The sequence below is a fragment of the Bufo gargarizans genome, chromosome 2, assembly GCF_014858855.1.
Source record: "Bufo gargarizans isolate SCDJY-AF-19 chromosome 2, ASM1485885v1, whole genome shotgun sequence".
In the NCBI taxonomy this organism is placed as follows: domain Eukaryota; kingdom Metazoa; phylum Chordata; class Amphibia; order Anura; family Bufonidae; genus Bufo; species Bufo gargarizans.
Window position 1 is genome coordinate 59838060 of NC_058081.1, and position 112819 is coordinate 59950878.

At 45.6% G+C, this 112819-nt stretch overlaps 1 protein-coding gene across 2 annotated transcripts; it reads left to right on the forward strand.

Annotated features, from left to right (window-relative positions):
- Positions 1-6340: 6340 nt before the first annotated feature.
- On the forward strand, positions 6341-83699 carry PEBP4 (phosphatidylethanolamine binding protein 4). Of its 2 annotated transcripts, XM_044282964.1 has the most exons (8): positions 6341-6434; positions 9656-9777; positions 11488-11620; positions 55415-55513; positions 66652-66714; positions 80106-80154; positions 81406-81522; positions 83194-83699. In XM_044282964.1, exons 2-8 carry the CDS (start codon positions 9662-9664, stop codon positions 83292-83294), a joined length of 678 nt encoding a protein of 225 aa, XP_044138899.1. In that variant the 5' UTR covers positions 6341-6434; positions 9656-9661; the 3' UTR covers positions 83295-83699. The 2 variants fall into 2 exon arrangements, with proteins under 2 accessions (XP_044138899.1, XP_044138900.1); XM_044282965.1 differs by lacking the exon at positions 66652-66714.
- The last annotated feature ends 29120 nt before the right edge of the window (positions 83700-112819 follow it).

The window sequence follows — 112819 nt, forward strand, 5'->3', positions numbered from 1 at the left end:
GATTTCCTTAATCAGTATAGACAGGTGAAGTAACCTACCTGTATGGGCCAGTACATAAGATGGCGTCATATACTTTTATGAGCCTGTATACCGCTAAGTCTACTTTCACACTGGTGTTATGGCTTTCCGTTTCTGTGATCTGTTCAGGGCTCTAACACGCGGTCCAAAACGGATCAGTTTCGCCTTAATGCATTCTGAATGGAAAAGGATCCGCTCAGAATGCATCAGTTTGCCTCCGTTCAGTCACCAGTCCGCTCTGGAGGCGGACACCAAAACACTGCTTGCAGTCTGGCGAAACTGAGCCATACTGATCCGTCCTGGCACACAATGTAAGTCAATGGGGACGTTTTCCCTGACACAATCTGCCACAATAGAAAACGGATCCGTCCCCCCCATTGACTTTCCATGGTGTTCAACACGGATCCGTCTTGGCTATGTTAAAGATAATACAAATGGATCCGTTCTGACCGGATGCAGATGGTTATATCTGAACAGATCCGTCCATGACTGATTCGCAAAAAAAGTGAGTGTGAAAGTAGCCTAAGGCCTCATGCACACGACCGTGCTGTTTTTTGCGGTCCGCAAACCGCGGATCTGCAAAAAATGGAAGGCGCCCGTGTTGCCTTCCGCAATTTGCGGAGCGGAAGCCGGCAATATAAATGCCTATCCTTGTCCGCAAATCGCGGACAAGAATAGGACATGTTATATTTTTTTCCGGGGCCGCGGAACGGAGCCACGGATGCGGACAGCACACAGAGTGCTGTCCGCATCTTTTGCGACCCCATTGAAATGAATGCGGACCCAAACAACGGCCGTGTGCATGAGGCCTAAGCCTGTCTCTCCTGGAATTGGCCAAGGCCAGCTGAATATAGCTGAAGGGGCACAGCGCTCAGCTCGGGGCTTACGCCCTTCCGTTTCTGTGATTGGTGGGGGTCTCCGCTCGGACTCTTTCCAATCAAAACTTTTGGCCTGTCGCCATGACGTGTCAAGTTTTCTGCAAGATAGGGCGGCAGAAAAATCCACATTTGTCTCACGTGAATTTGTTGCACCTTTTGCATCTGTGGTGAAAATCTGCAGCGATTCACATGGTGGACATTTTAAGCGGTCTGTACAATGTTGCCGTGGAATTGCAGCGATTACACCTAAGGCCTCCTGCACACAAAGGTACTCGTTCCGTGCATTGGGGACCGCAATTTGCAGTCACGGGCAACCTCCGTGCGGCCGCCTGGACGGATCCAGACCCATTCAACTTGAATCGGTCGGCATCCATCCGTTCCAAAAAAAAAGATACAGCAAGTTCTATATTTTTGCGGGACGGAAGTACGGAATGGAACCCAACAGAAGCTCTCCGCAGTGCTTCTGTAGTGTTCCGTGCTTCCGTTCCGCATCTCCGGACCCATTCAAGTCAATGGGTCCGCATCCGTCATGCGGAATGCACACGAAACGGTGCCCGTGTATTGCGGATCCACATATGCAGGCTGCAATATGGCAACAGGACACCTACGTTCACGTGCAGGAGGCCTAAGAGCATTCCCGCACAAGATAAGTGCTTTCCTTATGGAAGATTTCTACTACTAATGGCAACCGTGGCAATAGGATGCCTCCCAGCTTTCCGCATTTTCACATGAGCGTATTCGGCCAGGAAAACGTGCTCCGTGTGACGGCTGAACAGTGCTCCTGTAAAGTGAACTCGCAACGTCACAGTGATTTATGACGCTGTGAATTCCCGTCTCACCGCGGGTCCACTGAACTTTACTTACCTAATACGGTGACTACAGTTCAGTAGATCGGCGGTGAGAAGGGAATTCACAGCAGCATAAATCGCTGTGACGCTGCGAGTTCACTTCACAGGAGCAATGTTCAGCGTACCGCGTTTCCTGGACTGAATATGCTCTGGCCAAACTGGTCAATGGCACGTAAATCTGCATCGTAGGGGTGCATGCACATGGGTGCAGGTTTACAAACAGAAAATCTGCACAGATTTCGGTGTGTATTCCTGCGCGTTTCCACACCAAATCCACACCAACAACCGGATGTGTTACTTGTGGCTTTTTGGAATTGATGCAGTTTTGTCGCAGGTCTCACCCTTGTAACCAGAAAGACCAGGATGAACAGATCCTGTAATGCATCTGTAGGGGACTCCTAGAACCGCACATTAAAGGGGATGCCCCTTTCTGGTCCTATGGTCCCTGCCAGCTGGCTGTAGCAGTCACGTGTACCTACAGCACGTCATCACTTCAAGTAAACAAAGACCAGCGGGGATCACCGCGAGGTGCTGCCGGAACGGCAGACAACCCCTTTAAGAAAAGCCACGTTGTTCACCTCTTGAACGAGACATATCTGTCATATAAAGGTCAGTTACGTAAGAGCACCGGCGTGGTAACACGATGTTCTTACGCATCTTTGTGTGTTTACACAAGTTTAACGAGATGTGACCGTTTTTGTATGAGAATGTAGGGAATGTGCCAGATGCAGTAAAAACATGTAAGGCTCTGTTCACACTACTGTCCGTGGCTCATGCCGCGCAGCACGTACTGTCAGGATGACAGAACCCATTATAAGTCAGACGCGGTAAAGCTGCAGCCTTTTTTCTGTGATCGCCATATTATTAACCTATCCCCTATTCTGCGGTAACTGGTGGGCCTTAGACGGCTGGGACCCCCGCTGATCACAAGAACGGGGGTTATATGCGCCACAAATAATGGAGCAGCAGCGCACATGCTTTACCTGACGCTCCATTCTTTCTAGTACATGGGACTGCAGTTTTCTTGATCGGTGGGGTTCCCAACAGTCGGACCCCCCCACTATTAGATGCTTATCCCCTATTCTGTGGATAGGTTAATAACACGGCACAACTACTTGAAATGGGCTGTCCCACTGAGACAACTTATCTCCTATCCACAGGATACGCGTTTGATCAGTGGGGGTCCGACCTCTGGGACCCCCACCGTTCACGAGAGCTGGGGCCTGTGGTGCCCCATTTTAATGGATCGGCGGTCACGCAGGCACGCTGTCGCTCCATTCAGCATTACGGGGCTGCCAGGATAGCCGAAATTTTGCACTTGGCTGTCCGATAGAGCTGAATGGAGTGGTGGACACAAAAATGTCAAGTCTCATGTAGATATGGCCTAAATCAAGAAACGTCGGTATAGCTGATATCTGGTCCTAGGCCTGACCAGCTATGTCCTCGGTGTGATGGGAGTTGAGCGGGATTTTGTGGTCGAATCATGATTTTTGCCACAAAAAATATGCACAAAATTACCAAACCTGCAACGTAATGCGTGTCATTTTTGATCATGGGATTCTGATGCTTGATGGTGGGTGTGGGATGGCGGTAACAGGAACAGGAGAGAGACCTGCAGACCCCTTACTGTGCTGATCTTTATCCTAATGACGGACCACCAATGGTGCATCCTGAAGGTCCAGTAATGAAGATCAATAATCTGGCACCTCTCGGGTCACAATGATGCTGACTCATGGCTACACAGGTAAGGGGGGGGGGGGGGATTTCTGCGGTAAATCCGATTTACAATCTGTGCCGAGGGTCAATCTCCGCTGTGGATCTGTATGCAGCGAGTGGATGACTTTCCATCACTTCGCTGCTACTGTAAAATGCTGCGATTTTCTGGGTGTGATTATTCCGCCGCACTACCGGTGACCGTACTCAGGGAGTCTATCAGCTAAGTGGGTGCTCGTGTCATCTTAAAATGTCTCTACACAGAGGAATGGTGCAGATGTCAACCGTTACAGCAGTGTAATCTGCAGCCTGACGGCAAAAAATCTGCAGGATTTCTTTCTACACGTACCTGAAGTTTTTATCATCTCCCCCCCCTCCCCCTCTCCTTCGAAGCCGGACCTGTAACTGCTGGAAATGATTACCTGGAAAACAAGGAAAAAAATGTGAACTTAACTGAATTCACCACATGGGGGCAGCAGATATCATAGAAGAACTGCAAGAGCTTCAGGGACCGGGTGGCTGAGGATCAATATCCGCTATGCGGTTCATCATCAGGAGCCATGTCACTATTAGGCCCCTTTCACACGAGCGAGTTTTGCGTGCGGGCGCAATGCATGACGTGAACGCATAGCACCCGCACTGAATCCGGACCCAGTCATTTCAATGGGTCTGTGTACATGAGCGTTGGTTTTCACGCATCAGTTCTGCGTTGCGTGAAAATCACAGCATGTTTTATATTGTGTGTTTTTCACGCAGCCCTGGTCTCATAGAAGTGAATGGGGCTTCAGTGAAAAACGCATGGCATTCGGAAGCAGGTGCGATGCGTTTTTCACTGATGGTTGCTAAGAGATGTTGTTTGTAAACCTTCAGTTTTTTATCACGCACGTGAAAAACACATCAAAATGCATTGCACCCGCGCAGAAAAAACTGAACAGCTGAAGGAATAAAGGCCATCAAAAAATAGGAGGTGTCCTATTTTGCCTGTTTTAATAGACTAAGGCCCCCTGCACAAACACAGTCTGTGGGGCAGCCGCAGCGGATCGTGGACCCATTCACTTGAATAGGTCCGCGATCCGGCCGTCCCGCAAAAAGATAGGACATGTTCTATCTTTTTGTGGAACGGAAGTACAGGACGAAACCCCACGGAAGCACTCCTTGCTTCCGTTCCGCAAAATTCTGCATCTCCGGATTTGCGGACCCATTTAAGTGAATGGGTCCGCATCCGTGATGCGGAATGCCCACGGAACGGCACCCGTGTAATGCCGATCCGTAAATGCGGCCCGCAATACGGCAAAGGGAAGCACACGTTTGTGTGCAGGGGGCCTAAATATATCTATTTGTTGACAGCAAACAGGGATCTTGCAGAATGGAAAACACAAAATACATATCAGTCTTTAGTGAAAAACGGACGCACCACAGATGTGTGTCAGTGCTTGGTCAGCATCACGGATCAAAGTAGTTCATGTCTCCGTGATTTTATCTTCACTGACCCACGGTCAGTAAAAAAATACTGAAATGTGAACAGACACATTTAAATCAATGGGTGCGTGTGCTGTACGTGGAAAATGCGTACAGCACACGTCAGTGAAAAACGGAAATGTGGATGAGGCCTTAGGCAAAGTATGAAATGCTAAGACACCTTTAGTCTACGTCTACACGGCGACGTATTGAGCAGTGTATTTTAATGGTGTTGCAAAAAATCTGACAAGGATGGATTTTCTGCGACTGTCGCTCCGCAGCGTGAGGCCTGTCACGTTGCGATACCATTGAAATACATTCTATGAAATGCCACGTGACACACATTGCCACGTAGACATACCCTTTAGTAGTGAACTTGTGTTTTAAGTTCTGCGTCCAAAGTTCGGAATCGGGTTATCAAAGAATCCCGTTATGGATTCCGCTACCACGGACCATAACGGAATTTGGAATCCATAACGGGATTCTTCGATAACCCGATCCCGAACTTTGGACACAGAACTTAAAACACAAGGTCGCTCAGCACTACCCTTTAGTGTCGTACGACACGTGTTGCCCGGGGTTGTGATCCAGATTATTATTTTTTTCTGGACAGCTTATCCTAAAATCAGGGACAGCAGACATGTTTTATGGTCAAATTGGAAACACAATGAATGAAGAGGATAAGTAATCCAGTAATACAGCTCAACGTACTGATGACACCTCATTACCACCATTTAGGGCTCATGCACACAAGTGTGTGCGCCCACTGCCCGTATGGTGGGCCGCAAAAAGCGGCATATGGGATGATATTATAGCGCTGTATGGGGGTTATCTTATGTCGCTGTATAATGGTGATTTTATGGCGCTGTTGCTGTATGATGGTGATTTGATGTCGCTGTAAGATGTATGATGGTGATTTTATGGCACGGTCGCTGTATGATGGTGATTTTATGGCGCTGTATGATGGTGATTTTATGGCGCTGTATGATGTATGGTGGTGATTTTATGGCGCTGTCACTGTATGATAGTGATTTTATGGCGCTGTCGCTGTATGGTGGTGATTTTATGGCGCTGTCGCTGTATGGTGGTGATTTTATGGCGCTGTCGCTGTATGATGGTGATTTTATGGCGCTGTTGCTGAGAGACAACCTCTGGAAGGGAGTATTTTATACTTTGCCAGTTTGGCTTTAGGCATTATATAGAATGCCTGGGAAATGTCACTGCCTGTAACACATATATTCTACACACACACACACACCAAATAAAAAGCCGCCTATATGTACAGTATAACCTAGGTCCAACACTACTGCACCCCTCCTCCACCACCTCACCCAGTTCTCTACCGACCGTGATTGACAGCAGCCTCGGCCAATGAGAGAGAAGATACTTACAGCCAATCGGCTCTTAGCCACGTGGAGGGGCGGGGCTACTGTGAAAATAACAGTCAGCTGCGCTGAGAGGTGGGCAGGAGACGGCCGCGGACCCGGAGACGGCAGGGAGAGCGCAGAGACGGCCGCAGGTCAGAAGCGCGTCTTGTTTACAGCAGGGGAGACATAAGAGGGTCTCAAGCTGTGTGATGTGCACAGTGCACCCCCTAGAATGCCCTCTGATGCTGCATGCAGCACATTTTTTCTGTAGAAGGGGGTCTGGTGGCCTCAGACTGGCACATGTCAGTGGGCACAGAATGCCCTCGGTATGGGCTGGTATTATTACATACTCTCCCTTTCTGTATGAGTTTTGCAATAATAATTGTTTGGCTCTCAAAAAGAGTCTTAAAATATCAGACACAGTTGCACTGACCAAGGGATGGGTGCACTTAATGGTAGTGATGCCCACCACAGAGTATAATGTGGTGACCCTCCCGACCCCCTCACAAAAGGTGCAGCCCCTTAGTGCCACTCCACACAATATGATGATGTCCCCTTAGGGCCCACCATGCAGCAGGATGATCCATTACACACACCCACACAAAAAGTGATGCCCTCTAAGTACCCCCTCACAGTATGATGTCTCCTTAGGTAGCCCCCCACACAGTAATGCCCACTTCAGTGGCCTCCCAGAGCTCTTAAGTGGCTCCTGCACAATATGGCATTCCGTTATGCAGTCCGTCATAGAATTGTGTTATGGTGGTAACGGAATCCATAGCGCAATTCTGCTTTTACCAACAAACGAAGCGTGAATGAATTTCATAACCTGATATTCGCTCATCTCTAATGGCAACCATGGTCCGGATAAGGATTCCCACTGAGTACCCCTATTCTAGAGTAAGGATGGATCCCAGACACCAAGTGATTCTCATTATATTCTACAACTAGCAGAAGGACCCGGCTTCGCACGGGTATATTTAATCCGAAGTCGATTTGCATAAAACTTCGTTCCAATACTGTACGGAGCAGGAGCACTACACTATTAGAATGTATTGGCTCCAATGAGCAGAAGTTATTGCTTCGCAAAGTCTCGCTAGACTTCACGTAATAACTTCATAAATTAATTTATAGTTATTACGTGAAATCTCGCCTAGCCTTCGCGAAGCAATAACTTCTGCTCATCGGAGCCAATACATTCTAATATTGGAACAAAGTTTTATGTGAATCGACTTTGGATGTTTCATCGGAAGTCGATTCGCTCATGCCTAGTCACGACTAGTATCAGTGGCCTGGGTGGGGCTAAGCTTTGTTCAGTTAAATGGAGCTTAGCAGCGCCCAGGCCAGTGATACTATTCGTGACATCACTGGGCCTGCGGTTAAACAGCGAGAAGGCTGCGGCGCCGCTGCCTTCTTAAACAGCTGATCAGTGGGGGTCCCAGATGTCAGACCCCCCCCCCACCGATCAGATGCTGATGATCTATGCAGAGGATAGATAATCAGTTCAAAAGAAACTGCAGAACCCCTTTAACACCGACCTGCAAACCGGACCGTCCCCTTAACTGTGACCTCTACAGCAGCCTGCACCTAGGGTGGCCAGAGGTCCGGGTTTAGGCCGATCAGTCCGGATTTCAGACTCCCTGTCCTCCGTCCAGCGCAGGGCCTGGACAGACACAGGGATGTCCTTTTGAACAGCTCACTCTCAGACAGCAGCACTGTGCTGTCTGAGCGTGAGCTGCAGGGAGGGAGTCACACTCCCTCCCCTGCCAAGTTGATTTTTACCTTTTATTTTTTTCAATCCCTGACGGCTGTGGAGTGTGAGGGGGGCGTGGCCTCACCAGGTTGGGGGCGTGAATTAGTGGGCCTAGGGGTGGGGTTTTTAAGTCCGTCTTTTGAAGGTGGCCTGAATGGCCACCCTACCTGCCCCCTAAACTGTGACCTCCACAGCACTCTTCTCCCTTAACAGTGTCATCCACAGCGCCCTGCCCCTTTAAAGCTGACCTACAGCAGTGAAGAAAAATGGCTGATTGCCAGGGCCTCTGGATATTCAACTATTAAATACTGCTACAGGGCATGGGAGCAATATTTCCTTGCCCCTCTCTTCCCTTTGATAGGCTACAGGCTTACTGCCTGTAGCCTATCAGAGGCCAGCGCAGGCGGCGCAATGACATCATCATCATTCACTGCCTGATCCGGGCTGCATACAGCTCAGGAAAAAGGCCGGAATAGGCCTGTGTCCTGCACCACATCATGGATGTAAGAAGTATATCAGTTTGGTATTTTGCTTTGACAGCATGCCGTTGGGCGATTATGGGGACATTTGTTTTTCTTGATGCACTCTAAGGGGTCCTATTTTATTTATTTTTTTCTTGTACTCATCCACAATTTGTTACTAATATTGTGTAATTGTGTAAAAATGTAGAAATGTTGGTGAAACATATTTTATGTTCTGTGAATCAGTGATGAGCAGGGTGTTCTAGTGGTGATAGATAATCAGTTCTCCCCTGTCCTTATACTGTAATCGGTGATAAGCAGGGTGTTCTAGAGGTGATAGATAATCAGTTCTCACCTCTCCTGTGTTCTCCCCTGTCCTTATACTGTAATCAGTGATAAGCAGGGTGTTCTAGTGGTGATAGATAATCAGTTCTCACCTCTCCTGTGTTTAGTATAGTTACTGTTATTCAATAAAATATCTGTATAGTGTCACCCGCTGTTTGTTTTTATCCTTATTTCTTTTTCCACCTTTCTGAGGTGGTCACACATGCTCAGTTCCGCCTGAGCATGGGTAAGCTCCATTCAAGTGAACAGAGCTTAGCCATGACTTTTCCCCATAATGTACAGTCAGTGCGGCTCAACACGACTCTTCATGTTTCAGAATGTCTATCAAGCTAGAGAAGGCTGGGGGACTTAGAGTAACAGTGATTCCTACATGCTGACGCTCTCTATTCATATGAAGGCTCATGATCCTTCTTACTTAGGACCCGATCACTGCCCCCTGGGAAATAAATCACATAGTAATTAACATATAACGGGAAAGAAACATGGTTATTGAGGTTGGAAAGATTTCTAGTCCAGATGTTATTGGTGTAAAAGGCGCTCCCTGTACCAAGCTGTTTCAAATATTGGCGAGTAGGCGTTAGACCTCCTGTAGTCACCGCAGGACTGGAGGGGCACCCTGCCCTCTGTTACCCCATAATTGGAGTCTTACAGTCTAGGTTAGGCATAAAGGCAATAGAGATTTATTTTCCAGGCCCTGTGTGTTTTATATGGGAGCGGAATGATTATTAAAGAGGTGGAGCACTTGGCACTAGGAGAAGTCTATTTTTTCAAAATCACTAGTACCTGGCTGTATGTAATGTGACTGTGCTTTCTCCAGGTGATCATGTGGAAGGCGCTGCTTCTTCATATGTTCCACTTGTCGTTAGTGAGCCTTTTCTCTCTGATCCATGCCACATGTGATCTTCAACCTATTACTGGTGATGATGCTACATTTTGTGGGTAAGTTAAAGCAGGATTTATAATGGAATACAATATCAAAAGCATTGCTTCAAGTTAGGCCCCGTTCACGCGACCGTATACATTTTGCAGTCCGCAAAACACGGTTACCAGCCATGTGCATTCCACATTTTTGTCATGGAACCATGAACCAGACGTACAACAAGAGATAAATGGAAATAAGAAGGCTTTATTGAAAATCAAGCTGTAAGGCAAAAGTCCAAACGGATGGCTAAACCGAAGCAGGGTCTTGCGAAGCCAGAGGTCAGGAACCAGAAGGGTAGTCAGACGAAGCCAGGATCAGGAACCAGCAGGGTAGTCAGATGAAGCCTGGATCAGGAACCAGCAGGGTAGTCAGACGAATCCAGGATCAGGAACCAGAAGCAGCAGCAGTCTTAGAAGCATGTGAACACAGGAGGACCAAGCAAGGAACTGAAGCCACAGACCTCCTATATATATGAGCTAGGCATCCAGCTCCTCCCAGTGGGAAGGAGAAGCCGCAGGGTGGGAGGCTACAAGAAACCCAGAAACCAAGATGGCCGCCAGCACATGTCAAACGAAGGAGAACAGCAAGAAGGTAAGACCATGACAATTTTCCCATTCTGCATGTCTCGCTTCATGTTAAAGACGCCTATTCTTGTCCACAAAACGGACAAGAATAAAACATGCTGGGGGGAAAAACATGTTTATGCATGCCGGCCATCTTCATTCCTCAGTTCGTTTTCATATACCCCCCCTTTCCCCCAATATGCAAATTAAAACTTGCTCCCAGTTTCACACTTTTTTATTAATTTTTTATTCCCCCCCCCCCCCCCCCCCCAATGTGTCCTTTCCGGTCCCAGTAGTACTTGCTGGATGTGAAGTATGTGTGTCCGGGATGCTGCTGTCTTCACTAGCTCTCTTGAATCAGCCCAGCTTCATTCCTGAACTGATTTTTTCTTCTACAGCCCATAAGGAATCTCTCTTGTGCTGACAGACGCTGATGCTGAGAAGTGTTTGATTTCCCTCTTTAGAGTCTGCTTTGGGTCCTTTCTGCTATATTTACTCTGAAACACAGCTTATATGATTCGTCCATCATCCCTGCAGACTGCCTTATGTTGGCTTTCCTTACTATCTACACTCTGATATGTACAGCTGGTGTGACCTGTCCTCTCTAAAACTTAGATGCTTTCCTTCCTCTCAGCTCTGTGATCTGCTGTATACATCCAGATTAGAGATGAGCCCCCACAGGTGAAGAAGCGCCCACCTGATTCAATCACAAAAATTGGCAGGGCCGTGCTACGGTAAATGTCTGGCCCTGTCAATCAGGCTGATTGACAGGGTCAGACACTTGGCACGGTCCTGACAATTTTTTTGTCTGCACCACAGCTCCAATTAGCAGAGCAAAGATATAGGCTCTTCTTCGGAGCAGCATCTGCTCGAACGTGGAGCCTTTGCCCTTCCTTTGCTAATGGGAGCAAGGGCGCATGCTGTACTAGAATTGCTGTTAGTAGTTGTTGCCTATTTTGTTATGCTTCGTCTTTTGTGTCTCACTGTTTTCTCTGCTTCCTGGAAATATTCTTTGTTTGGAGGATGAAAATCCATCCTTTTTTATGTAGCGGAGGTTATGTTTCTATTTTTACAATATATCAATCTAGGCAATAAAAAAAAATATCCTTTTCCGTAAATAGTATTCACTTTTTTTAATTCATTTTTATTTTATTTTTTTCATAGTGATGATCTCCACGTTGTATATTCAGACATAGGTGATGTGTCCTGCACACATATTCCACTCTGTCAGAACTTCACCCGAGACCTGATTAAGAAGTGGGGCTCCCCGGTGGTTACCTACTCAAACGCCCAGAAGGTGAGTTGAACGAGTTACAAGAAGACGTGTCGAACCCCCACCAATAAGATATTGATGACTAGGGATGAGCGAACCCGAACTGTATAGTTCGGGTTCGTACCGAATTTTGGGGTGTCCGTGACACGGACCCGAACCCGAACATTTTCGTAAAAGTTCGGGTTCGGTGTTCGTCGCTTTCTTGGCGCTTTTTGAAAGGCTGCAAAGCAGCCAATCAACAAGCGTCATACTACTTGCCCCAAGAGGCCAGGGTGTTCTAGTGGTGATAGATAATCAGTTCTCACCTCTCCTGTGTTTAGTATAGTTACTGTTATTCAATAAAATATCTGTATAGTGCCACCCGCTGTTTTGTTTTTATCCTGAATTTCTTTTTCCACCTTTCTGAGGTGGTCACACATGCTCAGTTCCGCCTGAGCATGGGTAAGCTCCATTCAAGTGAACAGAGCTTAGCCATGACTTTTCCCCATAATGTACAGTCAGTGCGGCTCAACACGACTCTTCATGTTTCAGAATGTCTCTCAAGCTAGAGAAGGCTGGGGGACTTAGAGTAACAGTGATTCCTACATGCTGACGCTCTCTATTCATATGAAGGCTCATGATCCTTCTTACTTAGGACCCGATCACTGCCCCCTGGGAAATGAATCACATAGTAATTAACATATAACGGGAAAGAAGGTGAGTTGAACGAGTTACAAGAAGACGTGTCGAACCCCCCACCAATCAGATATTGATGACTAGGGATGAGCGAACCCGAACTGTATAGTTCAGGTTCGTACCGAATTTTGGGGTGTCCGTGACACGAACCCGAACATTTTCGTAAAAGTCCGGGTTCGGTGTTCGTCGCTTTCTTGGCGCTTTTTGAAAGGCTGCAAAGCAGCCAATCAACAAGCGTCATACTACTTGCCCCAAGAGGCCAGGGTGTTCTAGTGGTGATAGATAATTGCGCCAAGAGGCCGTCACAGCCATGCCTACTATTGGCATGGCTGTGATTGGCCAGTGCAGCATGTGACCCAGCCTCTATTTAACCACCTCCGGACCGCCTAACGCAGATCTGCGGTCCGGAGGCGGCCGCTGTGCGCTCAGCGACGCATATACGCGTCATCTCGCGAGACGCGAGATTTCCTGTGAACGCGCGCACACAGGCGCGCGCGTTCACAGGATCGGAAGGTAAGCGAGTGGATCTCCAGCCTGCCAGCGGCGATCGTTCGCTGGCAGGCTGGAGATGCGATTTTTTTTAACCCCTAACAGGTATATTAGACGCTGTTTTGATAACAGCGTCTAATATACCTGGTTCTCTGGTGGTCCCTTTTGTTTGGATCGACCACCAGAGGACACAGGTAGCTGTGTAAAACACCACTACACTACACTACACCCCCCCCCCCCTGATCACTTCATATAGACTCCCTGATCACCCCCCCCCCCCCCCCCGTCATTGATTACCCCCCTGTCATTGATCACCCCCCTGTAAGGCTCCATTCAGATGTCCGTATGATTTTTACGGATACATGGATCGGATCCGCAAAACACATACGGATGTCTGAATGGAGCCTTACAGGGGGGTGATCAATGACAAGGGGGTGATCACGCATATAGACTTCCTGATCACTTCCCTGTCATTGATCACCCCCCTGTCATTGATCACCCCCCTGTAAGGCTCCATTCAGACGTCCGTATGATTTTTACGGATACATGGATCGGATCCGCAAAACGCATACGGACGTCTGAATGGAGCCTTACAGGGGGGTGATCAATGACAGGGGGGTGATCACCCATATAGACTCCCTGATCACCCCCCTGTAAGGCTCCATTCAGACGTCCGTATGCGTTTTGCGGATCCGATCCATGTATCCGTGGATCCGTAAAAATTATACAGACGTCTGAATGGAGCCTTACAGGGGGGTGATCAATGACAGGGGGGTGATCACCCCATATAGACTCCCTGATCACCCCCCTGTCATTGATCACCCCTGTAAGGCTCCATTCAGACTTTTTTTTTGGCCCAAGTTAGCGGAAATTGTTTTTTGTTTATGTTTTTGTTTTTTCTTACTAAGTCTCATATTCCACTAACTTGTGTCAAAAAATAAAATCTCACATGAACTCGCCATACCGCTCACGGAATCCAAATGCGTAAAATTTTTTAGACATTTATATTCCAGACTTCTTCTCACGCTTTAGGGCCCCTAAAATGCCAGGGCAGTATAAATACCCCACATGTGACCCCATTTCGGAAAGAAGACACCCCAAGGTATTCAGTGAGGGGCATATTGAGTCCATGAAAGATTGAAATTTTTGTCCCAAGTTAGCGGAAAGGGAGACTTTGTGAGAAAATACAAAAAAAATCAATTTCCACTAACTTGTGCCAAAAAATAAATAAAAATTCTATGAACTCGCCATGCCCCTCATTGAATACCTTGGGGTGTCTTCTTTCCAAAATGGGGTCACATGTGGGGTATTTATACTGCCCTGGCATTTTAGGGGCCCGAAAGCGTGAGAAGAAGTCTGGGATCCAAATGTCTAAAAATGCCCTCCTAAAAGGAATTTGGGCCGCTTTGCGTATCTAGGCTGCAAAAAAGTGTCACACATGTGGTATCGCCGTACTCAGGAGAAGTTGGGGAATGTGTTTTGGGGTGTCATTTTACATATACCCATGCTGGGTGAGATAAATATCTTGGTCAAATGCCAACTTTGTATAAAAAAAAATGGGAAAAGTTGTCTTTTGCCAAGATATTTCTCTCACCCAGCATGGGTATATGTAAAATGACACCCCAAAACACATTCCCCAACTTCTCCTGAGTACGGCGATACCAGATGTGTGACAATTTTTTGCAGCCTAGGTGGGCAAAGGGGCACACATTCCAAAGATCACCTTTTGGATTTCACCGGTCATTTTTTACAGATTTTGATTTCAAACTACTTCTCACGCATTTGGGCCCCTAAAATGCCAGGGCAGTATAACTACCCCACAAGTGACCCCATTTTTGAAAGAAGACACCCCAAGGTATTTCGTGATGGGCATAGTGAGTTCATGGAAGTTTTTATTTTTTGTCACAAGTTAGTGAAATATGAGACTTTGTAAGAAAAAAAAAAAAAACATTTTCCGCTAACTTGTGACAAAAAATAAAAAGTTCTATGAACTCACTATGCCCATCAGTGAATACCTTAGGGTGTCTACTTTCCGAAATGGGGTCATTTGTGGGGTGTTTGTACTGTCTGGGCATTGTAGAACCTCAGGAAACATGACAGGTGCTCAGAAAGTCAGAGCTGCTTCAAAAAGCGGAAATTCACATTTTTGTACCATAGTTTGTAAACACTATAACTTTTACCCAAACCATTTTCTTTTTATCAAAGACATGTAGAACAATAAATTGAGCAAAAAATTTATATATGGATGTCGTTTTTTTGCAAAATTTTACAACTGAAAGTGAAAAATGTAATTTTTTTGGCAAAAAAAATCGGTAAATTTCGATTAATAACAAAAAAAGTAAAAATGTCAGCAGCAATGAAATACCACCAAATGAAAGCTCTATTAGTGAGAAGAAAAGGAGTGTAGTGCAGAAGTGTAAAAAGTGGCCTGGTCATTAAGGGGGTTTCAAGCTAGCGGGGTTGAAGTGGTTAAGCTGGAGTCGCGTATCGCCGCCCGTCACTCTGCTCTGATCAGTGTAGGGAGAGGTTGCAGCTGCGACGTTAGGGCGAGATTAGGTAGTGATTAACTCCTCCAAAAGACTTCATTCAGTGATCGATCTGCAGCTGTGGATCATTGAACTGCTGCTATTCAATTGCTCACTGTTTTTAGGCTGCCCAGAGCGTTTTTTTTCATTCACTTTTTTCTGGGGTGATCGGCGGCCATTTTGTGTCTTGTGGTGCGCCAGCACAAGCTGCCACCAAGTACATTTAACCCTCAATAGTGTGGTTATTTTTTGGCTATATCCTACATCAGGGTCAAGCTGTCACACCAAGTGCATTTAACCATCAATAGTGTGGTTATTTTTTGGCCATATCCCAGTCTAATTCTGTGTGTAAACGTATACCTGTCACCCAGCGCCTAAATAATAGGCCTCAAATTTATAGTCAGCTAAATCTGTGGTTATTGCTGTGGCTGTGCAAGTTATTTAGTGTCCGTCAAAGCACAGTTTTTGTTCTGGGTTGAAATACAATTCCCAATTTAGCAATTCTCTAAATTAGTGGTTTCTGCTGTATCAGGCCTACTTTAAATCTATCCCTAAAAGGGTATATTATATTCAAGGTGCAGATAGGGTCATTCTCAATAACTTCACACGCTACTGTGCATATCCTAGTCTAATTCTGTCCATAAACGTATACCTGTCACCCAGCGCCTAAATAATAGGCCTCAAATTTATAGTCAGCTAAATCTGTGGTTACTGCTGTGCCTGTATTAGTGTAATACAGTACCTAAATAGATAGCCAGATAGTGTTGGGTGTCTGTAAAAAAAGACAATTGTAATATAGAATAGGTGGGCACTCTTATAACTGGACCACAATGTAGGCAAAACGACACTGGTTTATTAGTAGTAATATATATATAAAATATAAGCATAGGCAATGGTCACCATATAAATGTCTGGTAAATCCTAAATAAATTTTAAAAATATATATTAAAATAGAATAAAAATAAAAAGTATCTAGTACATTAAATGAGATATATTGTAATACCAGTAAAAACTGTATATACTGGATGTAGAGGCTAAGTTATATAGCAAGACTGACCAGGTTGTATATAAACCAGCAAACTGACTGCACTCAATTGGTTACAGCAGTGGCTGGTTCCCAGTATATCTCCGCAAATAAAGTGCAATTGTATAAATAAATACATATATATAGTGCAACAGTGAAACAGTGAACCAATATTCACAAAAAAATGATAAGAAAAGTGAAATACATATATCAAAGATGTATCAAAAAATATGTATAAAAAAATAACAGTGCTCAAACCGTGATGATAATAAAAATAGTGTAAGGTCATATGGTATCACCGGAGACCTGGTAATATTAGTAAACAGTCTTTCTCCCTTAATATTCTGCTTCTAGAACTTAGTCTTTCTATAGCATTAGGAGATGGATCCTGCAAATAGTCTTAATAATCCAGTAATAAATCCAGAGAAAAAAAGTTGTAGCTTTCAATCCAACAGATGTCTGGTTAAGTAAGCTTTAGCAGCAGCAATACGATTGGTGTATAGCAATATCATGCGCATATAATGTTATTTGGAGTTACTCACATGCAGTCCCGTTGCTCATACCGTGGCGTCCCACGTGGTGTGAACTCAGACTGAACTTTATCTTTCAACAGCAAATTCGGTGTAAGTCCTCTATAAGTAGGTCTTGTAGTTTTGCAGGTCCGGCTGTGACAGAGCGCTTAAACCATCGCGCTGCAGGCTCGCACCTGGTCTCCTTAATTAAGGTGACTGTTCCGCCTGTCTTGTAAGACAGCAGATGATTCGGTCTCACCCACAGGTTGCTGCTATATCCAAAAGGGGCTGCAATTAATTTATTCTTAGAAAGCGCTTTCTTAGTCCGATATGGGTGATCGGACTATGGGAATTTAGCCAATTGATAGTCAGGTCCAAGTTCTTTTACGCCAGACGCGTTTCGAAGGTTATCCACCTTCTTCTTGCACTGACGCACAACCACTTATGTTTCCTGATGATGAGGACATGGGAATACCACCTCAGCACGTCTCTGATGACGAAACACAGGTGCCAACTGCTGCGTCTTTCTGTAGTGTGCAGACTGAACAGGAGGTCAGGGAGGAAGACTGGGTGGAAGACGATGCAGGGGACGATGAGATCCTAGACCCCACATGGAATGAAGGTCGTGCCACTGACTTTCACAGTTCGGAGGAAGAGGCAGTGGTGAGACCGAGCCAACAGCATAGCAAAAGAGGGAGCAGTGGGCAAAAGCAGAACACCCGCCGCCAAGAGACTCCGCCTGCTACTGACCGCCGCCATTTGGGACCGAGCACCCCAAAGGCAGCTTCAAGGAGTTCCCTGGCATGGCACTTCTTCAAACAATGTGCTGATGACAAGACCCGAGTGGTTTGCACGCTGTGCCATCAGAGCCTGAAGCGAGGCATTAACATTCTGAACCTTAGCACAACCTGCATGACCAGGCACCTGCATGCAAAGTATGAACTGCAGTGGAGTAAACGCCTTAAAAACAAGGAAGTCACTCAGGCTCCCCCTGCTACCTCTTCTGCTGCTGCCGCCTCGGCCTCTTCTGCTGCTGCCGCCTCGGCCTCTTCCTCTGCCTCTGGAGGAACGTTGGCACCTGCCGCCCAGCAAACAGGGGATGTACCACCACCTCCGTCACCAAGCATCTCAACCATGTCACACGGCAGCGTTCAGCTCTCCATCTCACAAACATTTGAGAGAAAGCGTAAATTCCCACCTAGCCACCCTCGATCCCTGGCCCTGAACGCCAGCATTTCTAAACTACTGGCCTATGAAATCCTGTCATTTAGGCTGGTGGACACAGACAGCTTCAAACAGCTCATGTCGCTTGCTGTCCCACAGTATGTTGTTCCCAGCCGGCACTACTTCTCCAAGAGAGCCGTGCCTTCCCTGCACAACCAAGTATCCGATAAAATCAAGTGTTCACTGCGCAACGCCATCTGTGGCAAGGTCCACCTAACCACAGATACGTGGACCAGTAAGCACGGCCAGGGACGCTATATCTCCCTAACTGCACACTGGGTAAATGTAGTGGCGGCTGGGCCCCAGGCGGAGAGCTGTTTCGCGCACGTCCTTCTGCCGCCAAGGATCGCAGGGCAACATTCTTTGCCTCCTGTTGCCTCCTCCTCCTACTCGGCTTCCTCCTCCTCCTCCTCTTCTTCCACCTGCTCATCCAGTCAGCCACACACCTTCACCACCAACTTCAGCACAGCCCGGGGTAAACGTCAGCAGGCCATTCTGAAACTCATATGTTTGGGGGACAGGCCCCACACCGCACAGGAGTTGTGGCGGGGTATAGAACAACAGACCGATGAGTGGTTGCTGCCGGTGAGCCTCAAGCCCGGCCTGGTGGTGTGCGATAATGGGCGAAATCTCGTTGCAGCTCTGGGACTAGCCGGTTTGACGCACATCCCTTGCTTGGCGCATGTGCTGAATTTGGTGGTGCAGAAGTTCATTCACAACTACCCTGACATGTCAGAGCTGCTGCATAAAGTGCGGGCCGTCTGTTCGCGCTTCCGGCGTTCACATCCTGCCGCTGCTCGCCTGTCTGCGCTACAGCGTAACTTCGGCCTTCCCACTCACCGCCTCATATGTGACGTGCCCACCAGGTGGAACTCCACCTTGCACATGCTGGACAGACTGTGCGAGCAGCAGCAGGCCATAGTGGAGTTTCAGCTGCAGCACGCACGGGTCAGTCGCACTGCGGAACAGCACCACTTCACCACCAATGACTGGGCCTCCATGCGAGACCTGTGTGCCCTGTTGCGCTGTTTCGAGTACTCCACCAACATGGCCAGTGGCGATGATGCCGTTATCAGCGTTACAATACCACTTCTATGTCTCCTTGAGAAAACACTTAGGGCGATGATGGAAGAGGAGGTGGCCCAGGAGGAGGAGGAAGAGGGGTCATTTTTAGCACTTTCAGGCCAGTCTCTTCGAAGTGACTCAGAGGGAGGTTTTTTGCAACAGCAGAGGCCAGGTACAAATGTGGCCAGCCAGGACCCACTACTGGAGGACGAGGAGGTGGAGGAGGATGAGGATGAAGCATGGTCACAGCAGGGTGGCACCCAACGCAGCTCGGGCCCATCACTGGTGCGTGGCTGGGGGGAAACGCAGGACGATGACAATACGCCTCCCACAGAGGACAGCTTGTCCTTACCTCTGGGCAGCCTGGCACACATGAGCGACTACATGCTGCAGTGCCTGCGCAACGACAGCAGAGTTGCCCACATTTTAACATGTGCGGACTACTGGGTTGCCACCCTGCTGGATCCACGGTACAAAGACAATGTGCCCACCTTACTTCCTGCACTGGAGCGTGATAGGAAGATGCGCGAGTACAAGCGCACATTGGTAGACGCGCTACTGAGAGCATTCCCAAATGTCACAGGGGAACAAGTAGAAGCCCAAGGCCAAGGCAGAGGAGGAGCAAGAGGTCGCCAAGGCAGCTGTGTCACGGGCAGCTCCTCTGAGGGCAGGGTTAGCATGGCAGAGATGTGGAAAAGTTTTGTCAACACGCCACAGCTAACTGCACCACCACCTGATACGCAACGTGTTAGCAGGAGGCAACATTTCACTAACATGGTGGAACAGTACGTGTGCACACCCCTCCACGTACTGACTGATGGTTCGGCCCCATTCAACTTCTGGGTCTCTAAATTGTCCACGTGGCCAGAGCTAGCCTTTTATGCCTTGGAGGTGCTGGCCTGCCTGGCGGCCAGCGTTTTGTCTGAACGTGTATTCAGTACGGCAGGGGGCGTTATTACAGACAAATGCAGCCGCCTGTCTACAGCCAATGTGGACAAGCTGACGTTCATGAAAATGAACCAGGCATGGATCCCACAGGACCTGTCCATCCCTTGTGCAGATTAGACATTAACTACCTCCCCTTAACCATATATTATTGTACTCCAGGGCACTTCCTCATTCAATCCTATTTTTATTTTCATTTTACCATTATATTGCGGGGCAACCCAAAGTTGAATGAACCTCTCCTCTGTCTGGGTGCCGGGGCCTAAATATCTGACAATGGACTGTTACAGTGGTGGGTGACGTGAAGCCTGATTCTCTGCTGACATGAAGCCAGATTCTCTGTTACGGGACCTCTCTCCTCTGTCTGGGTGCCTGGGCCTAAATATCTGACAATGGACTGTTCCAGTGTTGGGTGACGTGAAGCATGATTCTCTGCTATGATATGAAGACTGATTCTCTGCTGACATGAAGCCAGATTCTCTGTTACGGGACCTCTCTCCTCTGCCTGGGTGCCTGGGCCTAAATATCTGACAATGGACTGTTCCAGTGTTGGGTGACGTGAAGCATGATTCTCTGCTATGATATGAAGACTGATTCTCTGCTGACATGAAGCCAGATTCTCTGTTACTGGACCTCTCTCCTCTGCCTGGGTGCCGGGGCCTAAATATATGACAATGGACTGTTACAGTGGTGGGTGACGTGAAGCATGATTCTCTGCTATGACATGCAGACTGATTCTCTGCTGACATGAAGCCAGATTCTCTGTTACTGGACCTCTCTCCTCTGCCTGGGTGACGGGCCTATACTGTTACAGTGGTGGGTGACGTGAAGCATGATTCTCTGCTATGACATGCAGACTGATTCTCTGCTGACATGAAGCCAGATTCTCTGTTACTGGACCTCTCTCCTCTGCCTGGGTGACGGGGCCTAAATATATGACAATGGACTGTGACAGTGGTGGGTGACGTGAAGCCAGATTCTCTGCTATGGGACCTCTCTCCAATTGATATTGGTTAATTTTTTATTTATTTTTATTTTTATTCATTTCCCTATACACATTTGTTTGCAGGGGATTTACCTACATGTTGCTGCCTTTTGCAGCCCTCTAGCCCTTTCCTGGGCTGTTTTACAGCCTTTTTAGTGCCGAAGAGTTCGGGTCCCCATTGACTTCAATAGGGTTCAGGTTCGGGACGAAGTTCGGGTCGGGTTCGGATCCCGAACATTTCCGGGAAGTTCGGCCGAACTTCTCGAACCCGAACATCCAGGTGTTCGCTCAACTCTATTGATGACCTACCTGAGAAAACCACTTTAAACTGACACCATCATAGAACCCTGATGGACTCTATGGTGAAGTGCCATTAGGTCTTCCGTCATGAATGGGAGCCACAATGTAAATGTGAAAAATGCCTATTCTGCCAAGTATTACTCCAATGCAGGAACAGGCTGTAAGCTGATTGGTGGATTACATTTAAAGGAATTGTCCAAGATTTTACAAGTGATTGCCTATCTTTAGCTATCTGACTGGCAGCGGCCCATTCCCCTGTCCCTCTGCTCAGGGCCGGCTCCAGGTTCATGTGGGCCCTTGGGCGATAAATCTCAGTTGGCCCCTTTGTGGCATTTGTCAAATGTCACCATGGCATCTGAGTGTTATAAAAAAAAAAAGGGAAGTGCGGGCTTCCTGCTCAGACGCGCCTTCCCCCAGCGGAGATCAGGGAAAGCACCCTGTTCTAAAAATGAGCAGCAGCCTGTACTAGGCTTCCAGGCTCATTGTTAGTATACCCCAGTTCAGGCCACTAGTTGGCAGCACTAAACTGTGATAGTGGTTTATATACAGAATGCAGCAATTTCCATTAGGCCTTTTGCACACGAACGGATGCAGAGGACTCATTCACTTGAATGGGTCCGCAATCACTGAGATGCGGAACGGATCGGAAACCCACAGAAGCCCTACGAAGTGCTTCCGAGGTGTTTCTGTCTGTGCCTCCGCACCGCAAAAAAATAGAACTTGTTCTATTTTATTTTTTATTTTTTTTGCACTGCAGACAGATCACGGACCCATTCAAGTTGAATGGGTCTCTCTGTCCCGGCCGCCGCACGGACGTTGGCTGTGCATTGGGAGCCGCAAATTGCGGTCCCAGATGCACAGGACGGATGCACAATGTTCGTGTGCAAGAGGCCTTATTCTGTATGAGTTGCAATCTGATGAAAAGTTAAATATCAAAAAAACCTAAAGTAAAATCACCCCACTTTCCCCAAATAAAAATAAACAAAAAATAACATTATGGGCATCGTCGCATGCGAAAACACCCATACTATTAAAATATAAAAAAAAGTTAGCCCATATGGTGAAGGATGTAACAGAATTTTTTTTAAAAAGGCTGATTTGCTGTTTTTTCATCTCTTAAGAAAATTGAATAAAAAGTGATAGTCATACACACAAATTGTATTGTCAAAAAAGACAGATTTCCCTCAAATGAGCCCCCCCACACATCTCTGTAGACATAACTAGAAAAGTTATGGGGGTCACCAGAGAGCAGGGGTTCTTTTAGGGTTGCCACCTTTCCCAACAGAAAATAAGTTTCACAAATTAAAAAGGTTGCTTTGTCCATTTAAGTTTTATTTAACCTTTATTTTTTTAAATGACTATACTGGGATTTGAACTTCTACATTAAAGTCAGGAACTTACCCCAAATTTTTTTTGTGCTATACATTTTTTTTTTTACAATTACTAAAAAATATATATAAAATTATACTTCTGCTTTATAGGAATACCTAATACATGAGAAACTACTATGAGGTTTTTCTGTCACAGCTTAGCTTTGAGCTCAATAGCTCAGTGGTTTAGGTTCTCGCCTTTAATGTAGAAGGTTGTGAGTTCAAATCCCAGCAGGAGCATTTTAGAAAGAGGGGGTAATTAGACTTAAATACACAGGGTGTCCCCAAGCGTACTGACAATGCTTGGGGATACTCGCTTCATGGTCATAGCACTGATTCCATATATGGAGTTGGAGCAGGGAAGAGTCGGGACTCTTCGGGATTCCTAATGTTCAGTGATCTGCCATTAGACTTGAGTGGTGTGTGAGTGTCTCCGCCCTCCCTCAGGGTGCTGACGCCGGCCCTCCCTCTGCTGATCTGCTGTTCTGCAGTAGCTCCGCAACAACACATTCTGTAGCGGACGGAGGTGGTTAGTGTAGGGTTGCCCCCATTGATTCATTTTTTTCCATCACATTATACACTGCTTGTTTCCATGGTTATGACCACCATGCAATCCATAAGCAGTGGTCGTGCTTGCACACTATAGAAAAAAGCGGTGGTCGTGCTTGCACTTCATGGGAAAAAATGTCGGACTCTGATCACTCCTGCGATCCCAGCCACCAGAGAGGCCAGAGCTTTTTCCTATAGTGTACAAGCACGGGCACCACTGGTGGATTGCAGGGTGGTAACTATGGAAACGAAAAGTATAATCAGAAAAATGAGTCTAGCCAGCAAAGAAGACAATATGGACAATCGCAATACATTAATAAAACATTAAAAGCCTTGGTAAAGAAAGTGGTGATCAAAGATGGGGGGAAAAACTTGGACATTCTTCTCTCCTATTTCATGCTTGCCATCCGTGAGGTCCCTTAGTCATCCACCGGGTATTCTCTATTGTCGTTGCTAGATGGGTAACGCCCTAGGGGCCTTCTAGATATAGCAAAAGAACCCTGGGAAGGAGAAGCTACCCCCTATAGAAATGTCATTGAACACATTGCACAGATGCAAGATTGGATATCGTGAAAGAACATATGGCTCAGGAGGCACAGCAAAGGGTCTATAATCGCAGTGCCCGAGTATGTACTTTTGCCCCAGGGGACCAGGTTCTGGTACTTATCCGTACTGTGGAAAGTAAATTTCTGGCGAAGTGGCAAGGACCCTTTAAGGTCATAGAAAAAATAAATGAGGTAAACTACAAAATTCGTTAGCCGGATAAGAGGAAACCTGAGCAAGTGTACCATATAAATCTGATCAAACCCTGGAAAGATCGACTACCACTTGCTGCAGACACCTGTATCTGACTCCTATTCAAAGACACAAAAGGTAGAAGTCCAAGGGTTCCTCTTCAAGAATAGGGACTTTTTTTCTCTGAAGTCCCAGGTCACACCTCTCTCATTAAGCATGGCATCATTACTGAACCTGGTGAAAAGGTTAAAGTGTAACTGTCATTCTTTTCTTTATTTTTGTGATGTATAGGGGCAGTGATACTGACCATTTTTGTAATACAAATTAATTACTGAAATCGTACATTTCTATTAGAAAAATAGCTCTAAAGTGGCCCATTTTGAGCCTAAGCAACGCTTCTCTGTGGAGACCTGATAACACTGACTGTGTTATGTAAATAGAAGACAGAGAAACATTGCTAAGGCTCAGAATGGGACACTTTAGAGCTATTTTTCTAATACAAATGTATGATTTCAGTAATTAATCTGTATTACAAAAATGGTCACTATCACTGCCCCTACCCATTACAAAAATAAAAACAAGAAGCACAGTTACACTTTAACCACCTCAGCTCCCCTAGCTGAAACACCCTTAATGACCAGGCAACTTTTTACACTTCTGCACTACACTACTTTCACGGTTTATTGCTCGGTCATGCAACTTACCATCCAAATGAATTTTACCTCCTTTTCGTCTCACTAATAGAGCTTTCATTTGGTGGTATTTCATTGCTGCTGACATTTTTACTTTTTTTTGTTATTAATCGAAATTTAACAATTTTTTTTTTTTAAAAACGACATCCATATATAAATTTTTCGCTAAATTTATTGTTCTACATGTCTTTGATAAAAAAAAATGTTTGGGTAAAAAAAAATTGTTTGGGTAAAAGTTATAGCATTTACAAACTATGGTACAAAAATGTGAATTTCCGCTTTTTGAAGCAGCTCTGACTTTCTGAGCACCTGTCATGTTTCCTGAGGTTCTACAATGCCCAGACAGTAGAAAAACCCCACAAATGACCCCATTTCGGAAAGTAGACACCCTAAGGTATTCGCTGATGGGCATAGTGAGTTCATAGAACTTTTTATTTTTTGTCACAAGTTAGCGGAAAATGATGATTTTTATTTTATTTTTTTTCCTTACAAAGTCTCATATTCCACTAACTTGTGGCAAAAGATAAAAACTTCCATGAACTCACTATGCACTATGAAATACCTTGGGGTGTCTTCTTTCCAAAATGGGGTCACTTGTGGGGTAGTTATACTGCCCTGGCATTTTAGGGGCCCAAATGCGTGCAAAGTAGTTTGCAATCAAAATGTGTAAAAAAAGGCCTGTGAAATCCAAAAGGTGCTCTTTGGAATGTGTGCCCCTTTGCCCACCTTGGCTGCAAAAAAGTGTCACACATCTGGTATCGCTGTACTCAGAAGAAGTAGGGCAATGTATTTTTACATATACCCATGCTGGGTGAGAGAAATATCTTGGCAAAAGACAACTTTTCCCATTTTTTTTTTATACAAAGTTGGCATTTGACCAAGATATTTCTCACCCAGCATGGGTATATGTAAAAAGACACCCCAAAACACATTCCCCAACTTCTCCTGAGTAATGCGATACCACATGTGTGACACTTTTTTGCAGCCTAGATGCGCAAAGGTGCCCAAATTCCTTTTAGGAGGGCATTTTAAGACATTTGGATCCCAGACTTCTTCTCACGCTTTAGGGCCCCTAAAAAGCCAGGGCAGTATAAATACCCCACATGTGACCCCATTTTGGAAAGAAGACACCCCAAGGTATTCAATGAGGGGCATGGCGAGTTCATAGAGATTTTTTTTTGTTTTGTTTTTTCTCACAAAGTCTCCCTTTCCGCTAACTTGGGACAAAAATTTCAATCTTTCATGGACTCAATATGCCCCTCACGGAATACCTTGGGGTGTCTTCTTTCCAAAATGGTGTTATTTGTGGGGTGTTTGTACTGCCCTGGCATTTGAGGGTCTCCGCAATCATTACATGTATGGCCAGCATTAGGAGTTTCTGCTATTCTCCTTATATTGAGCATACAGGTAATGAGATTTTTTTTTCCGTTCAGCCTCTGGGCTGAAAGGAAAAAAATGAACGGCACAGATTTCTTCATTCGCATCGATCAATGTGGATGAAAAAATCTCTGCCAAAAAAAAGAGGGGAAAGGCGTCTGCCAGGACATAGGAGCTCCGCCCAACATCCATACCCACTTAGCTCATATGCCCTGGCAAACCCGATTTCTCCATTCACAGCAATCGATGTGGATGAATAAATCATTGCCGGGATTTTTTTTATTTATTTTTTTATACAAAGTGTTTGCCAAAGCATATGAACAACGCCGCCTCCTCAGCTCATATGCCTCGGCAAACGTATCTTTTACTGCAGAGGAGAAATCTCGTCTTGCAGCGCCGCATACACCGACTTGTGTGTAATCTGACAGCAGCGCAATGCTTCTGTCAGAATGCACATCAGTGCTGCAGCTAGTCGATCGGTTGGTCCACCTGGAAGGTAAAAAAAAAAAAAAAAGAAAAAACCAGGCCGCAACGCAATAAATTTTATTAACTTTATAATAACCTTTGAACAGAACATATAAACTTTATTTAACTTTTTGAACTGAACGTTAACTTTTTTGCTTACTGGTGTTTTGTTTTTTTTTTTTGTTTTTTTTTACCTTTATAATCCAAACCTCTCCTTCCCCATGGGACAATGTGCAAAGCGCATATCGCCCAAAGATGTGGCGAAGTACATTATGCACTTTGTCCCAGGTGAAAGGAGACGTTTGCAGCAGCTGTGAGTGAATGGGCCCTAATAGCCCTGTGTGCCTGTCCTGGTGAGATGATCCCTATGCTAAGTGTACCTGTGTGTGGTACTTCTGGAAACACTCCCCTAAGCATAGGGCAGGGTGGTCAGGGCAGTCAGGACAGAAATAGCGGGTGTCACGCCTTATTCCACTTCTGCTACAGACACGACATCTTTTTCGGGGTGACGGTTGGTTTGAGGTACCAGCAACTACATTGGGAAATGTCGCTCGTGTAGATGGCTAACTACACTGGTGGATGGGGCCACGGAAGCTCCTGGATACAGGAGGTTCTCGATGATCTCTTCCTGAAATTTGTGGAAGGATCCTGTTCTCCCAGCCTTACTGTAGAGAACAAAACTATTATACAGAGCCAATTGAATTAAATATACAGACACCTTCTTATACCAGCGTCTGGTGTGTCGGGAAACTAAATACGGAGCCAACATCTGGTCATTGAAGTCCACCCCTCCCATGTGAAGGTTATAGTCGTGGACTGAGAGGGGCTTTTCAATGACACTGGTTGCTCGCTCAATTTGGTTTGTCGTGTCTGCGTGAATGAGGAGAGCATGTAAACGTCACGCTTGTCTCTCCATTTCACCGCGAGCAGTTCTTGGTTACACAAGGCAGCCCTCTCCCCCCCTTGCAAGACGGGTGGTAACGAGCCGTTGGGGGAAGCCCGCGCGACTAGTTCGAGCGGTGCCACAGCAGCCAATCTGTTCTAGGAACAAATGCCTGAAGAGGGCCACACTTGTGTAGAAATTGTCCACATAAAGATGGTACCCCTTGCCAAATAAGGGTGACACCAAGTCCCAGACTGTCTTCCCACTGCTCCCCAGGTAGTCAGGGCAACCGACCGGCTCCAGGGTCTGATCTTTTCCCTCATAGATCCGAAATTTGTGGGTATAGCCTGTGGCCCTTTCACAAAGCTTATACAATTTGACCCCATACCGGGCGCGCTTGCTTGGGATGTATTGTTTGAAACCAAGGCATCCGGTAAAATGTATTAGGGACTCGTCTACGCAGATGTTTTGCTCAGGGGTATACAAATCTGCAAATTTCTGGTTGAAGTGGTCTGGGTGGCCTCTGGGACTGGAGGTGGTGTTGTCGCTAAAGTGCAGGAAACGCAGGATGGTCTCAAATCGTGCCCTGGACATGGCAGCAGAGAACATGGGCATGTGATGAATTGGGTTCGTGGACCAATATGACCGCAATTCATGCTTTTTGGTTAGACCCATGTTGAGGAGAAGGCCCAGAAAAAAAACTTTTTGGAGTAATTGAAGATAGCCAATGGTCCAGCCACATAGTTCTGATCCCAAAACCAGACGATAGCTGGAGGTTTTGCAATAACTTCTGTAAGCTGAACTCTATCTCCACGTGTGATGCTTTCCCAATTCCACGAGTTGACAAGCTCATTGACAGGCTCGGAAATGCTCGGTATATAACCACTCTTAACCAAAGGGTACTGGCCTCAGATAAATAAAATTGAAACTATACAGAGATGGCCTCAGCCTGTAAACAAGAAGAAAGTTCGTTCTTTCTTGGAGATTACAGGCTACTAAGAAGGTTTATACCAAATTTTGCCTCCCTTGCAGCCCCTTTGACAGACTTGACAAAAGGTGAAGACTCTGTCATGGTCAAGTGGACACCGGAGGCTGAAAAATCATTTCGGACCCTTAAAAACCATTGTGTATGCACAGCTGATGCTGATGCCATTAATTTTAAAAAATTTGGGGTTATGTCCTTCTAACTGATGCAGTAGGTACAGAATGGTGAACACCCCGTACTGTATTTGAGTAGAAAGCTCAATGACCATGAGAGAAAATATGTGATTGTTGAAAGAGTGCCACTGCCTAACCATTATATAAACTACCTTATGTGTCACCCCCAATTCCTCAAAGATTGTAAGCTCTTGCGAGCAGGGCCCTGACTCCTAGTGTTTCAGTTGTATATTAGCCAGTTACTTTGTTTTGTACATGAACCCTATGAATTTGTAAAGCGCTGTGGAATATGGTGGAGCTATATAAATAAATAAATATTTATTATAATAATAATATTCTGGAAGCACTCTGTTACCTGCTTGGTTGTCATTTTGAATTGGTTACCACCGATCATGCTACCCTCAAATAGATGTGTGAAAATAAGGAGAAGAATAGAAGGGTCACAAGATGGAATACGGGTTTAGGCCTCTTTCACACAAACTTATATATTTTTTTTTGTTTGCGGTCTGTATGTGGAACCATTCATTTCAATGGTTCCGCAAAAAAACGAATGTACTCCGTGTGCATTATTCCGTTTCCGTATATCTGTTCCGCTAATAGATAAAACTTGTCCGCAAATAACGTTCCATCGCTCGATTCAAGTCAATGGGTCTGCAAAAAATATAGAACACCTCTGTATGTCATCCGTATTTTGCGTATCCATGCCCACTATGCCCATGTGTTTACTGTTTACAAACATTACAGTAATATTTAAAAAATTTCTTTTTCCGTTTGCAATCCGGGGAGGGGAATGTGACAGTGTCTGGAGAAGTGGTGGATGGGATATATCTGTCCAAGGTTCCTCATGTAATGGCTTTAATAAAAAGCAACCAGGATGTGAACGGCAGGAATCTGCTGTTGTCTGTTGAAGGCCTGGTTTGCTGGAGTGGGGAGAGAAGAGTGGTGCCCCCCCCACTCCATCCAGGCAGTCCGGGTTTTGGGCTGTCCATATTAATTAGTCTTCAGGTGTGCTGGCCTTATTTTAAGTCTGGAGCCCAGTCATACTTTGCTCTCAGCCTGGGAACAGGTTATCTACGTTGAGCCTGTGAGAGCACTTCAAGAGGTATGAACTTTGCTATTTTGTTTGGTGCCCGGTATTAGGCCGGCACTGGGTTAAGCCTCATTCACACGTTAGTGTTTTGGTCAGTGATTTCCATCAGTGATTGTGAGCCGAAACCAGGATTGGAGCCTCCACAGACACAAGGTATGAGGGAAAGATCTGCACCTGTTCTGGGTTTAGAGACTCACCTAGTTTTGGCTCAAAATCACTGATAAAACACTGACGTGTGAATGGGACATTAGTGAGGATTCCCGCTGTATAGCTAGAGCCAGACAGGCATAGAATTTAGTTTGTTATATTTTATGTTCTGTACCTGAACCTGACAGTAAAACTTCCTGCTGCTTGGACTGGAATTTCTACGGTGTGCCTGCTAAAATGGGCCTGTCTACCCAGGAGACAACATTCTCACTACCTACTCCCTTACAAAAATATAAATATATAGTACAGACCAAAAGTTTGGACACACCTTCTCATTCAAAGAGTTTTCTTTATTTTCATGACAATGAAGGCATCAAAACTATGAATTAACACATGTGGAATTATATACATAACAAAAGTGTGAAACAACTGAAAATATGTCATATTCTAGGTTCTTCAAAGTAGCCACCTTTTGCTTTGATTACTGCTTTGCACACTCTTGGCATTCTCTTGATGAGCTTCACCTGAAATGGTCTTCCAACAGTCTTGAAGGAGTTCCCAGAGATGCTTAGCACTTGTTGGCCCTTTTCCCTTCACTCTGCGGTCCAGCTCACCCCAAACCATCTCGATTGGGTTCAGGTCCGGTGACTGTGGAGGCCAGGTCATCTGGCGCAGCACCCCATCACTCTCCTTCATGGTCAAATAGCCCTTACACCTGTGAAGTGAAAACCATTTCAGGTGACTACCTCTTGAAGCTCATCAAGAGAATGCCAAGAGTGTGCAAAGCAGTAATCAAAGCAATAGGTGGCTACTTTGAAGAACCTAGAATATGACATATTTTCAGTTGTTTTACACTTTTTGTTATGTATATAATTCCACATGTGTTAATTCATAGTTTCGATGCCTTCAGTGTGAATCTCCAGTTTTCATAGTCATGAAAATAAAGAAAACTCTTTGAATGAGAAGGTGTGTCCAAACTTTTGATCTGTACTGTATATTGATATAATATTTCGGTGTAATCCTGCCTGTGATGGTGGGAGACGACTGTTGGGAAGTCCTCTCTACAGAATGGGTAGTATCAGCCTTACCATTAAGCTCAGTGGCCGAAGTGTAAGCTGCAAGATAGTGATATGAAGAATTAAAAGTTAAAAAAAACAACCTAAAAAAGTAATAATCACAATCTTTATTCGTATAGTACCAACCTATTCTACAAGGCTTTACGAATCAGAGGGAAAATGTACAAACGCAATCAGACATTAAATAGTATCAAACTAATCAACAGTTCATTAAAAAGGAAGGAAGAGCTTACAATCTGTGAAGGGTTTGTTTTGTACAGTGGTCCAGCCATCTTTTATGGGAAAAATTCATAAGGTGACATGCATAAAGACGCATGAGCATAGACCACAGGTCAGGTTCTGATGATACATAATATGAAAACACTATAGAATGATGCACTATAAAAAAATAAAAATACCTGCACGTTTATAATCTTAGGCTCCAAGCTAATTATATTGTAAATTGTCAAGTCAGTAAGTGAATTTCTAGTTGGAATAATAATCGCACAGAATCTCTGCCTCAGCAGTGTATAGCGTGCAGGATCACTCAAGCAGTGACTATAGCGGAGCACTTTAAGAACAAGTTTTTGATATGTCCACTAGATGGCAGTAGTGTCTGTTGTTGGAAATATTAAAGAAAAGGCACTATAAATGCATAATTGGTTATAATAAGAATCTTTATTTATATAGCACCAACTTTCCGCAGCACTTTACAATCAGACATGAATGTCAATGCTCCAAGCAGGGCCTGACATTGCACGTAACAGGGGGTAGCTGCCCAATTAATTGATGCCCACCTCTTAATAAATTTGGTGCATTTATATTTTTCTGCAAGAGAAAAGCAAATCTGTGCTCGCCATGTGCATGTGTAGATTTGTCAGAATTTACAGTATATCTGTCGATTCGCGGGAGGCCATGCCCCCATTATTCTTGTGATGAGAAAAGTACAAAACAGCAAAAAGTTGTGCAAAATGTCTTTTATTTAAAAAAAATGCAACTTCATCAGGAAAATATTGTAAATGAGGTAATAAATCCTCCCTATATAGTTTTTTTTTCTTTTTAGAGAGAGAGAGAATGAATTGAGTTTTTATAAATTATGCCTTAAGTGCAACGAGGGCAGCACCGTTGCTCTTTTTGCACACATATTCTGCGGCCATCCCCTTCTGATAGTTGACTGAGCCTGGCTCTGTTCACTCGCATTTCTGCGCATCTGCAGTAACTTGTTTTGTGTCCTGGGGAGAGGATACACCGCAGCAAAATGCAATTGAACAGTGTATGCGTGAGATTTTGGGGCAGCTGTCTGGCTCTGTCATCAGCTATCAGAGGGAGGGGCTGGCCAGGAAAAGGTGCAGCGCTTGTGTGTAGCAGTGGAAATGGGAATTTTCCTACAGCCTATTGCAGCGGCCCACAGGGGAGGTGGAGAGGATGGGAGTGGTGGCTGTGTCATCAAAGATGGTGGTGATGGTAGCACTCTTCAGTGTGCATCAGTCCATGGAGAACTGAAGGGAGGGGTGCCCCCTCTCTTCTCCTCAGGGCCCACCCTAATTTGGGATCTCCTGCCTGGTGTTGGTACATTGTGTGGTGCAATACACACCCCATTGTGGAGGTGGATCTGGGTGCAACCACTAAACAGTCTTAGTGTAGACTTTCGCAGTTCATAGACATACACACTTGCAAGGGTAGTCACAGTCTCTTTAGACTGCATAAAGCAGTTCTTGCAAAGGTGGTGTATAGGGCAGGTGGAGAAGGTAATATTGAAAATGCACCCATGACCCGGGAACAAACATTGAGCATTCAAGCCATGGGTAAAAGCATTATGCAAGGGAATAAAGGACAGGATTCCTCACTTACCAAAGATTGAGTCTCGTTTCTGATAGCAGTATAATCTTTAAGATTTGGCCAAATGCTCTCTCAATCAATAATTCTGCAATGGGCAGCTCAGTATGCAGTCTTTTAACAGGTGGCCAGTCTGTCTCTTGTGTATCTAAGGGTGCCGTAAGCTACTAACCCAACCAAATAAAGTGAATCCCATAGCCTAAGGGCTCGTTCACATGAACGTATTTTGCGTTCCGTATATGGTCTGTATACAGAACCATTCATCTGCAATTTGCGTACCGCAAAAAAACGACATGGTCGTGCGAACAAGCCCTAAAATGTACTTTACCTTCACTGGTTTTAGTGCATGCGCTTTCCCTTCAAATTGGCCCTCAACCTTCTGTAAAGATGCAGTCCTGTAAAAATTCAATAAAGATGGCATCCTTGTTGCATTCCTGGTTTTCACAGACCCATAGACTATAATGGGCGTGAGGGATCTGGGAACAAGGACCAAGATAGGACATGGACCCACGGACCATGCTAAAACACTGATGTCTGAATACACACAATCAAATGAATGGGGACGTGTGCTGTCCGCGGAGAACACGTACAGCACACCTACGTGAAACACTGACGTGTGAATGAGGCTTAACTGCCTCTGTGGCTGGTAAATTAACCCTTTCTCCCCTATACAGTTCTTGGCTCACACATAAAATACATTAGCCCCTTTATCAGTGAACTGTTTTACATAATAACATTAATCCTTTTAGCAGTGACCCACCGGGTCACTGCACGATGCTGAGAGCCTTCTGCAAACCCCATTCAAAGGAATGAGACCATGGCAGAAATTTTTGCACCAAATCTGCCACGTGTGACTGTACACTCTGGGCAGTGGTCTCCAAGCTGTGGCCCTCCAGCTGTTGCAAAACTACGTCTCACAGCATGTCCTGACAGCCGCAGAGGAAAAAGAGACCATGCAGCAGCACTCTGCAAATCAGATAAAGTACAATAATGCCAAAAATTATAGTGCTAATGCTACGCTTATTTATAAAGTGAGATGCTTGGCCAATGCATTTTGTACAAAACCATCTGAGCCAAAACCGCAGAGCCACAAGTTTGAGACCACTGTCCTAAGGGAAGGAGAAATACCAACCAAGCATGCCTGCTATCTGAAAATGGTTGTCTAACATGGAGAACGACGGCTTATAGACCCAATCACATCTATCCTTGATGAGCAAAGAGGTCAAGATCAGACAACTCTTTAAAGTAGTCGTCTCACCTTGAACATTGGTGAACATGCCACCAATGCCAGATAGGTGTGGGTCCCACCTCTGGGACTCGTACCTACAGTATTTCTAAAACAAAGCTCCCATAGAGAACACGAGAGAGCACCGTTTGTGGGGCCGCCCTCCATTTACTTCAGTGGGAGTGCTGAAAATAGATGATCGATGGCTTGGCTATTTCCAGCAGTTCCATAGATGTGAATGGAGCTGTGGCAGCGCTTGTGCAGTGCGATCTCCATTAATTTCTATGGGACTTCTGAAAATGGCTGAGCCAGCTATGAATCCTCTGCATGGCTGCGCATGCGCGGTGTGCTCTCATTATCTTTGAAATTCTGGCGGCTATTTTCAGTGCTCCCATAGAAGTTAATAGAGGCCGGCCATGCATGCGCGGTGCGCTCTCCCAAACTTTGTGCGCTCCCACAAAAATACGCATGACCTCCACGTGCATTCTGTATTTTGTGGAACGGAACAGCCGCCCCTAATAGAACAGTGCTATCTTTGTCTGTAATGAGGACAATAATAGGACATGTTCTATTTTTTAGCAGAACGGAAGTCGAATGCACACGGAGTAACTTCCATATTTTATTTTTGCAGACCCGTTGAACTGAATGGTTCAGCATAAGGTCCGCAAAAAAAACAAAAACGGAATGGACACGGAAAGAAAATAAGTTTGTGTGCATAAGCCCTTAAGGCTGAGTTCACACGAGCGTGACAGATTTGGTCCGGATGCGTTCAGGGTGCGTTCAGTTAAACTCGCACTATTTTGCAAGCAAGTTCAGTCAGTTTTGGCTGCAATTGCGTTTAGTTGTTCAGTTTTTTCCGCGCGGGTGCAATGCGTTTTGATGCGTTTTTCACGCGCGTGATAAAAAACTGAAGAAGATTTACAAACAACATCTCCTAGCAACCATCAGTGAAAAACGCATCGCACCCGCACTTGCTTGCAGATGCAATGCGTTATTAACGCAGCCCCATTCACTTCTATGGAGCCAGGGCTGCGTGAAAAATGCAGAATATAGAACATGCTGCGATTTTAAAGCATTGCAGAAGTGATGCATGAAAAAAAACGCTCATGTGCACAGCCCCATTGAAATGAATGGGTCAGGATTCAGTGCAGGTGCAATGCGTTCACCTACTGCATTGCACCCGCGCGGAAATCTCGCCCGTGTGAACGCAGCCTTAAGGAACACGCCAGACAAGAGCCTAAGCGGGCGGGGCATGAAACAAGGATTTCAAAGATAGAACACCTGTCATGCTCCACCCCTTCAGACCCTGCACTAAGCACGAACCAGCAGATTGGAGTGCTCCTAAATTTTGGTCTCTCAATCGGCAGGTAGTTTGGGGGATGCATTTGAACCCCCTAGTTTTGAAGATGATATATATATATTTTTTTTTTAACATTCCCTACTTAAAAGGGCGTCAGTTTGGTGTCAGATCACCTTTAAATCATTGTGCTGTTTGCTTTCCATTCTTCCTCAGGGACGCCCACCCTTCTCTAGCGCAGCTCCGTGCGGCGCGTTCATTATATGGGTTAATGATGAGTTCATCCTGCCGGCCTTGCCAAGCTCAGCAATGACCACTCAGTGCTGATAAATGGCACCGATTCCCGCCGTCCACTGCCTGATGTATGGATCATATTAAAGCTGCTGCTGAGTTTACTTTATTCCGTGCTGGACACTGATACAATCCATCTGCACCGGGGGGGAGCTATGGGGCTGTAAATGGAGGGAGAGTGATGATCTCGGCCCGTCTGGGTCAAAAGAAATGGGAAAAAAACTTGCGGTACGTTCCCTGCCGCCGTATCGGACCATCCATCAGTGAGAAAGTGTTTGCTGACATTTCCAATGTTTGTGATCTGGTGGGATTTTTATTTTTATTCATTTTTTTTCAGGAAGGTTGCTGCTGCAGCAATAGGGAACGGCAGCGGGCACGCGGAGTGCAAAATCGAAATCTGTCCATTATAATGGTGAATTCACACTCTGTAGACTAGCTGCAGAAATGTCTTCACCTCTCCCATCCAACTGAATGGGGCTTGCAGAAATCCATAACTTGCTGCCAGAATAACCCCTTGAACTGAATTTCTGCAGGACGCCGGACACATCGGAACTTACCTTGCTGGTATCACTCGTACAACTGAAGTAGTGACCGCAGCAACAGGGATTGCTCAGTTATCCTACTGAAGAACACTATAGCCAGTCTTTGTGGCTGATAACGGGGCACAATGGACGACATTCTTCAAAGGTGGATAAAACGTGGAACTACAAGTTGCAGCATGCAGTGAGTAGGTGGCCAAGCTGGAGAGGGTTTCCGTAGGTTTCCTCCCTGCCCTTTAACCTATTTTACTAGGGAAATCATTCTTGCTGTAACAAAGCCTTTATTAATGTAGCTTCCCCTTTCCCATCCGCACTTCTCTGGTATCTTCCCTACAGCCCCCGCAGGCAGGGGAAGCCCGAATGGTTTTCTCCATAGCGGGGGAGGATGGCTAGCATGAAATTGAAGGGAGGGGGCAGTGGGTCCCTCCGCCTCCACCCGGACAGCACACCTAAAGAAGAATAAAAAAAAATAAATCAATACACCCTTAATCATCTGTATCTTTCCTCACTGCTGCGATAGGCAGTGTAATACACACAGTGTGACAGCAGGGGGCCCTGCAGCTGTATTACTGAGTCTTCATTCCTAGTAAAGACACCTTCCAGGTCTGCGTGGATCACATTAATGGGCATCAGGATAAGAAGCTCCTGATCTCATCAAATCCTGCATCAAAAATGTTACTATATAGTCAGGGGCAACTTGGCTGCCCATAGTGTGGGTCAGGGTGAGGAGACCTATAACTGCTTGTATGGTGAATATTCGTCACCCTCTTTCGGCTTTGTGTGGTGTCTTACTGACCATTGGAAAAAAACACAATGCAATTATTTGTACGCCAAATACTTCCATAGAGTGATAACGGAGCAATACAGTCATCATGTAGTACTGCAGTGAAGTGACAGAATAATACAATGGCCAAATAGTACCATCTGCAGGGTATTGTTGCACAGCCGTGTACACGGTCTGCAGGGTATTGTTGCACTGCCATGTACACGTTCTGCAGGGTAGTGTAGCACTGCTGTGTACACGGTCTGCAGGGTATTGTAGCACTGCCGTGTACACTGTCTGCAGGGTATTGTAGCACTGCCGTGTACACTGTCTGCAGGGTAGTGTAGCACTGCCGTGTACACGTTCTGCAGGGTAGTGTAGCACTGCTGTGTACACGTTCTGCAGGGTATTGTAGCACTGCCGTGTACATGGTCTGCAGGGTATTGTAGCACTGCCGTGTACACTGTCTGCAGGGTAGTGTAGCACTGCCGTGTACACGGTCTGCAGGGTAGTGTAGCACTGCCATGTACACGGTCTGCAGGGTAGTGTAGCACTGCCGTGTACACGGTCTGCAGAGTAGCATAGCACTGCCGTGTACACTGTCTGCAGGGTATTGTAGCACTGCCGTGTACATGGTCTGCAGGGTATTGTAGCACTGCCGTGTACACTGTCTGCAGGGTATTGTAGCACTGCCGTGTACACTGTCTGCAGGGTAGTGTAGCACTGCCATGTACACGGTCTGCAGGGTATTGTAGCACTACCGTGTACACTGTCTGCAGGGTAGTGTAGCACTGCCGTGTACACGGTCTGCAGGGTAGTGTAGCACTGCCATGTACACGGTCTGCAGGGTAGTGTAGCACTGCCGTGTACACGGTCTGCAGAGTAGCATAGCACTGCCGTGTACACGGTCTGCAGGGTAGTGTAGCACTGTCGTGTACACGGTCTGCAGGGTAGTATAGCACTGCCGTGTACACGGTCTGCAGGGTAGCATAGCACTGCCGTGTACACGGTCTGCAGGGTAGTGTAGCACTGTCGTGTACACGGTCTGCAGGGTAGTATAGCACTGCCGTGTACACGGTCTGCAGGGTAGCATAGCACTGCCGTGTACACGGTCTGCAGGGTAGTGTAGCACTGCCGTGTACACGGTCTGCAGAGTAGCATAGCACTGCCGTGTACACGGTCTGCAGGGTAGTGTAGCACTGTCGTGTACACGGTCTGCAGGGTAGTGTAGCACTGTCGTGTACACGGTCTGCAGGGTAGTATAGCACTGCCGTGTACACGGTCTGCAGGGTAGTATAGCACTGTCGTGTACACGGTCTGCAGGGTAGTGTAGCACTGCCGTCTACACGGCCTGCAGGGTAGCGTAGCACTGCCGTGTACACGGCCTGCAGGGTAGCATAGCACTGCCGTGTACACGGCCTGCAGGGTAGCATAGCACTGCCGTGTACACGGCCTGCAGGGTAGTATAGCACTGCAGCCTGCACACGGCCTGCAGGGTAGTATAGCACTGCCGCGTACACGGCCTGCAGGGTAGTATAGCACTGCCGCCTGCACACGGCCTGCAGGGTAGTATAGCACTGCCGCCTGCACACGGCCTGCAGGGTAGCATAGCACTGCCGTGTACACGGCCTGCAGGGTAGCATAGCACTGCCGTGTACACGGCCTGCAGGGTAGCATAGCACTGCCGTGTACACGGCCTGCAGGGTAGTGTAGCACTGCCGTGTACACGGCCTGCAGGGTAGTATAGCACTGCCGCCTGCACACGGCCTGCAGGGTAGTATAGCACTGCCGCCTGCACACGGCCTGCAGGGTAGTATAGCACTGCCGCGTACACGGCCTTCAGGGTAGTATAGCACTGCCGCGTACACGGCCTTCAGGGTAGTATAGCACTGCCGCCTGCACGGGGGTCTGTACGGTAGTATAGCACTGCCGCCTGCAGGGTAGTATAGCACTGCCGCCTGCACAGGGTCTGCACGGCATTGTAGCACAGCCATATATACTATCTTCAGATAATTATAGTGCTTCCATATACACAGTCTAGAGGGTGTACAGGAATACAGTATTGCTTGTATTCCAGTAGCGTAATGCAATAAACAGATAAATCCAGTGAATCACAGTCGCCATCCTTGAATGTAGCCATTTGATTGCCTTTTCTTCTCCATTTGTCTCGATACATCCCCACCATAACTGGCAGCAGAAAACCACCATAGGGTGCTCCACAGCAGTGACGGGCACACTGCCCTTATTACAACTGCCTGCTAGAACTGTGCCTGTCACAGTGCTATAGCCCCTCCTGCCATCTCTCACCTAGGGACCCAATCTTCTCATTTGTTAGCAGAGGCAAATGAAGTTCTGACATAAACATTTACTATACAGTACTACAAACTAGATCTGGATCGGCGCTGCTTCCCAGTGATGGCTAACCTCCGGCACTCCAGCTGTGGTGAAACTACAACTCCCAGCATGCTCCATTCATTTCTGTGTTGTTTTGAGAACAGCCAAGCAAGTGTGCATCTTGGGAGTTGTAGTTTTATCACAGCTGGAGTGCCGGAGGTTAGTCTAGAGAGCTCTTATTTCACAACAATATTTTTACTTGACTCCTGACGAAGGCCTCAGTCTGAAACGCGTAGTAATTTAACAATTGAAATAAAAAAATAAAAGCATGTTCTGAAATGGGAGATCTGGGACCATCTTTGGGAAGCTGCGCCCATTCAGATCTATTTTCTAGTACCATATGATATAGTGTTTAACACCGGACAGAGAAGAGGTCACTGGGGATGATCAGCGGGACGCAGCACCCAAAAAACTATAACCCAAAGAGAGCTGTGCATTCAGGGCCAGAGAGGGGTTAGCTGTTTTTCACGTGTGTTAAGTAGCAGGTGTTTTTTTTTTTTCTCTCTCTCTCTCCTGTCCATGGGCCCAGTTAGGTTCCTTTCACACGAGCGAGTTTTCCGTGCGGGTGCAATGCGTCACGTGAACGCATTGCACCCGCACTGAATCCTGACCATGGAAGTGAATGGGGCTTCAGTGAAAAACGCATTATATCCGCAAGCAAGGCGGGTGTGATGCGTTTTTCACTGATGGTTGCTAGGAGATGTTGTTTGTAAACCTTCAGTTTTTTATCACGCGCGTGAAAAACGCATTGCACCCGCGCAGAAAAAACTGGACGCAATCGCAGACAAAACTGACTGAACTTGCTTGCAAAATGGTGCGAGTTTCACTGAACGCATCCGGAGCCGATCCGTCACACCCGTGTGAAAGGGGCCTTACAGTGAGTTTTCTGTTAGAGGTCTTCTGGGATTTTGATATTGAGGGCCTGTCCTCAGTGGGGGAGATTAGAGAAGAACGAACCTGCCTTTTGGCAAGTTCAGGGTTTAAGTGAACTACGTAATGGATTCCGTTCTCACAGAATCCATAACGTAATTCAATGCTGCCATGCCGCATAATACTAGTGTATGACCAGTAGAACGAAACCCTCGGGGCTGGCCATACACTTGTATTATGCGGAATGGCGGCATTAAATTACGTTATGGATTCTGTGAGAAAGGAATCCGTTACGTAGTTCACGTGAACCCCGAACTTGCCAAAAGGCAGGTTCACTCAACTCTAGTGGAGAGCCAACACTCAGCCAGCACTCCAGTCAATGCTGTGGCTTCTTCCTAGGCCAGTTACTCAGTTTATCGGTCACACAACCTAGGTACAGCTCAGCCCCATTCAAGTGAATGGACCTGGGCTGCAATACCAAGCACAGCCACTATACAATGTGCGGCGCTGTGAGGAGGCTGCAGTGCTCACCAGAGCGCCACGGTCTCTTCAGTCAGCTGATCGGTGGGGGTGCCGGGTGTCAGACCCCACTAATCAGATACTGATGAGCAATCCTGAGGAAACCCCTTTTAGGGATGTGCTGGGATCTAGTCAGCCCCAACAGCAGGCCTCAAGACCTGAAACCCTGGCAACCAAATGACCAACCATCTCATCACTGTAGTACTGGCGTGACCACTGGATTGGCGAGAATTTTAGCAGTAACGGTTCCTTTTTTTTATTTTTATACCAGTATATACCATTTCCTGCTGGTGGGCAGTTCTTCCCTGACACCCCCTTTAATGGATGTTGCACTACCCACCTGGCCCAGTGACATTGCACTTTTATGTTAGTCAAATTTAATTCCATAAAATTACAGAGATCGCTCGTCGTCCTGTTTGCATAATTAGATAATGCTGGATAGGCTGACAGACTGTAGTTATAACAGTACGATAACCCGTAGCGTAGTAACGATATATTGTGACAACACCGAGCTCTTAAAGGAACATTACACTTTCATCAAAAAGGGCTTCATGTTCTGTATAGTTTCCGCCATTTTCAAGATCTCTGCATGCTGTCATCCAAAAAGAATCATCAATGCTTTATCCATCCTGGACACATTGTGCTCTGCTTGTTTGAAGACAAAGGGGGACATTGATCATCTCCTGTACGCCACAACACTGGAGTCAAAAAGTTGCAAAGTTTGGCGCATGCCCTGATTGTTGGGGTTGCGCTCCAATCGGCACGTTTCCAAAAAGTGGGTGTTGCAGAGCCAGATTATAGTTTATACCTGAAATCTATATCCGCTCAGATCTGGCGCACGCCCCTTTTTTAATTATTAAAGGGGCCCTTTACAGAGGCCGAGAATCGCACAGATTATCGCTAACAAGCGTTCACAGTAACGCTCATTAGCGATGATCGGGCATGTAAATGTACCGCCGATTAATGAGCAAAATCGTGCCTTGTAAATACGAAATGCTGCCAGCAAAAAAAAAGTCTGTATGGGGATGAGCGATGGCGTTAGTGATCACTGCTCCCCATACTGTGGAGGAGATCGCTGCATGTAAATACATCGGTCTCCTCCGCTGGCGATTCGCAGATTGCTTCCTTCCCGACTATCTGCTGTAATATCGTCCAATGTAAAGGGACCTTAAAGGGGTTGTTCAGAATGAATGAGTGGAGCATTGGAGCAGGGTAAGAGCTGTTTGTTTACATCTGGACATGTAAAAACAGGCTAGGGCAGCACTAAAGCCCGCCCATCTGTGCCGGTGACGTCACCGGGCTTACTGCTAGGCGGAAGCCTCCGCCTAGCTTACCCATGGAGAGCCCGGTACGTCACCGGATCTCAAGAAAATTCCCTTGCCTTGCGCAATTCAGCGCAACGGTGAGCATCGGAGCGTGGAAAAGCTTTTGATGCTCCACTCATTTGGGGTGAATGAGTGCAGATCGGGTTGTCTTACTTCAGGTCTGAACCCGGACAACCCCTTTTAAGAGATAGCCGCCTCTGACACCAACCTGGGGTAGGTTTAAGATCAGCGGGTAAAACCTTAATAAATGTCCTCAAAAGGTCTGGTAATTGTATTGTAACGAGCTGTGCACCTATGTTCATATGACCAGGAAGTAAACAAAAAAGGTTCCAGATAAGTGGCAGCAAGCAGAGATCTTGAAAACGATTCGAAGCCGATACAAAAAGTATTACGTTTTTTTTTATTGCATGCTGTATAAAAACATAAAATCATTATGGCATACTCCCTCAGATGCCACATTTTCGTGCCCAGCAGTCTCTGACAATTGACTGTCGCCTGCTTGTTCAATTCTGGTTCAAATGGGTTGTCTCATCTTTATTATTTATTTTATTTATTTATTTTTTCTTATTATTTTTGTGATGCTTTAGGGACTGACTGGACCGGAGCTGTCAATCACAGCTTCCCTCCTACTGCCAATTGTAGGCAATGCGGGGGCACCATTTCTGCACCCGAGCAATCCTTTTTTAAGGTCCATGTCTGTTGGAATCATGTATGCCCATCTGTTTGTTGGGTTAATTCTCTTCACTGCAGTTGAGTTCTTTGAGCTGGGTCCCATAATTGTACCCCACCACACTGTGCAGACCATTGCTGTCCTGTGACTATGTTGTGTGCTGAGGATTGCTTTCTACCACATTATCTGGTAATGCAAATGATTTGTTGCAGGATTTGACATGACTGCTAATTGTATTATATGTATGTGATGTGATAGGGCGGGTGATGCCATAGACTGCGCTGTCAGACCCGTGGCAGGGGGGTGCAGCATGGTTGAATGTCAGCAGATTTGTACCTATGACACTGGCTGACCTGTTACATGTGCACTTGGCAGCTGAAGACATCTGTGTTGCTCCCATGTTCATATGTGCCCGCATTGCTGAGAAAAATGACGTTTTAATATATGCAAATGAGCCTCTAGGAGCAACGGGGGCGTTACCATTACACCTAGAGGCTCTGCTCTCTCTGCAACTGGCGCTCCCTCTGCACTTAGATGTACAGGGCTGGGCAGTGTCAAAGTAATAACCACTGGTCCTCTTGATCAAAGTGTAGAGGGTTCCATTACAGGCTCTCAGAGTGTAATGGTAACGCCCACGTTGCTCCTAGAGGCTCATTTGCATATATTAAAACTTCATTTTTCTCAGCAATGAGGGCACATATGAAGATGGGACCAACACAGATGTCTTCAGCTGCCGAGCGCACATGTAACAGGTCAGACAGTGTCATAGTTCTGCAGCAGGACAACCCCATACATAGAGCCATAGGCCTTTTGCACACAGTCAGTGTTTGATCAGTGATTTCCATTAGTAATTCTGAGCCAAAACCAGGTGTGGGTCAAAAACACAGAACAGGTGTAAATGTTTCCATTATATCTTATCTCTTTGTAGCTGCCACTCCTGGTTTTGGCTCACAATAACTGATGGAAATCACTGACCAAACACTGACTGTGTGAAAGCAGCCATACATATGTCTTCAGCATTAAGAACAAGGGGGGGGAATTTATCATGATGGGAATATTTGAAGTCAGTTTTCCTTCAGTCTGTGTTATCGCACTTTATCAAATGTCACAGGTTGTTTGATAAATTTGGCTTGTCCTTAACCCTTTCAGTACCTGGCCACTTTTCACCTTGAATTCCAGGCCGATTTTTGCAAATCTGACATGCATCACTTTATGTGCTAATAACTTTGGAACGCATTTACTTATCCAAGCCGTTCTGAGATTGTTTTCTCGTGACACGTTGTACTTCATGACAGTTATAAAGTTGAGTCAATATATTACACCTTTTATTTATGAAAAAATCCAAAATTTACCAAAAATTTTGAAAAATTTTCAATTTTCTAAATTTGAATTTCTCTACGTTTTAAGAGAGATAGTAATACCTCATAAAATCGTTATCAATCAACATTCCCCATATGTCTACTTTATGTTGGCATCATTTTGTAAATGTCATTATTTTTTTTTTTTTTTTAGGAAGTTAGAAGGCTTCAAATTTTAGAAGCAATTTTTCTAATTTTCACCAAAATTTCCAAAACCATTTTTTTAAACACCAATTCAGTTATAAAGTGATTTTGATGGGTTTATGTAATGGAAACTCCCTATAATTGACCCCATTTTAGAAACTACACCCCTCAAATTATTCAAAACTGAGGGCTTTTGGAGGACAGATTCCGCAGCATTGGGGTAACAGGACAAAATGCACCCCACATTTTGTTACCCATTTCCCCCTGAATATGGCAACACCCCATATGTGCTTGTAGCCTGCCGTATGGGCGCATAGCAGGGCTCTAGAAGCAAAGTGCAAAATATGGATTTTGAAGGCTTTAATAAACAGACATGGATTTTAGGTGCCAAGTCGCATGTTAAAAAATTCCTGAGGTCCCCAGAAATTAAAAACCCCAAGAAGTGACCCCTTTTTGAAAAGAGCACCCCAGTACGACCATTTTAAGTGGTGGAAAGGGCACCTTTGACCAAACAGGTGTATTACAGAAATTAATATGTAGTGGTTGGTGAAAATTGGATATGTAGGCTCTGTGAGCCAAATCAGTTATAAGGTGGTAAAATTACAGGGTACATCAAGGATGAAATTATTTCATGGATGAGTGATAGATTCTGAAACAATCCTTGATGCACAGGGCAGGTTTTGCAATGGTGAAAAGTGTCTTTCCTTATCCCCCTTTTGGAACACACCCTGCATCTTTTTGGGGTCCTTCCCTTTCTTGCTGTTTGGGGACCTTCACCAGGGAAATGTTGCCACGGTACAACTCGGGCAGGGTAACTTACAGAAGTACTCGGACCCTCCATTGCTTGGTTTAAAAAAGTTAGGGCCTTTATCACCACCTCTTGAAATTGTAGGAATGTTCTTGGATGGCCTCTAGATCTAAATAGCACAAACCCCCCACCCCGCCCCATGTATGTGTTGTAGTCCACAATGCAGTCTGGCTTGGGGACAGTGGTAGTGGTACCTCATACAACGGCAGGGGAGCTGGTGTTACTGTTAATGGTGGTCAGTAAAAGGACATCCCTCTTGTCTTTGTACTTGACCGCCAACTTGTTCTGCATGGCTTTCTCCTTTTCTTAGGGATCTAGGGAGGCCTCTCTGATTTTTGCGTACTGTGCCGCACGCCATATTACCTCTGGAAGCTAGGGACTGGAACAGTGTTAGACTGGTGTAGTAATTATCCACGTAGAGATGGTAACCCTTATCCAGCAGTGGGTGCAGTAAGTCCCACACTATCTTCCCACTAACTCCTAGGACAGGGGGGCATTCTGCCGGTTCAATCCGGGTGTTCCTTCCTTCGTAAACCCGGAACTTGTGAGTGTACCCAGAGCTATTCTCACAGACTTTTTTATGCCATACCTTGCCCGCTTGCTGGGCACGTACTGGCGGAATCTTACCCTCCTTTTGAAAAGTAATAGGGATTCGTCTACACAGACATTTTGTTCTGGGGTGTACACTTCTGAGAACTTTACGTTGAAGTGGTCAAGGATGGGCCTTATTTTGAACAGACTGTCAAATGCGGGGTCATTCTGGGGTGGGCACTGTGCATTATCGTTGTAATGCCAAAATTTCAGTATTGCTTGGAATCGATTACTGTAAATTGGAGTGTGGTACAAGACATCCGCACTCCATTACCAAGTAATCTTTGTTATTTTTTAATAAACACATATGCAGCAAGAGCCCCCAAAAGGTCATCATCTCTGCTGCATTTACTGGGGTCCAACCTTGGGGTCTAGCGTATGGTGTTGTGGGGTTCTGGGAAATAAATTGCTGGGCGTATACATTTTTTTGGGTTACCATCAAATTTAATAAAGCTTCAGAGAAAAAGATTTAAAAAAATTCCATTTCTGTGAAGCCCGAACAATCTATCTGAATTCCTGAGCTGCCCACAAACTCAGGAATTTGGGGCTGATAATCCTCAGGGGGTGGGGTTCATGTGGGCTTACTCTGGGGGGCTGTCTCCACTGCTACCCTGGGGCCTTATCACATGATAAGGTAGGGTCCCTTATCACATGATGATGATGAGGGGGTAGAGGAGTAGAGGAAAGTGGCCTCCTCTTCTCCCTCGCTGGCCGACTCCGTATTGGAGGCAAGCATGGCGTATGCCTCTTCAGCTGAATACACTCATTGGGATGGATGGGCCATTTTTATTTTATTGGGGTGTAACGTGTGAAATATGTAAAACTTTATTTAGTGTGGGGTGTGTATGAGGTGCTTTCATCCGAGAAGGGGCTTGTAAGAAATTGGAAATTAAATTTAGGAGAAAAAAAGGAGAAGGAGAAAAGAAGAGAAAAAAATTGGCAAAAAAAAAAGGTTCTTCTGCCCAAAAAATAAAATAAAAATCGGTTTTAAAATGCACGCAGGAAGATGGTGCGCTCGTGCAAAATGCTAAACTAACACTAACTAAAATAGTTTACATATATATATATTCTAACTACACTTTATTCTTATTTAACCCCCCCCCCCCCCCCAAAAAAAAAGCGCAAGGGACAGGGACGGAGGGTGGTTTAGGGATCTGGAACTGATGCAAATGGGGGGGAAAAAAAATCACTGCAGCAGTTCCAGATGTTCTTATTTTCTTTCAGCATGTAGAATCGCAGTAAAAGCGCAGTGGTGTGGAACCACAAATCCCAGCAGGTCAGATACAGCACAGAGGGGCACTGGTCCACTCTGCATGCAGTCACCAGCTAGAATGGCTGCATGCATTGAGGATCTGCCCTTTCCTGTGTAGCTGTAGCGCTGCCATTGGCTGGAACGTTGTTCCAGCCAATAGCAGCGCTGGCAGGGGGCCCAAAACTCTGGTGTCCCCTGCCTGACCCAGGGGAGACAGGTGCTGACCAGTTCAGCACCAGTCACCCCTGTACAACCCGTGTTCCACCCCCCTGCAGCTTCCTGGATGAATGAAAAATCATATAGAGCTGCAATTGGCCGGTCTGCAGAAATCGACCAATCGCAGCGATCCATGTTGCAGGGGGGGCAGAAAAACCTCCCTCTGCCCCTTGGGAAAATGGCTGCCTGCCGTCCTAAGCCGCCATCATTAGCCGGTCACTGAACGATTTCACTCAGGGACCGGGTGAACACAGGGCCGTAGCTCTACGGCGCTGGTATCCTACGGGCTAAAGGGAGTCTGTCACCACAATTTGACATTATAGACCGCTTACATAGCGCTGTAGCATAACTATACACGAGTTAAATGGTACCTTTTGTTGTTTTGTTCTGAAGTTCACCAGAGGCAAAATCGCTGTTTTATTCATATGCAAATGAGGGTCCACAAGTGCCCAGGGGCAGCGTTCGGGCTGTAAGTGCCCAGGCCGCTCTGCTGTCTTCTCACATAACCCCTCTCCAGCCTGTTGCTTGGCTCGCCCTGTAAGCCTCTTGCATCATCCAGTGTACTGGCCGATATCCCATGAGTGCGCAGTTCACCGCCCGCCCGGGCATGCGTACTGTGATGACCATTATGGGATCCATGCAGTGCGCATGCGCTGGCACGATTTCTTCCAGTACACTAGATGAGCTTACAGGGCGAGCCAAACAAAAGGCTGGAGAGGGGTTATGTGAGAAGACGGCAAAGCGGCCTGGGCACTTACAGCCCGAACGCTGCCCCTGGGCACTTGCGAGCCCTCATTTGCATATGAATAAAACAGCGATTTTGCCTATGATGAACTTCAGAACAAAACAACAAAGGTACCATTTGACTGATCTATAGTTATGTTACAGCGCTATGTAAGCGGTCTATAATGTCAAATTGTGGTGACAGACTCCCTTTAAACCTAGCACTTCTGCCTAGAGAAGCTCCTCCAGTTTTCCTACTCCACCCGCTACTGGAGTGAGATTGTGACTATTTCGCAACTTTAAAAAAAATAAAAATTCAATGATAAATCTGGAGTGACACTCATTAACATAGCTAGCCACACCCACTTTCCCAACCATATTCCAAAACTGGAATGAGTGGCGTAAAAAGTCTAAAAAATTTTGCGGAAACGCTTAAGCGAGTGCAGAATAAGTCTCAAAAGCCCTACTTTGCGACTTTTTGACTCCAGAATTTTGGCGTGAAGGTATGATAAATCAGGGCCAAGGAGTCTGGGCAAGTGATGATATTGAGCCCTGATCTCACTATCACCAAATCTGGGATTACATGAAGAGACAGAAGGATGTGAGCAAGCCTACATTCACCGAAATGCTGTGATTAGTTCTCCAAGATGTCTGGAACAACCCCCCTGCCGAGTTCCTTCAGAAACTGTGAGCAGGTGTAGTGTACCTAGGAGAACTGAGGCAAAGGGGGGTGACACCGAATATCGATAGGATTTACATTTCTTTTCTTTTTTCTCTTTGCATTTTGCTAATTGATAATAAAGGGGTTGGCCCATCTCACACGTTACAGAAAAAGATACAAAACATCCTGCACGATATGATAACTGAATATGCGGATCTACATGGCAACATTTATAAAGTAAAAATAACAGACAATAGATGAACATTAAAGAAGAATGAAAAAAAGAAGCTATTCATTGTTCCATAGGAATATTAACCTTTTAGTGCCCCAGGTCTGATACTTGGAGGGACACGGTACCTGCACAGCTAGTTCACACGCTGCACTACCCTTACCTACTCATTGTGCAGACAGAATTGCTCCTGGATTCCTCGCCTACTTGGAGCCAGCAGAAAAGTGGTTAATACCTCTACTCCAGCAAGCATGGAAGTGGGTGAGACAAAGGAAAGCATGCTCCAGGTTCTCCCAGAATCCTCTGCAGTGTTGCCATGCGCTGCCTGTGAGCAGCGCGCTCTGCATGTGTCAGGCTGAGCAGTTGTCACAGAAACACGGCTTTAAATAATGCAATTACAGCAGAACATGGAAGGAGAAGTGAAGACCGATTACCCCCCCCAACTCGTCTACGCTCCTGCCTAAGTGTGGCGCTTATTATGTACTTATCACAGGGACCAACATAGCTGGTTAAGTATTGTGGTGCTATCCTCTAGCAAAAAGTTATCATCTAGGCCAGGGGCCCCCAACCTTTTTTGCACCACAGAGCAGTTTCATGCAAGATAGTTCTCAGACACCGCAACAGAATCACACGCATAACAAAACACAATGAAGTGCATATTACAGGGTCAGTGGCCAATAATTACCAATAATGACACTATATAAAGGCCAAATTATACCGCTTCACCATGACCATACCCATGTAGGGCCCAGTCATTATTTCCGTTTAGGCCCCACTCAGTGACTGATCACCATGATGACATCTCCTGACCACAACTTATTTCTGCATAATTGGACACACGGAACACACCTATTTAGTAATAATACCTCTTTTTATCCCCCCCCCCCCCCCAGTAATCATCCCCATTTAGACCCCAGTCGCACTCTGTAGTAATTTCTACTTATGCCCCAGTAAATATAATGCCCCCTGTAGTGCCCGGTGTACATATAATGACCCATGGCAGTGCCCTCTCTACATATCATGCCCTCCCAGTAGAGCCCTCTTTACATGTAATGACCCTGAGTGGTGTCCTCTCCACATATAATGCCCTCCCAGTAGTGTCCTCTGTATATATAATGCCCCAACGCCTCCCCAGTAGTGTCCCAACAAAAAGAACCCTGACTCCCACTGTAACCCGATGCAGGAGGTTGCGATGATGTAATTGTGACCATCCTGCACAGTACCACTGTCTCATCGGCCCCAATAGTTCCAGTTCCCAACATTCAACACCGGTGCCCCCTGCAGACCGGTACTAGTTGATCCATGTCCCGGTACTGGTCTACGGCCTGGTGGCTGGGGATTGTTGCTCTAGGCCAGGGATCAGCAACCTCCAACACGGCAGCTGTTCTGAAACTATAACTCCCAGAATCCTCCTTTCACTTTTATGGGAGTTGCAAGAACAGCTGAGCAAGTGTGCATGCTGGGAGTTGTAGTTTCACAACAGCTGGAGTGCCGAAGGTTGCTGATCCCTGCTCTAGGCTGTCTCCATGCTTATGTATATTTCCATTTGTAACCTGTAAGGCTCTGTTCACATTGCATCTGAGCCCTGAGTTTGCCCTATGGTCCGGGAAAGCTCCTGACGTATATGTCAAGTGTTTTTATAGGGCTCCATTCACCCAATAGGGGCCAAAAGAGTGTCCTTTTGGCCTCCTTTGGCGTGGTATAAGTTGGTATACCCGTCTTTCCACTGTATAGGAAAGGGCAGGGGACCACACTGTCCTATACAGAAGGCAAATGCAAAAAATAAATTGTGAACTGCATGATATACAGTACATTCAGAGTCTTTATACCCTTTTCACTTTTTTCACATTTTGTTATATTGCAGCCTTCTGCATAATGAGAAAGTAAAAACAGAATTTTAGACATTTTTGCAAATTTATTAAAAAAATGAAAAACTAAAATTTTGCATAGATAGGAGTATTTAGACCCTTTGCTGTGACACTTGACATTAAGCTCTGGGCCTGCCATTTTTCTTGATCATTTTTGAGATTGGATCCTTGATTGGAGTCTTCTGTGGTAAATTCAGGCGATTGGACATGATTCGGAAATACACAGCCCTGTCTGTATAAAGTCTCAGAGCGAAAAACAAGCCATGAGGAGAGAACTGCATGTAGAGCTCACAGACAGGATTGTGCGGAGCCGCAGATCTGGAGAAGGGGACACAAACTTCTGCTGCGCTGAAAGTTCCCAAGAGCACAGTGGTCTCTATAGTAGGGATCGACCGATTATCGGATTTACCGATATTATCGGCCGATATTCAGGATTTTGAACGTTAACGGTATCGGCATTTATTTTGCCGATATTCCGATAACGTCCTGGGAACACAGATCGCGCTGCTGACAGCGCTCTCCGTGTTCCCTCAGCAGCAGCACAGGGAAGAAGGAGCAGTGTCTCCTCCCCCTGTGCTGCTGCTGCCGCTCCAGCCAATGGGAGGACAGGGGACAAGAGGAGGGGAGGAGCTATGGCCACTGCGCCACCAATGAAGCTTAATCTCACATTAATTCATATACAGGAGGCGGGAGCTACAGAATCACATAGCCGGCTCCCGGCCTCTGAGCTGTAGCTGCGATCTGCGGTAGTTAACTCCTCAGGTGCCGCGGATCGCAGCTACAGCTCATAGAGGTCGGGAGCCGGCTATGTGATCCTGCAGCCAGCTCCCGCCTCCTGTATATGAATAAATGTGGGATTAAGCTTCATTGGTGGCGCAGTGCACCCCCCCAAGCTCCCCAGTATCAGACATTGGTGGCGCAGTGCGCCCCCCCTCCCCCCCCCCCAATATTAGGCATTGGTGGCGCAGTGCGCCCCCCCTCCCCCCCAGTATTAAGCAGTGGTGCGCCCCCCCCCCCTCCTACCCCAGTCGCAGTGCGCCCCCCACAGGATTCCCTCTCCCCTGCTCCTCCGATCGGAGCCCCAGCAGTGTAATGCTGGGGCTCCGATCGGTTACCATGGCAGCCAGGACGCTATTGAAGCCCTGGCTGTCATGGTAAGCTCCATGCAGCAGGGACAGTGTGAGCTCCTATTCACCCTGATAGATCTCTATCAGGGTGAATAGGACAAGGGTTCTAGTCCCTAAGGGGGCTAAAAGTTAGTTTAAAAAAAAAAAAAGTAATAAAAACACCAAAATATTAAATATAAATGAAAAAGAAAGATTTCCAAAAAATAAAAATACCCATTAACAATAAACATTAATTTTCAGCAGATTTGTGGGAATTTTTTTTTTTTTTTTTCAAAAATGAAAATTCCCAGAATATCGGTATAAATTATCGGCTATCGGCCTGAATGTTCACAAATTATCGGTATCGGTATCGGCCCTAAAAAATCAATATCGGTCGATCCCTACTCTATAGTTTTTAAATAGCAAAAAGTCTGGAACAACCAAGACTCTTCCTAGAGCTGGCCGCCCCACCAAACTAAGTAATCAAGGGAGAAGAGCCTTGGTAAGAGAGGTGAACAAGAACCCAATGGTCATCTTGGCTGAGCTCCAATAATTCTGTGTTTAGATGGGAGAAATGTCCAGAAGGTCAACCATCACTGTAGCACTTTATGGCAGAAGGGCCAGAAAGAAGCCTCTCTAGTAAAAGGCACATGGAAGTTTGCAACCAAAAAAAAAGTTTGGAACTTTTTGTCCTCAATTCTAAGCGTCATGTCTGGAGGAAACCAGGCACTGCTGCTCTTCACCTGCCCAATACCATCCCTACAGTGAAGCAGGGTGGTGGCAGCATCAGAGATATGAAAACCTGATCCAGAGTGCCCTGGACCTCAGACTGGGACGAAGGTTTACCTCCCAACAAGACAATGAGGCTAAGCACACAGCCAAGACAACACAGGGAGTAGCTTAAGAATAACTCTGTGAATGTCCTTGAGTGACCCAGCCAGAGCCCTGACTTGAACCCAATCGAATATCTCTGGATAGATCTGAAAATGGCTGTCCACCGTCCCCATCCAACCTGACAGACCTTAAGAGGATCTGCAGAGAAGAATGGCAGAAAATCCCCAAATCCAGGTGTGAAAACCTTGTGCCGTCATCCCGAAGAAGACTGGAGGCTGCAATCACTGCCAAAGGGGCTTCAACTAAGGCTTCCTTCACACTCGCGTTTTGTGCGGATCCGTTCAGTCTGCATCTGTTCACAACAGATCCGTTTGTATTATCTGTAACATAGCCAAGACGGATCAGTTTTCTATTGTGTCAGAGAAAACTTTTGGCTCAGTTTTATCAGACGGACAAGCAGCGTTTTGGTGTCCGTCTCTCCAAAGCGGAATGGAGATGGAACGGAGGCAAACTGATGCATTCTGAGCGGATCCTTTTCCATTCGGAATGCATTAGAATGCAAACTGATCCGTTTTGGACCGCGTGTGAGAGCCTTGAACGGATCTCAGAAACAGCCAAAACGCCAGTGTGAAAGTAGACAAAGTCCTGACTAAAGGGTCCAAATACTTATGTCAGTGCAAGATTCTAGTTTTTCCTTTTCAATAAATTGGCAAAGATTTCTAACATTCTGTATTGAATGCAGAATGAGGGGGAAACTCAGACTAATTTTAGCACAAGGAGCAACATAACAAAATGTGAAAAAAATAAAAGGCCTGAAGGCTCCAAATACATTGTATAGTGACATATATTGCAGCCTACCAACTGAATCCATGCATTCCTGGATCTGAGGCCTTGCTTTTTCAGGACTGGGGGCAGTACAGAGGCCCATAGATATTAGACCAGTGTCATCTGATCAGGTCCTGAACCCACCATTATGGATATGCTCACACGTGCCATTCTTTTTTTTTTTTGCTGGTCATCTACCACTGTGTTACCTGGTAATGAAAAACCACGGACACACAATGCAGTGATTTTTGTAAAAGCCACGCAGTGTCCACGCACCTCTGTTTCATGGCTTGGTCAGGAGACTTCTACATTATCTTTAGTGGTGAAAAAACGAAAAACGTAAAACACACAACATGAGTAGCGCAATACTAAGGGAAAAGGTACTTGACCTCCTATCCAAAGCAAGTATCATGCTGGACTGTCACTTACCGGGGTTGTGCCACCATTAAATGTTTTATATAATTCAGCATGAAAAACAACTTCATTCTGCAATTTACTTACTGTTCCTAAAATGCTCCAGTTGTGAGAGATTCCCTTTACTTTATTATAATGGTGCCCCCTGGTGTTTTGTATGAATGTTTAGGTCCACCTCCTGAGGTGGTCGCACATGCTCAGTACTATTTTTGAACTGCCTGCCATCAGCTATATCAACTGTTAGAGGCGGTGACAGTTTCGGACAGAGAGCTGCAGCAGAATGGACACCCCCCCCCCCCCCCCCCACCTGAGCTGTGATGGGGAGAAGAAAGGACACAACCCCTGAGCTGTAAAATGGAGAGCGCTGCAGCAGAATGCACACATCCCTGAGCCGTAATAGGGAGAGAACTGTAGCAGAAAGGACATGCCCTCCGAGCTGTAATAAGGAGACAGTTGCAGCAGAAAGGACACACACTCCAACAAAGGACACACCCCTGAGATACTAGCCTGAAGAATATCTAGAAGAGCAATGAATGTGAAGATCTATGGATCCATGTGAGGTACAGGGCTGGTTCTAGCTTAGAAAGAGATTGCCATGTACTATATGACGTCTAATCTTCATTTTTTACATCAGTCATGGTTTAACCCCTTCAAAGGGTATATTCACATGTGGCAGAAATTTCTGTGCCTGCAAATTTATGTATACCCCAAAACATATTGGTAACAAAGGCCAATAAATCTCCTATCATTGGGGGTCTCGCCACTATGAGCCCCTCCAGTCTTTAGAATGAAGTGGCAGTGGTGGCCAGATCTTTATGACTGTGGCCTCCATTACGTCTGTTACTGGCCACAAAGTGTGATCACTGCTACATATCCGCCCATAGGCTGTGCGTTTCATCATACGGCGGGAGCGCCTCTCCGTGTGCTTGGTGTACTCTGTCGCTGCCAGTGTTTCTCTTCCTGTTTATTAAGCTGTGTGTTCCCTGACTCTCCGCACACTTAATGACTGGGGGAGTGGGGTGGAAACAGATGGGGGTCTATTCTCAAACAATATGGCATATCCGCTCTTTTACACCAAGTATATGAATAGTTTTCTCTATCATTAGAGTGTCAGCTCTTGTGTTAATTTTGGCTCTTCATGTATTGTATAGATTATCTACTTTGTTTTCCCGGTTATTAAAGGGCCACCGTCTTCTAATTCACTGACACAAATTACTGTTGTCGGTGAGAGTGTTATCAGATGTTTAGGTATTTACATGCAGTGTTTGAATCCAAGGCTAAGACTGGATACAGAAAGTGCAGGAATGTCAGTCTTTCCTTCATACATGCCCACAGTGACCCGTTCCTGGCTTGTATATTTAAAGGGGTTGTCCAACTTAGAGAACCCATTTTAATTTTTCTCCTATTCTGAGTTAATAGAGGGGGGGGGGGGGGTCCTCTGCGTCGGATACTTGTCTCTTCACCATAGTAGGGAACATTTACAAAGAGTGTCTCTAGCTTTGGAGGACCTGTCCTGTCCTGCATTACACAGAAAGCCCATTGATTTGAATAGGCACTGTGTAGTGCTTCATGTTCCCTGCGGTGGCGCTGCAGAGAAGTTGATCACTTACTGTCAGGTGTCCAAAGAGATTACAGCTGATCACTGGGGGGGGAAGCTTTGTGATCAGCTTACTCAGAAGGGGCCTTTTTAACAAGTAGGGATTTGTGAAGCAGAGAGCCCCTTTAACTTAATAAAACGGAGAACTCTTTAAATTCATTATTGTAATGCAGTTTTACACGTGTTCTCTCATTCCAGGATAAGCTTTATCTCCTGATGATGGTCGACCCAGATGCTCCCAGCCGAGAAAATCCCAGTTTTAAGTACTGGAGACATTGGTTACTCGCTGACATACAGGTAAAAAAAACTGGGAAGTGGTCCACTGATCTGTCCAAATAAGAATGAAACCCCAGTAAGGAGTCTAAATCCAAGTCATAGCGGTGAATGGAGAGTGCACCACGCATGCACGGTCACCTCTCCATTCACCACTATGGGAATGTAAGAAATAGCTGACCTAGAGCTCAGGTACTGTATATTCAGACCTCCAATAGCAGTGAATGGAGGGTGGCTGTGCTTGTGGGGGCTTTTTTTGGAGATAGGTGCGGTTCCCACCTCTGGGACCTGCTCCTGACATTGTTGGCATGTCCTAGCAATATACCCCTTTTAAGCTCTGCCTGCGGCATGACTTACAGGAAGCCTATCAAAATCCCATAAAGTGCAATAGTATACTATTGTAGTCTATGGTACAAGTGCTCAGAAGATCGCATATTCAAGTCTCCTAAGGGGACAAAAAATTACAGTACAATAAAGTTTTTTTGTTTTTTTTTTATAAAGGGTAGTGGCTGGATCCCATTATAGTCAATTAGGTCTGGCAAGCTGACGGCACTATCCAGCAATGCTGGATTCAGAGAACTCCGACAGGCTGTCCTCTGCCCGGAGAGCTGTGTTGCAGATTTAAAACTAAGCTAAACATTAGGCCTCATGCACTGTGTCCGTTTTGCAGTCTACAAACCACTGCAATGTGCATTCAGCATTATCTACTAGAACCGTTTTGTGGACAAGAATAGGACATGGATTAAATCTGTGTGCTGTCTGCATTTTTTGCAGCCCCATCGAAATGAATGGGTCTGTGTGCAATCATCAAAAATGCAGATCAAACATGGACCCCAAAACACATGTTCAGGAGGCCATCATTTTTATCATTGCATCTGAAAATGCCCCAACTATTAAAAACGATCTCCTAACAGCAAAAAGAAATGGTGACTATTCTCTACTGATTCTGCTGGATCTCCCTGCAGCGTTTGATACTGTAGACCATAAACTCCTCCTCACCATGCTCCACTCAATTGGCCTTAAGGACAATTTCCCAGAGGGGCAAGAATCCGTGTGCGTCTCCCTGAGCCTCTAACACCTTCACCTCTAGGTCAGGGTAGAGAGCGGATATCCCTAATCCTTCCGCCAGTATAGGACTCAAATTTTCAAAATCGCCACCTCCAGGAAAACTATGTGACAAGGCATCCGCCTTGACATTCTTAACCCCCGGATGATAAGTGACAGTGAAATTAAAACTAGTAAAAAACAACGACCATCTTGTCTGTCTCGGGTTCAGTTGTTTAGCTGACTCCAGGTAAGCCAGATTTTTGTGATATGTGAACAGTGATTGAAAGAATCGCCCCTTACAACCAATGACGCCACTCCTCAAAAGCCGACTTAATGGCCAGTAACTCTTTGTTACCCACATCGTAATTTCTCTCTGCGGCAGAGAGGTTTTTTTTGAGAAAAAGGCACATGGACGCCATTTACCTGGTGACGGGCCCTGCAATAAAATTGCTCCACTTCCACAATGAAAGGTTGTGAAACATCCGGCTGCACCAATATAGGGGCAGAAGCGAAGCACGCCTTAACCGCAGAAAATGCTCGCAACGCTGAATCGGACCACACTGAGATATCCGTCCCTTTCTTAGTCATCGTAAATTCAGAATAAACCACGGCACTAATAGGTTCTGTTGCATGAACTTCTTGTTTTATTTTATAATTTTTTTTTTATATTCCATCCGTAAGAAGTAATATTAAGTTCCTGGCCAACGTTTCGGTGCAACCTAGACCTTTGTTCACGGCCTGTTATAGATATAGATAAAAGTACAAATCATAAGAAACTTTTTTTTAAAGGACATTTATGGTGTATGAACAGCAGATGATAATGTAAAATGTTATATGATGCCATAGCAGAGAGAATAACAATCGTATATAAAAAGGAACATTATTGTTGCAGAGAGTTAATACAATGGTAATATCATTTATATTAAGATATCCCAGGGTGGTAGACAGGAGACCATCTTAGGATGAGGTAATAGGAACGATGAAGATTCCTGTGGATTTAAAATGAACATAATGCAACCACGAGTAAGTATTGTATCAGCGCACATATATACCCAATGAGTTAATTGTCAGAGAGGCGGATTTCTATACACTTAGCATTTGTCTTTATAATAACTGTTCTCTTAAAAGGGTAGGTATAGCATCATCATACAGACATATAGCCATAGACATATATCCAGTGACTTTCTAAAAGAGTGGCATTTGTGCCTTTTCCACTTAACTGGGTAATGTATCTGAGCAGGTACCATGTATCTTGATTGAGGTGAATACATTAGGAAGGAGAGTTCGGTGTGGAGAAAGATATGTAGGACACTGGGAGGGGAGGAGGTAGTTCAATATCAACCATAGGAAGAGCAATAACATATATATGGAGCGCTAATTTAGGTAAAGTATGAGCTGGTAGATAGAGATTTAGATTTTTGTATTCTATAACTCTTCTTTTTCTGGGCACTATATGTATTGCACTATACGATTACTCCTGCAATTTGTAATGCAAAAATAACATTCTCTGTCACTAATTCTTTTTTTTTTTTTACAAATTACATAATATAACGTGGTCTCAAAAAGCAGGAAATGCTCAACCCCATATGCAGTTGTGCATTTATAAACGGGGGAGCAAATCCTGCTCATGTGGTCTGTTGGTAATGGCGATCCCCAGCAAGAAATGCGTACAATTGGGGATGCCGGCAGCGGACCACAAGTGCCACATACACCAGATAGCAAAATGTGTGGATGTAATTGCCAGCTCTAGGTGGGACTCACAGCCTCCTCCCTCCTCCCACTGCATGTGTGGTTTCACACTGGAGGCAACTGGGAGCTGTTTGCTGTGAGCCGAACCTTACGCTTCTGTAATTCGCCCACTGGCCCCTGGTACTGCCCATATGGCACAGGTAGGTTAGCGTTAGGTCCCGTGCCAGCTGAGATACCTTGACGTGGTGCGCGGGCTCTGGTATGTCCTTCATATAAGCATATATTGGCTAAAGCCTCATTTTAACATTAGTGTGAGGGTCTAGTCAGATTTTGTTGATTGCATCCACCACAGTAGTGCTCCTATTCTTCTAAATGTTTAAATCTCTTTTTTTACCCCATCTCCATACAGACGAAGTGACCCCACTCAGCAAGGTAGTATATACCAAAGTAGAACAGAATATCATATACCGTATACAGTATATTATAAATATTTAATATACCCATAAGACCAATCATATACTAATACCCACTAAACTCTTTACTACCTGGGCTATTCTATATCACCATTTAATCTATAAGATCGTGCATGTTTATTTATTTATAAAATTGCACATTTACTTTTTCATAAATTTTCATTGCTTTTTCCATTATTTCATTGCTTTTTCCATTATTTTTCTTTATTATGTCCACTATATTCCCCCCTTTCAAACACCACAATTCATTCTCTCCATGCCTATATATATTTACATATCTACACATTCAAGCTGCTTCTCCTTATAATATGAGGTCAGCCACTCCCCCTACGAATCAGCAGCGGTCTACACCTATCCGCTTACCCAGTATTAGTGACAGCGTGCCAGTTCCCTGACTGCGCTCTACAATACCAATGCGCATGCGCCTGCCCGCGATGACGTCAGACGTCACGCGGTGCGCACCAAACAGCCACTCTTATTAAATCCAAGCAGAGCAATGGCGCTCAGACGCCATCCTGCACACTACCTCCTACACTTTCTAAAGTATGTACCCACTGACCACTAATGTACCTATAAACTACAAAAACTGATTACTTATATCAGCGTTACTCATACTTTACCTAAATTAGCACTCCATATATATTTTATTGCTCTTCCTATGGTTGATATTGAACTACCTCCTCCCCTCCCAGTGTCCTACATATCTTTCTCCACACCGAACTCTCCTTCCTAATGTATTCACCTCAATCAAGATACATGGTACCTGCTCAGATACATTACCCAGTTAAGTGGAAAAGGCACAAATGCCGCTCTTGTAGAAAGTCACTGGATATATGTCTATGGCTATATGTCTGTATGATGATGCTATACTTACCCTTTTAAGAGAACAGTTATTATAAAGTCACAAATGCTGAATGTATAGAAATCCGCCTCTCTAACAAAATAACTCATTGGGTATATATGTGCACTGATACAATACTTACTCGTGGTTGCATTATGTCCATTTCAAATCCACAGGAATCTTCATCGTCCCTATTACCTCATCCTAAGATGGTCTCCTGTCTACCACCCTGGGATATCCTAATATAAATTATATTACCATTGTATTAACTCTCTGCAACAATACACCCTATATGTCCTTAAAAAAAAAAAAATATTGATAACCTATCCTCAGGGCGGTGGGGGTCCAACACCCGACTCCTCCACCGATCACCTGTATTAAGCAGAAAGTGTTGCCCATTGTGTAGTGGCCGCGTAGGGGTACTGCAGCTGGTCTACATCGTGAGAGTGGGTCAGGAGAGTCCAAATTTTGGGGGGGGGGGGGAAGCATGGGGAGGATGCACATAAAGTAAGGGGACATCTGTTAAACACCATCGAAATCCTGGAAAACCCCTTTAATGTGACATCTGGCCGCTGCGTTTTTTCCTAAACTAATAAGCTTTTTTTTAAAAAAAAATATAGCAACAATAACATGGCAAAGAACCCAGCCGGCCACTGTGCGTGGATCTGGCCTTACTCTGCAGCGCTGGCGGGATGGAAGCGATCGGTCACACCAGAATCGCTACGATCAGTCCATTATGTTGGAGCATAGCAAAATCTCTGCGCCGAGACACCCTTAGAGACCCAGAAGACGCCAAGTACACAAAGCAAGCCGACAAGTGGAATAATAGATACTACCGTGACATAATGCATGCCTCTGATCACATATAATGGATGGGGGGAGGGGTGGAGCGGAGAGTATAACCACAGATCACTACGATTATTTTTACATTTTCCTATCACAAGCTAATGATGACAATACATAGATAATAGCTCCTAATTGTGCCAACCTGTTACCCACCTCGTCTCATTGTTTTTCCCCGCGGTAATTACAGCTATCGCTCCTCCCATTGGGGGGTTAATGAGATATTCTAGTGAGTTGACATTACTAGAATAATTAGGTGGCGTTAAAATTTGTTTAATTTCAATGATATATTTTTTTTTAAGACTTACTAACTAAAGGCTGATTATGTGCAAATCCCCTTTCCCAGCGAAGGAATCGTAATGACATCTTATAAGGAGGTCTGCTAATATCATTCACACATATGTATGATATAACGTATACTAGAGATGCACTACATGGCCAGAAATCACGTCCATGTGGGCCTGCTGAGCCTCCGATTTTTAAACCATGTGTACTAATGGGTGGTCTCATGATGTCAGGACACTCTCCATTGTGCTTGTCAAGTTGGGAAAAAATATGGTTCGGAGGGGGTAAAATAAATTGTGATAACTCACTGATCCCCCAACACTCCCGTTCCAGTGCACACCGGGTCTTGTTTGGTCTTTCTGGTCCAGACATGACACACAGCTAACACTGAGAAGTGCCCACTCAGCCAATGACTGGCTAAGCCGGGTCACCGCTGGACAACCCTTTTTAGGGTGCACTTACCCGTGGTGGAAAAATCAGTTGCAAAATACAAAGGTGCAGATTTTTCCAAACAGAATAGGATGCAGTTTTCTTTGTGAATTTTAGATGCAAATTTCTTTACGTATTACATCCCCCACTGAAAGGAGCGGAGACATTCAGCTTCAGAAAATCCCTAAGAAATCATTATATTTGCGCCGAGGAGTGTTATTCCGCAGCGGAACACAGCGCCTGGATCAATACTTTTCAGCCCCCGATAGGATAACAAGGGGGAAGTCATTATGTTGCGGATTTCCTGGCGGAATTTTCTGTCACATGTGAGAGCGCCCTAAATGGTCGTATTGATTTTTACCTTGAACTGAGAATATCATTTTCCAGGACGTCCCTCCATGACAGTACCCACTGGAGGATGTCCTATTGGATCTCTGTAGGGACAGGAAGCGTGAGAGGTTAAAAGGCCCCTCCCCTACCCTCCCAACAGTGTTCTTCCTGTCCCTACAGGGATAGGAGCAGTGAGTGGATCCCTGCTATTGTAGGGAACAGCACTAGGCCGAGGCTGGTCGGGGGGCTCTTGCCTCTCCTCTTCAGCCTCTGTGCGGCCTAAAGAGGGAAGGGGTCCCCTAGCTTGTCCGGTACCTTTTTTCCGTGAAACAGGCCGCAGGTACCTGGACGCTGTGCGGCTTCTCCGACGGAGCTCTGCGCTCAGCAGCGGCTCCGCCCTCCTCGATGACGCGGTCGGCGTCACTTCCTGTGCGACCCGGAAGTGACGCGTCCAAGATGGCGGCGCGCATACATGCTGGAGGCCTCGGCTAGAGGCCTCGCATGTGGGGTCGATTCTTCTGAGGAAGAGTCCCCCGGAAGAGGAGGCGGTCCCGGCGGCGATGAGGGGAGGGCCTGTAAGGTAAGATCCTTATAAAATCACTGTGATGTGTGCTTTTGGCGGTTGCATCATGGAGGCCCAAGGTGTGAGCAAGCTAGATGCGGTAGCTGACCCCCTCATCCAGAGTAATGTAAGTGGTATCCGGCTGGCAGGTGTATAGTTCCCCCTAGGCTGGTTTTTATATCTCCTTCTCCCCCTATTAAGGTGGAAAAGGAGGCGGGACATAGACCGCACGGAGACGCCAAGAAGAAAGCTAGGAAGTGTGCAACGTGCACTAAGAAGCTGTCTGAGTCGTATAGGAAGGCCCTCTGCATGGATTGCTTAGCAAGGATCCTGAAGGAGGAACAACCATCCTTCCTGGAAGAGCTGAGAACCATTGTCAGAGAGGAAGTACAGGCGGCCGGGATGAATCGGCCCCCTTCCCTTCCAGTCCCCGCTTCCCCTCCGTCCAAGCCTACCAGGGTACACTTAGTATCGGATTCAGAGGAAGAAACCGGGTACCCTTCAGACGATTTGGAGGAACAGATCCCCCCTTCTGTGTCGGAGGAACCTAGGAAATATCTGTTTTCCTCAGATCAACTTGACTCGCTCCTTACAGCAGTAAGACAGACCATGGCAGTTGAGGAGGAGGAGCCGAAACGTTCAGTACAGGACGAGATGTTCAGCGGATTAAGGGCCAGGAAAAGGAAGCTTTTCCCGGTGAATCCTTATCTTCAGCACCTTATCAAAGATGAATGGGAAGAGGGTGACAAAAAACTCTATACCCAGGGAATTCAAGAGCAGACTGGCTTTCAATCCTGAAGAAACTAAACTTTGGGATGAAATTCCAAAAGTCGACATTCAGGTGGCCAAAGTGGTGAAAAAGACGTCTATTCCTTTCGAGGATTCCTCACAATTAAAAGACCCCATGGACCGGAAAATGGATGGACTCCTGAAGAAAGCCTGGGAATCCTCAGCGGCCACTATTAATGCTAATATTTCGGCAACCTCAGTAGCCCGCGCAATGTGCTTATGGCTTGAGCAACTGGAGGAGCATCTCAAGATGAAGACCTCCAGGGAGGAAATTCTAGAGTCCTTACCTTTATTAAAATTTGCAGCATCCTTCATGGCAGACGCCTCAGCAGAGTCCATTCGTTTTGCTGCTAGAAATGACGCTCTTACGAACACAGCAAGACGGGCCCTCTGGCTCAAATCCTGGACAGGAGACATTGCCTCTAAAAACAAACTATGCGCACTTCCCTTCACCGGAACATACCTTTTCGGCCAGGTCCTCGATTCCATTCTGGAAAGCGCAGCAGACAAAAAGAAGCAAAGAAGCCAGCGCAGCCCCTTCGTAAGACCTCTAGACAGTTTACATCCTCAGAGAGAGGGAAAGGTAAAACTGGTAGATGGAGCTACCCTAAAGGAGGGAGAGGTAGGGGTTTCCTCTTCAATCCCAACTCAGGCCCAAGTAAGCAATGACATCAGGCCAGTAGGGGGCAGGCTCTGCTTATTTTGGGAATCCTGGACTCGGATTACCCAAAATCAGTGGATCCTAAATTCCATCCGAGAAGGGGTAAAATTAGAATTCCGCGGTCCTCCCCCGGAAAGATTCCTAGTCACAAAAGTCCATTCAGTGGGTCAACAAAATCAATTAGGTCTGGACGTGCAGAAGCTTTTAAAATTAAATGCTATAGTCCAGGTTCCGGAAAATCAGAAGTTCTTGGGTCATTATTCAAGTCTCTTTCTAATAAAAAAAAACCAGATGGAACCTACAGGACAATTATCAATCTGAAGTCTCTGAACAAATCAATAACCTATCACAAGTTCAAGATGGAATCCATAAAGTCGGCAATTCCGTTGATTTCAGAGGGAGACCTTCTATGTACCTTGGACCTGAAGGATGCGTATTATCACATCCCGATTCACCCCCTACACCAGAAATATCTCAGGTTTGCAGTCATTCAGGAGGGGACGGTCCTTCATTATCAGTTCCAGTGTCTCCCCTTTGGAATCTCATCGGCCCCTCGCATCTTTACAAAAGTCATCACGGAAATTGTGGCGCATTTGAGAGAGCAGCAAATAAGGGTTGTTCCATACTTGGACGATTTTCTTCTTATTGCCGACACAAAACAGAATCTGGAGGGCAGTATTCATCAGACCTTAGCCCTCTTCAAGGATCTGGGCTGGGTGATAAATTACCCCAAATCCGACCTAGTACCAAGCACCAGGAAGCAATTTCTAGGTGTTCTCTTGGACACAAAAAGTCAATTCTCCTTCCTTCCAGAGTCCAAGCAGGAGACAATAAGGAGAAAGATAACGTCCTTCCAGGTACAGAAGGGTCATACTGTAAGGGAGGCAATGAAGGTCCTTGGCCTGATGACATCATGTATCTCAGTGATCCCGTGGGCCCAGTTTCATTCCAGGAGCCTACAGTCCGCAGTCCTGGCATCTTGGGTCAAGGATCATCATTCCTTAGACTCGAAGGTAACGCTTACAAAGCGGTGTCTAGATTCTCTATCCTGGTGGACCAATCCCAGAAACCTAAAGAAGGGGGTAGCCTGGAACCCTTCTCCATCCATAGTCATCACCACGGATGCAAGCCAGTGGGGTTGGGGGGCCCATCTGGAGGGACAGGTTTTCCAGGGCAGATGGTCCAGCCTGGACAGCCGCAGATTGTCAAATTACAGGATGCTGAAGGCGGTATGGAAGACACTAATATCAGCCGAATACATTCTCTCCAACCACCACATCAGAGTTCTGTCAGACAACGTGACTACCGTGTGTTACCTGAAGCGTCAGGGGGGGACCAGGAACCCTCTACTTCAGGGTTTGTCAGAGAAAATTTTTCACTGGGCAGAGAGGAAAGTCCTCTCGGTGACGGCTGTTCACTTAAAGGGAGCAGAGAACTCCGCGGCAGACTTTCTGAGCAGACACTGTCTCGATGCAGGCGAATGGTGTCTAAACCGGGAAGTTTTCCTTCAAATCTGCCACCAATGGGGGTTCCCACAGATAGACCTATTTGCCTCCAGAAGGAACGCCCAGGTAGATCAATTCTTCTCTCTGAACCCCAGAGACAATCCGCTGGGGGTAGACGCCTTATCCCAGGATTGGGACATGGACTTAGCTTATGCCTTTCCTCCGTTTCCTTTAATTCCACTGGTCCTGAAGAAACTAAAGGCTTGCTCAGCGACCCTTAATCTGATAGCCCCGGCCTGGCCGAAGAGAGCCTGGTTTCCGCTGTTGATGGATTTACTCCTAGGAGACCCAATAACCCTTCCAGCAAGGAAGGACCTTCTCGTTCAGGGGCCTCTGGAACACCCGAACCTCGGGAAGCTAAAGCTAACAGCCTGGATCCTGAAAGGCAGATCCTGAGAAGTAAAGGCCTTTCAGATAAGGTAATTTCAACCTTGCAGCAGAGCCGAAAACCGGTAACCTCTGCCATATACTTAAAGATATGGAAAAGGTTTTTATCATGGCTCGCAGACACTCCTCCAGGAATCTCTGTCCCGTCTATAGGCTGCATTCTGGACTTTTTACAGGCAGGGTTCGACTTAGGCCTAAAACCCAGTACCCTTAAGGTCCAGATTTCGGCTTTGAGTAGTTTTCTCGACACCCCTCTGGCCGACCACAGGTGGATTAGGAGGTTTGTTAAGTCGATTTCCAGGTTAAGACCCACTGTTAGGCAGACTGTTCCCCCATGGGACTTAAATGTAGTCTTAGAGGGTTTTTGTAGTTCTCCCTTTGAACCTATTGACCAGTTATCGGATAAATTGCTTTCCCTTAAAGCTGTCTTTTTACTAGCCATTACCACAGCTCGTAGAATTGGGGAGATTCAGGCCCTCTCCATCAGGGAACCATTCTTGAGGATTCTAGATGACCGAGTCATTCTGAAATTAGACCCATCTTTCTTACCAAAAGTGGTATCACCGTTTCACAGAGAGCAGGAAATAATTCTTCCCTCCTTTTGTACCTCCCCCAAGAATGCGAAAGAAGGAAGGTTCTACTGCCTGGACATAAGAAGAGCCATTCTCGCTTACCTTCAGAGGACGGAGCCGTGGAGAAGATCACAGAACCTCTTTGTTTCTTTTGGGGGAAAGAACAGAGGCAACAAGGCCTCGAAACAGACTCTAGCCCGTTGGATCAGAGACTTGATTCGAGAGACTTACTCACAGAAAGGACTTCCTTGTCCGTTACCCTTAAGAGCCCACTCCACCAGAGCAGTGGCATCATCGTGGGCAGAGAAAGCAGATGCTTCAGTGGAGCAGATTTTCAGGGCCGCAACCTGGTCCAGTTTCTCTACATTTATTAAGCATTATAGATTAGATTCCCTGGCCAACCAGGATCTGGCGTTTGGTCGCAAGGTCCTTCAGGCTGTGGTCCCCCCCTAGTTATTTAGCTGGTAGTTCTCTAGTGGGTACTGTCATGGAGGGACGTCCTGAAAACGAAGGTTTAGTCTTACCGGTAAACGGTTTTCCAGGAGTCCGACATGACAGTACCCGTTATTTCCCCCCCCATAATTCTTTTCGGTTATTGCCAGGATCCTTAAAAATTATCTTTCCGATGTGAGTCTAACATGGAAGTTTAATAAATACGTTGGATCCTATCTGGTGTAGTAATTGGAAAGAACACTGGTGGGAGGGTAGGGGAGGGGCCTTTTAACCTCTCACGCTTCCTGTCCCTACAGAGATCCAATAGGACATCCTCCAGTGGGTACTGTCATGTCGAACTCCTGGAAAACCGTTTACCGGTAAGACTAAACCTTCGTTTTTCAGTATTAGACTTTGTTTTCAGACCTTTGTGTTAAAGAGGTTCTCCGGGCTTCTCTGCTGTATTTCTATGGGACAGCAGCAGCGGAGAGGAAGAGAGAAGGGATACAGCTGTCCGGCGGGGGTCCCGGGTGTCGGACTCCCACCGATCTGATACTGGTGACCTGAGGATAGGTAATCAATAGTAAAAATCCGGACAACCCTTTTAAGTGGCATTCACATGACCATATCCGTTTTGCTGTGCCCAAATCAGATTCACAAAATACGGATGCGGTCCGTTTTGCCCCATTACAAAAATGCCTTTTCTTGTCCCCAAAACGGACAAAAATAGGACACGTTCTATAATTTGTGGCTCCACTGCACAGATGACCTCCGTGTGCTGTCCGCATTTTTTTGCAGGCCCATAGAAATGATTGGGTCCACATGCGATCCACAAAAAATATGGATTGGACCCGGACAAAATATATGGTCGTGTGAATGCACCCTAAGTTATAGAAATGTTTTGACTATTTATTAAACAGCCCCCGATAATGAGATTGGTTACTGACATAGCTGATCTGGGTCTGCTAAGATCCATCAGCTGTCTCATGCTGGGGAGCATTGACACTGCCCCTGTTCATTACATAGCGCTCACTATTTACCCTACAAAAGAGAAGAGAGGAAGTGGTTCTAAAGCAGGGAGGACAGCATTGTCACATTGCTCTGTTTCAACGGGCCGCACAGTGAATGGGGAGGAGTGATCGCTGTGCGGCCCCTCCTTTACTCTATTCTGTCGATTATCAGCTGCACATCTTTGATTACTTGACTACACAGGGAGATGAGCTGACAATAATCATACAACTTTTATTGATAGATATAAATCAGATGACGAATGATTGCTCATTTATCGGCGGCACAATTATACGGCCAGTTATCAGGAATGAGCACTCTTATTAGTAATCGGTCCGATATTCGTGCAGCGTAATAGGGGGTTAACATGGACTTCCCTCCTGCTTATATATGAGTGCTTTCCTTCATTGCAGAGGGCGGCACTTACTGGTTATTACCTCCTTCTGCACCCAGTAAGCACTTTGCATTATGCCTCATGAACGCTGCAGTTGCCCGGCCATGCTTGTATTGCGGCCTGGTTCCCTTTGAATGGGTCCACAATCCGGAAAGAGCAGTGCAGAACAGAGGCACGGAACCCCATGGAAGCACTACCTTTGTGTCCTAAATGCACCGAGAAGGTAGTTACAGAAGAGTCCCCTTCCTTCCTTGAAACCATGAGAGCCATGATTAAGGAAGAAGTTAATGCAGCGGTGGACTTAAGTCATGCCACAGTCCCCTGGGCCATCCACCTCTCATAGGTCTGTTGTTTTCTGATTCAGCCTTTGTTCGAGATGAAGGGGAGTTAGTATCCGATCCGGATTCCTCCTCTTCTGGTGATGGCTCTGGAAAACCCTTATTTCTTCTGGAAAAAACAGAAGGGCTTCTAAAATCAATAAGAGCCACCATGAATATTGAAGAGGTCAAAGAGACCGATTCCATCCAAGATCAAATGTTTCAGGGTTTAGGTGAGAGAAAGAAAAGATCCTTTCCCATACATAACCATATTAAAGCCCTCATATCCAGAGAGTGGAGAGACCCAGAAAAAAGATCAGCCGTAACTAATTCCTTCAAAAGAAAATACCCTTTCTCAGAGTCTGACTCTAATCTGTAGGATAAAACACCGAAAGTAGATGCCCCAGTAGCACGTATTTCTAAAAGAACTGCCCTCCCGTTTGAAGACATGGGTCTCCTAAGAGATCCTATGGATAAAAAATGTGAACATTTATTGAAAAAATCATGGGAAACAAATACTGCCATGTTACGTCCCAGCATAGCATCTTCTTGTACAGCTAGAACCTTGTCTGTCTGTCTAGACCAATTAGAGGAACACCTAGCGACAGGTACACCTAGAGAGGAAATATTAGCCTCCTTACCCACATTTAAAAAAAAAGCATCAAACTTCTTATCAGATGCATCGGCGGACTTAGTCAGATTCTCGGCTAGATCTGCCGCTCTGTCTAATGCAACCAGAAGAGCTATCTGGCTTCGTTCATGGTCTGGGGATGCAAGTTCTAAAAACCGCCTGTGCTCAATACCATGTGAGGGAGACAGAATATTTGGCTCGACCCTGAATGATATTCTAGACAGAGCCTCTGATAAGAAAAAAGGTTTTCCACTGGAAAACCGTTACTTTCATCAGAGACGGTCCTTTCAAAACCAGAAAAGATCTAAGCTGGATCAGAAAAAGAAAGAAGTGTCAAGGAAGTGGCAACCATCCAGGTGCAGAGGAAGAGGATTCCTTTTTAATCCTGAGAATTCCCCCAGCGCCAAGCAATGACGCCATACACCAGGTGGGGGACAGACTACATTTTTTTGTTCCCATCTGGGAAAGTATCAGAGCCTCCCAATGGGTGGTAAATACTCTAAAACAAGGCCTAAAACTAGAGTTTCTATCTTATCGCCCAGACTGATTCTTGTTAAACAAAAAATTGCCTCAGAAGATATTGTAAGCCTGTCTGGAATCAGAGTTACTATCCCTGGTACACAAAAATGTAATCCAGCCGGTTCCAAAAGATCAACAGGGAAAAGGGTATTATTCTCCAGTATTCCTTATACAAAAACCGAATGGATCATTCCGTTTAATAATAAATTTAAAGTCCTTAAACAAGTCCATCTACAAAAGATTCAAGATGGAATCAATAAAATCAACAATAAACGTTCTACCACAGGACTGCTTTATGGCGACAATAGCTCTTCAGGATGCATACTATCACGTCCCAATATACCACTACCAAAAATTTCTGAGAATCCACAGGGCGCTGTTTTCCCCTGGAACTGGGGCTGCATCGGATGCAGTTACAGTGGAAATAGTGAAAAACAAACAAAAAAAAAATCAGTTTCTCCAGAGGTCTTTAAATTACCTTTTAAAGTAAAAAAATACTGATCACCGGGTCCAACACAGGAAGTGGCATAGTTCCTGTGGGTTGTGTACCCTTGTTCTAAAGCCAGACGTATGACTTTCTCCTGCCTTTAAAGTCACTCATTTACAATACCACGGTTAAAGCCCGTGACCATGCATCATACATATACAGTCTTAGAGGTGTAAACATTTTCTTCTCTTTAGCATCCGATTGCACCGTGCTTTAAAATCCCACCAGCTAATGCTTGGCAGTGTAGCCGGTGATCCATGGCTTGTGTGCGGCTGCCCGACCACGGCACTCCACCCATGAAGATCCCACCTCACTGTTTTTGAACGGGCATTGCTCCCTTTGGTAGTTGCCACTAGGTAGTGAGTGTAGCAAGACAAATTGTTTTTCTGTGCCCCAGTCTGGATCCTTTGTTTTCCCTTGAGAAAAGCAATAATAGGAGTCCCAGTTGTTGCATATCCCCTCTATTGAAATATGATGTGCATGTAGGAAGTGACAATTTGCCATTCAGCCAATATCAATCTAATGTTTATGTCCTGCTATGAACACCTTCACAGCTTTTTCTTGATTTTTTTTATTTATTTATGCACTGGAGAAAAAAAAAAAAAAAAAAAGGTTTGGAAAAAAGTCTTCATTAAAAATTCCCTACCATTTTCTGTCTACAGCTGCTATGGAGACATACATCTCCACGGTAACAGACAACAAAAGTCTGATCCTTGTCATGCTCCCTTCTAACTTTCCCAAACTTCCTGCTAATATACCAGCTGTTAAAGGGGTTGCCCCATCGTGACTTTTCATGGTTGAATAATCCACAGTAAGTGCTCGCAAAGGGTGGCCAGAATTTTGGACACATCTGGGCAGCCAGTGCATCACTGTTTCCGTAACGCCCATAGCACGGATGGCGTAGCACAGCAATCTACACTGTTTGCTGTCCGCTCGTGAGCTCTGTTTGAAGGGGCTCACGAGCGGACCCGAACGCTTCCGTCCAGCCCTGATGCAGTCTGAATGGATGCGGATCCGCTCAGACTGCATCAGTCTGGCGGCGTTCAGCCTCCGCTCCACTCGCCTCCGCACGGACAGGCGGACAGCTGAACGCTGCTTGCAGCGTTCGGGTGTCCGCCTGGCCGTGCGGAGGCGTGCGGATCCGTCCAGACTTACAATGTAAGTCAATGGGGACGGATCCGTTTGAAGATGCCACAATATGGCTCAATCTTCAAGCGGATCCGTCCCCCATTGACTTTACATTGAAAGTCTGGACGGATCCGTCCGAGGCTATTTTCACACTTAGCTTTTATATGCTAATATAATGCAGACGGATCCGTTCTGAACGGAGCCTCCGTCTGCATTATTATGATCGGATCCGTTCAGAACGGATCCGATCGAACGCTAGTGTGAAAGTAGCCTAAGAAGAAACAGGGAACAAAGGAAGGGAGTATGGGTGCAGGATCAGACTACACAGGGTTTATTTGTTGTCTGTTACTATGGAGATGCAAAGGGCTGCATAGCAGCTATAAACAAGAAACAATAGGATATTTTTAATAAGCACAATTTACAGGGTTGCTTTATTTTTCATTGCAGAGGCACTGACGTAGCCCTCAGGCATGCCTTCATTATATATTATATAAAGTTTAACTAAAGCCAGTCATTCCGTTATCTGTGTATTAGTCAGCAGAACAGCAGGGAGGAAGTTTTCTGCTATGACTGGACATGCGGATTCCCAGGGGTGTGATTCTGACCAGGGCCACGTCTGCATGTATTTCAGCCCACGTTTTGCTGGTTTTCATTTTCTTCCCACACTAAAATATACTTGTACATCTGTCAGTTGTTTACTGCGCATACATGCCAATCAGACTGTGCCGTCCATACCACCTACAGCGGTTTAGGTTGGTGCTTACTGGTACACACCCTACCGATTCCATATGATTGCATCTTCCATCCCAGACAGACGGTGGTGGAGCGCAAGTCCGCGGCCACCCATTCCTGTGAAAATGTATCAACCTCTTCTCATTTTAACCTTTTTTACAGCCAAATCAGCGGATACAAGATATGGTGGACTCAGCTTCTATATCCTTATGTGATATAAATGAATCCTGTGGGAAGATCTCCCTTTGCACTGGGTAGAGGAGAGTAGGTCCAAGGGAGTGGAGCCAAGTATAAGCAACTTTTATATTTGGGGGCACCCTGGTTAGCGCTCTCGGGGTGCATGAGCTGGCATTGTATGAGGTCATATTCATATGGCACTATATAGGGATCTCCATGGCTAGCACTTTTTGAGGGCTCTGGCTCAGACTGTATGGGAGCCATAAGCCCATATTTACTAAGACCACCGTTTTTAGGTAGTTGGATCTTAGTTTGCTCCAAATTTATCAGGGTCATTTATGATCGTTTTTACACAATAATGTTGCACAACTCCCTTTTTGTAATTATTTTTACTTTTACAATTTTTTTTGTAGCACAGGAGACTCATCGATGTGGCGGGGCTGTGCATGGAGCCGGGACTTCGGCCTGACAAATTTACCAATGTTTACGTGTGGAAATAGGTGTAAATGTTGGCAAAAAAACTACTCCAGCCAGGGACTGGTGTCGTTTTTTCCCGCCAGGTGTACGGACTGCTGAAGGTGCACCTTATTTATCACGAGGTGCACGCCTATTCATAAATTGGGCGCATCTTCTGCCAGCAAAGGGGGAGAAAAAGACTGGTGTAAACGACCCCCAGTGACACTTTTATTTATTTTTTATTTTTTTAACCATTTCATTGGATTATAAAATTTCACAAACACTATAAATGGAACGGGTGGCTACGGAAGTAAAGAAGGGTTACAAGAGGGAAGTACGGAACAGGTCGAAGCCTCTTATTAAATTTGTCATATTTTGAACTTTTTAATGACATAAAAGTCACAAATTTGAAAAGTATATTATCACTTGTGACACATTTTATTACAAAAGCGGATGTAAACTGGAGGAGTTGTGGATGGCACTACATACCAGCCATTGAGCTTGGGCACTACATGGTGGTATTTGTTGCTGGCACTTTTAATTTATAACTCGCTTGCGGTACAAACTTTTGAAGAGCGTGAATGAGAGCAGCACTGCAGTAACCAGCCACGGCCACTATACAGGGGATGGAGATGTGTAGTTCCGGTGCCTGTTTCCAGCATCGGAGCTACTGCAAAACAGCTGATCGGTGGGGGTGCCAGGTGTCGGACCCCCGCTGATCTTATATCGATGACACAAGGATAAGTCATCAATACGTAAAACTTTGAGAATCCCTTCAATATTCATTAACAATTCAACTGTGGTTCATTGAAGGACTGCAGTATTATAAGAGATAATGACCCCCCCCCCCTCCCCCATACTGTGCTATGATATATTGGGTCCCAATGCTGAACTGGTTTTCTCTCCTCCTTTTACAGGTCCTTTCATCATTTTTAGATGGTGATCAGAGCTTGTTCCCTTGTAAAAAGAGGTTCTGCATAATCTGCCGTAATATGCTATAGTATATGGGTGCATTATAGAAAAGCTATACACAACCATACTATCTCGGAGTAGCTATGCGATGTCTGCAGGCTCCTTTCTGGACATATGCTAGATATCTGGGATGATGATGATGATGATGATACAGAATAGTCCTGTCCCATATGCAGGAGCAAATCTCACAGCACCAACCTGACTCATCCCAAAAGCCGAACTCGCTGCAGTTACCAAGGGAACCATCAGGATAAGTGATGTGGAGAGTGGGGAGCGCCTCCGAGGGTAATGGAGGTCTGAAAGTAGTCATTAGTGAGTTTGAGCATTACGGTGGATGGTTTTAATAACCAATATGGTCAGGTTGGCATCTGTTTTGCAGGACTTTGTTCTGCCTCCCTCTCTTCACCCATCGCATTCTCCAGCTCCCCATGGTCCTCTCCCTGCCTCTCCTCACTCTCTCCCCTGTATTCAGCTTTCCACTTTTCCCGTCTCCCACGCCTGGTCTTCCTCCTGTTTCGCTTACGTGTCTTGAGTGGGAGATTCCTTGTCACACGTGGCCTGGGAGTGGGAGCCTGAAAGAGCTTCCCCAAGATCCAGCTCATCATTATTACACTCTGCCCTATACAGCCTGCACTTTAATAACCCGCTGCAGCCAGCTGAGCCTTGTGATGATGAGACAGCTGGATCCATTGTTACATACAGCCGGATCTCTGCAGCTAACATTAGAATATGTGCAGAAGAATCTGTCTTGACACTCAGCGCTGTAGACTTTATTCTTTATACCCTCTGTTAAATTTAACCACTTCATGACCATGCCTAGAGTAGGTCTGCAGGCAGTGGAACAATCTGACACAGATCATCCTGCGGATTTGGTTGCGAATTTGCAGAGACCCTGCAGCTTTGTGGTGGATTTTCCCTATCTGCATTGAAGGGGGCGAATTCAGCATTCGATATCTGCTAAAGAAATCTAATAAAAGTCCTGTAACCCGTTAACAAAATGTATGGCAGTTGTAATAGCGCTGGTGTAAAAACGTATGCACAGCTCAAACTCCATTATCAATTCATATATAGAATTAATCTACATTACAAGTATCTGGCATGTTTGAGCAGTTTCCTCTCTGTGGGTTCTGTCTGTAATTCTCAGTTTTCTCTGAGCTGTTATGATGTCTCCCATAGACTGCACATGGAGAAAACAGGAGATTCTGCTTCCTAACTCTCTCTCATTTACTCCACCATAGAAGACATTATAGAAAAGTAGTGGGGTCAATAATGGGGATGAGCGAACTTGTGTTCAAGTTCGGCGTACAAGGTTTGGGTTATCTAAGAATACCATTACGGAACCTGCTACTATAACTTATGGTCTGTGGTAGCGGAATCCATAACAGAATTCTCAGATTAGCCGAACCTTGTACGCCGAACTTGAAAACACAAGTCCGCTCATCCCTAGCCAATAAAGCACTTGGGGTGAGATACAGCAAATAGTATTGTCTCCTGCAGCTTTTGTTTCTCTCAATGCTGCTCACTCTTCCCCCTCCCCTCTCCATAGGCTTCTATGTGCAGCTGTCATCTGATCCTTTGGTGAGGTGACAGCCCGTCTTGGTCTCTCACGTCTGTTTTTGCAAAGAATTCAGAGTAAATGTTAGTTTAGGAAAGGGTGGGCAGGAGGAAATGAGCTGGTAAAGAGAGAAAGAGGCATTTTCTTTAATACTATTGATTACAAAGTTTCTTATATTCACCTGTACTACAAGACATTCTGCCTGTTAGGGTTGATCCTGCTGCTTAAAATGATACCTGTCAAAAATCTGTTGTGGCATTCCAGAGAAAAAAACTTTCTTATTATTTATGCAAATGAGGACTTCAGTGCACCGAGTAATGGGGCCTAGCCCTTTGATACTTTTCAGTGCTGGCCACGCCATTTGTTGCACTGAATCCCTCATAAGAATAAACATCTTATTTTTTTTTTTTTTTTTTCAAAAGATGGGTATCTTTTTAATAACTCTACCGGGCAATGTACCGGGTTTAATAGGGATAATTCTCCTATTTAAATCATTTCACAATTACAATACCTATCTGTCACGCCCTGCCCTGTGGGTGTTCTGAGGGAATTTGTCAGGATTGCTGCACGTGACTCAATCTGACAGTTTATGTTGTGGGTTTGAGCAGAAACCCACCTCCTCCCAGGTGTTGTTCGTTAGGTAATTGGTGAGGCTATTTAGTCCTCTCTCTCCCTATAGCCTTTGTGGGTTATAGTTCTGCCTTGTGTGAGCTCTGGAAGTTTGGTGGATTGTTTGCTCCAACACCTCTCAAGATAAGTCCTTTTCCCTTCTGTGTCTGTTTTGACTAGGCCTCTAGGGTGATGCTAGCTCTTTCGGTTGTAGAAGGAGCTGGGTGTCTCTTTCCCTCTTCCCTACAGCTGAGGGTTTGGTTCAGTGTGTTATAGTCTTAGGTACGTGGGCATGTCAATATCTACCATATATGCATATGGGCATAGCAGCTTAGGGAAAGTGTTTTAGGGATTGCTAGGATGTGACTAGCATTTGGGGCCTAGTCAGTTGTTTTTGTTTGCTCTGCGTTGTTCTGTTTCCTTCCCTTATCTTACCCACCGTGACGCTATTTTATACGGATCCTAAGTTTTAGCCTGTATTATATTATACGCCAGAGCTACCCTCACAATCCTGGTAGTTGAAACTGTCAAAATGCTTGTCGTCAGACACAACTCTTATAGATTAGCTGATCTGCCGTAATAATAAACAGCCTACCCAATATTGTGTAGGTCTTCCTCATGCCACAAAGGGTTAGCAAGGAATGCTGGGAAATGTCATCTCTTAGGCTTCAGTATTTATAATGTAAGTCTAGACTAGAATACAAGCTGTAACCAGATGCTATGAGGTCAGGTAGTTTCAAAGCCCCAGTTGGTGTTTAGAGTGGTGAAGATTGGGGTGGTAAACCCACTTGATCACATGGGAAAAGAAACTACAAAAGTCACCGGTATATACTAAATGGTAAAACACTGGGTAACACTGACATGGAAAAGGACTTAGGAATTTTAGTGAACAGCAAACTAAGCTGTAGAAACCAGTGTCCAGCAGCTGCTGCCAAGGCCAATAAGATAATGGGTTGCATCAGAGGGGATGCAGGTGATGAGAACATAGTCCTACCACTTTACAAATCACTAGTCAGACCACACATGGAGTACTGTGTACAGTTCTGGGCTCCTGTGAACAAGGCAGACATAGCAGAGCTGGAGAGGGTTCAGAAGAGGGCAACTAAAGTAATAACTGGAAGGGGGGGGACTACAGTACCCTGAAAGTGTATCAAAATTAGGGTTATTCACTTTAGAAAAAAGACAACTCAGGGGAGATCTAATAACCATGTATAAATATATCAGGGGTCAGTACAGAGATCTCTCCCATCATCTATTTATCCTTGTGACTGTGACGAGGGGACATCCTCTGCGTCTGGAGGAAAGAAGGTTTTACATAAACATAGAAGAGGATTCTTTACGGTAAGAGCAGTGAGACTATGGAACTCTCTGCCTGAGGAGGTGGTGATGGTGAGTACAATAAAGGAATTCAAGAGTACCTCTGTAAGCTCAATTGAGAGGGGAGCTCGTTCTTGACCCTTGGAGGGTCTTTTGGCTGAAAGCATTGGAGAACATCAGGGAGTCAGGGAGCCATATCCTAGTGCAGTTTTTGTCTGTCATGTTACTTTGTTCTTCTTTCAAATAAAAAATAAATAAAAAATCTTTAGTGAAGATTTACATTCAGTAACAGTAAGCAGAAATGTTGATAATGGCTAGGAACTGAAACACAAAGTATTGTTGTCACTAACTGTAAATGATCGTGAACTATTGAGAACCTTCATGTGCCTTCATCAAGGGGCTTCCCCACAAGTGCACCCACACAGCCAGTGTCAGGGATCCCCGTGTGCATCCTCTGCCCCCTCAGCCCGGCTCTCCCACACTTCTGTAACTACTGCCTGATGCTGCCTTTTTTTCTGTTTTCATTGAATATTTTCCATTCTCCGGTCTTATTTTCATCCTCTCGTTTTTACTTCTGTCTCTTCTTGGCCTTTTCTCCCCCTTGTTTTTTCTGTCACCTGTTTCAAATCACCACTAAATAAAAAGCCACGTGTGTTGTGTATATATAAATGTTATAAATGATATATGGCTGCGTTGTGGAGGAGTTCAGAGGAGTCAGATTGAACCTGCTGATAACATGGAAAAATAGTATTCACCTGCACAGGGGTGCACCTAGCCTTTCTGCTGCCTGAGGCGAAAACTGAAACGGCATCCCACCCTTCCCAATGCAGATTTCTTAACCTAACCCCTTCCCTTCAGCCCATGGCCCTTAGGCTGCCCGCCTCTTGCCCCTACCTGGTGCTGCCTGAGGTGATCGCCTAACCTGGCCTCATTGGTGGTGCACCCCTACACAGCAAAGCTAGATAACATAGGTATGTCCGCACACTGGGTCCATATTATAATTTTTTTGAATCAGATCATTATAATTAAAGGTTTTACATACAGCCAATTATTCAGATTAACCATGACAATAGGATATCAATACAGTAAAATCAATCATACTTTATCCAAATCAGCACGTCCATAACACTGCATCAAATAAACCTTTATTAAATCTCCCAGTCCCCCCCAACTCCCTTCCCACCTCCCCCTCTCCGTGTGGTCATCTCCCTCGACATGGATAAAAATGCTCCAATTCTCTTACATCTTAACTTCCAAATCCCCTTAGGACCATTCCATTCCAAATATGCATCAATCTCTGAGACTTCCCCCCATGTCCAGCCAGCTGGGTCCATATTTTTAGGGATTGTCAGTTATGGATATTGGCTTTTCATGAGGGACACCTAACAAGTTGTCCCTCTCTTGGGACCTCCAGTGACCATCCATAGTCCAGGGAAAACCAACAGCAAGTATTCCATTTAGTTGCAGCTCCACCACAGGGGAAATTAAGCATTACTCAATTTGTATTGAAATTGATAGGCTGACCATGAAATGCGTGGGTTTTGAGGGTCCTCCAGAGGGTAAGACTCTGTTTGCAGCCGCTTTTTTCACTCTGGCTAATATAATAGATGAGGGTCCTAAATGGAAGACCTGTCTGGATACACTTTTATTGAAGAGATTGTACTCAGGATTTCCAGCATGTAAAACTAGTATAGGAGCGACAGGTTGAGTATGCACTCTCCCTCTCCATTTATTTTCTATGGAAGCGCCGGTGATAGGAGAGTACAGTGCACAGCTATATCCTGTGCTCTTATAGAAAATGAATGAGCAGCAGTGTGCATGCGCGACCTGTAGCTCCATATATTCAAAACCAAACATGTACAATGTGGTGCCTTGGGGTTGTTTGTGGCCCATCATGCCACCATGAGCATCGGTCCCATTGAATGCATTTAGCAGCTGTTTAGCAAGATCTCCAGCCTTGGCGCAACTGTGCCGGGAGAGACGCTCTGCTAAGCCATGCCCCCCTAAGCCATGCTCTCCCCGCAGCGGGCGTGTGCTGGAGATTAACAGTGGGCAGATTGCTCAGCTGCTCTATTTCTGTGTGCTAGTGTTCTGACTAATGGAGCTCCGAGTCATGACCTATGGCTAATAGGCTCGTTGCTCTATTTAAACTCCTTCTTGGCCATATATCATTGCCAATTATAGTTTTGTTTGGGCTCACTAACTGTGTTCCTTGTTCTTGGATTCATTTGGCTTTTGACCTCAGCTTGTCTTGATTTGTACTGTGCATCCCATCTGGTATTAGATCTCGCTTGTCTTTTCACTACTCTCTGTCTATCGTTTTATTACTGCGTTGTCAGCCTGGTTCTGACGCAATTTCCTATGACTATCCCTGTTTGTTTTTCTCTCTTGGTGTTTGTCTGTCTCTGCACCTTAGTAGCGTAGGGACTGTTGACCAGTTGTGGTCTACCTACCTAGGGCTTGTACTGGTAGTAGGTAGGGAAAGCGGGCTGGGTTCTAGGTCAGGGCTCACTGTCCACGTCTGTCCCTACCTTCAGGCATTACAGCAGCTGCAGAGAATCAGACTGCATTATATTGTCTCTCATTTGTTGTGAGACTGATTTCCCTGAGCTTTGGTGAACTGAGGGCCAGAGGGTAGAAGGAGTAACACAAGCAGAATTTAGGCTAGGGCTATGGTGCTACCTGCAGCCACACATGATGCCACAACAGTGAGATGGTCCACTGTTTGCCAGAACCAGTCTCCAGTGGATAAATGCTAGATAGGTGGAGGCTCAACTGTTGGGACCCCATCTGCTCGCCAGAACTAATGCCCTTTGAATAAGTGACAAATACTAGATCAGTGGAGGCTCAACTGCTGGGACTCCTACTGATCTCAAGAACCCGTCTCCAGTGGATAAGTGATGAATACTAGATCGGTGGAGGCTCAACTGGTAGAACCCAATCTGCTCGCAGAACCAGTGTCCAATGAATGACAAATACTTGCTCAACTGCTGGGACTTCTATGAATTGCTAGAACAAGTCTCCAGTGGATAAATGCTAGATCGGCGGAGGCTCAACTGGTGGGACCCCATCCACTTGCCAGAACCAATGTCCATTGAATAAGTGACAAATATTAGATTGGTGGAGGCTCAATTGCTGAGCCCGTACCAATTACAAGTCTCCAATGGATGAGTGATAAATACTAGATTGCTAGGGCCTCATCTGGTGGGACCTCTACCAATCGAAAGAACCAGTCTCCAGTGGATTGAGTGATAAATACTAGATTGTTGGAGGCTCAACTGGTGGGACCCCCTACCAATTGCAAGAACTAGTCTCCAATGGATAAGTGATAAAATCCTCTAGCTGGAATATCACTGTAATAGTACAAGCTGGTCTGGTCTGAGGGCCAAAAACTGTTGTGAACCCCTGTGTTTAAGCCAATATCCAGACAAATGGTTCATGTCTCAATGTTGTCTATTTATTTTTTTAGGGACAGGATCTTCTATCTGGAAAAAGTCTTAAAGGAAGGGTGATAACAGGTAAATCTTGATGCTATGAAATCATCGAATGCGAGATTATGCAGAAATATACTGTATATCAAAACTAGTGCAAGGCAAAAGCAGAGCAGTTGCCAGTAGCAAATTGCCGGATTCCAGCTCTTATTTTTCAGTGAAAACTAGAAGCTGCGATCGGAAAGGTCGCAACAGGCAACGGCTCCTGCTGGAAAACAATTCATGGTGCTAGCACTTTTTTTCTTTAGTGAGTGACACATAAACTTACTCTAGGCTTGCTAGCTAAAATAAATCACTGTTTGAATAATTCCCTATAATTTGTGATTTCATAGTATTGTGACTCATCTTTGTTGCATATTAGGTAATAAAGCACCTGATCATCTCCAGGTTTATGTTATTAGGTGCCATGTTGCAGAAATCCTTGCATGAGATATAAAGGGGTTGTCTGGCAATAATAGTTTTTAGAAAAGGGGCAGAATGGGTTAGAGAATAAAAAATAAAAAAATAAAAGCTACACTCACCGATCCCCTGCCACTTCCATTTGTGACATTTACCGAGTACCTGCTGGTCTCAGCCAATTCCTGGTTGAGGGTGGTCATTGGGGGGGCTAGTGATTGGCTGAGCAGCATTTCCTATGTGCTGAGAAGGAACCAGGAAGTGAAAACCAGCAGGGACCCCGTAATCATCAACACTGCAGTAGTGGGTGATCGGTGAAGTGAGTAATGATTATTTTTATTCTATTTTTTTTACCTTTTCTGAAAGATTTTACCCTTCCAGAAAACCCCTTTAAAAATTGCAGCCATAAAAGAAAGAAAAGACCATAGCAGAGGAGCCAACCCTGACAACTGGAGCACATAAAGTGCAGAGTTTTATCTGAATTTGAAGCAAAATGGTCCATTTCTGGTCATGTTCGGGGTGATACCAGGTGTAACCAGATGAGGCTTCAAAAGCCCTGGAATTTAGTTTTTAAATAGTGGTATAAGCATGAGGAATCTGTCTCTTATCAATAAAACGTGAGTGAGAATGTACATTCGCACCCATTAACGAGCCCCCAATTGGACCAGAGAAACCAGTGAAGGAAGGTAGAAGTCTATTTGGCAAGCTACTTTCTTGTCTCCATAATTTGGGGTTCTGTTTTTTTTTTTTTTGTGAGTTGACAACCCCTACTTTTGTGAATCCATGGGGGTCTGAGGTCTATAAACTTTATAGATCAACATAGGTAAGGTGATTTTAGTTAAAATTATGATTATATTATAAGACTTCTCTTTTTCTGACCAGACTACAAAGGTCCCTCTCCTCCTGCAAGCACTGGATATCACAGATATGAATTTCATCTGTATCTGCAGCTTCCAGGTTCCTTCCCTTCTCTGTCACCATCTGAGGAGGAATCTCGTGGTACGTTATCTCCTCAGTAACTGCATCTAACCACATGAAAAGGGTTATAAATGACTGCTAAATTGAATTCATACTGTCAAGATTTTTCTGATTCCCAGTGGTTGACTTCGGACAGCAGTGTAGAGCCGTGATCTTGTGTGCAGATGTATGGATGGGCATGCAAATTGTGCCAATAGGACACCAGCATCCATTACCGAAGAGATCTCTAGACAGGAAATGGAATTGTGGGGATTTTTTGTTGTTGCGCATTGGTCCCATAATAAAGAGGTGACGGGGCAGTTATGTTCAGATCTATCGGAGGGTCTTGGAGGGACACAACAATCCACATTTTTAATAACGCCCACCTGTGTGCAGACCCATTCATCTCTTGTGCTCCTGCCATAATATTAATTGAATTTCCTGAAAAAATGCAGGGATGGCAAAAAAGTGTAATGTCCCCACCACCCTCTCTGTCTTTCTGATCTAAGGAAACATTATTAACCCCTTCTCCACCTTAAGGCATACTGCATAGCAAATGACTGACCATGGGGTCTAAGGTAGAGCTGAGTCCAGATGTTCTTGCCTAGACTCTTGAGCATGAGGTTCGTATTATAGCTTATGTAGTATCCCAGTCCTCACCAGTGGAGTGATGGGAGCAGGGGTTGGGGTGACAGCACATGGGGATGTATTGCCGTCAGTTTGTTGTAGTGAACAAGTAGTAGTTTGAAGTTCATGAAGTGCACTTCCTCTTCTAAAATATCATTAAAGGGCCTCTGTCAGCAGATTTGCAGCTATCAAACTGGTCCCATGTTCATATGTGCCTTCATTGCTGAGAAAAATTATGTTTTAATTTATGCAAATAAGCCTCTGGGAGCAACGGGGGCGTTACTGTTACACCTAGAGACTCTGCTCTTTCTGCACTGTGATTGATAGGTCCACGTGTGATCATATTTACACTGTCTGGTCGTACCAATTAAAGTGCAGAGGGTGTAGCAGTTGCAGAGAGAGCTGAGCCTCTAGGTGTAATGGTAACTCCCCCGTTGCTCCTAGAGGCTCATTTGCATATATTAAAACATCATTTTTCTCAGCAATGTGGGCATGTAGGACTATGGGGCGAACACAGATGCCTCCAGCTACCAAGCTCACATGTAACAGGTCAGCCAGTGTCATTGGTACAAAACTGCTGACAGATGCCCTTTATAGAAGCTGTCCAAGATTAGAAAAACCTGTCTGGATTTTTTTACAAATGGCACAAGAACGCTGGTCCATGGGTTGTGTCTAATATTGTTGTTCAGCTCAATGGAAGTGAATAGGGCTGAGATGCAATACCATTTGCATCCTGGGGACAGGTGTGGTGCTGTTTTTGGAAGAAGGCAGCCATGTTTTTGTAATGCTAGACAGTCCCTTTAAAAAGCATATCAATGCCCTCTCAATGAAATCCATACATTAATTGTTGACTGTGTAACGTGTGGACATTCAGAAGCTCTCCTTTGTAGCTCCTAGGGGGAGTGCTGAAAGGGAATAGCCTCTCAATGACATCCATATGTTAATGGTTGACTATGTAATGCATGGACCGCGCAGTTCTCCTAGGGGGGAGTGCCAAAAGTAGGGATCCTTTAAATGGGATCCATATATGCCTTAGCCTCCTATTTAATGAGGTCAGGATACTAATATTAATCTTCTTTATTCCAGGTAAATTCGACCCTGAGGCATTCTCGACGCGCTTCAGCTTAGGGATACCAGTGGCCAGCACTCTGTTTATGGTCCAGAATCCCCAACAAAAGGATCTCTAAAATGTCCAAGCAGCGATCGCCTCTGCTCAGATGATTGCTGCTGTGTCCTTGCTGAATATTGCAGATCACTGTGTAACAAACCTACTGCTCGTTTTACCCCGTATACTTATGTGTGTGAGGACTGTCGGGGGTCAGCAACCTCTGGCACTCCAGCTGTTGTGAAACTACAACTCCCAGCATACTCCATTCGCTTCTGTGAGCGTTCCGAGAACAGCCAAGCAGGTACGCGTGCTGGGAGTTGTAGTTTGACCGCAGATGGTTGCTGATACCTGGTCTATCTAATAAGATAGATGTACTTGTAATGCAGCGTGCTACAGTTTATGTGATTAGCGTAGTTGTGAACACTTCAGTGTATTCTGGTGTAATCATGGACAGTAGATCGTCTCAAATAAAATGAAATGTTTGTCCTCTTACAGTCGCATTCCTTTTATTACATTTACCCGTCTTAGGCTACTTTTACACCAGCATTTTTGCTGGATCAGTCATGGATCAGCAAAAAATGCTTCCGTCATTATAATACAACCGTCTGCATCTGTTATGAACGGATCCAGTTGTATTATCTCTAAAATAGCCACGATGGATCCGTCACTAAAACCATTGAAAGTCAATACGGGATGGATCAGTTTTCTATTGTGTCCGAGAAAACGGATCCGTCCCCATTGACTTACATCGTGAGTCATGACGGATCCGCCTTGTTCCGCACAACATCGCGGACAGAAAAACGCTGCAGTGTTATACTGTCCGTGATGGGGACGCAACCAACCGGAACAGAATGCATTTAGGTGCACTCTGTTCCCTTCAGTTCAGTTTTGTCCCCCACCCCCCACTATTGAGATATTATGACAGATCTTAATACCGGAAAGGGAAAGCGCAGATCTGAAAGTAGCCTTAAAGGGGTATTCATGACACCAAATGTCATGGCCTAGCACTGAGCTATGGCATAACCTTTATAAATTGTCTTATTAATATAAACAATACAACCAGCCCGGCCTTGCACATCTCTGACAGATATCAGAAGGGTGCAGGTTGGGCAATACAGGGTCTATGGGTTAAAAAAAGTTTTTTTTTTTTTTGTTTTTTTTTACTATTGGGACACCTTTCCTCTCAGTATCCAGTTTTGCTAATTGAGAAGACATTGGGCCATGTAGAAGATAGCTACACGCCTCTAGCTGTAAACAAGATCCCTGCAGAAAGATTCTGTGGCCCTTGGAAGAACAACTCTTCAGGTGCTGAAATAGAAGACAAATTCTGGGATCAAATGTAACTAGCATTCTCAGTTAATTGTGGAGAAATTTTACAATTTTGGACCAATATCCCCTGAGTTCTGTTCAGTGCCACATTGAAAAAATAAGTGGCATAAGTGTAGTATGCTACAGCAAGCTGTACAATCTCTATAATCAGGGAGACCAGCTCAGGTGTTTTCACCGTTAGGCTCCATTGGTCATCAGTCAGAGTGATCGGGAGCAGGCATAATGGGGCAGATTTACTACTGAGGTTGCTTCAGAACTCTGGTGTTAAAGGGGTCATCCCATGAGTACTGTAAAGAGTGAAAGTCAGACATCATATAGCACATTACATCTCTTTCTAATGAATCTAGAACCAGCCCTGTACCTCACATGGATCCAGAGATTTCCCCATTCATTGTTCCAATTGCTTGAGGTGGCAAATCAGACGGGTGTGTCCTTTCTGCTGCAGCTCTCTCCCTATGACAGCTCAGGATGCAGTTGAAGGATGGAACTGAAGATGTGCATCCACCCCAACGATGGGATCAGGGAAATAAGGAAAAAACAAACAAACAACCTGCTCCCTTACAAGCATAGTTGTCTGGAACTTCGGAGCCTCTTGATATTTTGTGTTGCCCCTGGAATCTCCTGACTGGTTCCTATTTATATTATTGCGCCTCTTAGCTGTCTCATTTATGTAGGTAGACGAGTGAGGATCAGAATAGAGCCCTCACTACTTGTAACCAGGGAGCCTGTTGGTATTTCACGCTTTCTGTGTGTGACCTATTTCAGAGGGTGGCTGCGGGAAGACTTCATTTACTCTAAATGTTGTGATGCTACCACGAGTCCTGGACTTGTAGTGTACGGGAGAGTAATACCCCGTCACTACAGAAGGGTCACTTGGGTATTGTCGTTCCCCCTTTAAGGGGAGGTTGGTAAGAATATCTATAATGTCATGCTATGTATTTCCTGTTACTGTGAAACGTGCATTGCAGGCCGGCTAGGGTGTAGTTCCAGCTCTGAGTCACTAGAGGGAGCTAGAGAACCCTAGGTTATATAAGGCCCAGTCAGGAAGTAATAGCAGGCTGAGGAGTCAGACAGTGGGAAGCAGAGGTCAGAAATGATCCTGTGTCTGAGAGAAAGCAAGGCTATGGGCCTGTGAGAGCATAGCAGGCCTGAAGCCTGCCGGCTAGGAGAGGGTAGTAAAGGCCCTGTAACCGGGTTCCGGATCCAAGGAAAAGGTTCCCCTCCTGAGTCACCATCCGTTCAGCTGAAGCAGCATAAGTGAGCCACAAGCCAAGACACAGATTACCACAGAGGCCGATCAGATAAAGCGAGAGGTACTCAAGATAACAGAGGAGGTACTAGATAAGGACAGCTTCAAGGGTACGCCAGATAAAGGGCATTAGACCTTGGAGGAAATTCACATATAGCGGGACCAGTCAGGAATAGTGTGCAAGCCGCCTGTACTGCATCTCCTGTAATCAACACTCTGTATAATTCATCGCTAAGACCGGCCATTCTGTACTCTCAAGAACCATCTGTATTCTTCTAAAACCAACCGTCTTTTATGGAACTGTGCACTACCAGTGTCCGTGTATTATCCTGACTGATATTCAGTAAAAGTTCCAGTTTTTGTTGGCTATCCTGTGCTTGCTTCATTCTTCCACCATACTTTACACGGCGTGTCACCGTTTAATTGACACTGGCGTCACGAACTGTTAAATACCTGCCTGTTCCAGTATTTGCCCCAATTGAAGACGACAGTGGATCCCAGGTTAGTGGTCAATCTGCACTACAAAGCCCAGCACACACTACTGACCCCCTGGGACACTGCATCGCTCTTTTTGGCGTCACGAACAGGATCCGCATACTTCGACAGTGCAGAGAAGTGTGAACTGTGTGCTTTAACCATTCCACTACCGTATTACAAAGACTGTAAACCTTTATTCCTAACTTGTGGATTACAATTGCGCCTGGGAGGAATCAAAGACGCTATACTGTGTTGCGCTACCCCCAGAAGGAAAATCGCATTTGTGGACTGTGTTTTACTGGACTTTTCATCATCCTGCTTGCTGTCAGTGAATTGCAGCATCAGGACATCTAAAATGGCCGCCGGCGCCATGAGGCTTTTTACTGCGCCATCAGGATGTGCAGTGGCGCGAATATTTGGCGCCGAAACCTTCCAAGAAGAAGGAGGGGATGACTGCCCTGGAGCGCCGCCCACCTGGAGGAGTGGCGAGGCGGCTGAGTACTTTGAAGAATTACGCCTGGGAGGCGGGACTCCGATGGAAATAGACTGGCCCAGTGCGTGGGAGGAGGCAGAAGCGATGCAGCAATCAGAAAGAGAGGAAATGGCGTGCGCTGCTGAGAGTGATGATGAGACCACGTGCGCGTGGGGCGACACTCCACCGGACTTTCCGGAGTTGGGCCCGTGGGATCCTTTAGGCTGGACGGTCAATTCCGGAGCCCAGGCCATGGATCTGAGTATTATCCGGCCCGAGTCCCCACCGATCCGCCGCCGGCATGCAGAGTGGCCGGCTATCATGGAAGAGCTGAAAGCCGCGGTAGCCGCAAAGAATACCAGCCGGAAGAAGCGCTTCGAGGAGATGGCCAAGTCGATCCAGGGAGACTCCTTCCCGGGTAAGCCCCAGCTTGAAAGGCGCCGAGGGATAGTGGTGTCCTTTGACAAGGAAAAAGGCTATGGGTTTATCCAGGAGTTGGGGACTGGCCGGGACTTTTATGTCAACCGGCGATCTGTGAAAAGGCATTATCTCCCAGAGCATCTCCACAGTCTCACCATGGGGGAAATCGTGGAGTACACTCCTGCTGAGAGTTTAAGAGGCCCCTACGCCACCGCGGTGACTCGCCCGAGGGCGCCGGCTGAAAATTGGGATCTTGAAAAAGCCAAGGCCGACCTGGGTGAGATAGCCAGCACAAGCGTGGACAAGGGCCGGTCCACCCATCTTCACAGTCAAGCCTACCTCAGCCCAGATGTCTTCTGGGAACCGATCGTGCTGCAGGGCCTTGAAGAGCGGTACCCCCCTCCGGCTGCAGTGAAACGAGCGGAAGAGCAGGAGAGGCAGGATAGTTACCGGAGAGCCGAGGAGAGAGCCGAGGCCCAGAGTCAAGCAGCAGCTGCCAGTGCTCCCCCAACGTCCGGACCCCCTGAACTCCCGGTGGATCCGACCACGTGTTCCAAGGCCGAACTAGAAGCCCTGAAGAAGAAGGTATATTGGGTGGCGGACCTCGGTATCGCAGGCGGCATACAGTGGTTCCCATTCCCGAGGACGGATGCCGAGAGGGAGGCCGTAAAAGACAAACCTCCTCCTCTGAAAATAATGAGAGGAGATGGATTTCAAACGTGGCCGTCCTTGCCGGAGCAACTGTTGCAGGTGCCATATGTAGACTCATCGTCTGAGGAAGAGCACGATACCCGGCTGTGAGTACTTTTGCCCTCTTGTTCCTTTCCTTAATGGCCGTTTGTCCCTCCAGTTTGGCAGAGCTGGTGTAGCTCGCTGCCAGTTACCCACGGCCGGTGGCATCCTAGTTAAATAATGTGCCACTGAGTACCAAGGCTTCCAGCTGCCTCTGTTTTGTTTGGGACATCCGGTTTGCTGCTGAATTCCCGGTTGTGCCTTGAAGTTGTTGCACAAATTTTACCCCTTTTACCCCCATTTCAGGTTGAAAAGACATTTTTATGTCAGCACTATTTTAAAGGGTAAGCAGGACTTGCCAGGATAACAAGGCCCTGGTATTGTCAGAGTCCTGTATTGTCATTTTATATATGTGCTGCTGACAGTATTTAATAACCGGTTTTCTATTCAAGTATATGTGCCCAGAGATGGACTTCCTATGTGCAAGCCTCTGAGAGGTTAATTTATTATGGACTTATTTATTGTCATGGACTATCCTGGTTCTTTCAACATCCGCTGTGCCAGGTCAGCGCCCCCGTTCCACTCACTATCCTGTGAAAAAGAGAACGACGCCCCTTGTCACCAGACTTCGCCATTTCCAATTGGGTCTGATAAGAGTGTAATTGACATATATGTATGCATGTGTCTTCCTCTATTTCAGGTCATGATTCCAGTTGGGCGGGCCCTGATGGAGTACGAGGTCGTACTCAGCTTAAAGCAACGGGGTATGTAGTGTACGGGAGAGTAATACCCCGTCACTACAGAAGGGTCACTTGGGTATTGTCGTTCCCCCTTTAAGGGGAGGTTGGTAAGAATATCTATAATGTCATGCTATGTATTTCCTGTTACTGTGAAACGTGCATTGCAGGCCGGCTAGGGTGTAGTTCCAGCTCTGAGTCACTAGAGGGAGCTAGAGAACCCTAGGTTATATAAGGCCCAGTCAGGAAGTAATAGCAGGCTGAGGAGTCAGACAGTGGGAAGCAGAGGTCAGAAATGATCCTGTGTCTGAGAGAAAGCAAGGCTATGGGCCTGTGAGAGCATAGCAGGCCTGAAGCCTGCCGGCTAGGAGAGGGTAGTAAAGGCCCTGTAACCGGGTTCCGGATCCAAGGAAAAGGTTCCCCTCCTGAGTCACCATCCGTTCAGCTGAAGCAGCATAAGTGAGCCACAAGCCAAGACACAGATTACCACAGAGGCCGATCAGATAAAGCGAGAGGTACTCAAGATAACAGAGGAGGTACTAGATAAGGACAGCTTCAAGGGTACGCCAGATAAAGGGCATTAGACCTTGGAGGAAATTCACATATAGCGGGACCAGTCAGGAATTGTGTGCAAGCCGCCTGTACTGCATCTCCTGTAATTAACACTCTGTATAATTCATCGCTAAGACCGGCCATTCTGTACTCTCAAGAACCATCTGTATTCTTCTAAAACCAACCGTCTTTTATGGAACTGTGCACTACCAGTGTCCGTGTATTATCCTGACTGATATTCAGTAAAAGTTCCAGTTTTTGTTGGCTATCCTGTGCTTGCTTCATTCTTCCACCATACTTTACACGGCGTGTCACCGTTTAATTGACACTGGCGTCACGAACTGTTAAATACCTGCCTGTTCCAGTATTTGCCCCAATTGAAGACGACAGTGGATCCCAGGTTAGTGGTCAATCTGCACTACAAAGCCCAGCACACACTACTGACCCCCTGGGACACTGCAGACTCAGTGGGGACAGTCTCAGGACCCTAATGTTTGGTCCCATAAGAAGCATCTACCTTACACGATGTCTCTCTTTGCTTCCAAAAAACATAGCAAATTAGAGAAGCAGAAGTGAACCATGACATTGGCGTGCATGAAGATGTTTCTTATCTGGAAAGCTCTACTGCAGTTAGGTAAGAATTAGGGTTACGTTGGGAAGTTCTCCCCGCTAAGGTCTATGCACCCTGACTGCATCAATCACTTGAGGACAGACTTCCATGGTGCACTCACATTCATTATTTTTTTTATTTTTTTGGCACACTATTTGAGTTTGGGCCATCATCGCCAGCCATTAGGCTGCACCGGCTGAGGACAACACTTCTCATTTACCACGGTTCTGCGTCACAGGATATTTCAGGGTGTATTGCCTTTTATGCCCCCTCCGAAGGTGTAGGGCATGGATGTCCAACCTGCGGCCCTCCAGATGTTGCAAAACTACAACTCCCAGCATGCCGGTGTAGTGTTACATTACCCTACTTCGTGAGATTTCCCTACCTCCTGACTTCCCGTCGCACTGCTAATGACGTGAGGAGGCGTTCCTGAGTTTTGACGATCTGCGCCTGCGCAAACCTACAGTTTATGTAAAATCTCAGCTTCACACCGGGACACTGCGCATGCGCTGGCCAGAGTTAGCCGCGCTTGCGCACTGGGCCGTAATATTTCCCATTTCCCATAAACTCGGTTTGCGCATGCGCAGATCGTCAAGACTCAGGAACGCCTCCTTACGTCATTAGCAGTGTGACAGGAAGTCAGGAGGTAGGGAAATCTCACGAGGTAGGGTAGTATAATGCTACACCGGGACATCCTACATCTATCAGCCTACAGTAGGGCATGGTGGGAGTTGTAGTTTTACAACAGCTGGAGGGCCGCAGGTGTTCCTCACTCACCTGTAACCCTGGCTCCCCCAAAGCCATATGAAAAGTTCCATTAATAATGGTTGTACCATCTGTAGCTGTAGATACTGGCTTTTCTAACCCCTAGGGATTGGCAGATACTGCAGCGGTAAGTTCTAGCTTCAAGTGAATGGGATTGAGCTGCAATACCAAGCACAGCCACTACGCAATGCACAGCGCTGTGGTTCCCTTTAAAAGAGTCCCAGTGACTACCGGTCATTTACGTTTACAGTCAAAAAGGGGAGGTCAAAGCAGATTATATGAGCTAATACTACACCATTTGCCTGTGAGTCGATAAAACTTTATGGCTTTCATCACACTTTTAGAGCGAATGTACAGCGTATACTAGGATGCAATGGCATAAATAGCAATTACCTGATGCAATAGATGTATCGCCATATAATGAAACAAAGAAAATCCTGTTGCTCCCTATTGTGGAGATCTGGGGTTGTCACCTGCCAGGCATGCCTTCTGTTGCTAAGCAACAGTGTGAGGATATTTGGACTGCAGCATACAAATATTTATCACAAAGCCTGAAAGACTAAAGAAAATGACAATAGAAAAGGTGCATTATGTTTTTTCACTTTAATTTCTCTCTATAGTGAGTCCATGGGTGAAGCGTCTCTTTAAAAGAGGACGGTCACCTCTCCTGACGTGTACTGTTTATGTAAGTAATTCTAAGCCCCATGTAAGGATACTTTTGGAGCCTCTTTTCTAATAATTCTGCATTGCGCCATTCATGTGTTATTTTTTTCCTAGAGAGCTGGGTGTTACCAGTTGTGGGTGCTGTCCAGTCAGCGCTAACTAGCGGAATGGTAACACACAATAGCACTACTACCTGTATCCACCAGCGCTCCACTACTCACAGCACTACTACCTGTATACACATCCTCCAGCACTCCACTACTCACAGCACTACTACCTGTATACACATCCTCCAGCGCTCCACTACTCACAGCACTACTACCTGTATACACATCCTCCAGCACTCCACTACTACCTGTATACACATCCTCCAGCGCTCCACTACTCACAGCACTACTACCTGTATACACATCCTCCAGCACTCCACTACTCACAGCACTACTACCTGTATCCACATCCACCAGCGCTCCACTACTCACAGCACTACTACCTGTATCCACCAGCACTCCACTACTACCTGTATACACATCCACCAGCGCTCCACTACTCACAGCACTACTACCTGTATACACATCCTCCAGTGCTCCACTACTCACAGCACTACTACCTGTATCCACATCCACCAGCGCTCCACTACTCACAGCACTACTACCTGTATACACATCCACCAGCACTCCACTACTCACAGCACTACTACCTGTATACACATCCTCCAGTGCTCCACTACTCACAGCACTACTACCTGTATACACATCCTCCAGCGCTCCACTACTCACAGCACTACTACCTGTATACACATCCACCAGCACTCCACTACTCACAGCACTACTACCTGTATACACATCCACCAGCACTCTACTACTCACAGCACTACTACCTGTATCCACATCCTCCAGCGCTCCACTACTCACAGCACTACTACCTGTATACACATCCTCCAGCGCTCCACTACTCACAGCACTACTACCTGTATACACATCCTCCAGCGCTCCACTACTCACAGCACTACTACCTGTATACACATCCTCCAGCACTCCACTACTCACAGCACTACTACCTGTATCCACATCCACCAGCGCTCCACTACTCACAGCACTACTACCTGTATCCACCAGCACTCCACTACTACCTGTATACACATCCACCAGCGCTCCACTACTCACAGCACTACTACCTGTATACACATCCTCCAGTGCTCCACTACTCACAGCACTACTACCTGTATACACATCCTCCAGTGCTCCACTACTCACAGCACTACTACCTGTATACACATCCTCCAGCGCTCCACTACTCACAGCACTACTACCTGTATACACATCCACCAGCACTCCACTACTCACAGCACTACTACCTGTATACACATCCACCAGCACTCTACTACTCACAGCACTACTACCTGTATCCACATCCACCAGCACTCTACTACTCACAGCACTACTACCTGTATACACATCCACCAGCACTCTACTACTCACAGCACTACTACCTGTATACACATCCACCAGCGCTCCACTACTCACAGCACTACTACCTGTATCCACATCCACCAGCGCTCCACTACTCACAGCACTACTACCTGTATACACATCCACCAGCACTCCACTACTCACAGCACTACTACCTGTATACACATCCTCCAGTGCTCCACTACTCACAGCACTACTACCTGTATACACATCCTCCAGCGCTCCACTACTCACAGCACTACTACCTGTATACACATCCACCAGCACTCCACTACTCACAGCACTACTACCTGTATACACATCCACCAGCACTCTACTACTCACAGCACTACTACCTGTATACACATCCTCCAGCGCTCCACTACTCACAGCACTACTACCTGTATACACATCCACCAGCACTCCACTACTCACAGCACTACTACCTGTATACACATCCACCAGCGCTCCACTACTCACAGCACTACTACCTGTATACACATCCACCAGCGCTCCACTACTCACAGCACTACTACCTGTATCCACATCCACCAGCGCTCCACTACTCACAGCACTACTACCTGTATACACATCCACCAGCACTCCACTACTCACAGCACTACTACCTGTATACACATCCTCCAGTGCTCCACTACTCACAGCACTACTACCTGTATACACATCCTCCAGCGCTCCACTACTCACAGCACTACTACCTGTATACACATCCACCAGCACTCCACTACTCACAGCACTACTACCTGTATCCACATCCACCAGCGCTCCACTACTCACAGCACTACTACCTGTATCCACCAGCACTCCACTACTACCTGTATACACATCCACCAGCGCTCCACTACTCACAGCACTACTACCTGTATACACATCCTCCAGTGCTCCACTACTCACAGCACTACTACCTGTATCCACATCCTCCAGCGCTCCACTACTCACAGCACTACTACCTGTATACACATCCACCAGCGCTCCACTACTCACAGCACTACTACCTGTATCCACCAGCACTCCACTACTACCTGTATACACATCCACCAGCGCTCCACTACTCACAGCACTACTACCTGTATACACATCCACCAGCGCTCCACTACTCACAGCACTACTACCTGTATACACATCCACCAGCGCTCCACTACTCACAGCACTACTACCTGTATACACATACTCCAGCGCTCCACTACTCACAGCACTACTACCTGTATACACATCCTCCAGCGCTCCACTACTCACAGCACTACTACCTGTATACACATCCTCCAGCGCTCCACTACTCACAGCACTACTACCTGTATCCACATGCTCCAGCGCTGCACTACTCACAGCACTACTACCTGTAGACACATCCTCCAGCGCTCCACTACTCACAGCACTACTACCTGTATACACCAGCGCTCCACTACTGACAGCACTACTACCTGTATACACATCCACCAGCGCTCCACTACTCACAGCACTACTACCTGTATACACATCCACCAGCGCTCCACTACTCACAGCACTACTACCTGTATACACATCCTCCAGCACTCCACTACTCACAGCACTACTACCTGTATCCACATCCTCCAGCGCTCCACTACTCACAGCACTACTACCTGTATACACATCCACCAGCGCTCCACTACTCACAGCACTACTACCTGTATACACATCCACCAGCGCTCCACTACTCACAGCACTACTACCTGTATCCACATCCACCAGCACTCCACTACTCACAGCACTACTACCTCTATACACATCCACCAGCACTCCACTACTCACAGCACTACTACCTGTATACACATCCTCCAGCGCTCCACTACTCACAGCACTACTACCTGTATCCACCAGCACTCCACTACTCACAGCACTACTACCTGTATACACATCCTCCAGCACTCCACTACTCACAGCACTACTACCTGTATCCACACCCACCAGTGCTCCACTACTCACAGCACTACTACCTGTATCCACATCCTCCAGCGCTCCACTACTCACAGCACTACTACCTGTATACACATCCACCAGCACTCCACTACTCACAGCACTACTACCTGTATACACATCCACCAGCGCTCCACTACTCACAGCACTACTACCTGTATACACATCCACCAGCGCTCCACTACTCACAGCACTACTACCTGTATCCACATCCACCAGCACTCCACTACTCATAGCACTACTACCTGTATACACATCCACCAGCGCTCCACTACTCACAGCACTACTACCTGTATCCACATCCACCAGCGCTCCACTACTCACAGCACTACTACCTGTATCCACCAGCACTCCACTACTCACAGCACTACTACCTGTATCCACCAGCGCTCCACTACTCACAGCACTACTACCTGTATCCACATCCACCAGCGCTCCACTACTCACAGCACTACTACCTGTATCCACATCCACCAGCACTCCACTACTCACAGCACTACTACCTGTATACACATACTCCAGCACTCCACTACTCACAGCACTACTACCTGTATCCACATGCTTCAGCGCTCCACTACTCACAGCACTACTACCTGTATACACATCCTCCAGCGCTCCACTACTCACAGCACTACTACCTGTATACACATACTCCAGCGCTCCACTACTCACAGCACTACTACCTGTATACACATCCTCCAGCGCTCCACTACTCACAGCACTACTACCTGTATCCACATGCTCCAGCGCTGCACTACTCACAGCACTACTACCTGTAGACACATCCTCCAGCGCTCCACTACTCACAGCACTACTACCTGTATCCACATCCACCAGCACTCCACTACTCACAGCACTACTACCTGTATACACATCCTCCAGCGCTCCACTACTCACAGCACTACTACCTGTATACACATCCACCAGCACTCTACTACTCACAGCACTACTACCTGTATCCACATCCACCAGCACTCCACTACTCACAGCACTACTACCTGTATCCACATCCACCAGCGCTCCACTACTCACAGCACTACTACCTGTATACACATCCTCCAGCACTCCACTACTGACAGCACTACTACCTGTATCCACATCCTCCAGCGCTCCACTACTGACAGCACTACTACCTGTATCCACATCCTCCAGCGCTCCACTACTCACAGCACTACTACCTGTATCCACATCCACCAGCACTCCACTACTCACAGCACTACTACCTGTATCCACATCCACCAGCGCTCCACTACTCACAGCACTACTACCTGTATACACATCCTCCAGCACTCCACTACTGACAGCACTACTACCTGTATCCACATCCTCCAGCGCTCCACTACTCACAGCACTATTACCTGTATACACATCCTCCAGCACTCCACTACTGACAGCACTACTACCTGTATACACATCCTCCAGGACTCCACTACTCACAGCACTACTACCTGTATACACATCCACCAGCGCTCCACTACTCACAGCACTACTACCTGTATACACATCCTCCAGCACTCCACTACTCACAGCACTACTACCTGTATACACATCCACTAGCGCTCCACTACTCACAGCACTACTACCTGTATACACATCCACCAGCGCTCCACTACTCACAGCACTACTACCTGTATCCACCAGCACTCCACTACTCACAGCCCTACTACCTGTATACACATCCACCAGCGCTCCACTACTCACAGCACTACTACCTGTATACACATCCTCCAGCACTCCACTACTCACAGCACTACTACCTGTATCCACATGCTCCAGCGCTGCACTACTCACAGCACTACTACCTGTATCCACACCCACCAGTGCTCCACTACTCATAGCACTACTACCTGTATACACATCCACCAGCGCTCCACTACTCACAGCACTACTACCTGTATACACATCCTCCAGCACTCCACTACTCACAGCACTACTACCTGTATCCACACCCACCAGTGCTCCACTACTCATAGCACTACTACCTGTATACACATACACCAGCGCTCCACTACTCACAGCACTACTACCTGTATACACATCCTCCAGCGCTCCACTACTGAGAGCACTACTACCTGTATCCACATCCACCAGCACTCCACTACTCACAGCACTACTACCTGTATCCACCAGCACTCCACTACTCACAGCCCTACTACCTGTATACACATCCACCAGCGCTCCACTACTCACAGCACTACTACCTGTATACACATCCTCCAGCACTCCACTACTCACAGCACTACTACCTGTATACACATCCTCCAGCACTCCACTACTCACAGCACTACTACCTGTATACACATCCTCCAGCACTCCACTACTGACAGCACTACTACCTGTATCCACATCCACCAGCACTCCACTACTCACAGCACTACTACCTGTATACACTTCCACCAGCGCTCCACTACTCACAGCACTACTACCTGTATCCACATCCACCAGCGCTCCACTACTACCTGTATACACATCCTCCAGCGCTCCACTACTCACAGCATTACTAGCTGTCTATACAAGCCAAATCAATGAAGGGCTACTGATGCCAAAGGCTAGAAGGTATCTGGTTCCTTTGGTTTTCAAGATGGAGTATATGAGAGACCAAACACTTGTTGGAGCACTAAGGGAGGCAGTAACACCAGCATCGTGAACACCTCGCAATCTATATCTTACACTACTACCACCATGAGGAATAAATACAGCGTATTGTCATAACATTATGTAGAATCCTGTGGGATTTTCTGCATATAATTTATAAGGCTGTGTGTCTCCGCCCGCCCTTAACTGTAATTATGTCACTACAAATCATTAAGTTGAGGTCGGGCAGAGACACACAGCATTAGAAATCATGATAAGTCAAAAGAGCATAGTCCACTATGGGAATTCACGCTCCCACATGGATCATGTTTCCTGCAGTGAAAGTGAACACACCTGTCTGAAACTGAATTCAGAGGAGATCTAATGTGCACACATCATCTTTTCTTTCAGGAAAAACCGTAGCATGTTCTATATTGTGTGTTTTTCACGCAGCTCTGGCTCCATTGAAGTGAATGGAGCTGCATGAAAAATGGAAGTAGCTTGGGTACAAGCTACTGTTGCAAGATGTAGCTTGTAATTCTTCTGTTTTTCTTCACGCTCATGAAAAACGCGTGCAATTCGGACTGGAAACAATGCTCACACTGAATGCAATTGCAAAAAAAAAACAGATTGAATCTTTTTTTCCCTGAACAGATCCTAACACAATCCGTATCGCTTGTGTGAAAGATGCCTTAAAGGGAACCTGTTACATTGAACATGGTGTCTGAGCTGGAGGAGCTGAGCAGATTGATATATAGTTTTATGGGAAAACCTTTAGTAAAACTTGTATTTTGTTCAGTAAAACCTATTCTGAGCTATGAAGTCACAGAGGCGGTCATATCAATGAGTGACAGCTCTTTCTGTATACACATTCATAGAGGGAAGGCCGTCAATCACTGATAGGACCGCCTCCAGAATAGGTTGTCACAACCAGACAGCTGAGAAGCTCTGACAGAAGCCTTTCAGAACCTCCTCCTTGACTTTTCTTTGTTTTGGTTTTCAGTTCCTCATCTCGTTAGCCTCTCTCAGCTGTCATGTAGTTGGACTGATTGCATCCCTTTAAATTCCTCCCCATAATGCATTAGTGTGCCGCTTATACAACTTCCTGGAGTGTGTGTGCATGCTGATCCTATTTTCCAGTCTTCTACAAGATAAGTGCTGTACATTTATTTGTGATTTTCTGTTTGCTGGATCCCAGGTGACCCTGACTCCCTCCGTGTCTAGTGTAGGGAGTCGGTGGTCGTGTCCCCTCACTATTGTAGGGTGTTCAGGTGTTATATAGTCGAGGTACGAGGATATGCGATCATCCACCATTGGGATTTTCGCATAGACTGAGCAGTCAGGGAGAGCGCCAGGTCTTATGCAGGGGTCTCCCTTTTGTTCCTTAGTTTTGGATCCAGTGAGTCATATATTCATTTTGCATTGTCTTGTTTCCTGTACACCTTCCGTGACATAGGTTTTACTGAATCTTTTTCCAGAAAACTATATATCAATCTGCTCAGCAAATCCTGCTCTATAACATGCTGCCTGTACCTTACAATGCTTTTTTATGATGACCGGTTCCCTTTAAAAGGAATCTGTCAAAAGGAAATTAACGGATAAACTAGGCACAATGCCTTGTAGGTCCAGCTCAGCTGAATGTAATGATACCTTTCACTTAGTAAGCCTTAATTCTGGAGAAAAAATAATGTTTAATCCATATGCAAAAGAGCATTTAAAATGGTTTTCAAAGATCATCTGGAAAGGTCATCAGTATCTGATTGGTGGGGATCTGACATCCGGGACCCCCTACCAATCAGTTGTTTGAAAAGGCACTGGCACTCCTGTGAGCACCGTGAACTTATCACAATTTAACAAGTACAGCTTCATACATTGTATAGCGGCTATGTTTGGTATCGCGCTCAGCCCCATTCACTTTCTATGAGGCTGAGTTGCGCCTAGGCCATGTGACTGATGAATGTGTCGTCACATGTCTAAGTAAAATCATGAGCTGCCTTCTCGAACAGCTGAAAGGTGGGGGGCCCAGGTTTCAGACACTGATCAGGTACTAATTACCTATCCTGAGAATAGGTCATCAGTATTAATGTCTCGGAAAACCCCTTTAACCACTTCAGCCCCGCTAGGTGAAACCCCCTTCATGACCAGAGCACTTTTTACACTTCGGCACTACACTCCTTTCACCGTTTATCGCTCGGTCATGCAACTTACCACCCAAATGAATTTTACCTCCTTTTCTTCTCACTAATGGAGCTTTCATTTGGTGGTATTTTATTGCTGCTGACATTTTTACTTTTTTTGTTATTAATCAAAATGTAACGATTGTTTTGCAAAAAAATGACATTTTTCACTTTCAGCTGTAAAATTTTGCAAAAAAAACGACATCCATATATAAATTTTTCGCCAAATTTATTGTTCTACATGTCTTTGATAAAAAAAAAATGTTTGGGCAAAAAAAAAAAAATGGTTTGGGTAAAAGTTATAGCATTTACAAACTATGGTACAAAAATGTGAATTTCCGCTTTTTGAAACAGCTCTGACTTTCTGAGCACCTGTCATGATTCCTGAGGTTCTACAATGCCCAAACAGTAGAAAACCCCCACAAATGACCCCATTTCGGAAAGTAGACACCCTAAGGTATTCGCTGATGGGCATAGTGAGTTCATAGAACTTTTTATTTTTTGTCACAAGTTAGCGGAAAATGATGATGATTTTTTTATTTTATTTTTTTCTTACAAAGTCTCATATTCCACTAACTTGCGACATCATTTTCCGCTAACTTGTGACAAAAAATAAAAAATTCTAGGAACTCGCCATGCCCCTTACGGAATACCTTGGGGTGTCTTCTTTCCAAAATGGGGTCACTTGTGGCATAGTTATACTGCCCTGGCAAATTAGGGGCCCAAATGTGTGAGAAGAACTTTGCAATCAAAATGTGTAAAAAATGCCCCTTTGCCCAACTTGGCTGCAAAAAAGTGTCACACATCTGGTATCGCCGTACTCAGGAGAAGTTGGGGAATGTATTTTGGGGTGTCATTTTACATATACCCATGCTGGGTGAGAAAAATATCTTGGTCAAATGCCAACTTTGTATAAAAAAAATAGGAAAAGTTGTCTTTTGCCAAGATATTTCTCTCAGCCAGCATGGTTATATGTAAAATGGCACCCCAAAACACATTCCCCAACTTCTCCTGAGTACGGCGATACCAGATGTGTCACACTTTTTTGATGCCAAGGTGGGCAAAGGGGCACATATTCCAAAGTGCACCTTTCAGATTTTGCAGGCCATTTTTTACACATTTTGATTGCAAGGTACTTCTCACACATTTGGGCCCCTAAATTGCCAGGGCAGTATAACTACGCCACAAGTGACCCCATTTTGGAAAGAAGACACCCCAAGGTATTCCGTGAGGGGCATGGCGAGTTCCTAGAATTTTTTATTTTTTGTCACAAGTTAGCGGAAAATGATGATTTTTTTTTTTTTCTCTTTTTTCCTTACAAAGTCTCATATTCCACTAACTTGCGACAAAAAATAAAAAATTCTAGGAACTCGCCATGCCCCTCACGGAATACCTTGGGGTGTCTTCTTTCCAAAATGGGGTCACTTGTGGCGTAGTTATACTGCCCTGGCAATTTAGGGGCCCAAATGTGTGAGAAGTACCTTGCAATCAAAATGTGTAAAAAATGGCCTGCAAAATCTGAAAGGTGCACTTTGGAATATGTGCCCCTTTGCCCACCTTGGCATCAAAAAAGTGTGACACATCTGGTATCGCCGTACTCAGGAGAAGTTGGGGAATGTGTTTTGGGGTGCCATTTTACATATAACCATGCTGGCTGAGAGAAATATCTTGGCAAAAGACAACTTTTCCTATTTTTTTTATACAAAGTTGGCATTTGACCAAGATATTTTTCTCACCCAGCATGGGTATATGTAAAATGACACCCCAAAATACATTCCCCAACTTCTCCTGAGTACGGCGATACCAGATGTGTGACACTTTTTTGCAGCCTAGATGCGCAAAGGGGCCCAAATTCCTTTTAGGAGGGCATTTTTAGACATTTGGATCCCAGACTTCTTCTCACACTTTCGGGCCCCTAAAAAGCCAGGGCAGTATAAATACCCCACATGTGACCCCACTTTGGAAAGAAGACACCCCAAGGTATTCAATGAGGGGCCTGGCGAGTTCCTAGAAATTTTTTATTTTTTGCATAAGTTGAAGAAATTGATTTTTTTGGGTTTTTTCTCACAAAGTCTCACTTTCCGCTAACTTAGGACAAAAATTTCAATCTTTCATGGACTCAATATGCCCCTCAGCGAATACCTTGGGGTGTCTTCTTTCCGAAATGGGGTCACATGTGGGGTATTTATACTGCCCTGGCTTTTTAGGGGCCCTAAAGCGTGAGAAGAAGTCTGGAATATAAATGTCTAAAAATGTTTACGCATTTGGATTCCGTGAGGGGTATGCGTCCATGTGAGATTTTATTTTTTGACACAAGTTAGTGGAATATGATACTTAGTAAGAAAAAACAAAAACAAAAACAAACAAAAAATTTCCGCTAACTTGTGCCAAAAAAAATGTCTGAATGGAGCCTTACAGGGGGGGGGGGGGTGATCAATGACAGGGGGGGTGATCAATGACAGGGGGGTGATCAATGACAGGGGGGTAATCACCCATATAGACTCCCGGATCACCCCCCTGTCACTGATCACCCCCCCTGTAAGGCTCCATTCAGACATCCGCATGATTTTTTACGGATCCATGGATACATGGATCGGATCCACAAAACACATGCGGACGTCTGAATGGAGCCTTACAGGGGGGTTATCAATGACGGGGTGATCAGGGTGATCACCCCCCTGTCACTGATCACCCCCCCTGTAAGGCTCCATTCAGACATCCGCATGATTTTTTACGGATCCATGGATACATGGATCGGATCCACAAAACACATGCGGACGTCTGAATGGAGCCTTACAGGGGGGTTATCAATGACAGGGGGTGATCAGGGTGATCACCCCCCTGTCACTGATCACCCCCCCTGTAAGGCTCCATTCAGACATCCGCATGATTTTTTACGGATCCATGGATACATGGATCGGATCCACAAAACACATGCGGACGTCTGAATGGAGCCTTACAGGGGGGTTATCAATGACAGGGGGTGATCAGGGTGATCACCCCCCTGTCACTGATCACCCCCCCTGTAAGGATCCATTCAGACATCCGCATGATTTTTTACGGATCCATGGATACATGGATCGGATCCACAAAACACATGCGGACGTCTGAATGGAGCCTTACAGGGGGGTTATCAATGACAGGGGGTGATCAGGGTGATCACCCCCCTGTCACTGATCACCCCCCCTGTAAGGATCCATTCAGACATCCGCATGATTTTTTACGGATCCATGGATACATGGATCGGATCCACAAAACACATGCGGACGTCTGAATGGAGCCTTACAGGGGGGTTATCAATGACAGGGGGTGATCAGGGTGATCACCCCCCTGTCACTGATCAACCCCCCTGTAAGGATCCATTCAGACATCCGCATGATTTTTTACGGATCCATGGATACATGGATCGGATCCACAAAACACATGCGGACGTCTGAATGGAGCCTTACAGGGGGGTTATCAATGACAGGGGGTGATCAGGGTGATCACCCCCCTGTCACTAATCACCCCCCCTGTAAGGCTCCATTCAGACATCCGCATGATTTTTACGGATCCATGGATACATGGATCGGATCCACAAAACACATGCGGACGTCTGAATGGAGCCTTACAGGGGGGTGATCAATGACAGGGGGTGATCAGGGAGTGTATATGGGTGAACACCCGCCTGTCATTGATCACCCCCCTGTAAGGCTCCATTTAGACGTCCGTATGCGTTTTGCGGATCCGATCCATGTATCCGTGGATCCGTAAAAATCATACGGACGTCTGAACGGAGCCTGACAGGGGGGTGATCAATGACAGGGCGGTGATCAATGACAGGGGGGTGATCAGGGAGTTTATATGGGGTGATCATGGGTGATCAGGGGTTTATAAGGGGTTAATAAGTGACGGGGGGGGGGGTGTAGTGTAGTGTAGTGTGGTGTTTGGTGCGACTGTACTGACCTACCTGAGTCCTCTGGTGGTCGATCCTAACAAAAGGGACCACCAGAGGACCAGGTAGGAGGTATATTAGACGCTGTTATGAAAACAGCGTCTAATATACCTGTTAGGGGTTAAAAAATTCGGATCTCCAGCCTGCCAGTGAGCGATCGCCGCTGGCAGGCTGGAGATCCACTCGCTTACCTTCCGTTCCTGTGAGCGCGCGCGCCTGTGTGTGCGCGCGTTCACAGGAAATCTCGCGAGATGACGCATATATGCGTGACTGTGCGCAGGGCTGCCACCTCCGGACCGCACATCTGCGTTAGGCGGTCCGGAGGTGGTTAGACATGTGGGCAACTAAATTTAGGGGTATTCCCTGAGACTACCCAAGAAAAAAAAAGCAAGCCTGTCTTACAAAGGGGAGGCTAGCGAAGTACCGGAGGCCGCTGCGGTTGATAAAAAATATCAAAACTGATTTTTTTATCGCCGCAGTGCGTGTAAAGTGAATGTGCAGTGATCAAAAAAAATTTTTTTTTTTGTCACTGCGGTGGGGCGGGTGTGGGCGACCGATCAGGCCTGATCGGGCAAACACTGCGTTTTGGGTGGAGGGCGAACTAAAGTGACACTAGTACTATTATAGATCTGACCGTGATCAGTTTTGATCACTTCCAGATACTATAAAAGTACAAATGCTGATTAGCGATACGCTAATCAGCGAATAACGGACTGCGGTGCGGTGGGCTGGGCGCTAACTGATCGCTAACTACCTAACCAAGGGACCTAAACTATACCTAAAACCTAACGGTCAATAACAGTGAAAAAAAAAAGTGACAGTTTGCACTGATCACTTTTTTCTTTTCACTTGTGATTGACAGGGGTGATCAAAGGGGTGATCAAAGGGTTAATTGGGGTTCAGGGGGGTGATCAGGGGCTAAAGTGTAGTGTTTGGTGTACTCACTGTGAAGCCTGCTCCTCTGCTGGATCCAACCGACGAAAAGAACCAGCAGAGGAGCAGGCAGCCATATAACAGATCATATTTACAAATATGATCTGCTATCTGGCACTTTGATTGGATTTTTTAAAAATCAGCAACCTGCCAGCCACGATCATTGGCTGGCAGGTTGCTGACGAAATACTTCTGTCTCGCGAGATGACGCGTATATGCGTGACTGTGCGCAGCGCTGCCACCTCCGGACCGCACATCTGCGTTAGGCGGTCCGGAGGTGGTTAAAGGGGTTGTCCCATGAAAAATATTCTACAGTTTTCAAACCAGCACCCGGATCTGAATACTATAGCCACCGAGTTATTCAATAAAATGTATCTGCAGCATAGCGCCACCTGCTGTTTGTTCTTTTTCTTATTTCTTTGACCTGCGTCCCTCAACTGCCTCCTGAGCTGTGATAGGGAGAGCATGGACACGCCCCCTGAGCTGCAGCAGAAAAGACACTCCCCTTGAGCTGTCAGCTTGATATAAGTCCAGCAGATTAATGAATGAGGAGATCTCTGGATCCATGTGAGGTACAGGGCTGGTTTTAGCTTTGTTAGAAAGAGATTGTCATGAACTAGATTATGTCTTGGGATAACCCCCTTAAGTGCACTGAAGGTGGGGCCAAGACACTGCGGGCACCCTTGCTGTTCCTACTTCCTCTGCTATTGACACGGCCAGGCAATATTACTGCAGAATCCCGATCCTCTCAATCAAGAAGGAGAGAGAGGGGCAGGCATAGAAAGCAGAAGGAGCAAGGGTGCCTGCCTTGGGCCTGACTTTGGAGCACTTAACTGCTCATTTGCATATGAATCAATGGATCTCTAAGTGAAAGACATCATTACATTCAGCTGAGTCCGTCCTGCAAGGTATTTTGCCCGGTTTATCAGTGAAGTTCCTGCTGACCGATCCCTTTAACAAAGAAGATAACAAAAGAACAACAAAGTGAAAACACACGACCAAAGGTAAGACATGAAATCAAATTGCCTAGTAAGGCTACTTTCACACTAGCGTTCTGCTGTCCGCTCGTGAGCTCCGTTTGAAGGAGCTCACGAGCGGAGCAGAACGCTTCCGTCCAGCCCTGATGCAGTCTGAATGGATGCGGATCCGCTCAGACTGCATCAGTCTGGCGGCGTTCAGCCTCCGCTCCGCTCGCCTCCGCACGGCCAGGCGGACAGCTGAACGCTGCTTGCAGCGGATCCGATCAAGCGCAAGTGTGAAAGTAGCCTAACTGTTTTCCTTCCCTGTAGCCATCATTTTTACAAAACTATCTATTGCTTACAATAGTACATAACAGCTGGCAGGCTGAACGGACTCTAGAAATTCCACTATTTGCGTGGTCTTATTTCGCTTTTATTATTTAAAGGGAAGTTGCTAGTAGTGGAAGTCGGCGTCACTTTGGCATCTTGTAATGTGTGACTATTACTAGACAAATAATGAGTGACAAGCTGCTGTCCAGCAGACTCCCACGTGGAACCACAGATACATGGGCCATACCTTTAGGTTCCACCACAGCCCCCTTCTACCAAAACCAGCACTGGATGCCAAGTCGTCCCAGTCCTAGTCATACCAATGATGTCAGAAGTTTTTCCAGAGATACAGCTCATGACACACTGTCCCCACAATAGACACATATTGGCAGAGGTGCATCACCAATGAGGCGAGGTGATTGCCTCAGGTAACACCAGGTAGGGGCAAGAGGGTGTAGCAGAAGGGGGATTATCTGTTTCTGCAGTATAGTATTGGGAAGCATAGTATGTGACACTATTACCCTGTATGTTTTGTAGCACTGCATGTAATGTTTTCCAAGTATGTCTTTAACAGTAGGACTGGAGAAAAGGGATTAAGGTTAAGAAATTGGCATTGGGGGTTTGGGGCGCCGTTTCAGTTTTCGCCTCAGGCAGTAGAAAGGCCAGGTGCACCCCTGCATATTGATTGGCCCCACATATACTACTGTGGCTGAACCTCAATTCTGGTGTAAGATATTACATATTGCAAATCCTGATACGTTCACAGTTGTGTTTGGAATCTGGCTAAGGATCAGGCTACCAGAGCTCACAGCTGTTTACAGCCGTGGGGTCCGGGAGCTACACGGCAAGTATGCCGGGATTTAGCCGGACAAAAAACGCTGCATGCAATGTTTTTTGCCCAGCAAATTCCCTGAACTTTTGCCAGAAAGTGGCTAAGTCTCCGTCGGATCCCATTATAGTCAATGGGGATCTGAAGGTATGGTTGTATCCGACAATTTTCAACGCAACTGTGAACGGGATCTAAGTAAATACAAGTCACAACGCAGCAAACGATAATATGCAACCAAAGCAAAAAAGGTGCCGGGCCCTGCAATTCTAAGATTCACAGACCGCGGGGATCAGAAATGTAAAAATACTTTTATTTTATATTTAACCTCCCCTGCTGCCCTCTTTGTTTGGGGGGAGGGGTGCGGGCAGTGCGAGTGGGCAGTGCTGGGGGGGGCGGGCAGGCGCGCGATCATCTGCCCGCCCCCTCTCTCAGGATGGCCGAGCAGTTTTAGCAGAGTGTCAGCATATTGCTGACACTCTGCTTGAAACGGCTGACATCTGTTCTGGCACAGATGTCAGCCGTTTAACCCCTTCCATGTCGCAGTCCGTAGGGACCGCTGTATGGAAGAAGTTAACAGGGAGGGAGCTCCCTCCCTCTCCCATCGGGGGCTGCTGTACCTTTTCATCACCCGCTGCTCTGTTGTGGCAGCGAGTGATGGTTACCATGGCAACCGGACGCCTTCACAGGCTTCACAGTCCATGGTGCTGATTAGACTTCTGCTAAAGGCAGAAGTGTGATCAGACTTTGTAAAGTGAAAATACAGTACAGTACACTATATATTGTACTGTACTGTATTATACAGACATCAGACCCACTGGATCTTCAAGAACCAAGTGGGTCTGGGTCCATTTTTTTTTTTAAAAAGTGAAAAAAAAGTTAAAATAAAAAAATACATTTATCACTGATAAAAAATTAAAAAAATTTAATTCCCTACACATGTTTGATATCAACGCGTCCGTAATGACCTGATCTATATAACGGTCATGTTACTTTCCCCGCACTGTGAACGCCCAAAAAAATAAAAACCTATGATGAAATTGATCAGAAAAGCCCCTACATGAGACAATGGCCCATAAAATAAAATAAAACTATGGCTCTCAGACTAAAACATGATTTTTTTGGTTTCAAAAATGCTTTTTTATGTTAAACGTAAAAAAATAAATAAAAAAGTAGACATATTAGGTATTGCCGCGTCCGTAAGAACCTGCTCTATAAAAATAGCACATGACCTAAACCCTGAGGTGAACACCGTAAAAACAAAATGTGTAAAAAAAAAAGCAATTTTTGGTCACCTTACATCACAAAAAGTGTAATAGCAAGCGATCAAAAAGTCGTATGCCACCCAAAATAGTGCCAATCTAACAGTCATCTCACAAAAATGATACCCTACCTAAGACAATCGCCCAAAAACTGAAAAAACTATGCTGGGCAAGACTATGGAGACACTAAAACATGATATTTTTTTGTTAAAAAAATGATATTATTGTGTAAAACAAAAAAATAAAAGAAAGTATACATATTAGGTATCGCCACGTCCGTAACGACCAGCTCTATAAAAATATCATATGACATAACCCCTCAGGTGAACACTGTCGAAAAAATTAAATAAAAACTGTGCTAAAAAAACATTTGTTTTGTCACCTTACATGACTAAAAGTGCAACACCAAGCGATCAAAAAGGCGTATGCCCCCCACATTGGTGCCAATCTAACCGTCACCTCATCCCGCAAAAAATTATACCCTACATAACCCAATCGCCCAAAAAAAAAAAAAGTCTCAGACTATGGAGACACTAAAACATGTTTTTTTTTGTTTCAAAAATGATATTATTGTGTAAAACCTAAATAAATAAATAAATAAAAAGTATACATATTATACATATCAGGTATTGCCACGTCCGTAAGAACCTGCTCTACAAAAATACCACAGGACCACACCCCTCAGATAAACATTGTAAAAAGAATAAAATAAAAACAGTGTCAAAAAAGCTATTTTTTTGTTACCTTACATCACAAAAAGTGTAATAGCAAGCGATCAAAAAGTCATATGCACCCCAAAATAGTGCTAATCTAAACGTCATCTCATCTCATCTTGCAAAAATTATACCCAACCTGAGACAATCGCCTAAAAACTGAAAAAACTATGGCTCTCAGACTATGGAGACACTAAAACATGATTTTTTTGTTTCAAAAATGATATTATTGTGTAAAACCTAAATAAAAATAAAAAAGATTTTACATATTAGGTATTGCCGCGTCCATAAGAACATGCTCTATAAAAATAGCACATGATATAACCTGTCAGAGGAACGCTGTAAATAATAAAAAATTAAAACGGTGCCAAAACAGCTATTTTTGGGCAAATTTTCCATTTTAATTCTTTTTTTCCCATAACAAAGCAAGGGTTAACAGCCAAATAAAACTTAATATTTATTGCCCTGATTCTGTAGTTTACAGAAATGCCCCATATGTGGTCGTAAACTGCTGTATGGCCACACGGCAGGGAGCAGAAAGAAAGGATCGCCATATGGTTTTTAGAAGGCAGTTTTTGCTAGACTGTTTTTTTGACACCATGTCCCATTTGAAGCCCCCCTGATGCACCCCTAGAGTAGAAACTCCAAAAAGTGACCCCATTTACACCCCTCAAGGTATTCAAAACTGATTTTACAAACGTCGTTAACCCTTTAAGTGTTCCACACAAGTTAATGGCAAATGGAGATGAAATTTCAGAATTTCAATTTTTTGTTACTATGCCTTTACAAAAGTGTAATATAGAGCAACCAAAAATCATATGTACCCTAAAATAGTACCAACAAAACTGCCACCTTATCCCGTAGTTTCCAAAATGGGGTCACTTTTTTGGAGTTTCTCCTCTAGGGGTGCATCAGGGGGCTTCAAATGGGACATGGTTTCTAAAAACCAATCCAGCAAAATCTGCCTTCCAAAAACCAAATGGCGTTCCTTTCCTTCTGCGCCCTGCTGTGTGCCCGTACAGCAGTTTACGACCACATATGGGGTGTTTCTGTAAACTGCAGAATCAGAATAATAAATGTTAAGTTTTGTTTGGCTGTTAATCCTTGCTTTGTTACTGGAAAAAAATTATTAAAATGGAAAATCTTCCAAAAAAGTGAAATTATGAAATGTTATCTCCATTTTCCATTAAATCTTATGGAACGCCTAAAGAGTTAATAAAGCTTGTAAAATCAGTTTTGAATACCTTGAGGGGTGTAGTTTCTTAGATGTGGTCATTTTCTATGGAATTTCTCCTCTAGGGGTGCATCAGGGGGCTTCAAATGGGACATGGTGTCTAAAAACCAATCCAGCAAAAAAGAATCAGGGCAATAAATATTGAGTTTTGTTTGGCTGTTAACCCTTGCTTTGTCCCTGGAAAAAATGGATTAAAATGGAAAATTTGCCAAACAATCGAAATTCAGAAATTTCATCTCCATTTGCCATTAACTGTTGTGGAACACCTAAAGGGTTAACAATGTTTGTAAAATCTGTTTTAAATACCTTGAGGGGTGTAGTTTCTTAGATGGGGTCACTTTTATGGAGTATCTACTCTAGGGGGGCATCGGGGGGCTTCAAATGGGACATGGTGTAAATAAACCAGTCCAGCAAAATCTGCCTTCCAAAAACCGCACGGCACACCTTTCCCTCTATGGCCTACTGTGTGCCCGTACAGTAGTTTATGGCCACATATGGGGTGTTTCTGCAAACTACAGAATCAGGGGAAAAAATTCTGAGTTTTGTTTGGCTGTTAACCCTTGCTTTGTTGCTGGAAATTTTTTTATTAAAATCAAAAATTTGCCCAAAAATTGAAATTCTGAAATGTTATCTCCATTTGCCATTAACTGTTGTGGAACACTTAAAGGGTTAACAACATTTGTAAAATCAGTTTTAAATACCTTGAGGGGTGTAGTTTCTAGAATGGGGTCACTTTTGGGTGGTTTTTATTATGTAAGCCTCACAAAGTGACTTCAGACCTGAACTGGTCCTTAAAAGGTGGCTTTTTGAAAATTTCTGAAAAATTTCAAGATTTGCTTTTAAACTTCTAAGCCTTGTAACGTCCACAAAAAAATAAAATGTCATTCCCAAAATGATCCTAACATGAAGTAGACATATGGGGAATGTAAAGTAATAACTATTTTTGTAGTTATTACCATGTATTATAGAAGTAGAGAACTTAAAACTTGGAAATTTGCTAACTTCTCCAAATTTTTGGTAAATTTGATTTTTTTTTTTTTAATAAAAATGATATTTTTTTTTTTACTCCATTTTACCACTGTCATCAGGTACAATATGTGATGAAAAAACAATATCATAATGGCTTGGATAAGTCAAAGCGTTTTTAAGTTATTACCACATAAACTGACACTGGTCAGTTTTGCAAAAAATGGCCTGGTCCTTAAGGTGAAAATTAGCCCGGCCCCTAAGGGAATAAATAATCAATTTTTGTGAAGAAACACATTAAAACACATGTACCAAACAAAAGAGCCAAAAACATGATAAAAATCCACAAGGAGTGAGCCTAAAACTATCATATACAAATGATCAAGTAATAATTATATTAAAGGACAGTGTGGCACTGTATAAACTATGATATAGAATAAATGTGTGTGTGGTTATGATATAGTACCTATAGATGTGCTTCTAGGTATAATATACAGTATGATATAGTAATATAGTACATATATGTGTGCTTCTGGGTATATTACAGTGCCTTGCAAAAGTATTCCCTTCCCCCCCTCTTGACTTTTTTTGTGCCACCAATTACCTTCAGAAGTCACGTAATTAGTGAAATGATGTTCGCCTGTGTGCAATCTAAGTGTCACATGAGCTGTCATTACATATACACACCTTTTTTGAAAGGCCCCAGAGGCTGCAACACCTAAGCAAGAGGCATCACTAACCAAACACTGCCATGAAGACCAAGGAACTCTCCAAACAAGTAAGGGACAATGTTGTTGAGAAGTACAAGTCAGGGTTAGGTTATAAAAAAAATATCAATATCTTTGATGATCCCCAGGAACACCATCAAATCTATTGTAACCAAATGGAAAGAACATGGCACAACAGTAAACCTGCCCACCAAAACTCACGGATCGGGCAAGTAGGGCATTAATCAGAGAGGCAGCACAGAGACCTAAGGTAACCCTGGAGGAGCTGCAGAGTTCCACAGCAGAGACTGGAGTATCTGTACATAGGACGACAATAAGCCGTACGCTCCATAGAGTTGGGCTTTATGGCAGAGTGGCCGGAAGAAAGCCATTACTTTCAGCAAAAAAAAAAAAGGCACATTGTGACTTTGCGTAAAGGCCTGTGGAAGACTCCCAAAATGTATGGAGGAAGGTGCTCTGGTCTGAGGAGACTAAAATTGAACTTTTCGTCCATCAAAGAAAACACTATGTCTGGTGCAAACCCAACTCATCACATCACCCAAAGAACACCATCCCCACAGTGACACATGGTGGTGGCAGCATCATGCTGTGGGGATGGGACTGGGAAACTGGTCAGAGTTGAGGGAAAGATGGAAGGTGCTAAATACAGGGATATTCTTGAGCAAAACCTGTCCCACTCTGTGCGTGATTTGAGGCTAGGATAGAGGTTCACCTTCCAGCAGGACAATGACCCCAAAGACTCTGCAAAAGCAACACTTGACTGGTTTAAGGGAAAACATGTACATGTGTTGGAATGGCCGAGTCAAAGCCCAGACCTCAATCCAATAGAAAATCTGTGGTCAGACTTAAATATTGCTGTTCACGAGCTCAACCCATCCAACTTGAAGATGCTGGAGCAGTTCTGCAAGGAGGAATGGGCAAAAATCCCAGTGGTAAGATGTGGCAAGCTCATAGAGACTTATCCAAAGCGACTTGGAGCTGTGATTGCCGCAAAAGGTACTGACTTTAGGGGGTGAATAGTTATGCACATTCACTTCTTCTGTTATTTTGTCCTATTTGTTGTTTGCTTCACAATAAAAAAAAAAAACATCTTCAAAGTTGTGGACATGTTCTGTAAATTAAATGATGCAGGGGGGCTACTGGCACATGATAAGGGGGGCTACTGGAACATGATAAGGGGGGTTACTTGCACATAATAAGGGGGGGCACTCTGGCTACTGGCACATGATTTGGGGGGCATCTGGCTACTGGCACATGATGGTGGGGGGCTCTTATTACTGGCACATGATTGGGGGCATCTATGGGAGCACATCTTACTGAAACATGATTGGGGGCATCTATTGGGGCACTTATTACTGGCAGATTATTGGGTGGCACTATAGGGGCATCTACTGAGGCCAAAAAGAAGGGGGATTTTATATGGGGGCTCTGTATAGGGGCATTTTATACTGGGACATATGGGGGGTACTGTGGGGAAGGGGGGAGCACTATGGGGGTCATCTACGGGGGCACTGAGAAGGGGTATTTTATATTGGCACATTATGGGAACATTAGCTCAACT

Excerpts from the sequence above, each read along its gene's own strand:
- PEBP4 (XM_044282964.1), top strand. The coding sequence starts at position 9,662 with ATGTGGAAGGCGCTGCTTCTTCATATGTTCCACTTGTCGTTAGTGAGC. Across the intron at positions 55,514-66,651 it reads GGTTACTCGCTGACATACAG|AGATCCAATAGGACATCCTC; the intron begins GTAAAAAAAACT and ends CTGTCCCTACAG. Across the intron at positions 80,155-81,405 it reads TAAAGGAAGGGTGATAACAG|ACTACAAAGGTCCCTCTCCT; the intron begins GTAAATCTTGAT and ends TTTTCTGACCAG.